The sequence below is a fragment of the Onychostoma macrolepis genome, chromosome 16 (assembly GCF_012432095.1).
Source record: "Onychostoma macrolepis isolate SWU-2019 chromosome 16, ASM1243209v1, whole genome shotgun sequence".
In the NCBI taxonomy this organism is placed as follows: Eukaryota; Metazoa; Chordata; class Actinopteri; order Cypriniformes; family Cyprinidae; genus Onychostoma; species Onychostoma macrolepis.
In genome coordinates this window covers 15,154,052-15,298,230 of record NC_081170.1, presented here as the reverse complement: position 1 = coordinate 15,298,230, position 144,179 = coordinate 15,154,052, and the positions used below count along the sequence as shown (strand labels likewise).

The 144,179-nt window shown below is 36.9% G+C and overlaps 8 protein-coding genes across 18 annotated transcripts in view; 6 read left to right on the top strand and 2 right to left on the bottom strand.

Moving 5' to 3' along the window:
• Positions 1-54,581, top strand: part of itga8 (integrin, alpha 8) — a 78,247-nt gene extending 23,666 nt beyond the window's left edge. For both annotated transcript variants that reach the window (XM_058746891.1, XM_058746890.1), the window contains 18 exons: positions 4,486-4,677; positions 14,445-14,490; positions 16,155-16,262; positions 19,097-19,152; positions 20,635-20,789; positions 23,257-23,394; positions 23,659-23,726; positions 23,913-24,060; positions 25,731-25,823; positions 36,837-36,916; positions 41,262-41,342; positions 41,809-41,914; positions 42,876-43,034; positions 46,796-46,909; positions 47,621-47,734; positions 49,278-49,379; positions 51,523-51,645; positions 52,944-54,581. In XM_058746891.1, the coding sequence (XP_058602874.1) occupies positions 4,486-4,677; positions 14,445-14,490; positions 16,155-16,262; positions 19,097-19,152; positions 20,635-20,789; positions 23,257-23,394; positions 23,659-23,726; positions 23,913-24,060; positions 25,731-25,823; positions 36,837-36,916; positions 41,262-41,342; positions 41,809-41,914; positions 42,876-43,034; positions 46,796-46,909; positions 47,621-47,734; positions 49,278-49,379; positions 51,523-51,645; positions 52,944-53,033 (1,973 nt within the window). In that variant the 3' untranslated portion in view covers positions 53,034-54,581. The remainder of the gene's footprint in view (positions 1-4,485; positions 4,678-14,444; positions 14,491-16,154; positions 16,263-19,096; positions 19,153-20,634; positions 20,790-23,256; positions 23,395-23,658; positions 23,727-23,912; positions 24,061-25,730; positions 25,824-36,836; positions 36,917-41,261; positions 41,343-41,808; positions 41,915-42,875; positions 43,035-46,795; positions 46,910-47,620; positions 47,735-49,277; positions 49,380-51,522; positions 51,646-52,943) is intronic.
• A 4,027-nt stretch (positions 54,582-58,608) lies between these two features.
• On the top strand, positions 58,609-62,698 carry LOC131521839 (zinc-binding protein A33-like). Of its 2 annotated transcripts, XM_058746934.1 has the most exons (6): positions 58,618-59,453; positions 59,532-59,627; positions 59,744-59,974; positions 60,211-60,233; positions 60,308-60,426; positions 61,877-62,698. In XM_058746934.1, exons 1-6 carry the CDS (start codon positions 59,067-59,069, stop codon positions 62,425-62,427), a joined length of 1,407 nt encoding a protein of 468 aa, XP_058602917.1. In that variant the 5' UTR covers positions 58,618-59,066; the 3' UTR covers positions 62,428-62,698. The 2 variants fall into 2 exon arrangements, with proteins under 2 accessions (XP_058602918.1, XP_058602917.1); XM_058746935.1 differs by lacking the exon at positions 59,532-59,627 and having other exon boundaries at positions 58,609-59,453.
• A 7,677-nt stretch (positions 62,699-70,375) lies between these two features.
• On the top strand, positions 70,376-99,634 carry fam171a1 (family with sequence similarity 171 member A1). The gene is made up of 8 exons (XM_058747365.1): positions 70,376-70,846; positions 82,780-83,007; positions 83,589-83,681; positions 86,779-86,937; positions 88,028-88,204; positions 92,071-92,187; positions 95,542-95,656; positions 95,802-99,634. Exons 1-8 carry the CDS (start codon positions 70,735-70,737, stop codon positions 97,495-97,497), a joined length of 2,697 nt encoding a protein of 898 aa, XP_058603348.1. The 5' UTR covers positions 70,376-70,734; the 3' UTR covers positions 97,498-99,634.
• A 1,541-nt stretch (positions 99,635-101,175) lies between these two features.
• Positions 101,176-109,116, top strand: nmt2 (N-myristoyltransferase 2). Its single transcript, XM_058745834.1, has 12 exons — positions 101,176-101,455; positions 102,250-102,367; positions 102,448-102,592; positions 104,050-104,168; positions 104,273-104,364; positions 104,491-104,607; positions 104,751-104,921; positions 105,039-105,147; positions 105,318-105,488; positions 105,567-105,734; positions 105,920-106,057; positions 107,418-109,116. Exons 1-12 carry the CDS (start codon positions 101,343-101,345, stop codon positions 107,436-107,438), a joined length of 1,482 nt encoding a protein of 493 aa, XP_058601817.1. The 5' UTR covers positions 101,176-101,342; the 3' UTR covers positions 107,439-109,116.
• A 118-nt stretch (positions 109,117-109,234) lies between these two features.
• On the bottom strand, positions 109,235-110,303 carry rpp38 (ribonuclease P/MRP 38 subunit). 3 transcript variants are annotated; one of them, XM_058745835.1, is made up of 2 exons: positions 110,193-110,303; positions 109,235-110,072 (listed from the first exon to the last, which is right to left on the bottom strand). In XM_058745835.1, the coding sequence occupies exon 2, from the start codon at positions 110,054-110,056 to the stop codon at positions 109,235-109,237; it is 822 nt and encodes a 273-aa protein (XP_058601818.1). In that variant the 5' UTR covers positions 110,057-110,072; positions 110,193-110,303. The 3 variants fall into 3 exon arrangements, with proteins under 3 accessions (XP_058601818.1, XP_058601819.1, XP_058601821.1); XM_058745836.1 differs by having other exon boundaries at positions 110,216-110,240; XM_058745838.1 differs by lacking the exon at positions 110,193-110,303 and adding an exon at positions 110,166-110,182.
• Positions 110,304-111,122: 819 nt separating this feature from the next.
• acbd7 (acyl-CoA binding domain containing 7) lies at positions 111,123-112,721 on the top strand. 2 transcript variants are annotated; one of them, XM_058745839.1, is made up of 5 exons: positions 111,286-111,397; positions 111,490-111,598; positions 111,924-112,041; positions 112,135-112,197; positions 112,402-112,721. In XM_058745839.1, exons 2-5 carry the CDS (start codon positions 111,494-111,496, stop codon positions 112,473-112,475), a joined length of 360 nt encoding a protein of 119 aa, XP_058601822.1. In that variant the 5' UTR covers positions 111,286-111,397; positions 111,490-111,493; the 3' UTR covers positions 112,476-112,721. The 2 variants fall into 2 exon arrangements, with proteins under 2 accessions (XP_058601823.1, XP_058601822.1); XM_058745840.1 differs by lacking the exons at positions 111,286-111,397; positions 111,490-111,598 and adding an exon at positions 111,123-111,277.
• A 1,010-nt stretch (positions 112,722-113,731) lies between these two features.
• crot (carnitine O-octanoyltransferase) lies at positions 113,732-123,215 on the top strand. 2 transcript variants are annotated; one of them, XM_058745833.1, is made up of 17 exons: positions 113,732-113,913; positions 114,259-114,375; positions 115,970-116,094; positions 116,206-116,387; positions 116,543-116,667; positions 116,743-116,851; positions 117,321-117,414; positions 117,598-117,723; positions 117,849-117,950; positions 118,691-118,774; positions 118,846-118,953; positions 119,087-119,217; positions 119,300-119,423; positions 120,191-120,269; positions 120,353-120,446; positions 120,557-120,676; positions 121,284-123,215. In XM_058745833.1, exons 2-17 carry the CDS (start codon positions 114,261-114,263, stop codon positions 121,402-121,404), a joined length of 1,839 nt encoding a protein of 612 aa, XP_058601816.1. In that variant the 5' UTR covers positions 113,732-113,913; positions 114,259-114,260; the 3' UTR covers positions 121,405-123,215. The 2 variants fall into 2 exon arrangements, with proteins under 2 accessions (XP_058601816.1, XP_058601814.1); XM_058745831.1 differs by having other exon boundaries at positions 113,735-113,913; positions 114,242-114,375.
• A 73-nt stretch (positions 123,216-123,288) lies between these two features.
• Positions 123,289-142,709, bottom strand: abcb4 (ATP-binding cassette, sub-family B (MDR/TAP), member 4). Of its 5 annotated transcripts, none has more exons than XM_058745826.1 (28): positions 142,574-142,709; positions 141,899-142,017; positions 141,507-141,570; positions 140,436-140,604; positions 140,280-140,331; positions 139,977-140,168; positions 139,712-139,883; positions 138,984-139,108; positions 138,489-138,660; positions 138,147-138,260; positions 136,617-136,727; positions 136,397-136,522; positions 136,102-136,305; positions 135,826-135,996; positions 135,580-135,741; positions 134,746-134,907; positions 134,416-134,559; positions 134,196-134,300; positions 132,988-133,065; positions 132,794-132,877; positions 132,263-132,466; positions 132,071-132,171; positions 131,825-131,965; positions 129,304-129,460; positions 128,819-129,016; positions 127,946-128,152; positions 124,417-124,563; positions 123,289-124,131 (listed from the first exon to the last, which is right to left on the bottom strand). In XM_058745826.1, exons 2-28 carry the CDS (start codon positions 141,961-141,963, stop codon positions 123,934-123,936), a joined length of 3,825 nt encoding a protein of 1,274 aa, XP_058601809.1. In that variant the 5' UTR covers positions 141,964-142,017; positions 142,574-142,709; the 3' UTR covers positions 123,289-123,933. The 5 variants fall into 5 exon arrangements, with proteins under 5 accessions (XP_058601809.1, XP_058601808.1, XP_058601812.1 ...); XM_058745825.1 differs by having other exon boundaries at positions 141,899-142,041; positions 142,574-142,708; XM_058745829.1 differs by having other exon boundaries at positions 141,507-141,567; positions 141,899-142,041; positions 142,574-142,708.
• Between the last annotated feature and the right edge of the window lie 1,470 nt (positions 142,710-144,179).

Genomic DNA, 144,179 nt, shown 5'->3' with positions numbered 1-144,179 from the left:
ATGGCCGCCGCGAACATTGATGACGTAGATCGAATAACAACTATAAATAGAGTTTATAAATTCACCCCCACAAAATTATGAATTAAAGCTGAAATTAAAAATTTGGAGTATTTTAAATTTTGGTCAGAGCATTGTTGACCTGCCTGGGCACACAGAAAATAACTTTTTGTTGAGCCCTGTCTCTCAGTTTCTGTCCTGATCATCACTAATTATGTTGTCATGGCAGCATTTCTCTATTTATTATGATTTTTCAGAGATCTTTCTGCATCTGAAAGAAACCAGGTGTTCATGGGTGGAGTTTAGAGACAGATTGAGTTGAGTTGTAGACAGAGGTTTTCTGTTGTGCTGGTCACTGAGTGTGTGTGTGTGTGTGTGTGTGTGTGTGCGTGCACATGTGCAGTCTATGAATTAGCTCCATATGTTACTGTAACATGATCTGATATTTCAGTGTAATTTTAAAATGACACTTGATGTGGATGAAAGTAAGATGAGGATATGATATCCATACATGAGATGCAAGCCACCTGATTCTCTGATTTCCAAAAGCATGTTGTCATATAAAACTTTACAACTTGTATGAAATGCCAGTGTGCTTAGAGACTCAAATATTGTATATAATGTGTCTGTGAGTTCTATGGTAACAAAACACACTTTGATTTATGCAGGGGTTCATTTTGTGGATTACTTATAGGTCTTGACTCATTTTTTTCTGGCAATGTAAAAGTATCACATTATGAGATGCTGCTGCCTTGGAGTTTTGGAGAATAATGACTTAATCAATAACTGGTATGGTCATAATGAATCTGATATCACACACTGTTTCTCTGTTACACAAGCCATATGGCTGCACTGGTGTGATGAAGTGACTCTTGTCACAGTGTCTCTGTGTGCTTCTGTACTTCTGCTGTTTGAATTATTCTGTCTTATAGCTAGTTGCTTGGCTTCTTTGCTCTGAGCTTAGTTTGTTCAGTTTTGTTGCTCTGTTGCCTCCGGATGGATTTGCTTTTGAGAGGATCCAGTGAAAGGCATCACTTATGTGTGTGGTTAAACAGTCTGTAGTGTCCTGGTGTTTAGTGTTGGTTGTTGTCAGGTCCAGACAGAATCTGTAAAGTTTTTTTTTTCTTTTGCTGAATTTGGGAGACATTTATCAAAGTACATTTAACAAAGTACATATAAGAGCTTATAATTGTAATTCCATTACGGCCAGAAAATGAGATTAGGCCCTTGAGCACGACTTACGTGTCTAAGTCAATACGTGCGTGTTATTTTTGGACCAAGTGGTTTCTTATGTCTATAAAATGTCTGTTTCTCTCCACTGTGGCATGTAGTATATGTATGCAGTCCATTAAAGCCAAGCCACACAATTAAGTATCTTGTAAAGTGTCATAATGAATTTGGTCTCATATATATTATGCTGTTCTTTTTCGTCGACCATCTGACTGTTAATGTTGGGGGTCTTTGGGCACTGTGCCTACTACTGTGCCCACTGCTAGAAAACAGGAAAAGGAAATGATCAAGAATCACCAACAACACGCGACGGATATTTATAGAGAGGAACTTGTCCAAGAGAAACAGTAAAACAGCATTATTACATACGCTGACGCACATGTGCACATACACTTCCCACTCACACACACACACGGTGGTCCGGTGGACGGAAATGAGCGTTTTCTTGTGGTGATGATTTTATTTTTCTAAGTCTAATTAAACTTTTCATTCCTGTCTACCTCAGAACAGTTTTCTTAGCTCAGAAGATTTCCATGAGCACACATTCCTCTCAGATCTGTCATTAGTCATGGGCTCTCTCTCTTTCCCTATTCTGTATCCTTTTATCCCTTTGTTTTTGTCAGTTCTTTGGCGTTTGACAGTTATTTTCATTACAGAGTGAGGACATAGATCGGGGATACTTAAAGCCTGGCCTATGGGTGAAATTCAGCTCCCCGTGAGGTTATCAGCAGACATAACTATCCTCAACAACATCCATGTCTACATTACAACCAAGTGACACAACAGGACAAAAATCCTTTATATTCAGAAAGGCTGTGTACACCCCGCTCTAATTTTGCTCCATCAAACAACTTGCTCATAGTGTAGACAGGCTTGATGATTTGTCACTGTCACACTGATTTGATGCTGGGGTGCAGACTAGAGTAGATGCTGGGGTAGACATGTGTTTGTATATAATACAAGACAATTAATTGAACACATGCCACAGTGGAGAGAAACAAACGTTTTACAGACATGAAAACCACTGGGTCCAACAACGTGCATATTATAAAATTACGCCCATTGACCAAACACACTTCACTTTCAGCCCACATTCTAATGGACGTATAATAATAATGGCTAATAAGAATTAGATATATTTAGTAAATTACATTAAATTCAATTTTATTTTAAAATACCCTTCACTAGGAGTTTGATTGACATGCAATCTCACCAATTCTAACACTAAATTTGCCATTTTGTACGACAAATAAACTCGACAGGAAAGTTAGTATATTAAAATTGGTGGATTTGAACTTGAAAACTGGTGTGTATTGACGTCTTTCCATAAAACAACAAACTTTACAATGTTCATTCATGTTTATTTCATGCTATAACTAGTAGTAAGAAATGATCTTTCCACATAATGCTTGAACTGAGGCACTACAGCGATCTGTCATGAAACATTAAAGAGCCACAAAATGGTATTTATTGTTTGAATTTCTAAAAAATTACAAAATTTGAAAGCTGAGATTGTGTCAGTGCAATGTCAGTGTCCTCTTTATGCCTCAATATATTTTTCACTATTGGTGCATATACGCACTTTATTTTAATGGGAGGATCTGAAGTTAGCATACTGGTGTCATGATCGCTACTGTGAGGAGCACATAGGAGATCTTCTACAAATAATATCTTTATTCTTCCAAATCACTGAGAACACACACAGTACATGGAGATGACATTTAAGACCCGACAGAGAACATTACGCAGACTATACATTAAATACTAAACGAGGGACAGACAGGTGTGGGGAATCAACTAATAATCAAACTAATCAGACTGGGGAGAGACTGGGTCACGGTCCGGAACACATGGGGAGCAAAAACACAACAAAAACAGTCCAGGGGCGTGACAACTGGACGCATTTATGAATTTTATGAATGAATTTATGTGTAAATAAGATGTCACAATTAAATTCACATGGTCTACGCTGAGTGAAAAGGATCTTTTAAAGAAGTTCCAGCACTGTTTTAATAAATATATGAGTCTGATATGCAGTAAGCCACACTTTTAAACCAAATGAAAGCCATATATCATTACTATTACCGGATAATTCAGTGGCCCCTGGTCATTCAACAGCAGCCCTAAAGTAATGTGAATATCCCTGACATAGATCTTTATAGAGCTTATTTCCTCAACATCTCCTCAGTCGCTCTGTTCCTCTGCCTTTCTGCCCCTCAGTGGGCATCTCTGTCTGGGTCAGCATTTCTCTGTTTCTTTAGTTTTCCACTCATGTGCGTGTGCTGCTGCCCAAATGTAGGTTAATGACTTGAGCAGCACTGCTGGCAGGAGGAACACTTGAACAGATAACCCTACCCTGGAGATTTATTGGCCATGCAGTAGTGGACTTGGACTTGTGCTTGTGCATGAGTCTGTTATTGTTCTGTAATAGTCCCTCAGTGCCGAAGAGAAAAGAGCGGTCGCTCCCTGTGGAGCTTTGTGTAAATCATCGGTATTCTTTTCAGCAGCATCCTCTGTTCTTCCACATGAAAGCATCTCTCTGTTCCTCTCCAACATATCAAACACTGAAATAATCAATAATAAATTATAAATAACAAAATGGAGCAGATCCAAACTTAATGTGAATCCTGGTGATGTGGTAGGTACTGTATGGAAGCCTGTTTTATGTTAGAATAAAAGCTAAATCCAACTTTGTGACTTTATTTATCAAAATCTCTTTATATTTCTTCATATCTTACAGTTGCAACTTCATGTTTTTATCTCACAAAGTGACTTTTTATCTCGCAGATGAGACTATATCTCACATTGTGACTTTATTTGACAGAATTGAGACTTTGTCTTACTGTTTAGACTTTACATCTCAAATTGTGGCTTTATGTCGCAATTGCCACTTTATATCTTTCAATTGCGAGTATCTCAAAATTGAGACTTTATATCTAACAATGAAGAATTTATATCGCACACTGTAACTTTGTATTGCACAATCAGACCTTATATCTCACATTGTGACTTTATATCTCAATGGCGACTTTGTCTAACAATTTTTTATCTCACTGTTTAGACTTTGTATCGTATTACACCTTTATATCTCAAAATTAGGATTTTACAATTGAACAATTGCAACTTTAGATTTCACATTGAGACACTGATGAAAAAACAGGCTTCCATAGGCAGGCTGTGAGTGGAAACAAATAGGATATACATCTTGTATATGCTGTTATTGATCAAATATTGTTTCTCCATCTTTTTCTTACTCAGATGTGGCAATAGGGGCTCCGTTCGCAGGAGAGGATCGTGGTGGCAGGGTCTTCATCTATAACGGACAAAAATCTGGGCTGATGTTACAGGCATCTCAAGTGCTAAAAGGCGACTGGGCTTCATCCACCGTCCCAGCAGGCTTTGGATTCACCCTGCGTGGAGATTCTGACCTCGATAACAACCAGTACCCTGGTGAGTAAAGAAAAATGTTCAGTCTCTTCCTCTCTCTGTTTACGCAAGTTTCTGTTAAGACAATCATGCTTAGGAACTGATGTAAGCCATGGAGATCAGATGTAGGAGGAATGAAAGACTGGACAAAGAAGAAAAAGACTGGACTGAGACATCCAGGTTGAGTCACATTGTTGGTCAGTCCATGTCAGTCCACAACTGTGTGCAAGTATTTCCACTCATTCTTCTTAATTTCTTGGCCTTTTCTTTGACTTTCTTTGTCTCCTTTTATGGAGGGATATTGTTTCTGCATATTTTTCTCATTACTATGTTTATCATGGTTTATTTATCATGTTTTTATTGAAAACAATCTTTCGCAGAGTGTGATGAAATCCATGTGATTTCTGACGCTCTCTGCTGTCTGAGCCACATCAAATCATGCATTTATGAATGTTTCAGCTTATTTTTATTGAGTACAGTGATTTTGGAGTTTACCTGAGAAGGTCAGATCTTATTGAACATTTAGATACTTCAAAGTCAATCATTTTGAAACTATGGCGATAAATATTTGCAGGTGACTGAACAAGCTATTTATAGCCTGTGTATGTGTATGTGTGTGTGACAGATTGTTATGTGGCAGATGTTGACTGGGCTCCAGATGAAGTTTCAAGGGTTCAACTCTGTTTCTTTCAGCCATTCTGGTTCTTTCTCTGGTTCTTTCACGTGACGTTTTATGATGAAAGATTAATAATTGCTTTATTGTGGCTGAAATCAAACTTTTAAAGTGTTTGCAAACAAATATGTTATATTATGTGATGTATTATGGAACTGTGCCCAAACAAAAGCCATTTATCTGGAATATGTCCTGAACTGACATGCATTCAGGCAAAAGAGCCTCTGATTTCCCTGTTGAGGTCTAGCAGTGTTGAAAAATTAAGACAATGTGGCTCTATCATGAGGTTATTAGTTTGGGCATCCCAACATGGTGTTTGTGGATTAGTTTATATTGATTTGAACTGCCAGAGTGAATATCCAGAGCTTTCTGAAGAACATGTTCTCACAATCCAACACAGCTGCGCCATAATCTTGTTTTGACTAATAGAAATATGAATTAATTGTTTCACTGAAACTGCAAAAACATCCAGTGTGTTTCTAAAGCTAAACTCTGCTGTAACGCCTCAAGTTCGTTTCAGCAAAAACAGAGCAGTGTGTTCGTTCTTTCTGTCCTTTAATCTCCTCTTTCGTTTTTTTAATGGCATTGTACAAAATCATCAAAGCAGATGCTGTCACATGCTTTCTTTAAAGAGACGGGAAGTCAGATGGGTAGGCAGCTTATATGCACATGTGTGTGTTGAGCGAGTGTGTGGGTGTTTGTTCTTTCATGGCGACAGGATTGTCATCTTAAATATGCTCTAATAAAAGCAGATCTTTTCCATACATGAAAACCTTCAATGGATGGCAAAACAATCACACACAGGTGTGCATACACGCACACAATGATGTTGAACAGACCCAGAAAGCAAGACGAAAGACAGAAAACAGGTTTTCCTGTCTCTTATTCTCAAAATGGATAAATTGCAGCTTTTTAGAGATGTGATCTCAGTAATCTTTGATCAGTGTGAATCTTGTAATAGGCCTCTCAGTATATAATTGAAGTGTGTGCATGTAAATTTTTACATGGTTCATCACTTTGTTCAGTTCATTTAGATTAAAATCATAAGGTGCTTTGGATAAAGCCATGTGCTAGTGAATAAACATAAATGGGATATGTGGGATGTGTGTGGAACTTTTTATTTTATTTTTTGAAGTCTGTCGATAAAGTTGGTTATGGTTTCTTGCATCAGAAATAGTCATAATTTAGTTTTACATGACTATTTTATACTTTGTAGATTTTGACATGTAATCATGTTAGTTATGTTGATCGTTCTAACATATTCTGAAAAAACTTGCTTGATCTCTATTTATCTGTCATTCTACCAGGTAGCCACTATGACATCTCATTGGCCCAAAATCACACTCTTCATAATTGTACATTAGAGAGATCACCAAAAATGAAAATTGTAATTTACGCACCCACGTTATTCCATAGTGGCATGACTTTCTTTCTTCTGCAGAACATAGAAGAAGCAGGGGTTTTTTGTCCATACAGTGGAAGTCACTGGTCACCAAAACATTTTAGTTACTAACATTCTACAGAATATCTTAAAAGTCATTCAGGTGAGGGACAGAACAACATAAGGGTGATGGACAAAATTGTCATTTTTGTGTGAATTATCCCTTCAGTATCTTCTGATTGGCTGTGGTTTTGTCTTATTGTGCAACAATTTCATGTTCAGCATGTGTTGGGAAGGTTACTTTGGAAATGTACGGTAATGAGTAGTGTAACTATTTCAATTACTGTATTAAAGTAATGTAACTGATTACCTATTGAACACTTTTCTAAATTTCTAACGAATGTTTTCAGCTGTTAATTATTGTGAAAAATTAAACCAGGCAGGACTTAAGACCTCTTTTTACTTTGAGATTGTTCTTTAAAATCATAACAAGATATGGTTTAATAGCTATAGTACTGTTTTTGAAATCAAATCTTTGCATAGCTATGACAGGAAACACTGGCATCTAACAATGCTTTAGAAAAAAACAGTTAATCTTAAAAAATAAAGCATATACATAAATCCAAATAGGAAATAAAACAGTTATCAAGTGTCCTATTCTGTGTCATAAACTCCTGAAACACTGGTGTTTCATATTTTAGAGCAGTCAATGTAATTTGGGAAAGAAATCAATCAAATCTGTGTGGAAATATTCAGCTGTAACCCCCATTACAATCGTTAACATTTTCATAAGTAACTGTAATTTAACTACACATTGTTCTCAATAACTGTAACAGATTACAGTTACATTTATTTAGTAATTAAATTACGTAAATCTGTTACATGTAACTTACTCCCCAACACTGTATGACAAACTATTGCTTGTTGCTGGAAACTTGGTGAACACCATGTTTGAGTATGTCTACATAGATTCTAAAAACTATTTTGTTTCCAAAAAGGCCTGTTATTCATTATATGTTATAAATCAGCACACATGGTTACCTTTCCTGTTTTTCCTGTATTTTCATTTGTGTGTGTGGTTTGGGGTTAATGTGAGGGTTAGCATGAACTTTGTGGTTAAACACAGGGTTTAAGTCAAAGGTGAAGGGTCATTCATCATGACCTGCTTAAACAGCAGTAGAGATTTTGTATTTTGCATTTCCTGTCTGCCGCTTCAGGCATTGTTCTCAGACAGAACACAAAACAGACACGCTCACTTTGCACATTTAGAAACAATTACTTTATTAACAAAGCGATTCAGAATCTGTCATTCTGATGGTAAAAAAAAAATAAAAATGGTGGAAAGAAATTTGTGATTAGAATTCCCCTTTACACTATATTTCTACATTATATTACTTCCAAAAACATATGTTGTTTGTGCGTGAAACTGATGTTACATTCAGGACCCATTAGAAATGTTTTAAGAACTTAACTGTTTTAAGATCCCTTTAGTGAGCCCTCCAAAATGTGCATTTACTCCCAATCCGATCAAGAACATTTCCATCCAGACATCTACAGGGAGGAGTTTGTTTCTGATTTTTTTGGAGGGGAAGAGATGGATGGATGTGTGATTGTATGTCAGGTGAAATGAGAGAGAAATTCAGAGCTGGAGGTAAAAGAGGGGATTGCATTAGTTGGCTGTGGTCCGGCATTTCATTGGCTAGAGGATGAAGATGACTATAACAGACTCCATCCTCATTAAAGTTTAAGTGCTTGAGCTTCTTCCATCCCCTCCCTCCATCATTCCACCTCCTATTAACCTATTCGTGCGGTTAAGACCCTTGTGTTGTGGTGGCCAGAGGGTTCGAGCTGAATATTTTGAGGTTGACTCTTGTAGCACACACACACGTTTACACCTCACTGCCGTTCTGAGGAAGTCACTCAAAGAGTGCGCAAATGGACTTTCCAGATGTGAGAATGTAATAGATTGAATTATTCTGTCATCATCTCTGCCTCACAGATACAAGGTGAGAACTCAGGCCTTCGGGGTGTGCGTGTGTCTGTCAGTCGGCTTTAGTGTGTGTGTTTCGGTCCATTGTGTTCGAGGTGTGTTTTCTGTCACAATACCAAAAGCTGCAGACTCTGGTTTACAATGGGATCTTTGCCAAGGGTATCTCGTTCCTGAAGGCAGGACCTGATGGAAAACGAAGCCAGTGATCAACCTCAGTGAAACAAGAATCAAAGCCGCAGTCTCTGAGCACTCATTAGGGTGCTGGAGCTGATCTGGAACATTCCTGCATATGAGTCTCTGAGTTTGCCTGACTGAAAGCATCCCTCCAGGACCGATTTGTGCTCTTCCTTCCTATTAATGCTTAGTACAATTCATAAACTGAGGAGAGAAAGTGTTCTCTCGCTCAAGTTTGATGAAAGACCAAATGAAACCGACCTAGTGTGAAGGTTAAAGTTGAATGTTTACTTTTTAGAAATTCTATACATATAACAAAAACTATTTCACCACCAAAGAAATCAAATGTCTAATATTGTAATATTGTCTGAGCGGGTGTCAGAATCTGCTTTTTTGCTATCGTTTATGTTGGTTCAGTTATACATACTAGTTTAATGAGATGTCAGAGATGAATGAATGGTTATAGCTTTAGCAGAGGCCATAGAGGAAGCAACAGACCACAAACACACACACACAGCCAATATTTCCACAGTTTCATCTCAGGTACAGGAGGTGTGGTTTGTGCACACAGACCTGAATATTTGATGATGTTGTACGTGACCTTGTTTTGTTTGTTCTGATAATTAAAAAAAAAAGTTATTTTTAGTAAAAATGTTACTTTTGTTATGCTAAATTACTTAAATATTTAAGAATATCAGCACCCTTGCAATTCTGTCAGAAAATGCAACCCTTCTCTCAGAAAATTGTTGCAGTTGCAAATGTTTTGGTACTCACGTTTATTTTTTTTGTTTGCATTGGAACAACACAAAAAAACAGAGAAGAAAAGTCAAATCTGATACAATTCCACACAGAATCCGAAAAATGCACAGGACAAAATTATTGGCACCCTTAACTTAATATTTGGTTGGACCTAGGGATGCTCCGATCAGGATTTTTGCAGCCGATACCGAGTACCGATTTCTTGTCATGGTGATCAGCCGATACCGATGCATATTCTGATGCTTCAAGCTTTATATAACATAAGTAATAACGATACATATGTTAATAATAATTTAATGAATAATAATATCCACTGTGACATTCCAGATAAAGTTTAAAAGGAGTAAAGCCTCTGTTAATACTATTGAGTTGGCTAATATGGCCAAAGAAGATATTTTGTTTTATAAATAAATGTTCATAGATGGAGACGTAAAGCCTGCGCAGATCAGCTCCAACGTCACTGAATCTGCTGTTAAAAATGAACCATCCATTCATCATATCATCATGCAAAACATACACGACATATAGCAAATGTTTCATTGTTTCTCGAAACGTCATAGCATTTCCACACCGGCGATGACTTGCAGCATATGTCCCCACGCATCATATACGTCATCACGCGTTGACGTCATCAAATTGCGATCGGTACGTGAGATCGGCCATATGTATGAGTACCGATCGAGTCATAAAATGTGATTATCAGCCAATACTGATCTCCGGCCGATCGATCGGAGCATCCCTAGTAGGACCCCCTTTGGAAAAAATTACTGAAATCAATCGCTTCCTGTAACCATGAATGAGTTTCTTACACCTCTCTACTGGAATTTTGGACCACTCTTCTTTTGCAAACTGCTCCAGGTCATTCAGATTTGAAGGATGCCTTTCTCCCAACTGCTGTTTTGAGATCTCTCCACAGGTGTTCTATGGGATTCAGATCTGGACTCATTGCTGGCCATTTCAGAACTCTCCAGCGCTTTGTTTGTAACCATTTCTGAGTGCTTTTTGAAGTGTGTTTTGGGTCATTGTCCTGCTGGAAGACCCATGACCTCTGGTGGAGACAGCTTTCTGACACTGGCCACTACGTTGCGCCCCAAAATTCTTTGGTAATCATCAGATTTCATGATACCGTTCACACAGTCAAGGCATCGTGTTCCAGAAGCAGCAAAGCAACCCTAAAACATTTTTGAACCTCCACCCTGTTTAACTGTAGGGACTAGGCATTGGCCGGTATGAGATTCTGACAGTATGATAACCTTAGATAAAAATATCACGGTTTCACGGTATCACAGTATTGCGATTACAGCTCTAAAATATGTTATTTTTAAATCTCTGGATAAAAAACAACGTTTTTTCCACTGAACACAATACATTTTATTTTTAAGAAACATATAGAACATTTTGGAACGGAAAACATGTCAGGCTAAATAATTAATATAAATAATTGAATTCTTGTTAATTAAATTACTTGCAGTCACTTAAGTGAGCCTAAACCTGCAGCTCAACAATAATCAGAACATAAATAACTTATTTTCTGTAAAAAAAAAATGCAGTCATTAAACCTGCAGCTCAACAAGGTTTTTGGAGATATGCTCACTTTCTACACATTCATCTTTCAGTACAAGTTATGAGCGGTGAGGTACAAAGATGTGTGCACATAAGGAGAAAGCGCGATTGTGTCTCTCACACACACACACACACGGTCTCTCTCCGTATAACACTCAAACAGTGGCAAAGACACCTGAGAGCCAGCAGTTTGTTTCTTTTTTTAAATGATGTGATTTTGAGCAGATGTAAACAATGGCAGGAGGCTTAAAATTATAGACGTGATACCAGCTAAACGTATTGTACTAAATCACAGAAACGTAGTACTTTAGTCTGCTATTCCCCGCTCTGTGAAGTAACGTGAGGGAGGAAACTAGTTGACGTTAGCTAGTTAATTAGCCATGTTATCTGTAGCAGGCCACATAGTATTTATTCCAACACTGAAACAACCGGCGAATGGGTCTCTGTCTTGATCGAGGGTGAAAGAGGGAGAAATGAAGACGTTTGTGTATATCGTTTGTGTACGACCTGGAAGTATTTATTTAGTGATCGGCGCCAAAACGTCATCTGTACGGAACATAGTAGTGTACGGAACATTAGTCTACTTTACCCGAAAAATTCCCATACAGCAGACTTCGCCTTTTTCGACGGGGGAAAAAGTTCCAGGGATTCACCTCATTCGGCCATCATCCTATACACGGGTTACTCTCACTGACCGCTATGCGGAGGAGGAGGAGTCATGTGACTCATTACGCTCTTCACTGCTCACAACTGAGGGAGTCCTGCACTTTCCGTCTTTGACGACACGTAAAAAAACTGCGCATACCGCAGGAACGGTATAACAGACAATTTTAGTGGTTTTGAAACCGTGAATTTTCCAAACCGCGGTATACCTTGAAACCGGTTATCGTCCCATGCCTAGTAGTGACGTGTTCTTTTCTTTGAAGGCCTCATTTCTTTTTCTGTAAACAGTGCCATGATGTCCTTTACCAAAAAGCTCTACTTTTGTCTCATCTGTACGTTCTCCCAGAAGAATTGTGGTTTTGTCACATAAGTTTTGGCAAACTCCAGTCTTGCTTTTTTATGCCTTTGTGTCAGCAGTGGTGTCCTCCTGGGTCTCCTACCATAGTGTCCCTTTTCATTCAGATGGCGACGGATAGTGCGAGCTGACACTGTTGTACCCTGTGTCTGCAGATCAGCTTGAATTTGTTTGGAAGTTAATCGGGGTTCTTTATCCACCATTCGAACAATCCTTTTTTGTAATTTTTCATTAATTTTGCTTTTCTGTCCACGTCCAGGGAGGTTAGCTACAGTGTCATGGGCTGTAAACCTCTTGATGATATTGCGCACAGTGGACACAGGAACATTAAGATCTCTGGAGATGGACTAAAGCCTCGTTCAGACTGTCAGCCCAAATCCGATTTTTGTGCAAATTCGATTGAAATCCGATCATATTTAAATAGTCTGAACGGCAATGAACTAAATGAAATCCGATTTGTGCAAATCCGTTTCGAGCTACATTCGTATGTGGTTTGGAATCCTATTCAAATCGCATTTCTGGAAATCAGTTTCAGTCTGAACGGTCAGATCGGATTTAGCGTAGCTTTTTCACGTCCTCACGCCACGTAAAACGTAAACACGTCAGACGTTTTTGCAGAAAACATGCTGAACATCTTTGCAGAAACAAGCTTGTCGTTGCGAAGTGCAAGTCAAGCGGAAAAAAACAATGTACTGCTAGTATACGTACCTCTTTGTCTTTTGAAAGTAGTAGAGACCAAAAAAAAACTAAATAAGCAAAGTAGCGGAGACAGCATCACGGAATAAAGCCGCACATTTAAGCTTCCTGCGTTTCTACCGCTGCCTCACAAGACGAAATATAATATTACAGCGCAACCGCGACGGTAAGACATCTGTATTGCAAACTGTATTGCTGTTACTGTTGTTTTTATCGTAGTCATAACAATGCAACGGCATTACCATAGAAACCAATGCGCATTCAGTAAAAACGAAAGAGCGCTTATGGACACACAAATTGGATATGGACAGTTGCGATATGCTGTGTGGACAGTCAGTTATTTAAATACCATCCGGATATGCACAAAATCAGATTTGGGCTGACAGTCTGAAGGAGGCTTTAGAGAGAGCCTTAAGATTGTCCATGTTTTTCCACAATTTTTTCTCTCAAATCCACAGACAACTCTTTATACTTCTTTCTTTTCTCCATGCTCAGTGTGACACACAACACAAAGGTTGAGTCAACCTTTCTCCATTTTAACTGGTTGTAAGTGTGATTACTATATTGCCCACACCTGTTACTTGCCAGAGGTGTGTCTAAATACAAATTACAGGAGCATCACATGCTTGAAAAGCAATTATTTCTTACAATTTTGACAAGGTGCCAATAATTTTTTCCAGTCCATTTTTGAGTTCTGTGTGAAATTTTATCAAGTTTGACTTTTCTTTTCTTTTCTTTGTTTATTTTTTTTTTTTTTTTGTGTTGCTGCAGTGCAAACAAAAACAATAAACACGTGAATACCAAAACATTTGCAATTGGAACAATTGTCTGAGAGAAGTGTTGCATTTTCTGACAGAATTGCAAGGGTGCCGATATTTTTGGCCATGACTGTATATGTATGTGTCTGTATTATTATCATACATTTAGGAAGAGAGAAGTATGGGATCAGGAGGCACATTTGTTATGCAGTTATGGCGTTATTTGGCATTAGTTGGTTTGTCTTCGCAACAGATTTGCAAATTAGTGATGCAGATCACATTGTTTTTATTAAACCTAATTGCGTCATTTTCGTGAAATCCCTGGTTTATTTAAACTACATTACAACACTTCCACTGCATCACATTAAAATCTCATATGGGTTGAAACTGGGTTTATCATGCCCACTTTCATTAAGAGAAGAGGGAAACTATTCAGTGTGCCGTATTTACCTTCTCCTTAATCAGATGTGGCTCTGTGCACGTCTGAGTAGAATGAGATTAAAGCCTCACACGTTCTCCGTGGCTCTCTAGGGTTTCTCTATGGCTCTGTTCAGGGATGGCAGGTGATGTAAGATGCAAGACTGGTAGAATTAGAAACTGGTCGACGAATCTTTGATGGAGTCTGCTGGAGGCCCAAATCACTTCCAGCTGCAGTGTGCTTTGAAGCTTTATGATCCAGCCACTCGTTCTCTTTCTTCCTCTTTCTCTTGCAACACACATTTTTCTGTATCATATTGTGTCCGTCCTGCAGCTCAAAGTATATTTCACTCTTTTTACAGATTTGCTGGTTGGCGCATTTGGAGTGAATAAAGTTGTGGCCTACAGGTGAGAAATTGTACACTTTACATACACCATATTGTAATACAACATTGTCAAAATGTTGAAATTTATATTTTAACATTTTATATGTATACTCATTTGTGACATGCGTCACAAAAGTTGCAACTCGATAGGAGTCATTTTTGATCTTGAATAGCAATATATATATATATATATATATATATATATATATATATATATATATATATATATATATATATATATATATATAGGTTTAGATTTAAAGCTGAGAAACAAAATTCCAAAATAAAAATATAGTAGAATTTTTTATGTATTCTTATATAAAAATGTTATATGTATGTATGTAGCAGGTGTATAAATATATATAATAATGTGTTTGTGTGTAGCATCACATATTTTTTCTGGCCTAAACTCACAGTTTTCTGCACACATGCTTTCCCCATTAGAGTGAACGGCACAGAAAACACCTGTGTTTGAGGTTTAGCTGGAAGGAAACCTGATACATATGAAGTTGTTTTTCTCTGTTCTATGGTACAATTGTAACACATTTTCAAATTGCATAACAGAAAATATTGAGATGTCTGGCTTCATAATGCGTTCATAAAGAATTCCTTAGCTGTAGTTGACAGGAGTACAGTCAACGAACATTATCTACAGACTTGTGGCATGTCTAGTCTGAGTAGCCAAGACTTCGATTGGGTGTTTCAGATCAGGTTTCCCTTAGAAATGTTTCAAAACAGTCCCTTTTTCCTGCCTCAAAGCCACCAAAACACAGAGACACATTAACATGTCCCAGCACACACTCTCACACACTAGCAGTGTCTTGGTGTCAGTGTTAAAGCGATTAGCTGTAGTGGGCTCTGGTGTATTTGTGTAAGCTAACATTTCCACTGTTAATCCAGTTTGAGTGCTAGTCTCAACAGGCTGAAAGTGAGACCAGAGCAGAACAGAGACTGACCTCATGTTAAGTTCTCATTTACTCAGCCTGTCTGATGTTCTGTTAGAATAGGACTCTGAATGTTTAGTTTCTGTTAGTTAAATGTTCTGTAAGTGATACTTTATGTAATACAGTGCATTGAATGTTCATTCTGTATGACAGATATCACTGAAATAGGTGTCCTGAGAAATGACTTCAGTTAGCTTTTTTATCTAATTGGAAATTCTTCTTGTCAGTAATTTTGATGTTCAGGTTTGAAAACAAAATTTATATTTACTTCATAAATGTGTGTTCAATTCATTGGTGCATGTTATTAAAAATTTTATTATCATTATCTTCCTTTGAAACAACTTTGAGCTACTGCATATTGTTAACCAACAACCAAAAATCTATACATTTTATTTTAGTGAACTAATATTCACATTTAAAATGCCTATATTTCACGAACAAATAATATAGAGATTAATGAAAATGGCATAAAAGTCTCACCCCACAGTGTTTACATTGAATATTCTGTTTCACACATCTCACATCAAATTTGTTATGAACTGAAATTTACATTGACATTAGGTCATTTTCATTTCTTTTGGCATTAAACAGTCTAATTTATTGGGTTTCTAATGTTTATTTGCAGCTCTGAATTCAGCTTCCTATTCAGACTCATTACTGCAATAAAATCATATGAATTATCAGTAATTTATTATAATATTTGTAATATTATCCCCGTTATATTGTCTCTCAACAATACTAGGGCAAGGCCAGTGGTCACGGTGGACGCTCAGCTGATTTTGACACCCAGAATTCTCAACCCTGAGGACAAGTCCTGCCGCATGCCCAATTCTGATGATATGGTAACCTGGTAAGTGTCAGCTACAATTATCCAGTGCTAGTTACTGAAGTATACTCAGCTACTGCCGCAAAGAGTGACTCTTATGTACTACAAAAAACAAACAAACAAAAAAAAACATTTGAAAGTTCATGTTTTGATTTATCGCTTCTAGATGAAGTGTTCAGCTGATGGGACAGATATGTTGATCTTTAGTTCTGGTCAAGGGTAAACCAAAGCAGTCTGGGCCAAAGAGCTATGGCTGACTGGGAGGTTTTAAAACCATGTGGTCTATAGTACCACATTACAGCAGTTTTTTTCCTTCTCTGTGGTAAAACTAAGTGTTTCTGGAAGTCTCAGTGCATTCTTCCAAACCACACAAACATACACACAACCCTGCATTCTTACCCCTTATGTGGATAGACATTGTGTCCCACAAGCAGTTTTTGGGCCCCGTGACTGTAAACATACCAGATCTGTTTGGCTGCTTGGGGTGCATGTGCCTGTGTGTTAGGGTTGGCGTGGGGAAGAAAGAACAGGAGGTTTTGGAGAGACAAACGAAAGAACTAAAGTGTGGAATTCTGCAATAACAAAAGAGTAGCTTAGTAAAATAAATGTACAAACTGTGGTTGGAAATAGAGAGAGACAGAGAGAAACTTTGAATCACACAGATGAACACAGAGAAACAAAACAAGACAGAGAATATTCATTTATATATTTTTTAACCACAAATGCTCATCTTGGACTAGCTCTGTGTCCATGACTTCACGCATTACAAAGTCACATTGGAAAGGTCAAGTGAGACGTAGGGGGAAGTACTGACCCAGTGTTTACAAAGTGAACGTGCAAAGACTAAATCAAATGACCTTTACAAAAAAAGGTAAAACAACGATGTTGGACAATTTTGTAGATGGAAGAGAAAATGAGATGGAGTTCGGTACTACTTTTGCTTGACCTTTCCAACGTGACTTTGAATGCGTGAAGTCATGGACACAGAGCTAGTGCAAGACGAGCATTTGTGTTTAAAAAGTATATACTTTTTATTTTTATTTATTTCATGTATTTATTTTTGAAAATTACAATTGCTTCGCTAGATAAGACCCTTATTCCTCTGCTGGGATCATGTAGAGCCCTTTGAAACTGCAATTTGGACCTTTAACCCGTTGGTCCTTGTTGAAGTCCACCTTGCATGGAGAAAAATCTTTTTTTCCTCAAAAAAAAAACTGAATTTCTTTTAGACTGAAGGCAGACAGAAATACACATCTTGGATGACATGGGGGTGAGAAAATTGTCAGGAAATTTTTATTCTGTAAATGAACTAATCCTTTAAGACTGTAAACTTTGCCTCTCTTGAGTTTAATTTGTTAAATTTTTTTATTCTTCTGTATCCTTTCAACAGCAATGAAGCAAATTGTTTTAAATTAGAAAAATGCGAAACAGGCGTATATTAAACATTAAAACTCCATTTTAAACAGCCTACATATATGCAGAGTGTAAAAGTGTGTTAAATTACTCATGTCAAACCACACACACATAAGGGTGCCATTAATACTCTGAGGAGTGGGCAGTAATTACAAATGGCAGATGGGTGACTGAGTCAGAAAAGTTGCAGTGGGGTCAGAGCAGGGGTCAGGGGGGTCAACCTCCGGGCACTGGAGTGTTTGTATGTGCGTGATTATGCGCTTATCCTTGCCACAGGGGAGGAGAACTAACAAAGCATCATTAAATTATGTATAGCGGGGCCACTTCCTCCCTTAAATATGCATACTCTCTCCTTTCTCTTTCACTGTACAGCGCACACATGACTTCGGCTGTGCATTTTAAAATGCACCACTACCTGGAGGGGTCATGGCAGGGTTTGCGTGGTTAGAGCACAATGCACAATGCTGGATTCCATCAGGCACGGCCTCATGGGTATTTCGTGTTGTTCATGAGGCACAGCATCCAGCTGTTTATCGCTAATTTAAACTCAGACACGCTCAATGCTGTGTAAGTGTGTGTAGGGGGGCTAATGGGGTGTTTCTGATTAGATATATTTGGGTTGTATGGAATGCTATGCATCGGATTGGCCCTTTGGGCCATTAAGACTGCAGTTGTGAGTCCCTGAGCACAGATATCATTACACGTTCAACATAACGGAAATACAGTTATTGAGCACCAGCTGGAGAGGTGTAAGTGTGTTTTTATGCGCTCTCACCTTACAGCATGTTTGGGATGGAGTAGCATGTTTTAAATCCTCCGTCCTGGTTCTATTTGTGTTTCTTTGCAAATGAAGGGCTAGTTTTACACAAAAACCCTGCAGCAAATGAACTGCCGTCTTTAGATTCCAGTAAATTAATTGTGCGGCCCATAGCCGGGACATCCTGTGCTGTGTCGGTACTGGATAAAAGTTTGTTTGTGTGGGTGTTTGCATATTAGACTTCATATAAATGGGCTTTTAAAATGTTATTAGAATATTTAATGACAATAAAGTATTTGTATGAGATCTTTGAGAAAATGAGAGAATTGTTTTGAGAAAATGGTTTTGTCCCTTTTTCACTGGCATCAACAGGAAGTTGCTCTTGGGCCGATCTAATTGCTGGCCTCTATTACTAGACTATTAAAGAGAGGGAGGGATAGAGAGATGAAGCAAGGAAAGGACAGATGGAAGAGAAAAAAAGAGGCAAATTCGATTAAGTAATTAAATATTGAGGAGCACAGGCTCCATCAGCGTCCCACGTCTCCATTCAGCTCCATCTATAAACACTCCACCCATATTAACAATCCTCTTCCTCTGTTTTTTTTAACATCACTTAAATGTTGTCATTTCTTTTTGGCTAAGTTATGCGTACTAAATGTCTCTTTCTCTCTTTATTTTTTTCTCTCAGTCTGTCAGTAAATGTATGCGCAAAGATCTCTGGGATTGGTGTTCCTGAATATGTAGGTAAGTGCATTCATTTTTCTGTTAATGAAATGCATTTCGTTTCAGTAAATGGATATAATCTTATCAACAAATGTCTTGAAGAATTATATTTGGCCACTCGTACATGTGACTTCATCAACACAACGGAAATCTCTGTGTTTAAACCTGGTTCTGGAAGGATTATTCCCATTTATTTTAAGTTTTTCAAAAAGTGTTCAAAGCCTTAAACCAAACAGCTCCAAATATTTGATTCAAAGCAAAGAAATATTTCAAAATAACTGTTGCAAGGTACTTGTACCTAAATGAATTACACATCCCATAAAGCATTGCAAATGACATGCACAAATCAGCCTTGGTCATAAAATATAAAAGTATTAACTGAATTTTTGAAAGAAATGTATACTTTTATTAAAATTAAATTGATTAAATGTGACAAAGATGTTTATGATGCTACAAAATGTTATATTTCAAATAAAAGCTTTTGAACATTCTATTCATCAAAAAGTCTTGAAAAAATGTATCATTTCCATAAGCAGCAGAACTGTTTGATAATAAGAAATGTTTATGAGCAACAAGTCAGCATATTACAATGATTTTTGAATGATGTCAGTATTGAAGAAAGACTGGAGTAATGGCTGCTGAAAATTTAGCTTTGCCATTACAAGAATGAATTACATTTTAAAACATATTAAAATAGAAAATAGTTATGTTAAATTGTAATATTCTTTCACAAAGAATTCACATAAGTTGTTTCAGAGTGTAAGGAGCCTGACTCCATTATGTCTTTCTTATTACTTAAAGGGAGTGGACTTTTACAGTTGTCTTTTGTTTCCATGGTAACGGCGATATTTCTGATTGGTCCGTGTTGCTTCATAATTGTACTTTGCAAATAAACATGTTTTTTGCGGCTTTACATTTCAGAGCTCATAGTATATTTTGAATATTGTTTATAAGTCAGTTTCTCTATGGAAAAATGAATGAGACTTCTAGAACTCTAATGTTGCACTCTGGCTAAAAATGAAAGCTAATGATTTCATCATCCAGTACACATTGTCTCATGGTGCTTGCTGAGATATTTTATCATTTTCACTTATATGCGTTGTTCTCAGTGTGAGTTTGTGTGTCTCAGCACTTGTTGAACATCTGTATGTAAGTGGCTTCAGTAATGGCCAAAATGGAGAAGGTGCCAAACTCAGTTAAACCAACAGGCAATAAAAGCCTCTTTCCCAGCACTTCTGAACGCAGGCCTGTTAAATAATCAGTGCATATGGTTTTGGAGATGACAAAGAACAGGTGTGGCTGTGTGCCTGTGAGAGTGTGTGTGAGGTGCACGTTTGTTGGAAGCAAACATTTGATAGTTGTTCAGAAGCCCTGGTCATTAACCTTAGGAACGTGCAATTTTTATGGTCCAAACCCTGTTTAGTCCAAGCAGAAATTGCAGGAATTAGAGTCTGTAAAGGTGGAGCTAACAATAGCCTGTCTTTCTCTCTCTCACTCTCTCAGCTCTGAGAATGGACCTGCAGCTGGATTGGCTGAAGCAGCGTGGAGCAGTTAAGAGGATCTTGTTCATGGACTCTCACCAGCACCAGAGAACCCAGCAGTTGGTTCTGGGTCAAGGGGACCGCCAACATTGCCACAACTACTCTGTTTACCTGCGGGTGAGCCTTATAGTCCACACACAGCACATAACATTGCTGAACTGGCCTCGTTCCTCATGATAAATTCTTGTTTTATCTTCACTACAACTGAACCCATGGGAAATTCAATTGTGAGCCAAACCAAGCTCCTAGTGCAACACGGCTCATCTGGATGGAATAAGCAATGTGAGAACGCCTCCGTGAGAGTGTGTCTCAAAAATAAGACCAAAAATTCTGTTGGGCCTAGGTGACACAGGAATTGAACGCAGTCTTAAGTGTTTCTGGGTGTGTATATGATAACACAGGCCATGGGAAATACTTTTATTCGCCAACTCAATTTGACTGATAAAATCTCAGGAAACATGACCTGTCACTATGATATATTGTAGATGTAAAGCACAAACATCCAACAACATAAGAACAGAAGTTAGAAACAGGAAATTATTAAATAAGAATAATACAATTTATTATTATTTTAGATATACTGATATATAATTATTATTATTAAATAAAAAGTTGTAATTTTTTAAATGTTGTTATATTTTCACAAATATCCAGCAACATAAATTATTATTATTATTATAGTGTGTGTGTGTGTGTGTGTGTATATATATATATATATATATATATATATATATATATATATATATATGCACACACACACACACAGTCCCGTGAAAAGGTTTTTGCCCCCTTCCTGTTTTTTACATTTTTTGCATATTTGTCACACTTCAAAGATTCAGCTCATCAAACTAATTTTAATATTACACAAATATAATGCAAGTACAAAATGCAGTTTTTAAATGATGATTTCATTTATTAAGGGAAAAAAGCTGTTCGAACCTATTTGGCCCTACGTGAAGAAATAATTGCCCCCTCCTGGTAAATCTTGAAAGAACTGTGATTAACCACATTATTTTAGAAAGCTGAGTTAAATTTCACTAACCAAACCCAGGCCTGATTACTGCCAGACCTGTTGAATCAAGAAATCACTTAAATAGAACCTGTCTGACGAAGTAAAGCATGTTTAAAGAGCAACACATCATGCCGCAATCTAAAGAAATTCAAGAACAGATGAGAAACAAAATAGTTGACATGTATCAGTCTAATAAGGGTTATAAAGCTATTTCTAAGGCTTTGGGACTCCAGCGAACCATGGTCAGAGCCATTATCCACAAATGAAGAAAACTGGGTGAACAGTGAAGAGAACAGTGGTGAACCTTCCCAGGAGTGGCCATCCTACCAAAATCTGGCCTAAAACCAACATAGGATTTCATAAAAAGAACATCATAACAACAGTTAAACATGGTGGTGGTAGTGTGATGGTCTGAGTCTGCTTTGCAGCTTCAGGATCTGGACAACTTGCCATAATTAATGGAACCATGAATTTTGCGCACTATCAGAAAATCCTGAAGGAGAATGTACGGCCGTCAGTTTGTGATCTCAAGCGCACATGGGTTATGCAGCAGGACAATGATCCCAAACACACCAACAAGTCCACCTCTGAATGGCTCAAGAAAAATAAAATTAAGGTTTTGGAGTGGCCAAATCAAAGTCTGGACTTAAATCCAATTGAAATGATTTAAACAGTCCATTCATGCTTGAAAACCCTCCAATGTGGCTGAATTAAAACAATTCTGCAAAGAAGAGTGGGCCAAAATTCCTCCACAGCGATGTGAAAGACTCATTGCCAGTTATCGCAAACGCTTGATTGCAGTTGTTGCTGCAAAGGGTGGCACGACCAGTTATTAGATTTAGGGGGCAATTACTTTTTCACGTAGGGCCAGGCAGGTTTGGACAGCTTTTTTCCCTTAATAAATGAAATCATTATTTCAAAACTGCATTTTGTATTTACTCGGGTTAAAATTTGTTTGATGATCTGAATCATTCAATTGTGACAAATATGCAAAAAAAAAACCCCAAAAAAAACAGGAAGGGGGCAAAAACTTTTTAACACCACTGTGTGTGTGTGTGTGTGTGTGTGTGTGTGTGTGTGTGTATATATAATTATTTTCTATATTTCATTTTAAGTTAATGATTTTAGAAAAATTATAGGGATGAATAGCAGTTAATTCTTTTTTCTTTTTTTGGGGGGGAGAAAATATTTGTGTGCATAACAATTTTAATTTGTGCAAATAATGTGTGTGTTTTTATGCAGCAGCATCACACTATAACAGCCTGGCAGCTTTTGTGTTCATAAGCTTTTCCTTCACAAATCCTTGTGCATTTTTGTTCAGAAACATAAACATATTTTCTCAAATCCTCGTAACTTATTAAATGATTGTATTTATTGCCCTTGGCCTTCTGAGGCAAGCATGCTTATACAGCAGCTGTGATTTTTCTCTGTCATGTAAAGGAAACAGATTGATGTAAAAGGATGAAGATAATCAAAAGAGTAGAAAAAGTGAAACTAGGATGAGAGGAAAAGTAATTCAGTTCTGTTTGCAATCCACTTTTTTTTGTCTCATCCTCCTTTGTCTGCGTGTAGGATGAGGGAGAGTTCAGAGATAAACTGAGTCCTATCAGCGTGACACTAAACTACAGTCTGGACCAGAACTCTCCTCCACCTGGCCTACAGCTGCGGCCAATTTTGGACCACTACAGCAAGACCTTCCACCATGAGCAGGTTTGCATGCAACATGAATAATTCGCATTGTTTGTGAAATGCTGCATGTGTGCATTCATGTGTACTTTAATAATTCAATTGGAACAACCTGACATGCAGGATTTAAAATAAGTTTCTTTTTTTTCTTTTTTTATGAAAAACAAGACAACATCTTGTTGTCTGATATAAACAGTTAAGTAGAGAGAAAGTAAAACATAAGTTCAATTCAGTGAACAAATAAACCAAAAAACGGAAAGAGAAGATATTTTTTTTCCTCTTCCTTAGGCAAACATCCTGTTGGACTGTGGAGAAGACAACATGTGCATCCCAGATCTCAAACTGTCTGCTAAAATGTGAGTCAATGGGTCTGATGCAGTACGTCATTACAGTACATGTGTGTGCCATTGTTTGAGAATTTGTTTTATGTGCAGTGTTCTATCATGTATCCGTTGTTTATGTTTTATAGCAATTCATTCTTTGATTTTGGCCTCATATAAGAAGTGATTTTAAATGCAGGTTTGGTTATTTATTTTTTATAGGGACCAGACTGAACTTATAATCGGTGATGACAACTTGCTTATGTTGACCATTAATGCAGCCAATGAGGGCGAGGGGGCGTATGAGGCGGAGCTTCATGTGACCCTCCCACCAGAGGCAGACTATATTGGTGTGGAGCGCAGACGTGAGGTAAACAACATTACCCACTATCCTTTTTTACTGTACATATACTGTATGTGTACATGCTTACACTGGTAAAATGGTGGTGTTGTGAGACGTTTGTCCCACACAACTTGATTTTGGCCATGTAGCTCAAAGTTGGAGACTATTGGCTCTGCCTGGCCTGTTAACCCTGGCTTGCATTGGCCCGATAGTGGAAAAGCGGTTAATGTGTGTGTGTGTTTATGTGGGTCTGGGTGGGCAATTGGATGTAGAAGTTAATTAATACTGCATTTAGTAAAAGTCTTTTGTGTGATGTCTTTTATTTATAGTTGCTCTGATTATAGAAGGTTTATTTTAGTCTCAGACTCTCATTGCTGTGTTTAGATTATGACTCACTCACTGTATTCTCTTCTTCCAGAAAAGTTCATTTTGCTTATTATAGTGTATAAATAATTTACATTTAATATGAATATTAGATGCAATATAGGTTATCTATCTATCTGTCTGTCTGTCTATCTATCTATCTATCTATCTATTTATCTGTCTCTGTCTGTCTGTCTGTCTATTTATCATTCTCTCTATAGTTCTATCTATCATTCTGTATTGTTCAAGACTAAGATGACATTTATCGCATTGCACCTGGTCATGACACAGTGTAACGTGAGCTCAGTCTGAGCTGAGTCTTGTGAAATATCAGATTTACTAAATAGCTTTAAATCCATCATGGTAAAATGCTAAATCTGTAATCCATTCTGACTCGGTTAAAAACACAAACATGAGCGCTACAGTGTCTTTGATGTTGTAATGAGGCAGGAATGCAGTGAATGTTGATCTAATTATGGGTATGGTTTCTTATTAACCGTAGTCTAAAACATGCCTCATGTCTAGGTGTTCTCTGTAATGCATTGCTGAGATCTAACAGACTGTTTATCTCATTTCATACAGTCCTGCATTCACTTATCTTCATTCATATCTTTGGCTGTCATTCAGTCATTCCATCATCCCGTTCATGCATCACTGCGTCTTCCCGCATGAGACACTGGCGCTCTGTGGCACTGACCGCAAAAGATCTGATCGCGCTCTGTCTGTCAGTTATGAGTTTAACAGATGCAGTGTATAGCTGGTAATTGCAGCACGTGTTTGAGAGTGGCTCTTAATGCAATTTGCACAAGTACATTAGCTGCTCTTCGGGGAACAGACTGGTTACGGTTTGACTCTGTTTTGGTGAGAGGAAGTGGTTGCCAGAGGAGGGAGATGGAAGAAAAGAGAGACTGATGTAGGGGGTTGACGAGATGACAGGGGGAGGGCCTCAGTGATGTATGATGTGATTACTATCAGGGAATTCATCATGTGCTTTCTCTCTCGTTTCCTTTCCTCCGTCCCTCTCTTGACCCTCCAGAGACCTGTGTTCATGGGCTTATGCTAGTTATTGACTGGGTTTATTATTGCCCGGTTTTGTTTTCAGTGATGTCATGCACATTTAAAAAAAAATTTTTATTCAGTTTATTCATGATTTATTTATTTATTATTTTAATATTTAAAATTTATTTAATATTAAAAATATTTTTACATTTTTTGTTCTGAAGGTACATTATGCTTCTGTTCGTGCTCCTTAGACATTCAGCATGTAGTTCAACAAAGCAGCTATCATACATTAAATAATGAAGAGCTGACATCTTTTTTTCTCTCTGTCTCAGGATCTTCAGCGGCTGAACTGTGAGCACAGGACAGAGAATGATACCAGAGTTGTGGTTTGTGACCTGGGAAACCCAATGGTAGCTGACACAAACGTAAGAGCCATCAACTCTGTTGATATGATGTAATGTCTACATGAATGAATGAGTGAAACATACAGTAGTAGTATGATGACGTGAAAGCGTAATGCTTTGCAAGTGTGTGGTACATACTTACATTATAGACATATGGTGTATAATGTGCTTTGTTGCATTACAGTTACAGTAACAAACCTCAGTATTCAAGGGAGCGATAGGGTTTCCTTCAAATGTCTGTGCCATTAAACCAGATATGTTATCATTCAGGTAGCAAACTATAAACCTGCCAACAGTCTTAACTACCAGCCTAAACTTAACTAACTTGCTTAGCAATCTTCATTTCAAATGATTACCCTTATACAGCCACCATGGCAGAAATTGACGTAAAAAAATAAAGCAGCGCTGAGAATTCAATACAAACTTGAGTTGCATTATAAATCGGATTTTGATGCATTTGTCAACACATAAAATTGGGCTTGTGTTCATATGTTTGTGCAGAGTTTGTATTCTTGCATACTTGCATATGTTTTGGGCCTTAACTTTCAGTGAGAGCTTGAATCCTTCAGCGCATTAACATAAATGAGCAGGACAGAGGAAGGAGGATTTTAGAGGGGTGAGAAAAGGGTAAGATAGCATATCAGTTTGCCTTTTAATAGCCAGATATTTAACAGCACTGTCAGTTTGCTGAGACTTCAGGTCCTGTATGAGACACCTGCCAATGCATCTCACACACACACACACACACACACATATCTCCTGATCCTGTTCAACCAAAACAGGATGCTAAAACTGAAGGAGATTCATTTGAATCAGTTTTTTCAGTAATGACACCAGAGATGAGTGCATAAACACGTTCAAAATTTGGGGTCAGAAAGATTTTTTTAAAGAAATTAATGCAATTAATATTTGTATTCAGCAAGGAAATAGATCAAAAGTAACTGTAAAGACATTTATAATGTTACAAAAGATTCTGTTCAACAAAGAATGCTGAGAAAAAAAAAGGTATTTTTACTGTAGAAAATAGAAATGTTTATTGAGCACCAAATCAAAAGTAGATTAGAATTCTATTTCTGAAAAATCATGTAACACTGAAGACTGGAGTAATGGCTGCTGAAAATGTAGCTTTGCGATCACAATAAAAAATTACATTTTAAAATATATTACAATAGAAAACAGTAAATTTTATAATTTATATTACATATCAATAATTCAATTTTTCACAGTATTGTTGTTTTTAATAAATAAATGAAACTGATAAAGTATATATTTTTTATTTACAAAATTAGACTTGTTTCCAGAGTTTATCTTTTACATCTACATTTAATAATTCAGGATTAACTGTTAACTGTTTATTTTTCTTAATATCTAAACCAATTTTTGTAAATTATTTGGTTTTAACATTCTTTTCGCATTTTAAACATAAACCTCTATATTTTGTTAGATTTGTGCTCAAAACAAGAAATTGTTACTTGAATTTTGTTATTTGTACACTATATACGGTAATTGAAAAAAATACAAAAATATTAAGAAACTTAATCCATCCAGAAGACAGAAACCATGTTTCTGTGTATGTCCTCACTAAGCCAGATGTTTTTTAAGACTGCTTGCCTACTGGCCCATGGACCCTCGAGAATGTAGCTGTTATACAGATGTGTTCATTCATGTGCCATTAAGGACAAATATACATCTCCCTGATGATATGAGCGTGTGTGTTGACTAAAGAGAAAACACACATCCCTTACATAGTCTTTTTCTTGCACAGTTAATAGCTTGATAATATTTGTACGTTGTGCAATTTTCTTCTCCTTCTCTCCCCTCTCTTTCTTTCCTACCTCTTTCTTCCCCGTTTGTCTGTCAGGTTGATGTTGAACATTGTTAATGAGAGTCTGGAAAACAAAACAGCGGATTGAGAGAAAAAGTGGAATGATGGAGTGAGTGTGTGAAGGGAGGGTGTAAACACATTGGGACAAAGTTTGAGGTTCAGTCTAAACACACTCTCCATCTATTTACTAGTCACCATGACAACCCGTCTCCAGCCATCCCAAATATCCCAGCCTGGGGTGCAGTTATAACAGTTACAAAACACACATACTCAACACACACTCCTAACACAACATCCTGCATCTCATTCACACACAAACAAACACACACACACATAAATCCAGAATATTTATTATTATTTTGAATTACAAATTCATGTACGGTGTTATGTTGTTGTTGTTTGCTATTTCTACTAGTAGTTATTTGTGAACAGCTTAATAACATTTATAAAAGCACTCTCTGTCTGTCTCTCTTCCTCTCTCTTTCTCTCTCCATCGGTTTCCCATTTCCTCAAAGCCCTCAGGGTGAACTGCTCATTAGGCTCCAGTCCGCTTCATCCATATTGAGCATTTCTCTTTCATTAAAAGTAGGGAAGATTATATTGTATCATTATCCTAAATTGATGTATGCAGCTGTAAGTTTTTTTTTTTTTTCTTTCCAGTTGTAGGAGAAATTTTGTGACTTGGACACATTTCAAGACATGATATATTTTTGGAACATATTATGAAGAAAACCAAGGTTTCTCCAACTAAAAAAGTGGCTAGTTACATCTAAAGTTTTTAGTTGGCTGGATATCAATTCGGTAAAATAATAAAGTAACAGTGGTCAGTTTTGTGGAGAGGTTTTTTAATCGATTTACTGTTTTTGTGAATCTATATGTAGCGTTTAATTAAGCTTGCACATGGAAATTGGTTTCAACATGTCTACTGTTGAGCAACAAATATTGATTTCTGTGTGGTTAATTATAATGAACTGAATATTATACATAAAGTACCAAAATTACCAAAATAAGGGTTCCAAAAGAGAAGGTTTCACCTTTTGTGCAATGAAAAGTTTCCATGGATGTTAAAGTTTCTTCATGGAACCACAGATGCCGATATATATATATATGCCAATAAATATAAATATATTTATAAAACGGTTAGTTCCATTCCGCGATTCTGATTGGTCAGCAGCTGTGTTTTATTCACGATACAACATGGCTATGACCGCTTCACCCAATGGTTCTGTGTATCACTGAGCAACACCCTTAGCAACCACCCTTAGCAACATAAACAATCAATAATATAGCATCAAAACTGTTTCATGTATTATGTATTTTATGTTTGTTATTTATTTAAAGAAGTATGAGTGACCCCCTGCTGGCGTTATGTTGCATCTTTCATCTTTAATTTTGAGTCCTCGTCTAATAAACGCTTCTTATGCAGAGATATGTTGATGTGTCTGTGCGTCTGTGTGGAAGCCTACATTTTCCGAAGTGAGAGGGAATATTACTGTATTTATTAGTTTTCTGTTTCAGGTATGATTCTGTAGCTATGTCCATCAGTTTACACTGTAATGACGCTTGTAAACTCGTGCTGTGCCGCGAATCAGTCTGTTTTAAAACTAAAAGACGGAAAACAAACGTTTTCATATGCTGAGAGATAAGCAGATGTATGTGTGTGAGAAAATATCATATATGGTGTTAAAAAAATAAATGACACAGCGGAAGATAAGAGCTCCGCTTCGCGTCGTGCCTAACAACGCCCTTCAGCCGTGATTTATTCACGATACATCACGGCCTCTCATACCTTATTGCTTACATATATACATTTTAATTGTGTATATAAACAAGTAATATTTACTATATTATTTACTTTCTTATGTTTCTGAACATTCATTTTTACTGTGTATCTGACACACATACCTGCATCTTTATTAGCCAGTTTACTCCTCACCTCTTCTGTTTGTTTGGATTGCAGTGCTTGTTAAAGCAATTGAAACGTAATTCGTCTGTAATTTGATGCATAGCTGGTAAATGCTTTGGCTCGAGCAGTGCCAGCTCGCTGAGAGCGGAGGCAGGGCAGAGAGGTTTATGACTGCGTTTACTACAGCAGGTCAAAAGATTATGTTGCTCATAAAATATAAATCAGAAAATCACAACTGAATAGGCAAAATATTACCTGTGGATGGGCATGCAATATGAACCTGTGGTTTTAAAACAGTATTAGTCGGTGTGTGTAGACAGTTGGCTGGATACTCAGAGGTCTATGTTTTATGTCTAGTTGGCCTGTCGTAGCGGTGGATTGTGGGTTTGAAATAGAGCTTGTAGATTCGTTCTGAGTGTCAGCATGTAAAATGCATAGAGAGCCAAAAAGAAAAATTTGTCATTTTTTGTTGTTACAGTACTTTCTTCTGTCAAAGCCATTCATATGAATGGCTACAGAAGAAGAGCACATACTGTATCTTGTTTTTTCCAGTTTTATTTTAGTAGTATTATTTATTCTATTAAATCATTTTTAGAGTATTTAATAATATTAAACAAAAATTATATTTCTGACTTTCATTTTAATGTTAGTTTTAGTAATTTTGTTTGCTTTTGACATTTTAGTTTTAGTTTTTGTATTTCTGTATAGCTGCAATTTATTTTATTTCAGTTTCAGTTTAGTAAACATTTAGGCAACATTTCTCATTTTAATTTATTTTTTGAAAGATTTCAATAATATTATTTCAATAATTATTACAGAAAACAGTTTTCAATTTTATTTGAATATAGTTTTAGTTAATCATAATAAGACATGACTTGCTACATGGCACCCTGTTTATGTTTTTTTCTGTGTAACTTGACTAGTTATCATATAATATATGTTCTTTAATATACATGAAGAGCAGGATTTTGGACCAATGAGTTTTCTCTGTGGGCGGGGCTGTGCAGCACAGTGGTCCTGAAATTGGAACTAAGTGACAGATAAACCCATTCTTATTTTTTGCTGTTGAGGATACTTGGCATTTTAGCATGGTTTTCTGAATAATGGCAGATGTGCATAGTTTGGAACCTGTTTGGAAACAATCATTAAAGAAATGAAAAGTTCTGTTATCGTTTACTCACCCTCGTGTCGTTCCAAAATCCAAACCTGTGTGACTTTCTTTCTTCTGTGGAACACTAAAGAAGAGAAAGCAAGTTGTTTGGCTCTGTGACCTGTTAACATGTTCCAGATTTGGAGACAGGCTTCGTCATGGAGCCTCCAGGGTTAAACCCACATGGGCCAAATTATCATGGCAACAGCAGAGGAGGGTGACAAGGCCGCAGATCCCCCACTTCACATACAACAAACAAAATGAGAAACACGTCATGAACTCATAATCACACACCGTCGTCACTGGTATAATCGTAATAATCGTATAATCGTACCACACTTGGAATCAGCATGTAGCCTGTGATCAAACGCAATATGTTTTTTTTCTTATTTTCTGTTTTCTTCTTCTTTTTCAAAACTTTCCAAACTATCCTCTCATAGCCTATAAAATGGAAGTCATGACCATGTGGTGCAGCTCATTCATCACAAATAGGGCATCACAAGACCAATGTGCACAAAACATGTTAGACACACCACCTCAAACAGTATGAGCTCCACAAACGGTTCCTGTATGAGGAACAGCAGAGTTTTGTACTAAACTGTTCCCTGAAGTAGAAGTTTCCGGCTGGATTGGCTTTTAGAAGGAAAGGAGGAAATTAAGAAAAATTAAAGAAATGAATTTTGAAAGATATCAGTATTCTTCTTCAGCACGTATGAATGAAATTGATAAAGTTACAACAAAGACATTTAAAATGTTACAAAATGTTCTTTATAATAGTGCTGTCAAAATTAGCGCGTTAATGCAGGTGATTAATTTTTTTAAATATTTAACGCAATTAACGCTGGGGTGGGGCTAGGGTTGGCCACCACTCACAACTGCTGTTTCTGTCACTTTTTCTCTTGACAAGAAGTGCATTTATTCAGTTGCAGAACATCTTTACGACCACATCAAACAGGAGACAGGCGCGAGTCAAACGAGCGCTCTGATGGTCTTGTGCTCGCAGCGCATGCACTTCAATTGCACGCACAAAGGTGCACGCTGTAGCCTGTATCTTTTCATATCCAAGCGCGAAAAAAACTATGTACATGCAATGTCGTGGTCAGTTAAGTCATGAAGTTAACAAAAAGGCGATTAAAGCTGCCTTAAAACTGTGCATGCATGTAATATATTTTATATGAGTCACATTTAAGAACATGTCTCTGAAATGGTTTTCCAAACTGTCACTGTCTCCCTCATCTAACACACCCGATTCAACTCGTCAGCTCATTATTGAGACTTTAAGACCTGAAGTGGGTCAGAAAAGGTAAAGAGAGTTGAGAGAAAATATGACGCATGTCAGATACACGTCATGTTCTGCAGCGACAGCTCTTAAAGAAATAGCAGCCAAAACAACCTAATAACCAGCTGCTGTGATTTCTGTTCATCAAAGAAAAAAAAGAGCAAATCAATAACTTTTATAGCTTTAAGGATTCATCAATATTTAATTTAGAATTTACTGCTTGATCATTTCAATTTCTATATATTTCTGTTGAAGGGCACAGGTAAATATGACCTTTATTATAATGGGTTTATGTGAAGATTGTTTTAAGTTCACTAAATTAGATGTTATTTTTTAAAGTCTAATAAATGTTAAAATTGATAGCTCTTAATTATACTGTAATGTTGAATGGCTATAGTCAATGGTTAAATATTAGGGGGAAAAACAATTTTATAGAGACATCAGTAGTATTGCTATCAGTCCTGGCCTTCAGTCATAAAAAAAGATGCCATTAAACAAATATTAAAAATAATTTTTTATGTTGTTTGTACATTAATTTGAAGATTGAATGTGAAATTATTGCAATATAAAAGTATATTTAAAAACTTTAATGTTAGGTGGGATTAATAAAAAATGTACGATTAATTAGTAGATTTTTTTGAATCGATTGACAGCACTATAGATGCTGTTCTTTTCAATTCTTTTCTCAAAGAATCCTAAAAAAATGTGTCAAAAATATTAAGCAGAACAAGTTTTCAACATTGATAAGAATAAAAAATGTTTCTTGAGCACCCAATCAGCATATTAGAATGATTTCTGAAGGATCAGGTGACACCGAGACGGGTCTCGCATCATCACAACTTGCATACATTGTGGTGCCAATGCAGAAGTGAATAAATTGTGGAATAAAGTCGTTATTTTTGTTTTATTTTGTTTTGCTTTTTGGACATTAAAAGCATTTCCATCGCCTCACAAAGTTAGCGTTAAACCACTGGTATCACATGGACTACTTCAATGATGTCTTTAATACCTTTCTGGGCCTTGAAAGTGATCGTTAGGCTGTCAATGGAGGGACAGAAACCTCTCAGAATTCATTACAAATATCTTCATTTGTGCTTTGAAGATGAACGAAAATCATACAGGTTTAGAACAACATGTGGGTGAGTAAATTATGACAAAATTTTCAATTTTGGGTGAACTGTCCCTCTAAGTAAAGACAGGAAGTCATCAGAAGTGCTGTCCATAAGGCATTGGCTCATTTGGCTCCTAATTTTAATAAAACCAAATAAACCATCTCTATCTAACTACTGTGAATCTTATTTTCTAATTGAAAATGCATTAAATTTGGTTTTGATTGCTTCTATTGTCCTCATTTGTAAGTCGCTTTGGATATAAGCATCTGCTAAATGACTAAATGTAAATGTAAATTCACTGGTAGTTTTAAAATAACAGTGTAAATGTCTTTTGTGAGCCGTAATTCATACAAATCGGACATGACTCGCCCCATCTATTGCTCTCGCTGTGGTATTTAATAAAGAAAGGAGTTTCATGGTCTGTAAAATGAAACGCACTGAATGAGTTTATTGTTTCACCGACTCCTACCCATTTAAGCTAATGTCACATTAGGGTGATGTAGATTCACAGAATTTGGCAACAGTTAATGGCTTTAGTCTCTATCCACAACACCTTGAAAAGAAGGATTTCCCAGCGTCTTCAAGCAATATATTATTTCTTGAGAGAGTGGGCTGATATTTTAGGGGTGATACACTTCTGATGACACTAAATAATAGACTGACAGGCTCGTTTTTTTTTTTTTTTGGCTTACATTGTTCTTTGTTTTTAATCAAACACGATCCAGCCATTTTCATGCTTTCTGGATGCACTCTGTCCAGCTTTACTTAGTCAATCTGTAATCCATCTGAAAAAATACCATTGCACATGTATTCAAACACAGTGCTTTTGATGTTTGTGCTGTTTCGAATGGAATCCACATCTAACTTTTCATTCCTATGTTGTGAAATGCATTTAATCAAACACACTTGAGGAACTTGCATTTTTCCCATGTTATATAGGATCTGTTCTGAGTTTCATTAAAACTTTCGATTGAGAGTTATTGTCTCATTAGTGTAATTAGATGATTACTGTTGCCACAGAAACATATGAACCAGCCCTTGTAAACTCAGATTGAGATGAAGTCTCATTTCTCAGCACTTGCATGAAGTTGCAGAGACGTGATCTTCATTTGATTTACCAACTCTATGGGTTTTAAAAAAGGACGCGAGACCACAAAAAGAGGCTCCGTGGCCGGTTCCTCTTTAAAGTTTAACAGCACTTGTTACTCTCACCCGTCTGTTATGAGGGGCTTTGTAGTAAGGAAGGTTTCCGCCTGGGGAAGCTCATTTATGGGGCTCCAGAGTTAGCACATAGCCTTTAGCTAAAGGACTGGCCTTCATTATCCATCCCAGCAGCCATTATCAGACTTCTTCTAATGAACTACACCATATGGACACAGTTACAGCCAACGAGAAAGAGAGATGATTAGTGAAATTTTATTATTTGTTTGTGAATGAAGATTGAAATGTTTAGACTTTGTTCAGCAGAGCAGAAAGACAACAAAATATATAAATCAGAGAAAATGGCCTTATAAAGACGTGTTTTTAAGAGCTGGCATACTTTTGACTGTACGTAAGGGCAAATGTATATAAATGTATTGATAATATGTTAACAATAGGGGTAACACTTCAGTATAGGGACCAGTTTTCACTAGTTGCTTATTAGCATGCATATTATTAACATATTGGCTGTTTATTAGTATTTATAAAGCACATATTCTCCATGACCATATTATACATCCCTAATCCTACCCCATATATAAACTTAACAACTACCTTACTAACTATTACTGAGCAGCAAATTAGGAGTTTATTGAGGCAAATGTTGTAGTTAATGGTTTGTTAATAGCGAGAATTGGACCTTATAATAAAGTGTGACCACAATAGCTAATATGATAGCTAATGCAAAAGCTACATTTTTATATCATAAACTGGTTTTTGAGCGCAAAAAAAGGCTTGGTGTAAATTGCTGATAGTCGCAGAAATGAACATTAGCACTCTAGAATACTTCGGATTGGTCAAGCATGATATTCAGTGGTCAGTAGAGATGGGTCATTCATGAACGACATTCATTTTGTGTCTGTCGTGTGACAAATAAACAAAAGATGCGCATAGTAAACTATTCATTTATTCTGATAATTTATCTTTGGCGCCATTATATTTCCAGATACAAATATGAAAATATAACATTTTTAAACTAATAAATGAAATGAGTGTGAAATCATGTGAGATTCTCGTCACATGATTCTCATCACCTTTGGCAGCGCTGTATATCACGCTGTGTATCACGCATTATCATTTCATACAAATGAAACTGGCACCATTTTGCATCTGAATTATGTACTGTAGTGACTGACTTTAGTATAAATATACTTGTTGCTTGTTTCTTGGGCGATTGTTTTGTCCATTGCAGTTGCAGAAGCTTTAAGAAATAATTTTGACTCAGTAGTCAACATTTGAAGTGGATCAAAAAGTTCATCAAAGTTGTCCTAAGACAAGAACGCATTTTGGTTTTAGGTTTTAAGACAACTTAGATGAAAAGTTTTGATCCACTTCAAATGTTGACTGCTATATTTCATGTCCGCGTTTTTATTGATCTAATGAGTAGCCATGGAATGCTAGTTTATTTGTGATGCATTATAGGAAAACGTTTACCTATTACCATTTCCAAAGCTGTTTTTATTTCATCCATAGCTTGAACGTAACAAAAGTTATGGTTATCTGAAGTTGGCTGATCTCTAGGATTTTCAGGAACAGAATTTTCAGAAAAACTGGTTTAAAGAGAGGCAATGAAAATAGAAACACAACAGTCAAGTATCATAAGTAAAAGTCACTTTACTGTGGTAAAATACTTATTTTAGTCACTGTACATATTGTAAAAGATTCAAAATGACCCCAAGGAACACACAACACTTGCAATCATTTGAACGTTAAGTGTATATCTGTTCATAAAACATCACAGATTACAGCATGCAGGCTATCTCCAATTCTTCTCCTGTTCTACGACTCTGGATTTATAATACATAACCAGACACAGTTCAGAACTATAACTAGTTTTGTGTTCTAAACTTGTAGTTTTATTTCACGCTTTTAACCTTTTGAACTAAATGAAAGTAATTGAGATCATTTAAGCGAGTAACTACTTCAGACTCCGTTGTTCCCTTGCATTCCGCCATCTCATGATATTTTAAAAAAGAAGAAAAAAACAACAACTTTGCATGCTGTAATTCACACAGGACTGGTGGAAAATGTGCATTGATACACCTTTATTATATACCTTACATGGTTTATTTTGATAGGTGAACTGTCTTTGCAGTGATAAAGGAAAGCACCTTCGCAGCACGTGTTATCAAACTAACGTTAGAGAAAGACAGTCTTTTCTGCTTGCCACAATAAATCGCTATTTTTCTGCACTAAACAGGTGAATTTTGCCAAGATATTTGCAGAGATGATAGACAAGATGTTATAGAATAATAATTGAATGAAAACCAAATTTTGACAAAAAATTGACATTCAACCTATTTTTTGAATTTCCTGAAAACGTCCCAGTGCGTTCCTAGAACCCATCACATTTGTTGGCGGTATAAAAGTGAGACTGTCCAGACAGACCCCAGCATGTAAGACAGCACAGTGTTAATTGTGGTGGGTTTTTCCTGTTTGAGACGCTGGGGGTAGAGCTCTATTCTGTTTTACTGAGCACTTACAGATGTCCCTTAAGCTTTTGATGTCTTCATGTTTTTCCCTTTCTTCTTTCTCTCTCTCTCTCTCTCTCTCTGGCTCTAGTTGTCCGTTGGTTTACGGTTTTCTGTACAGCGGCTGGAAGATGCCCCTCCTACCATTGGCTTTGAGCTTCAGATACACAGGTACAGTAAATGTTACACTTCATTTCACCTGTATGCCAATTACAGATCTACAAGTAGCTTCTTTGGTCTTCAAGTAAGCATAATGTATTCTCACAACGATTATCTTTGATTCAAACACACAATCATTCACATTTCTGGCCAAATCATTGTCAACACCGAAGTTCTTACATTCCCACTGGTCATAAAGTTATAAAGTGAATAGGTGTGTATGTCTGAGAAGCTAAACACATTGCTGGCTAACATTTCTGGTACCTTAACTTCTAATTTAATTTAAAGACCTCTTGCACTACTCAGTTGTGTGTGTGTGAACATGGTAAGTGGTGTGTGTCACTTTGATGTATGTTTTAGGGGGTCATTTTGTAAGCAAGGGCCCCAAATGTTGGTCGTTATAGAGTCAGGGCTTCAGAACAGGAAGCTGAGTGTTGATAAGATGTCCTTGGATGGGTCACAGAAAATGGATGGCATACCTAAAGAGACTCTGTTTGTCTACGTGTGGGTGTATGTAGAGAAAAATGACAATTTTGGAAAATATTGGGGAGGAAAGTAGGTTCTTTGCTTTTTTGTTCATCTGTTTTGCCATTATTAGAGATGGGTCGTAATGGTCTAATCATCAAATGCTAATTGTTTAATGAGTTTGTCTATTTTATATATGAGCAAAAGTGGAAATGTAATAGATTACAGATTACAAGTTACCCTATTTAAAATGTAATAAATAGTGTAACTATTTCAATTACTTTATTAATGCAACTGATTACATTTCATTACTTTTCTAAATTTCTAACGGATGTTTTCAACTGTTAATCATTTTTAAACATTTAAACCAGGCAGGGTTAACCTTACAGTAGGATTTGACACTGATTACTGTCAGGCTTCTCAAAATTAAGATCATAAAAATACCACCACAAAATCTGACTTTAGCACCTCTTTTTACTTTGAGATCGTTCTGAGGTTAAATACAGATTTAAAATCATAACAAGATATAGTTTAATAGCTATGATACAGTTTTTGAAGTCAAATCTTTGCATAGCTATAACAGGAAATACTGGCATCTAACAATGCTTTAGAAAAAAAATATGTTTAAAAAAAAAGGCATATACATAAAACCAAATAGGAAATTAAACTCGTATTAAATAAACGTGTCCTATTCTGTGTCCTAAACTCCTGAAACGTTAGTGTCTCATATTTTAGAGCAGTCGATGCAATTTGGGAAAGAAATCAATCAAATCTGTATGTGTGAAAATATTCAGATGTAACCTCCTTTGTAGCTGTGGTTGCACTTTATTTTAAGGTGTCCTTGTTACAGTGTAATTATACATTTAAGTACAAAGTAATATTAATTAACTACATGTACCAACTATATAGGGTTTATCTTAGGGTTACTTGCATGTAATTATGCATAATGTATTGTTATTATAATAGTAGTACATGTAACGTGTAACAAGGACACCTTAAAATAAAGTGCTCCCGTAGCTGTAATTTAATTACACAATTTTTCTCAGTAACTGTAACAGATTATAGTTACATTTGTTTTGTAATTAAATAACGTAATTCCGTTACATGTTACTCCCCAGCGCTGATGAGTAGCCGTGTGATATCACTCTATATCGGCATGGCTGTGATTCAGCTATAGGCACGTGGCAGCATATATTTTGTAATATAAATGATAAAAATCTTTCTTAAGAACATGTAACCTGATATGCCAATTTTGAAGTTTTGCATATCATTACATTGTGTATTTAGCAGAACTCCCCTCTTGGTTTGCATGTCCTTGGCCATGTTCTGTTAAGCTCAGGGGTGAAGTGTATTTGTTATAATAACACTCCTCACTGTGATGTTACTCACGCATATGCACAGGGAGGTTTAATGTGCACATGTTAGTTTTGGGGTGTTGAGATGACTGCCAGGCTGCTCTCAGAGGAGGCATATTTCCCTAAGGGTTTAATCACTGAACCCTAAAGTCTCTCCATAACTCAGAAGCAAGGTTAGGTCAAACAAGAGGGCGAGTCTGAGGGTGTGTATGTGTGCGTTTTCCTGCACATATGAGCGTGCACATGTAATATGTTTGCACTTAAGTGTGTGTGCAGTATGAATACATTTGTGGTGTGTGTCTTATCTGTTTCGGTATGTGCGTCTCTGGAGGATAGAAAAATTTTCTGGTGACTAATGTTAGCCACATGTTCCTCTGCCCACTCTGATTTTTCACCTTGAGACAGAATAAGAGTGAAGGAGGAGAGAAAACTACAGATACAGAGAGATGAAAGCCAGGTGTCAAGCAGCAAGAAAGATTGTTTTGTCTCAAGTCTTTTCAAGTTGTGGCTCTGATGGTTGGTAGTAATGGCTTTTTATTTTTTACTTTTATTCATGTAATTATTATTTGAAGATGTCTCTTAAACTCACCAAGGCTGTGTTTATAAATAAATAAATAAAACTGTAGAACTGCTGTATTATTGTTAAAGGTGCTGTATGTAGGATTGACACCGAGTGGTTGAAATAGATATTGCAGTCCAAATTCAAAATATTGGTGATGGTTATTTTCACCCTCCCCCTCCTCCTCAGACTTGACGCACACGCAGGTTGCCAGATTAATGACATCAACAGGAACGAGCTCACATGATGATGAAGACAATTAAATACACTGTGTTTTCCGCCAACTGGCAACCCGCGGTGCCGAAATACAATTGGGTAAACTGGCAGTGGGCGGGTTTCACAAACCATAACAAACACAGACATTCTGGGCCAGAATGCACATTTTCAAAGGAGAATAACTGACTGTAGCATTGTTTTTCAGATAAACAAGTATGTTAACTTAGCATGTTACTTAAATATCTGCAAACATATTATGGTATTTTTATGCTTTAGTAGAGTCAAAATCCTACATACAGCACCTTTAAATATAATTACAATTTTAAAATAACTATTTTCTATTTTAATACATTTTGAATGTCATTTATTCATGTGATGGCAAAACTGAATTTTCAGCATCAATATTCCAGTCTTTCTTCAGCATGATCCTAATATACATTTATACTCATTCAAATTTTTTTTAAATAAAAATATCTTGTAACATTATAAATGTATACACTATATATAATATAGTCAATTTTAATCTTTTAGTGTCTCCTTGCTGAGTAAAAGTAAATTTCTAACCCCAAACTTTTAATATATAATTTAAACTATAGAATTTATATATTGTTCTTTTTCTACTTTATACATAATTTGGAGTTTATTTTATATTGTTTGGATTCTGATTCTCTCAGGATGGAAATGTAGGTGCTGGAATCAAGGTATCACATTTCCTGACTCAAGATTTAGTATTTAATAAGACTTTTAGACCTGAATGAACGAAAGAAAATCTTACAAGACTTCAAAGATTCTGCGGTCTCATTGTTCCTTTCAGTCACACAGTAAGTTTTATGGCATATAGTAAATATATCGTTTTTTGTGAGCCTCAGTTATTCCACAAGATCAAAGTTACAATTGTCAGACCTTTTACGATTTTTTTTTTTTTCTGTGTATACATCCTCTTCTTCCACTTCCTAGATTTCCGAGAATTATATATTTTTACTCTTACAATTTACTTATATGTTTTTAACAGCTGCACAGTTATTAAAGTGACATTTAATAAGGTGTGCGTCAATGGCAGATATATTAGGACAGAATCTGAAATGACATCTGAAAAGAGGTCCATGAGTATTTCAAATACAGTACAATGTTTAATTATGTTATAGTTATATTACTTTTTCATGTCACATGTTGGAAAATTGGTAAACGTACTTCCAATTTTAGGACTTTAGAAAGAACTTTCTTTTTGTGCATTGTCACAAATGAAAGTGTGGCAACACACATAAAATCCATCAGTTGTGTTCATCCACAATCCCCGGGCAGACGTTCACTTGTATAATATGTGAATTCATTGTCACCACAATATACTTGATACTGTGTCAAATGAGGGTTGTCTGATGTACTGATGTATGTGTGTGGCTGGTGGGGATACTCTGGTTTTCACGTCACAATGACTGACCAGACGGGGAACTCTAGGACAGCGACACACTGTGATGAAAAAGCATTGTTCCCTGTTCATCGTCTCATCTTCAAATTCAGACACGTTCACAGAACACAGATGCTCCCAGCCTCAGGCTCACACATGGAACTGTTCAATAGTCTGAGACACTGTGGCCTACTACAGAGCCTTACTGTTTCATAGTACACACTACATAACTATGTTTTACTGACACTTTATTTTAAATCAGAATGTTACCTTGATAATGTAGCGTAAACAATAATGTTTATAGTGTTGAAGTTTCTTATTGCAAATGAACAAAATATTGTTTGTTTCTCTGAACAGCTCTAATAAGGACAACTCGAGAAGTGTTCCAGTGAATTTGACTCTGAGCATTGCAGCGAGAGCACAGGTGGAGATCAGAGGGTGGGTATCTCTCTTCATCTGTCTCTCTCTGTCTCACTGAGTGGAAAATGAGCAGTCTCAGTCCAATTTCAATAAAAGAACACAGACTGCCACTGTTTGCCTGTTCAGAGGGATCTGGAGAGGTTATTCACTGGACCCTTAAAACTACTGATTACCAAACACTCTGTTCATGTAAAATATTGTATTGGCAGAAGGTCAAAGTACATGATAAAAAAGGAATTGATAGAAAATAAAATTAATTTGTGTTTTAATGAGGTTAAAGATAATGTATTAGCCAATAATCAGTCTTATCTCTTACTTTTACTCAGCCAAATGTTTTTGTTTTTCTCATTCAGTATACTCTTTCACTTGGAAACCTGTCACATTATAACATTTAAATTTGAATGGTGTTTATTGGCAAATATGTAAGACTCTGTATGATAAATGTTCCTGCTTATAAAGAAAAATTTCTTATTTTTTTCCTTAGTGTGTCTCACCCAGCTCAGGTTGTTTTGCCTTTCCCTCGATGGGAACCCAAAGAGAAACCTGTGAGAGAGGATGACGTCGGCCCTCAGGTTCAACACATATATGAGGTATGGAATAAACAGACACAAAACAAACATTTTTGGTAAACATTGAGTGCTTAAAACACAGGAATAGAAGAAGAAATAGGGTATAAAAGTACTGGAACTAACATGCTCTGTTAAATGGCCAGAAAACAAAACCGCAAATATTCAAAACTGTGGTGTAATCAAAGAGATCCACTAGCATATACACACACACACAAAGTACATAAACATACAAGTCATGCCAAAACTTATCAACATAACTTATTAACATATACTGAACACACTGATTGTGAGTCAATTGATTTCTTTTTATTTGAAAGAGTAGAATTTTATGACTCAATATTATTTTTAACAACTATCTCTTTAACACTAATCTGCTATAAGAAATCTGGTACGCTTACCACAATAAACTTTCCCAATGGGGTGTAGTGCATTCAGCTAGCAAAAACCAACTTCTGGAAAGCTATTTATTTTTTTGTTTGTTTTTGTGGAGACTCTTGACCTCTTTTTGCTGCGAGAGGGCCTCACTAAACGCCATCTGTCCTGCTGCTATTAATTTTTTAATTGGCTGTAATGTTGGCCAGACGCTGTACAGATGGTTTATGTTAGAAGCAGCTTCAGCTCATGTTCGATCCAACCGCTAATGCTAATGCTAGCACAGAGTGTTTGATGAAACATTTCAGTTTTTGTACATTCTTCCATAGTAAATAAAAATCTGATGATTCATATTAATTGATTTGACATCAGGAGCACCTCTTATGAAAATTTACATAGTTTGTTTGTTTTTTAATACACAGCATGGTATGAATATTAATAGCCATTTATCAGTTATTGGCTATAATATGAAAACATTTATCAGCGTGTTGGTATTGGCCATAATTTGCATACCAGTGCATCACTGTAAGTCTTTATAAGGGAAGAACTTAAATATTTTTTAATAGATTTAAATTAATTAATCTCTTTTTGTATTTCTCCCTCTTAACAGTTACATAATAAGGGTCCGAGTTCAATAAGCAGGACTGTGTTGGAGGTGGGCTGGCCCAGTCAGTACCGTGAGGAACACCTCCTTTATGCCCTTCAGATCATCACTGACGGTCCTGTTCACTGCAGTGTCAACGGCTCCCTAAACCCACTGAAGTTAGAGGTAGCACATACACACAAACTCTTTTCTCTCTATCCTCTGTTTTGTTTTTTTCTCCTTGAGACTGTACGTCTCAAAAAGTTCCAATGCAAGAAGAAAGTGTCCGCATTTTTTTTTTTTTTTTAACAATGCGTCAGTGAAGTTGAGCCCCTGACCAGATCTTTCCTCATATACAGAGCAAGTTATTTGAATTAGCGTTTCTTTCTCCATCTGCATCACATCTTTCTCTCTTGTCTGTTCCTTGCTGTCATAAATCTCAGGTTTCTGTGTTTTTACTAATGAGCTGCAAATAAATGTAAAACTATGGCTGCTTGTTTTTGATCAGAGAGCATTGGACTAATTCTGACCTCTCTTGACTGGACTTTATTATCGCTGTTCAGATTTCATGTGCAATCATTATGAAGCATCACAACGTCCTCATGAAGTCTCTGTGCCATGTAACTGATCTGCATTCACGCTGCGTTCAGAATTTTAACCACCTGGACTGATATTAGAGCTCTTTTCCTGTGAACTTTAGAGGAGAGTGTTTTGGCCCAGAGTTTTGGCTGAGAACTTTGTGTCTGCCTCTCTGGCCACATTCACACAGTGACAAATAAATAGAATAAAAATAGAAAAACTGATAGAAATAAGAAATATTTATTAAGTACTAATTTTTCCTTCCTTGTGACGTGCATGTGTATGTATATATATATATATATATATATATATATTAGTGGTGGGCCGTTATCGGCGTTAACGTGCTGCGTTAACGTGAGACTCTTATCGGGCGATAAAAAAAATATCGCCGTTAATCTATTCTCAAAGTTGGGCTGGGAGCTGTGTCTATACTACGCAAGCTATGATGACTTTCACCTTAATATTTTAGCGCGGATGTATACCTTGCCGAATAGCACTGTAGGGGGCGAGAACGAGTCTTCGAACCTGTGTGTATGCGTGCTAACATGGATGCAGCTATGAAGCCGCCGGGTTTGCTTCAGGAAAAATTTATTTTTAAGAAGCTTCCCAATGGAAATCGGCAAGTCATTTCTGTCTCTACCTTACATGGTCGCGCTCTCTGTATCGCGCGCACAGCGGAGTTCCGCCCCGGTTCGCACACACACACACACACACACACACACACACACACACAAACAAGCGTGGCGCACACACAAGTGAGCACACTCCCACTCCTATTTGTAAATATTAAGCCGCAAAACGTCTATTTAAATATGACTTCTGTGTGTCTCTGTGTTAATGTATGGCGCAGACGCGCGGGTTTGTTCACTACTCATACAGAAGCGCAAGACGCTTGCGGCGATATTAACGTCTGTCGTCTCACTAAATGAGGACATAAATACATGAACAACATCTCCAGAACTGCTCTGAGAGTTACTTCATGAGCATTCCAGCGTTTCATTTGAGAAAAACTATCCTCACGGCAACCCGTCAAAATAAAAGTTCGGTTTCACTTGAAGACATTGGGCAGAACGTAATAGGCTACTACTACTAAATCTATTAAAACCTTATCTTTAAGGAATAATCATACAATGTCTTCAATGTTATTATCAATATTAAATTCTTGATGACTGCTAGTTGTTTACTTATCTACTTGGCAGAATTCAAATGAGCCATTTTAATCTAGATTAATTCCAAGATTACAGTGAGATTAATCTAGATTAAAAAAATTAATCTATGCCCACCACTAATATATATATATATATATATATATATATATATATATATATATACATACATATACAGTCATGGCCAAAAATATTAGCACCCTTGCAATTCTGTCATAAAATGCAACACTTCTCTCAGAAAATTGTTCCAGTTGCAAATGTTTTGGTATTCACATGCTTATTGTTTTTGTTTGCACTGCAAAAACACAAAAAAACAGAGAAGAAAAGTCAAACTTGATAAAATTTCACACAGAACTCAAAAATGGACTGGACAAAATTATTGGCACCTTGTCAAAATTGTAAGAAATAATTACTTTTCAAGCATGTGATGCTCCTGTAATTTGTATTTAGACACACCTGTGGCAAGTAACAGGTGTGGGCAATAAAGTAATCACACTTGCAACCAGTTAAAATGGAGAAAAGTTGACTCAACCTTTGTGTTGTGTGTCACACTGAGCATGGAGAAAAGAAAGAAGTGTAAAGAGTTGTCTGTGGATTTGAGAGAAAAAATTGTGGAAAAACATGGACAATCTGAAGGCTACAAGTCCATCTCCAGAGATCTTAATGTTCCTGTGTCCACTGTGCGCAATATCATCAAGAGGTTTACAGCCCATGGCACTGTAGCTAACCTCCCTGGACGTGGACGGAAGAGCAAAATTTATGAAAAATTACAACAAAGGATTGTTCGAATGGTGGATAAAGAACCCTGATTAACTTCCAAACAAATTCAAGCTGATCTGCAGACACAGGGTACAACAGTGTCAGCTCGCACTATCCGTCGCCATCTGAATGAAAAGGGACACTATGGTAGCAGACCCAGGAGGACACCACTGCTGACACAAAGGCATAAAAACGCAAGACTGCGGTTTGCCAAAACTTATGTGACAAAACCACAATCCTTCTGGGAGAACGTACTGTGGACAGATGAGACAAAAGTAGAGCTTTTTGGTAAAGGACATCATGGCACTGTTTACAGAAAAAGAAATGAGGCCTTCAAAGAAAAGAACACAGTCCCTACAGTCAAACATGGTGGAGGTTCAAAGATGTTTTGGGTTGCTTTGCTGCTTCTGGCACTGGATGCCTTGACTGTGTGAACGGTATCATGAAATCTGATGATTACCAAATAATTTTGGGGCGCAACGTAGTGGCCAGTGTCAGAAAGCTGTCTCCACCAGAGGTCATGGGTCTTCCAGCAGGACAATGACCCAAAACACACTTCAAAAAGCACTCAGAAATGGTTACAAACAAAGCGCTGGAGAGTTCTGAAATGGCCAGCAATGAGTCCAGATCTGAATCCCATAGAACACCTGTGGAGAGATCTCAAAACAGCAGTTGGGAGAAAGGCATCCTTCAAATCTGAATGACCTGGAGCAGTTTGCAAAAGAAGAGTGGTCCAAAATTCCAGTAGAGAGGTGTAAGAAACTCATTCATGGTTACAGGAAGCGATTGATTTCAGTTATTTTTTCCAAAGGGGGTGCTAACAAATATTAAGTTAAGGGCGCCAATAATTTTGTCCAGTGCATTTTTGGATTCTGTGTGGAATTGTATCAGATTTTACTTTTCTTCTGTTTTTTTTGTGTTGTTCCAATGCAAAAAAAAATAATAAACGTTAGTACCAAAACATTTGCAACTGCAACAATTTTCTGAGAGAAGGGCTGCAATTTCTGACAGAATTGCAAGGGTGCCGATATTTTTGACCATGACTGTATATATATGCACGTCACAATGAAGGAAAAATAAGGAATAATAATAAATATTTATATGTATATATCACAAGGAAGTGAACTATTAAAATTATTAACTATTAAAAAATTTTGATATGTGATATCATGTTGTTGTTCAGGTTTGTAAATTGTTGTTAATAAAATAAACATTAGAAACCAAAAAAAATTCAAACTATTAAAGAATCAATCATTGAATTAAATGAAATATAGAAAATTAGAAAACAAAATTAGAAATGCTGCCTCAGAAACTAACGGAAATAAGAAAGTTTAAGTACTAAAATGACAACTACTATAACTATTTTTACAAACTAATGCACATAGCACATTGCATACATTTTTTAATTCCTCTCCTATCTTTGTCCTGTTCCTGCACATTTAGACCTCCACTCTTCAGGACACTCCAGAATTACTGGGCTTTCTGAGGAACAGCAGCGGTCCGACTCGCCACAGACGATCTGTTTCTACAGCCCAGAGTTACAACAGCAAGATACTGGTACACACACCACACCCCAGTACCACAAACACTCACACAAACCACCTGAAGCGCATGCTGCACACCCTGTGGGAACAGCCTCGTATATGTGACAGATGGACTCTTATGTTGAACTTGACGTGTTATGGGGACCTGTGTTGACCTCAAAGGCTGAGTTCACCTGTAAATCTCATAACAGGTCATTCATATTATGCTTATTGTCTTGCTTTCTCAAAGTGTCTCTTTAGAGGATTTGTGTGCGTGTGGATGGACCAGCTGGTTTTGATAATCATAGTCCATCACACCTCAGGCATTGAGATAAGACAGGGCAGAGGTCATGTCCTATGCACATAACAGTTGACATAGATACATCATACATACACACCATCACTCATCTCTTTAAATGTGACCACAACAAATCAGTCAAAATCAAGTGTGAGGCTTTCAAGACACATAGCACATCTACAGAGGTTCAACAAGGTGAAGATGACACTTTATAATTCAGCACTTTGTTATTATTACAAACAGTGTTATCACCAAAACAACCGAAATTACAGTTTGAAATGAAAAATTCTTAATTTTATGACTCAAAATTTCTTGGCTCCAAAACTTTCTAGGTTTACTTAGATGTTCAATCCCAGATTTTGAATTTTTAATGAAGAAATATATGAGACAAAAACAGATCTCAGGCTCGTTCTTCACTTTTTCTCTCATTGTGTGTGTTTGTGATAGAACTGCTCAAATATTAACTGCCTGATGGTGGAGTGTGTTGTGGATCGCTTGGATCGAGGGCAAAGCGCAGTGATCAAATTCAGATCTCGACTCTGGGCTCACACCTTCTTACAGGTACGTTTATCACACAAATATCCTTGCATTTCTTTCTAATTGTCCAAGGAAGTTTTGTTGTTTAAGGGATGGTTCACTCAAAAAGAAAACTAATTTACTCATCATCATGTCATTCAAAAAAACTGTATAACTTTCTTTATGTATAACAAATATATGTATAAATAATATCCCAAAGCTCTTCAAAATATATTTTGTGTTCCACAGAAGAAAAAAGATGCATACGGGTTTTTTATTGAGTCATTGGGTCCAAAATAACACAAAAAAAATGAAGAAGAAGAGAAAAAGAAAACAGAACATCATCAAAACATCCTTCGAAATGTGTTATTTTGCATTCTAAAGAAAGAAAGTCATACAGTTCGGAATGACATTAGTGTGAGTAAATGATGACAGAATTTTCGTTTTTGGGTGAACTGTTCATCTGGGAAAGCTACTTGGAAAAGCAGCATCTAAAGCACAACATCTGCTGGATACAGTGTGTGTAATTACAGAGAAGGATGCAGCATGGAATCTACTGTAATGTATAAACATTCACAAACTGTCACAGTGTTTTTAGATGTTATCTTCATGGTATCCAGCTGGTGATTTTCACTTCTTAAATCACTGTATGATCAAAGGCTCTTATTAAGCTGCGTTTACACTGACTGTGATTTGCAGCAACAAACTGACCAGCAGTAATTCATTTTCAATGAGGGTTGGCTATTTGAGGCGACATGAGCGACCGTGGCCGATGCAACAAAGTTGAGCAGAGTTCAGCTTTATGTAAATGCACAACGACGTAATTTGGAAACTTCCAATGGGAGTGCAGACAGTGAAGTGTGGGAACTCCTAAATGTCTTAAAAAAATAAATGGGTTTCAGTGTTTCTTTGGACCCCACTGACTTTCATTGATGGGCAAAAAACGTTCTTCAAAGTATTTCTTTATTTTTTTTCATCCAAAAGAAAGTCATACAGGTTTGGAACAACATTTGGGTGAGTAAATGATGACTTGAAATTAATATGTACATTTTTTAGTCAAAACATGGTGTTTATGGCCACCTTTCCTTCTTTCTGAACACAATAGAGTGTTGTGTCTCCCTCAGATGTTAGGTTAGTGTCACAGGAGATGACATCACCAGTCTAGTTAGACATTTTAAACACCACAGTCAAATGACGTCATAAACCCTGACATCGTCAGAACAAAATGTCTTTCATCTCATGTCCAGAGGAACGTCCACAAAAACCAGACACATGTATGAGAGCACATACACTAGTGTGTCTGCAGGACAGTAGTGATCTATTCGTGCGTGTGTGTCTGAGTGATCCTAGTGTGCAGGAAGTACTTTAAGTTTTTGTTTTGCTGCTCTTTTGACCACTGCTTCTCGCTAAGCCTCATCCATGCTGAAGCCATTACAACTCAGCGCCCTTTCAGACACCCGCCATGTGCGTTCTGTTAATGTTAATCTGACATTTTCCTCTTCTGCAAGGGGCCGGCCTCTATCCCGCTCGCTCCGAGATGTTTCCATGTGTGTTGTATTTATGCTAATCCATTGCTTTCCTCTGGCAGAGACGGAATGACCACTACACGCTAAACTCCACAGTGTCCTTTCAAGTGATGGCCATGCCTTATCGGATCAAAGCCGATTCACTCCCACACCAGAGCAAATCAGTGAGTAATCTAGTGTGTTTGTGTGGGTGCAGATTGAGGAAAGTGGAAAACAACAAAGGAAAAGAGAACGTGGGTTAGAACATGAGAAAAAAAAAGGTTCTCAACTGAGTGTTAAGAGATAGTTCAGTCTGTTTAGATTCGATAAGGAAGGTAAAGGGAGATTATGGATTAGTTTGAAGCATGGAAGTTTCTTACATTCCTATTTTTTGCCGTCTGGCAGTTTTTTGAGATTATAGAAAATCATCAGGAGCAAATCAGGAAATGTTACGAATCAGATTTGAACTCTCAGTTTCCACAAGAGCACCAAGATTCATTGTTTTGGAATGTACACTACAATTAAAAAGTTGGAATCATTTTTTTTTTTTTAGCAAGTACACATTAAATTGATTAAAATGACAGCAAAGACATTTATACTGTAACAAAAGATTTCTATTTAAAATAAATGCTGTTCTTTTGAACTTTTTTTTTTATTGGATATATTACCATAGTAGGGGAGAGTGGGGTAAGATGAGCCACTTTTTACTTTTGTGGTCCTCAAGATAAGGGAAAATGACGCAGAAGTACAATCAAAGTATCTAAAGTAACTTCACAATGTTTCCTATCATTTTAAATGATCAGAATTTATCTATGGGTTCTAAAAATATTGCTTTTTATAAAAAAGTGTTCCTGTGGCTCAGTTTGTCCCAGGGTGGGGGTAAGTTGACCCGAGTCAGTGGGTAAGATGAACCATCTGGGTGTAAACTGACCATCTGTCTGAATCTGGTTCAAATCCGTGTTAAATTTTAAAGATAATTTTCCTCTTTTAAAAACTAATTTAATAATCAAATTTCCTTTTTCAAACAGTCTTATTTCTTTTCTTAAAGCTAACGTAAACAACATAAAACCAATCAAATGAAGTTTACATTTTTATCTTTAATTAGAAAAGTTGTAACCTTCCCAAAAACAGACTAAACAGAGAGTTTGTTGAGTAAAATTAAATAAAAAACTGAATTAGAATGAAGGAATAAATGTCACTGAAACTAATGAACAATTTAGTCAAAAGATTCTTGGCATGGTATCTTTTCTGCAGTGTCGAACAGGCCATTAGGGACTACAGGTGGAAACATATATCTGATTATAATGTAATGAAAAGCATCTTCTGGTTCTTATCAGAGATGGATTTGGTGCACTTTTACATTGTCCCGATCAAATTTATATATGATAAATTAAATCAGTTGTGTACTATCACATTAAACTACCAGTTTATACTTCAGAGATTTAACTTAACTTCAGTGCCTCATGGTAGGGTAAGATAAAATGCTGGCTCAGTTTACCCCACAGCATTTGGCTCACTTTGCCCCATAGCTGCCATTTTGGAAAAAAAACTAGCTTGCTTACTAATTCAGGCTAATATTTAGCTAAATGATTTACATGGTTTTATACATTGCTAAATCACCTATATGCATCATAAATATTTATAGACCTGGATGAATTTACTTTGATGTAACAGTCATTACATCTGTTATGCTAAAATTTTACTTTGACAAGCCAAAAACTGTTTTTAAAGTAATTGGGTGCCTTCCACTCCTCCCGTGTGTTTCTTCTTTTCACAGTCTGGCAGAAATTATGGATGGGTTCAAAATATATGGTCACATGACAATAAAAGTGTACAGTTGGCAAGATACAAGGGGTGGGTCAACTTACCCATTGGATCATCTCCCCTACTTCCGTGGTATTTCGGATATGTACCATGTTATTCCTAGAAGTACATTGGAGTATACCATTTAAATACATTGATATGATTACTGTATGCTGTTACCACCACAGTACGTTTTTTGTAAGGCTCTTTGTGCATTAACAACATTAGGGCTTCTAAGCTGAGTGCTATAAGCAAAACATAATACCCACACTTTCCTCTGTGTGTGTGTGTGTACTATATAAAACTGACAGAAAAGGAAAGAAAATTAAATAATAATAATAATAATAAACAAAGCTTTCTGAAGGAGCTTCTGTTCCATTTAGTTGTAAAATGAGACAAAGAGATGAGAGAGGAGATAAGGGAAAGTAAGCTATCAAACTGATTTATGCATGCTAATATCATAGCTACATCAGTGCTAGTAAAAAATTAATGACCTCTGTGTTTGTGTGCGCTTGTGTTTTTAAGATTGGCACATTTGTGGTGTGGGCCATTCCTGACGTTTCTTTTGCCATTCCCCTGTGGGTAATAATTCTGGCAATACTGCTGGGACTGCTGGTGCTGGCTATGCTTAGCCTAGCAATGTGGAAGGTACGTTGAGTTGACACACACACACACACACACACACACAGTCTCACACTGACCTTCATCGGCTCTAAACATGATGCTGTTTTGAATACAGTAATCATCAGTCACAAAACTGATAATACATTTTAAAAGTTCATGTAAATGCACTTAATATGGCTTTTCTGTTGATTCTGGTTGACAGAGGAAATAGATGCTCTCAGAGTGTTTCATGTATATGTTGGCATTAGTCTTCAAGAACAGCAAAATACTTCTCTATGTGCTTCAGTGAAATAACAAAACAAAGGAATTTCAGGGGGTAGAGAAAGAGATGGCTGTTAGAGATAGCGTGAGAGTAGGAGATGTTAGAGGAAGTAGAAAAGGGGGTTGGAGGAAGTGAAGTGAAAAGAGGTATGGGGAACACTGAAGAACTTGATGAAAATTGGCAAATCAGATTAACAGATAAAGGAGAGAGAGAGGGAGTACTGTTGCAGTTGGGCATTAATGAGCCATTTGTGATGTTATCAGTGTTTTGTCTGCAGGCCTGTTCTCAGGCTCTTGATTGGGTCCCTATGGAGCAGACATGTCCTAATTGGCAAACGTATACAAACACACGCATATGAACTAAACACACTGAAGAGTGATGGGTGTGCGTGGGTGCACAAGAGGAAAATATCAATCAGATGCTGTGAGGGGGATTTTAGAGCGGCTGTGGCTCTAGATTTTAGTTTAACACAGGCCATTATGTTTTTTATTGATAGTGTCACATAAAATGGATTAGAAAAGTGAGGAAAACTGAAAATACAATGTAATGGCTCCCTCTTGTGGTAAAATGGGTCGTTGACAAAGTGTTAATGAACTTTTTTTCATCAACATCAAATTTGATTTTGTGTGTTATGAGTTATAATGTTATGATTAATGATAGAATTGTGATATAATATATATACATATATTATGAAATCATAAAAACTGCATGTATAATAATTAGGTGCATTCACTTATGTCAGCTGCTCATATTGAAACCAAAGGAAGTTCTTATTATGATTACTGCCCTGCTGCTTATCACAAAATATTTCTAATTTTAAAGGAAATGATATCTGTAATCAGCATATCCATAAATTGATCTGATTGGAGTCCTCTGAGTGAATCTCAGGTCTTAAATGGGCCATTGTTTTCAGCCTCTGAGAGCACATCTGTGCAAGTGTTTTAGAAGACAAAACATTGGAAGAAATGAATAATGTCTGTTATCCCAGGGATCATATTCTCATCATCTGTTCTTTGTTTTTTTCCTCACCCGTCTCGTCCCACCTGCTCTCCTTCTTCAGTGCGGCTTCTTCGATCGAGCGCGGCCACCCAAAGATGACGATGTGTCGGACCAAGAGCAGCTGACCGCAGAAAAAGCCACAGACGCGTGAGAGCAGAACAGATGACAAGTATGAATATAGAGGTCATGGGATGATGAATCACCATGAAGAGAGTGGAGGAGCTGTGGCCGAAGGTTTCGGTATCTTTGTAGAAGTCTACAGATCCAAGCCTGTAAATAAACTACAGCTCTCACACTGGACTGCGATCTGTGAGCTGGGCCACAGTACCACTCAAAAACATTTCTAAAGCTTTATTTAAAATGATGGAAGAGCAAGAACTCTGGACTTTGCACTCTGATAGAGCTGCAATATCCACAGGATCCAAAGAGCCACGTGCCAGAACAAGACTACAAGCTGATTAATACAATCCCAAAGATTAAGATCTCACTGCCTGATCAACACCATCAACTTACATTGAAGCAAAGTGATGATTTCTGACACTATTTTGTTTAACATTATCAGCGGAACTTCCTATCATCTCAATCACCAGCTCAGCACAAGATCTGGATCATTCCACACTATGCTTCACATTGGCCACATACACACTGCAGCTAAATATGGATTCACTCCTCTTTTAAGACATTTCTGATATTTCTTTAGTTGCATATTTAAATATCAAACACCAAAGAGGTTAAACTGTTCCGTATTTCATGTTTGCATTAGAGAGATTATTATTTGATTTTTATGATTATTACTGTGCTATTTAGGCGATTTACACCCACACTTGTATATGGTAGTCACTCCCAAAACTTTGCAGCGTGTATATGGCCACTTTTAACAGAATAGAAAAAGGCTGTGTGCAAATAATTGATGTCACCTACAGTGTGTACTGTACTTTATGTATTGTCATAAGATTATTGATAATGATGGTGTAGTGGTAAATTCTGTGATCTGACTAGAATCTTACAAAGCTGGTCCATTGCATCATCAGCCCACAATGTAGTTTCACAGCATTGTCTCATTTCACATGTCTTGTTAATGATTGTACTGATTACATATTGAAGCTTGTAAAAGAATTGCTCACTAAGTACACAGATGGGGGTGGGGGGTTATGAATAGATATAAATTATATGTGCAATAATGGGACATTTTTGAGTTGATAATTTGTGTGTACACTGGCTCCAAAATGTTTAAAACCTGAGGTTCAGGTTGTTTTGTATATAAAGTTAAAATACTTATTTGTCAGGCTGATGTGCTGACATGAATATTTCTTTTCCAAACTAAAGGGAACAACAATATTTTGTCTTTCGGTGCTCTAAATGCATTGACCGATAATGTTAGATGACGTGGGCACATTTATTTCATCTGTTGGGAATTTGTTTTTTAGACTGCTGCTCTAACATGTTGCATTCAGAGCATGTTAATGACGTTTTTCTGGTTTCACATGAATTTTTACCTCAGTCAGTGTCCACCAATACATGCCTTTCAATACATATGGACTGAGAGTACAAGAACTGGTTTAAAATAATGTTAGTCATAACAAAACCACATCTTGTCATATTTTCTCCTCTGGAAGGACATGATCAATGTTTGTTCATGACTGATGTATTATGATGTGCACCCCTGTCTATTTTTAGTTTACACACATCTGAAATTAAAATGGAATTTGAAACTATTCTTTATGTATTTCTATATATTTGAATTGTTGCATTGTTCTGAACAAAGTGAGGCAGAAATTTCAGATGCATTTGGAAGAAAGGTGGAAATACAGTATATAACAACTGGAGAAAGAGCAAATTGGCTGATCTCAGTTTTATATATATATATATATATATATATATATATATATATATACATGTAACCATATAACGAGGCTTTCGGTACGCATTACAAACCGAACGATTCGTTGGACTAAAGGCCCGTTCCATGGCCCGTTCACACCAGTCACGATAATATAAAGATAACGTTAAGATATAGTTCTAAAAATCGTTCTCAGTATTAAAGAATAGCAGAGTCCACACCACAGCTATAACGATAAAGGCACAGAGAAACGATATCGTTGGAATCTCTTTCAGAACGATTTTTTTTTCCAGCTGATAAACGATACAAACATTGACAGCCAATCAGAATCCATCCTGCTATAACGAGCTCAAGAATTTAGCGTGCGCTTAGAATAAACAGACTATATCGTTAGCTGGTGTGGACGCTAATATCGTTATCTTTAAAGTTATGGTTCTCTGTGTGAACGTGCCTTAATCCTATTGCAAAAAAATGCATCATTAATGCATTTAATGATTAAAAAATTCAAGATATGGGGGCAGAAAATGTATATATTTACATTATTTCATATAGTTAATCAATATCACAGAAGTGTGTCGTTTTTTATCGCCAAAAATCAGCATGATTACAAATATTTTTTTTACAACAGTTCAATAAGCAAGAAGTTAATTAATAGACTTACGTTTTAGACAGCATATTGCCTGTTTTTGCTCAATTTCGCCAGCAAAAATAAATCCAAACACAGCCACAGCACTGTTTTGCGTCACTCACTTGTTAACTTGTTAATTTTTTTTATTAATTTCAAACATCAGTTGCCAACGTTTTATGTTTAAAATATCAAAACATTATTTATGCATTTGTAACTGCAGGTTAAAGCATTGCATGTCCCTCTGAGCTGCATTAAACTGTGTAAAAGCATCTAAATGCCATCTGCAACTTCTGTTTCCTCTGCATTGCAAAGATGAATTTTGTCAATACTGACTCCATTTGCTTGGTAACAGCCCAAATGATTTATTGAATGATTAAATGTAAAAAAATAAAAATAAAAATTTACTCAAAAGGTGATACACACTTTTAGAAAAAAAAAAGGCTTTATAATGGTAAAAAATGCCCATAAAAGTTAAAAATCAATTTTAAACTTAGATTAATCTGCTGCATGACAATAGGCTACATCAGCTGGAATACTTCAAATCGGAGCTGTTTTTGTTTTATATGCTACTAAGAAGACACCCCAGAAGATGGGTCAAGCTCCATCATTGTTCAAAGTAAAAAATTAGTTTTAATAAATAAAAAATTTGTAAGAATCATGTAAAAATGTGCTAGGGCTATGTGGTATAGCGCAAATTTAGTAAATAGGCCAAAATTTGTTTGATTTTGATGATTCAATAAGTCATTTATTAAAACTTGCTGCCACCAACTGGCGGTCATATTTATTTCTCCATGACAGGCTTAAACCAACCAAGGTGCCAGCACAAAAAACATACTCAGCAAAATATTGTTTAATTATCAATATCAATATTGACCTAAATTTCTCAATTTCAGGCCCAGAAGGAAAAAAGCTTAAAAATTATAGTTCATTTAATAAAGGTAATTTTTGTAGCTTAATAAGGCTAAACCTTTTTGTAATCATTGTGTAAAAGTATCTGGATCCCACCACCCCAAAGAGACTACACCATCCCTCCTAAAAAATAATATATATATAAATATATTACGTTTGGGGGTCATTCACTTGTTAGGTTAAAATCGGCTGTCAAGATTTGATTTTTTTTTAACCCTTAACCCTCTGGCCCTCTTCGGTCATTTTTGAACAAAAAAGTTTATATTTTGAAATTTTAAAAATCTTAGCTTCATGGGAATGAGATGACACTTGGTGACTTTTGTCACATTTAGCAATATGAACACACACAAAAATTATGGACATGATTCAGATATGTTAAAGGGTCACAAAAAAAAATAAAAAGTCACACTTGACTTCTTCGCGTTCAAAAATGATCGACATAGGAAATTAATGGGAAATACGAAATAATTTGAAAACTCTTTTGGTTGTACAAACTACAAATCAGGCACTGGTCAGAAAAAAAAGTGTGCAGCAATCAAGGGGTGACTCTCTAGTCTTGAATATTAGGAGTACAAAATAGACACCCACACACGCGCACACATACATATACATAGAAATTAACTGGTAAGACTGCAACAGAGCAAATTTTGAAAATATGTTAACATTAATTGTATTACATTGAATAAAATATAAATTAATTACAAAATGTTTGTATAAAGTGTTTTGAATTATCACCGTCTATTCCTTATTTTGTTGTTTTGTTGTTGAATTATCAAATACTGAGTAACAAAAATGCTTTCTATGTATTTGATTATACTGATTGGACTTGATTAGGAAAGCCACACACCTATCTATATAAGACCTTACAGCTCACAGTGCATGTCAGAGCAAATGAGAATCATGAGGTCAAAGGAACTGCCTGAAGAGCTCAGAGAAGGCAAGGCACAGATCTGGCCAAGGTTACAAAAAAATGTATGCTGCACTTAAGGTTCCTAAGAGCACAGTGGCCTCCATAATCCTTAAATGGAAGACGTTTGGGACGACCAGAACCCTTCCTAGAGCTGGCCGTCCGGCCAAACTGAGCTATCGGGGGAGAAGAGCCTTGGTGAGAGAGGTAAAGAAGAACCCAAAGATCACTGTGGCTGAGCTCCAGAGATGCAGTCGGGAGATGGGAGAAAGTTGTAGAAAGTCAACCATCACTGCAGCCCTCCACCAGTCGGGGCTTTATGGCAGAGTGGCCCGACAGAAGCCTCTCCTCAGTGCAAGACACATGAAAGCCCGCATGGAGTTTGCTAAAAAAACACCTGAAGGACTCCTTGGTCTGATGAGACCAAGATAGAACTTTTTGGCCTTAATTCTAAGCGGTATGTGTGGAGAAAACCAGGCACTGCTCATCACCTGTCCAATACAGTCCCAACAGTGAAGAATGGTGGTGGCAGCATCATGCTGTGGGGGTGTTTTTCAGCTGCAGGGACAGGACGACTGGTTGCAATCGAGGGAAAGATGAATGCGGCCAAGTATAGGGATATCCTGCATGAAAACCTTCTCCAGAGTGCTCAGGACCTCAGACTGGGCCGAAGGTTTACCTTCCATCAAGACAATGACCCTAAGCACACAGCTAAAATAACGAAGGAGTAGTTTCACAACAACTCCGTGACTGTTCTTGAATGGCCCAGCCAGAGCCCTGACTTAAACCCAATTGAGCATCTCTGGAGAGACCTAAAAATGGCTGTCCACCAACGTTTACCATCCAACCTGACAGAACTGGAGAGGATCTGCAAGGAGGAATGGCAGAGGATCCCCAAATCCAGGTGTGAAAAACTTGTTGCATCTTTCCCAAAAAGACTCATGGCTGTATTAGATCAAAAGGGTGCTTCTACTAAATACTGAGCAAAGGGTCTGAATACTTAGGACCATGTGATATTTCAGTTTTTCTTTTTTAATAAATCTGCAAAAATATCAACAATTCTGTGTTTTTCTGTCAATATGGGGTGCTGTGTGAGTGAAAAATTTAAGGGGGTCTGAATTGATTTTCCTGAAAAAAAAGTTACATTTCAAGGCTTCTGTCACTTTTGACCGTCAAGTGTGACTCCTAAACAAAGAGGGCCAGAGGGTTGATCCTGTTCTGTACACACACAGTTCAGTAATTTACAGGAGTGACAAGACTTGTGACACCTGCTTACTTTATTGACTCCATTAATTGGATTGATGTATGAGCTCAAACAACAAACCCAAAGATTATTATGTGTGAACATGGCAACCTTTAAAGACTTTACTTTGCGAAATAGCCTTACCAACAAAAACAGAACACGATGGCTCTGGTGGTTTAGTTAAAATCGCCGAACATAACGACTCTTGGTCGCTGTAACATAAAAAATATCGGATACCAAACGCGAGACTACAGAACGTTAAGCCAATCATCGCAGTTTTGAGAGCTGTTCCGTACACGCATGAACGATTAACGCCAAAAAATTACCTAAATTACATACATTTATTTCGAAAGTCTCTTTTTATTTATATAACTATATTTCTTTATTTCGCTTTCGATGAAAATGAATGAGTGTTTGTCTTAGAGATTATGTCACTACTGTCAAATGACACCTACGTCAAACTCTCAAAGCGAACATTATTAAATTTTAAAATGAAAGTGTGCAGTGCATCTGAAATTAGTCAGACTTGAGAAGAAAACGAAACCGAAAGTTAGTTACAAATTGTAGGTCATTTTTGTGAATTTATAACGAATCAGCTGTATTTGCTGGCGCAAGCGCTCTGATCTAGTCAGTGGGTGATTGATTGAACAGGAAGAAATGGCGTCCAAACGTCCCTTTTCTGAAGAGGATTTTGCGTGTCCTGTTTGCTGTGACATTTTCAGTGATCCCGTGTTGCTTCAGTGTGGCCACAGTGTGTGTAGAGACTGTATCCAGCAGTACTGGACGACCAAAGGTTCGAGAGAATGTCCGCTGTGCCGAAAAAGATCCAACAAGAACCCTCCGGTAAACTTGGCTCTGAAAAACTTGAGTCTCGCTTTCCTGAGTTACCGGGGCCCTTCGGAGGAGCTGTGCGAGGTTCACCGGGAGAGACTGAGTCTGTTCTGTCTGCATGATGAAGAGCTCATGTGTGTGGTTTGCAGAGAGTCACACCAACACAGAAATCACGCCTGCCGTCCTGTCAGTGAGATCGCTGGGGAACGCAAGGTATACTGGTGATGTAGCGACCTTAATCAATCTTCGCATATTTAATATTCTAACTCTCTCATGTTTTCTTAATTTTAGAGAGTTTTTAGCAGTGAGCTTGATCTCTTGACTAGAAAAATGAAGATTATACAACATGACAAATTTGAATGCAATCACCAGGCTGAGTACATATGTGTGAGGAGGATGAGTTTGATTTATGAGTTATTATATTTTATTATTCCTGAGAATGACGTTATATAACACCTGTCTTACGTTATATAATTATATTTTTACGTGTGTTTGGTGTTTAGCACCAGGTCTGGCACACAGAGAATGTCATCAAGAAGGACTTTAAACATCTTCACCAGCTTCTGTATGATGAAGAAAAAGCCATGCTTGCTGCACTGAACGAGGAAAAGTCCCTGAAAGCACAGCTCATGAAAGAGAAAATTGAGAAGATGACTGAAGAAATATTATCTCTGTCAAGAACTATAAGAGAACTGAGAGCTAAATTTGATAGTGGGGATGTCCAGTTTCTTCAGGTTAGCCTTTTATTCTTTCTTCTTCTCTGTTTGTCTTTTCTTTCTTTCTTTCTTTAATTCTGTGTAACTTTAAGAGGTACAGCAAGACAACAACCTCTGATAAATAGTAAAAGCATGAAAAGAATCTACATATTCCAATTATATAATTGATCATTTTTTTCTACAAAAAAACTAAATGATTTAGTCTATGCTGTTCAGTCTTTATTAATTTTTCATATTTCCTACATTTTCGCTAGAGCTTCAAGGACATATTGGAGAGGTGAGGAGATTTACTCCCTTTCCTCTTATTTCCCTCAGTATTGACGTTGTGCTGACCTCTGAATGTACTTCCAGAGCCCAGAACATGAACCAAGAACCAGAAACCGTTCAAGGAGGTCTTATTGATACTGCACAATACCTGGGCAATTTGAAGTTCACAGTGTGGTCGAAAATAAGTCAGTCTATCAGTTACAGTGAGTTGATTTATGAAATTTTCATGCACATTATAAAGCTTTTCTGTAGTGAAGCTGATAAGCAATTAACAAACGAAAGGAAAAGTCTTAAAAATAAAAAACATCAAGTTCCTAGAAATGTAATCTTAGTATTCATGTTGGTTTCATGATTTTGAAAAATGTTTATATAATTTTAAGGAAATGTTTCAATTTAATGGTTTGCCATGTGGCGTAATCATAATAATTAAATAATTAAAATTTGCTGAAAATTTACTCACTCTCAGGCCATAAAAGAGGAAAAAAAAATGTTGAAATTTAGCATTTAGAATTTTTATCACTTGCTCACCAATAGATCCTCTGCAGTGAATGGGTGCCGTCAGAATGAGAGTTCAAATAGCGGACGAAGGCATCACAAAAATCCACAATTAATCCACAGGATTAACTCGGGTCCATTAATTAAGGTCTTGTGAGATGAAAAGCATGTCTAATAAATTGATCAAGACGTTTTTAACTTCAAACAGTTGCTTTCAGCTAAAATATGAGGGTGTCTCTTGTCTGAATCAGCAGAGAATTGTTCACAGATTAAGCACCATTCATAAGCTAAAACATTCCAGAACAGTTATAAACGAATATGTTGGTGAATTTTGATGTGAGAGGACAACAGGGGATGGACTTTTTCACTGCAGGAAGCATTATTATGAATTATGGAGTTGTGTTTTGGCAGAGACTGTTTAAAGTTAAAATACCTTAATGATGGATTTGATTACAAACTGGCAGCTTTTCACTTCACAATCCGCTTGTTAAGTCTGACGTCACAAGTCACTGCTTCCGGGTCCAATTGCTCTATCAGATTCCACAAGAAAACAAGAAGTAATGCTAATATACACTCACAATGTGATAGTTGTTTAGACAGACATCTTCTGATGCTACATCAGCTTTTTTTATCAGCACCCATTCACTGCAGAGGATCCATTGGTTAGTGTGCATTGGTGTTGTAATGCTACATTTCTCCAAATCTTTTCCTTTGAAAAAACAAACTTGTTTACATCCTGGATGGTAAATTTTCAGCACATTTTCATTTTTGGATGAACTATTCCTTTAAAATGAATTTTCAAGGCAAAAGCTATTTTAACTGAATTCATATTATTAATTAATAAATATTATTAAGTATGGGGGGAGTCACACCTGACATTTTACAGCCTAAACTAACCTGACATGGTCATAGAAAGGTCAAATCATCTGGTGCTTTAGTTTACAAGACTTGTTGACACTGACACAGTTATGAGGGTCTACAGAGGTCCTCTCTGATATTTCCAATTTTCTTTTCTTTTTTCTTTTGGACCACATGATTATGATTTGGCAGTTTTTCAAACATTAATAAGCAGTAAAGCAATTTTATTAAAATGCTTGTTTCGAAGTATCGATTGATTACATTTATAATGCAACGTCTTAGTAATATTCTTGTTTTCAGCTCCTGTGGTGCTCGACCCAAACACCGCTAACTCTCAACTTATGCTGTCTGAAGATCTGACATGTGTGAGGGACCAAGATGAGCAAGAGGAGGAAGACGTAGATGGTGTGCAGCTTCCTGATAACCCGGAGAGGTTTGATAGGTGTCCCTGTGTTCTGGGCTCTGTGGGCTATTCTTCAGGGACACACATTTGGGATGTGGATGTGGGAGACAGCACTTTCTGGATGCTGGGTGTCACTACAGAGTCTGTCAAGAGAAAAGGAACCAAAAGCTTGCCCAGCGAGGTCTGGTGCATCGGCTATGACAGTGACACGCTCAGTTTGAAGGCTCCTCAGGAGTCATGCATCCCTTTCCTTGGGTGTGAGAAACCAAAGCGAGTGAGAGTGAAACTTAATTTAGATGAAGGACAGCTTTCATTTGCAGATCCTCTCAGCAAAACTCTCTATCACACATTCACAACCAGTTACACGGAGAAGGTCTTTCCGTTCTTCTGCAGTCTGTGCAGCGTCTCTCCTCTGAGGATTCTGCCTGTGGTCAAGCTGTCTAATTAAAAGAGATATAATGTCTGTTTAAAAGTTTTTGTAGGTTTGGCATGATGTATTTCTGAAAATTTGTAAGGTAATAGAAAAACAGTGCAAATTGACAGGGGATTTATCTTATTGATCTTTGGTTCAGTGTTCTTGAAGTTTTTTTTGCAGGTAATTTTTTTTTTTAAGCAAATTCGAGAAAATTTTATATTCAGTTTTCAAAAGTTAATTTGGTTTACACTGGAAAAATAGGTACATTTTATACAAATAAAGTGTGTCATTACTCTAAAGTTAACCATGGTAAATCTTTATCATTTTTGAATGCATCTTGTATCTCTTTTTTGCATGTTAGTGAGATGAGAGAAATAGTTATAGTATCAGAATAGATATAAAAGAAGTGGCAATAATATCTGATGAAAACAGAAACAGAGACCATACACTTGATATCATAGTAAAAGGAACAATTATTAACAGCAATGATTTGAAAAGATACTAGTCATAAGTCAACAGCTGATATCTGCACCACAAATACCCATAGAATTCCAAAGCAAAAAAAATGAAAATATTGAGATACTGATTGGTGACAAAGGATTCAATACTACTATTATGAATTAAAGTCCATCCATGCATTCTCCAAAACATGTCTTCTGTAGGGTCATGGGGATGCTGGATCGTATCCCAGTGCCTCAGGCTGCAGGCTATATATATGTATATATATATATATATATATATATATATATATATATATGTATGTATACAGTGGGTACGGAAAGTATTCAGACCCCCTTAAATTTTTCACTCTTTGTTATATTGCAGCCATTTGCTGAATTTTCCTCATTAATGTACACACAGCACCCCATATTGACAGAAAAACACAGAATTGTTGACATTTTTGCAGATTTATTAAAAAAGAAAAACTGAAATATCACATGGTCCTAAGTATTCAGACCCTTTGCTGTGACACTCATATATTTAACCCAGGTGCTGTCCATTTCTTCTGATCATCCTTGAGATGGTTCTACGCCTTCATTTGAGTCCAGCTGTGTTTGATTATACTGATTGGACTTGATTAGGAAAGCCACACACCTGTCTATATAAGACCTTACAGCTCACAGTGCATGTCAGAGCAAATGAGAATCATGAGGTCAAAGGAACTGCCAGAGACAGAATTGTGGCAAGGCACAGATCTGGCCAAGATTACAAAAAAATTTATGCTGCACTTAAGGTTTCTAAGAGCACAGTGGCCTCCATAAACCTTAAATGGAAGACATTTGGGATGACCAGAACTCTTCCAAGAGCTGGCCATCTGGCCAAACTGAGCTATTGGGGGAGAAGAGCCTTGGTGAGGGAGGTAAAGAAGAACCCAAAGATCACTGTGGCTGAGCTCCAGAGATGCAGTCGGGAGATGGGAGAAAGTTGTAGAAAGTCAACCATCACTGCAGCCCTCCACCAGTCGGGGCTTTATGGCAGAGTGGCCCGACGGAAGCCTCTCCTCAGTGCAAGACACATGAAAGCCTGCATGGAGGACTCCAAGATGGTGAGAAATAAGATTCTCTGGTCTGATGAGACCAAGATAGAACTTTTTGGCCTTAATTCTAAGCGGTATGTGTGGAGAAAACCAGGCACTGCTCATCACCTGTCCAATACAGTCCCAACAGTGAAGAATGGTGGTGGCAGCATCATGCTGTGGGGGTGTTTTTCAGCTGCAGGGACAGGACGACTGGTTGCTATCGAGGGAAAGATGAATGCGGCCAAGTATAGGGATATCCTGGACGAAAACCTTCTCCAGAGTGCTCAGGACCTCAGACTGGGCCGAGGGTTTACTTTCCAACAAGACAATGACCCTAAGCACACAGCTAAAATAACGGAGTGGCTTCACAACTCCGTGACTGTTCTTGAATGGCCCAGCCAGAGCCCTGACTTAAACCCAATTGAGCATCTCTGGAGAGACCTAAAAATGGCTGTCCACCAACGTTTACCATCCAACCTGACAGAACTGGAGAGGATCTGCAAGGAGGAATGGCAGAGGATCCCCAAATCCAGGTGTGAAAAACTTGTTGCATCTTTCCCAAAAAGACTCATGGCTGTATTAGATCAAAAGGGTGCTTCTACTAAATACTGAGCAAAGGGTCTGAATACTTGGGACCATGTGATATTTCAGTTTTTCTTTTTTAATAAATCTGCAAAAATGTCAATTCTGTGTTTTTCTGTCAATATGGGGTGCTGTGTGTACATTAATGAGGGAACAAAATGAACTTAAATGATTTTAGAAAATGGCTGCAGTATAACAGTGAAAAATGTAAGGGGGTCTGAATACTTTCCGTACCCACTGTGTATATATATATATATATATATGTGTGTACAGTAGTGGTCAGAATTATTGGCACCCTTGGTAAATATGATCAAAGAAGGCTGTGACAATTAATCTGCATTGTTGATCCTTTTGATCTTTTATTTAAAAATTCACAAAAATCTAACCTTTCATTGGATAATAAGAATTTAAAATGGGGAAAATGTCAGTATGAAATGTTTTTCTCTAATACACATTGGTCACAATTAACGGCACCCTTTTATTCAATACTTTATGAAACCTCCATTTGCCAGTTTAACAGCTCAATGTTGTTCAGCTCAATTATGTTCTCCTATAATGCCTGATGAGGTTAGAGAACACCTGACAAGAGATCAGAGACCATTCCTTCATCCAGAATAACTCCAGACCCTTTAGATTCCCAGCTCCATGTTGGTGGTGCTTCTCTTCAGTTCACCACTCATTTTCTATAGGGTTCAGGTCAGAGGACTGGAATGGCCATAGCAGAAGCTTGGTATTGTGCTCAGTGACCCATTTTTTTTTTTTGTTGTTTTTGAGGTTTGTGTTTGGATTATTGTACGGTTGGAAGATCCAAACATGGCCCATTATTAGATTTCTAACAGAGTCAGTCACTTATTGGTTTTTTTTTTTTGGGGGTTTTTTTTGTATCTGTTGGTATTTGATAGAATCCATGATTCCACGTGTCTAAACAAGATGTCCAGGACCTCCAGCAGAAATATAGGCCCACAACATCAGAAATACAGCAGTATATTTCATTGTACACACGGGTACTAGGAGCTAGGAGAATTTTTCTTGAAGCCCTCTCAAAAAACATGTGCTGTAGGTGCTGTTTGACTTTTATTTTATTATTTATTTTTTTAAAGGTTTTCTGACCCCGAGACTCAACTATTTTCTGCAATTCTCCAGCTGTGGTCCTTGAAGAGTCTTTAGCCACTCAAACTCTCCTTCTCACCGAGCATTAGGATGATATAGACGCATCCTCTTCCAGGCAGTTTCATAACATTTTATGTTGATTGGAAATTCTTAATTATTGCCCTGATGGTGGAAATGGGGAATTTTCACTGCTCTAGCTATTCTCCTAAAGCCACTTCACTAATTTGTGAAGCTCAATTATCTTTTGCCGCATATCAGAAATGTATTCTTTGGATTTTGTCATTATGATGGATGATTAAGGGAATTTGGGCTTTATTTTCCCTCCTATTCATATTTCTGTGAAACGGGAAGCCATGGCTGGATAATTTCATGTTCATAATCACCCTGGAGTGCTCAAAATTGTGAGTATGAATGGGAATATTCTTCAGCGACATTTTACTCATAAGAATTTCTAGGGGTGCCAATAATTGTGTCCAACGTGTATTTGAGAAAAACATAATGATATTTCCCCCCACTTTAAATTCTTATCCAATATTTTTTTTTTTTAAATAAAAGAGCAAAAGGATTAACAATGCAGATTAATTTTCACAGCCTCCTATGATCATATTTACCAAGGGTGCCGATATTTTTGGCCATGACATGTGTATGCATTTATATAGCACTTTGTGTATTTCTGTACATCCAAAGCGCTTTACAATCGTGGGGGGCGGGGGTCTCTCCTCAACCATATATACAGTATCTCACAGAAGTGAGTACACCCCTCACATTTTTGTAAATGTTTTATTATATCTTTTCATGTGACAACACTGAAGAAATGACACTTTGCTACAATGTAAAGTAGTGAGTGTACAGCTTGTATAACAGTGTAAATTTGCTGTCCCCTCAAAATAACTCCACACACAGCCATTAATGTCTAAACCGCTGGCCACAAAAGTGAATACACCTCTAAGTGAAAATGTCCAAATTGGGCCCAAAGTGTCAATATTTTGTGTGGCCACCATTATTTTCCAGCACTGCCTTAACCCTCTTGGGCATGGAGTTCACCAGAGCTTCACAGGTTGCCACTGGAGTCCTCTTCCACTCCATGACGTCATCACAGAGCTGGTGGATGTTAGAGTAAATGTGCTGCACCGAGCTGACCTGTATTTTATTTGAAAGTGGGACCCGAACCCGTACAGACCCAAGAAATGCCTTAAATGTACTACCTGGACCCGACGCGGACCCGACCATTATTTGAAAGTTGGACCCGAACCCGGCCGGGAAGACACAGACCCGACTGCACCCGATCGGCACATATTGCACAGCAAACTGCTATTAAGTCAATAAGTTGCAAGAGTGAAAAAAAAATCCCTTACTACTGTTAGTAGCCTTCTCCCTGACTGCGACGCATACAATCCTCCTAGCCAATAAATTTCCATCCATGTTAGGCTGTTCGTTCCTCTCTATTGCCGACTGAAAGAGCCTTCTTAATCCACTGATTATTGCTTTAAATGTCTACTTGCTGTCACGGTCAGTGACTGATACTAATGCAACTTCGCAGTTTTTTTTTTTTTTTTTTTTTTTTGGGCCCAATTTGGACATTTTCACTTAGGGGTGTACTCACTTTTGTGGCCAGCGGTTTAGACCTTAATGGCTGTGTTGAGTTATTTTGAGGGGACAGCAAATTTACACTGTTATACAAGCTTCACACTCAAGTGTCATTTCTTCAGTGTTGTCACATGAAAACATATAATAAAATATTTACAAAAATGTGAGGGGTGTACTCACTTCTGTGATACTGTATATACAGGTGCATCTCAAATTAGAATGTCGTGGAAAAGTTAATTTATTTCAGTAATTCAACTCAAATTGTCAAACTCGTGTATTAAATAAATTCAATGCACACAGACTGAAGTAGTTTAAGTCTTTGGTTTGTTTAATTGTGATCATTTTGGCTCACATTTAACAAAAAACCACCAATTCACTATCTCAACAAATTATAATACTTAAGACCAATAAAAAAAAAAAAAAACTTTGTGAATTGTTGGCCTTCTGGAAAGTATGTTAATTTACTGTATATGTACTCAATACTTGGTAGGGGCTCCTTTTGCTTTAATTACTGCCTCAATTCGGCGTGGCATGGAGGTGATCAGTTTGTGGCACTGCTGAGGTGGTACGGAAGCCCAGGTTTCTTTGACAGTGGCCTTCAGCTCATCTGCTATTTTTGGTCTCTTGTTTCTCATTTTCCTCTTGACAATACCTTATAGATTCTCTATGGGGTTCAGGTCTGGTGAGTTTGCTGGCCAGTCAAGCACACCAACACCATGGTCATTTAACCAACTTTTGGTGCTTTTGGCAGTGTGGGCAGGTGCCAAATCCTGCTGGAAAATGAAATCAGCATCTTTAAAAAGCTGGTCAGCGGAAGGAAGCATGAAGTGCTCCACAATTTCTTGGTAAATGGGTGCAGTGACTTTGGTTTTCAAAAAACACAATGGACCAACACCAGCGGATGACATTGCACCCCAAATCATCACAGACTGTGGAAACTTAACACTGGACATCAAGCAACTTGGGCTATGAGCTTCTCCACCCTTCCTCCAGACTCTAGGACCTTGGTTTCCAAATGAAATACAAAACTTGCTCTCATCTGAAAAGAGGACTTTGGACCACTGGGCAACAGTCCAGTTCTTCTCCTTAGCCCAGGTAAGACGCCTCTGACATTGTCTGTGGTTCAGGAGTGGCTTAACAAGTGGAATACGACAACTGTAGCCAAATTCCTTGACACGTCTGTGTGTGGTGGCTCTTGATGCCTTGACCCCAGCCTCAGTCCATTCCTTGTGAAGTTCACCCAAATTCTTGAATCGATTTTGCTTGACAATCCTCATAAGGCTGCGGTTCTCTCGGTTGGTTGTGCATCTTTTTCTTCCACACTTTTTCCTTCCACTCAACTTTCTGTTAACATGCTTGGATACAGCACTCTGTGAACAGCCAGCTTCTTTGGCAATGAATGTTTGTGGCTTACCCTCCTTGTGAAGGATGTCAATGATTGTCTTCTGGACAACTGTCAGATCAGCAGTCTTCCCCATGATTGTGTAGCCTAGTGAACCAAACTGAGAGACCATTTTGAAGGTTCAGGAAAACTTTGCAAGTGTTTTGAGTTGATTAGATGATTAGCATGTCACCATATTCTAATTTGTTGAGATAGTGAATTGGTGGGTTTTTGTTAAATGTGAGCCAAAATCATCACAATTAAAAGAACCAAAGACTTAAACTACTTCAGTCTGTGTGCATTGAATTTATTTAATACACAAGTTTCACAATTTGAGTTGACTTAATGAAATGAACTTTTCCACGACATTCTAATTTATTGAGATGCACCTGTGTATATATGTATTATATGAATATTATATTCAGAAGAACATTATAAAAAATAGATTAGAAACTTAATATATTTATAATGTAAAACTTAATGTGTGTATATATTATTGGTGGGCCGTTATCGGCGTTAACGTGCTGCGTTAACGTGAGACTCTTATCGGGCGATAAAAAAAATATCGCCGTTAATCTATTCTCAAAGTTGGGTTGGGAGCTGGGTATACTACGCAAGCTATGATGACTTTCATCTTGATATTTTAGCGCGGATGTATACCTTGCCGAATTGCACTGCAGGGGGCGAGAACGAGTCTTCGAACCTGTGTGTATGCGTGCTAACATGGATGCAGCTATGAAGCCGCCGGGTTTGCTTCAGGGAAAATTTATTTTTAAGAAGCTTCCCAATGGAAATCGGCAAGTCATTTCTGTCTCTACGTTACATGGTCGCGCTCTCTGTATCGCGCGCACAGCGGAGTTCCGCCCCGGTACACACACACACACACACACAAACGTAAGCGCACACACAAGTGAGCACACTCCCACTCCTATTTGTAAATATTAAGCCGCAAAACGTCTATTTAAATATGACTTCTGTGTGTCTCTGTGTTAATGTATGGCGCAGACGCGCGGGTTTGTTCACTACTCATACAGAAGCGCACGACGCTTGCGGCGATATTAACGTCTGTCGTCTCACTAAATGAGGACATAAATACATGAACAACATCTCCAGAACTGCTCTGAGAGTCACTTCATGAGCATTCCAGCGTTTCATTTGAGAAAAACTATCCTCACGGCAACCCGTCAAAATAAGTTCGGTTTCACTTTAAGACATTGGGCAACGTAATAGACTACTACTACTAAAACTATTAAAACCTTATCTTTAAGGAATAATCATACAATGTCTTCAATGTTATTATCAATATTAAATTCTTGATGACTGCTAGTTGTTTACTTATCTACTTGGCAGAATTCAAATGAGCCATTTTAATCTAGATTAATTCCAAGACTACAGTGAGATTAATCTAGATTAAAAAAATTAATCTATGCCCACCACTAGTATATATATCAGATGTATTTTACAAATTGTTGCATTTACCGAATATATACAGAATAATATAAAAATGAATTAATTTTAACAATTTTTTTTATTTAGTAAAAATAATTAAATATATTTAAATATATATTTAGTTTATTGCAGTTTTTGAAATTTCTTTTGAAAATATGAGCTATTGAAATTTCTTGTTTAAAAAAATAAAAATGTATTGTGGTTAATCCTCATACCCATTTTCCATTGAATGGAAAGTTTGTAAAACAAGCTTTGTCATAATTACAGCAGAAATAACAGAGGATATGCCTTCTATTGAGGGGCCTTGGGATATTGTGTTGAACAATGGGAGACCTTCAAAACAAAAAGGTTAACAGCCATCGTTGTGAGGTAATTGGCAGTACTGGACAGGAGATGGCGGTCTAATGCTTCTTTCTGCAGGACAGACCAGCGTCATCTGTTACTGGCACTGAAATGGTTAAACTGGTGGAGTTGACTCGCTTTCTGTCGTTGTTTCGAGTCGAGACTCGAGTTGGGGAAAACAGCGGCAACACGGAGATGCTGAGCGGAGGGTTTTTCTAATCGCCCATCGGTGTTCAATGACATGAACAGATTTGCTAAAACACCAAGTTATGGCAGGGAACCTCAGCTGCTACGAGTCTCTAGATACTCCCGCCGCCGCATAGAAAAGCCGCATTGTTGAGCAAAATCCTTGTAACCGTGAGCAGCAATAATGCGAGGCGCGGACAGCAGCAGCAGGTCTGCCGTGATTGTGCTCTGCCTGCTGGGATGCGATTTATGGACGGCGGCCGCTAAAACGCTGCAGGAGAACAGCGATGCCAAAGGTACGAGACACCCCGTTTACACCCACGAATACATCACCCCTGTGTAGGTTTATAAAGATCTTGATAGAGATTTGGAGGCTTTGCTTTGACTTTCTGGATGGCATTCCCTGTGCTAACTGTTAGCAACCTTAGCATATAATAACGCAAAGTGTGTAACGGCCATAACGCGAAGACACGTCTTATCAATTAAATAGGTTTTAATGTAATATTATTTAAACAACCCAAACTTTATTAAATGTTCTTATTTTGATTGATCTGGTGTTTTGTAACTCAAGCCATCTGTTTGAAATCGGATGTTATTTTTGTGACGCCTGTCGTTGCAACAAGCATCACTGCAGCTTCCACCGCACATGAACCGAGAGGCGCGTATGTTATTTTCTGTAGGTGAGAGTGTTACACAAGGAGTGTTACACTTTTCTTTTTGTGCCTACTTCTCAATGTTTTTGAGACTCGTTTGTTTCCAACTTTGATAGAACATTCCCATATTTATCTGATACAATTTACAGTAGTTGAGAAATCTATAACGTTTTTATAAACTGTAAAAATTAATGTTAAATATAAATACAAAGAAGTGCTGCTGTCACAAACGGCCGCACTATTGTCATTTTTCGTTTTGTGCATGAATTAATTCAATAAAAAAATAGAATATATATCATATTTTTATTCTAATAATATATGTTCATGTATTAAAGAGCTGCTACTCCTTCCTTTTTTTTTCTTTTTTTTTTACATGGATATCGTTTATATGATGTATATCAAATTGAACAGGAGAACTTGCTGCTTTAGATCATAACATTTCTGTAATTTAGCACCCAATTAACATTTGTTTTTAGACATACTTTCTTAACTCAAAATCGTTCTTTTTTTTTTTTTTTTTTTTTCTTTTTTTTCTTTTTATAGAGAGGCTTAGAGATTTTACCCATCATCTTGTTCATTTCTAAGGTCTTTCTGAAATATTAATGGATCTTGTTTATTTATGCTGTGATGGTTTTATTATGAGATTCAGGCTTCTGACTATTTCTGACTGTTTTAGTCTAAATGATCTCGCTAATGTATAATGTAATGCAATATTAAGTGTCTGTGCATTAAGATGTCAATGTGCCGGCGAGAAAGGAAATTGAAAAGTCGTTTTCATATCACTAATTCACATTTGACATTTACGTAATCCCAATATCGCGTTGAATACTTTTAGGTGAAGCACGGGTGTCAGGTTGTAAAAACCTGTTTAAATTATATGGTTGGCAAAGCTCACCTCTTGACAGCAGATTGATTCAGGAGCTCATAGACTGCCAGTTTGGTGAAATCCTCCCTGTCTGAGCTTATAATGTGAGGAATCCCCTTAAACCCCCTCCTCTCTCCTGATGGAGTGTCCTCCTCCCCCTCCGTCTCCTGCTGATGAGCAGCGGCAGCACAGATGGGTCTGCTACTCTCTCTTCTTTAGGACAGTAGACTGGCACATTGTATGCTTTGAGTATGCAAAATAGGGCTTTCCTGCCTTTTGTCCGGGCTGTGCCACTTCCTCATCTCTGGGATCTGAAAAGGGAATGCTGTGTGTGAGGCCTTGACACTGTATAGTCAGGCCTGGAGTGAGTTTTGCCATGCAGCTTTAAAGCTTATAGGCTGTATTTATTTGATCTTCACTTCACTTGGAATGTAGTTAATGCAAAGCTTTGGATTTAGTTACTATAAATGTGTTCTATTTTTATGCTCAAGTTTAAATAAGTCATACCTTTGTCAGATGAATGAGTTAATATTAATAATAATGCTGCATAATATTGTGAATCTCAGATGACATGAATAGTGATCTGTGCCTGGGTTTTCTAATAAAACCAAATTTAATATAATCTATATTAGCTTTTCATATGCAAGTCTTTGCTTTTATAGGCTAATCTTTATTTATTTATTGCTGCCATTTAACAGGTTCTTAAAGGGAATGATCTATCTTCATAAGTTTAGAGTCATTTGGAGTCTTTATATATTATTTAACTTCATATTTTATTAAATTTTTACTCACAGACATCAGTAATATACTGTTTAACAAAGTAGTGCAATATACAGTACATACATACACACTACTGTTCAAAAGTTTGAAGTTAGTAAGAGTTGTTTTTATATATAAATGCTTCTATTCAGCAGATATGTAATAAATTGATCAAAAGTAACGGTAAAGATATTTATAATGTGTTACAAACAATTTCAGTTTCAAATATATGCTGTAAGTTACAAAGTTTCCTGGAGAAAATAAAAATCACAGTTTCTATAAAAATATTAAGCCACGCAACTCTTTTCAACATTGGTAATGATAAGAAATGTTTCTTAAACCAAAAAGCATATTAAAATGATTTCTGAAGGATCATGTGACACTGAAGACTGGAGTAATGATGCTGAAAATTCAGTTTTGCCATCACAGGAAAAAATTACATTTTTAAAATATGTTCAAAAAGAAAACTGTTTTTAAGTTGTAGTAATATTTCACAGTATTACAGGTTTTTTTTTTTACTGTATTATTTTTCAAATAAATGCAGCCTAGATGAGTAAAGGGAGATTCTCTCTTTTTCTTTCTTTTTTTTTTTTTAAACATTTGAAAATCTTACAGACACCATGATTTGATATATGATTTATACAAGCTTCTTTATGTTGCCACCCAAAGCTAGTCAGTATGCCTTGTGCTTCTTAATAATGATTTTTGCTGAGGTTATGTATAACATTGTATAACACGATGCAATGCATCTAGCGTGGGAAAGAGTCCAGGATAAGAGCTTTAATTAAAAACAAACTGCATAGCTGGAAATGAGTTTGCTTTGCAGTGATGTTTAAAGCGTTCACTCGGATAATAATGTACTCGCTGCTTATACAAATAACAAGTACATAGTGCAAACAACATTTTTTTTTTTTAATTGTAATGACCTCCATATTGCCCATATGCCTCATGTTGCTAATGCCAACAGTCAGATATTTACTGTAAGCAGTTGCTTGTTGTCGCACACGCACCCAAAATAGAGACTAAATGGACTCCTTAATAGTTTCCTGCTATAATGCACAGGGGCTTAGAACAATGGGTCTTAGGAAAGCAGCTATGTTATAGAGCTTGAGAGACTCATTAAGAGAATAAGTCTTGTGTTTCCCACTTGTTAATTATCAGTTTTCTGTGATATAGTCTCTGGATTTTGGATTTTGCTTGTTACAGTGCAGAAATGGAAGGATGTGTCTGTTTGTTTGCCAGCTAGCATTTCAAAGCATTTTAAGCACACAGGAGACCCCTGTTGTGCTTAATTTTTTATGTGGTCATGTTTTCACTGAACACTCAGACATTTTCTCATCTCTGATTACCAAAGCCAGACTGTCTCCCATGGGCAAGCCGGTCAGGCAACTCTTTTTCTTCACTCACAAGCATTATCTTACAAACCGAGATAGTGGACTCTTATATCACTCTAAATGTGCCTTGTTAATCTGTATCTTAAAGAGGCTCGGAATCTGTCATAAATACATGGCTTGATATAGGTGTTGTTGTGTTAATAGCACTAGGTCTGTTTTCTGAACCATCGTGTGTCTTTATTTTAGAAAGTTGTGACGTTTTACTGATGTGTAGGGTTATGCTTGATTGGTAACACCTTAGGAAGTCATTAAACAGCCCTCAAAGCAAACGTTCTTGTTGACGTAAGTTTGGGTTTATAACAGTTTAATAGGATTGTTTTAGCTGTAAAGGTGTTTTAAGGAAAGGTAGAAGAAGAAAAAAATCCTCTAAAGGAAATGCTTTTAGATCTGATTAGAATTTTATGGGCTGAATCGTCTGTTTTTGTGCCTGTGAAACATGATAATCCTCCAGACAACAGCAGTCTTTTAACTTTAAACAGAACCTGGACGTTCTGAATGAGCGTGGAACTGTCTCATTCACACACACATGGCCTGTGTGTCTCCTTTTATAGAGAGAGCGAGAGAGAGACAGCCAGTCTGCTGCACATCTGGACAAGTCATTTTCCACAAAACCGAAAGACAAGCTTGTTTTATGTTTTAGAATGTGTAAAACTAAAAATAAAATGTATTGGATAGTTTTGCTTTTAGACATGTGAAATAATCATTAAGAAGAAGTGTTACATTACGTTAATATTTAAATAACGTTCTCTGACAATATAGAACAAGTTGTTCTTTAGTGGGATGGTCCCTGTAACGGGAAACAAATTTCCCAATGAAGAAGCCATGTTCATAAGCTCTAGATAATCAAGCAGGAGTTACTCTTGTTAACATAAAAAGAGACTGAAAATGAGTTTTATTGCATTAGATGAATGACTTTATCATACAAGTACTGAGCTCACAGTTTTGATTACTTGCTAGTGCTAAGAGAATTGCTGATGGTCTTCTAGAACTAAACTGTTTTGAAAATAAGACTCTCTCTGAGGATTGTGGTTTCAAATGCAAAAGGAAGAGTGTGAAATCACACATGACCTCAATATATTATTGTCAGTTTTACTGTTGTTGACTGTTTCTAACACTGTAATTTTGAAAAGACAGTAGGTACCTGTTAGCCTGGCCAAATTGTGGCCTATAAAGATACCAAATGAGAGTTTGGTTGAATTTGGTGCGAAAGGTTTCCATAAGATAACTCTTTTTAAATATACGTTATAATTATGCTTTTGCAGTCAACCCCCAACATACAGTTTTGAATGAGAGCTTTCCACAACTTTTTGTAGATAGTTTCATGATTTGAGAATATATTGGCAAATATATTAGATATATAACTTTTTTTTTTTAAGTGAGCAGTGTATCGTTTTAAACTGTTTTGCTTCTTATTTTGTTTAAATTTGCTTATTTTAATAATTTTTATCAATAAAAAACAGGTTTCAATGCTCTGCCCATGCAAAGTTAATATTTATGTTTCAGTATAAATTTTCAGTATAGGTCTTTCGGTTCGGCACTTATGTGTGCTAAATAAATGCAGTGTTGTTTTTAGAATACATAATCTCACATCTGTTTTGAGAAATAATATACAAGAAATTGAAAGAGGTTTGGAATATCCTCCTTCTTGACTGTGTGTCTCACTTTCTCTGTGTTTCTCTGTTTTTTTTTTTTTTTTTTTTTTCCTCCAGATTAATCAATAATATGGTTTCCTGAGGCGTTCTTAAGGTTTAGAATCCAGCGTATTGACTGATTACTCTCTTCATTACTGCTCACATGACTCTGCTCTTGGGGTTAATGATGCCTAGCATCTATGGCATATAGACATGGGTTTGGTATTAAATGTCTTTGTGATGTCTAGTCATGGTTTATGGCTCTACACTAACATTTTTATGTTGAGTAAATTAAAGTCATGGTTAATTTGTTTTTATTTAGGTTGTAATATGAATTGTTAAAATGAAAAGAAAATATATTAAGATAAACTTCCTTATTTAGACTATTAGAGTTGGAGTTATGCCTACATTTCCTCTCTTTGCCTCTGCCTCTTTCTGTCCTCCACTGCAATGCAGCATCCTGAACGGTGTCTATGCACACACACTCTCACACTCTTGCATAAACGCATCCATACTTATCATGGCCAGAAGAGCCATATCATCCTTTATTATTCACGGCTGTAGATGCATACATATCCTATAGTCTTTTGTTCTATGATATGTAGAGTTTATATGTTCTGTTCCTTCTGGAGATCCTTGTCACAGAAATATAACTGTAATAAAGCCTATTGGATTAGACCTATAAGCTTATGCTTTAAGTCTGCAGACAATGGGGAATTGTACCACTGGGTTCATATCATATGACTTTTCCCAGGGAGATCTTTTTCAGGGAGAGAAAACACAAGTAGAATCTGAATGTCAAAACGCAATTTGGAATTGTTGCATAAAGTTTGCTTGAAGTGTTTAAAGAATCATAAATTTCATCTGAATTCATGCAGTAGCTTTGTGTGAGGAGCAAACCAAAGATATAGTTGTTGACTGCATTAAAGGGATGGTTAAAAAAAAATGAAAATTTTGTCATTAACCTTCAGACCTGGTGTCCATTGGAATGGACATTACATATTTCTAGGTCTAAACCTATGCTCAGCAGAAAAAAATCAGGTCTGAAGGGGTTAATTACTCACCCTCATGTCATTCCAAACCCGCAAAACCTTCATTCATCTTCAGGACATAAATTAAGATATTTTTGATGAAATCTGAGAGCTTTCTGAAACTTCATAGACAGCAACGCAACTGACACGTTCAAGGCCCAGAAAGGTAGTAAGGGCGTCGTTAAACTAGTCCCATGTGACATCAGTGGTTCAACCGCAATGCAATGTTATGAAGCTACGAGTAAACCTTTTGTAGAAAAAAAGAGCAAAGAAAACAAAAATAATGACTTTATTTAACAAGTTCTTCTTTTCCGTGTCTGTCGTGAAAACATGCCCTGAGCAATTTCAGGCTAAAAGTTGCACTCCCATGCATAGTTGCTTGAAAATTTACTGTACATCTCATTTATGTAAAATGTAATTTTCAGATTGCATACAGCTGCTGTCAGGATGAACGATGCATAAGAGCTGACTGCAGATAGATTCAGAGAGGGAGTCAGCAGTTCACAGCATGTGTGTATCATTTGGAGCGGAGGAGGGAGAGGGGAATTCCCAGAGAGAGCAGATAGCAAGCTGAGCTTCGGACAGTCCTGCAATGAAACAATGAATTTCCCTTTGGAAAACACTGACAAATAAGATTGATCCTGATAGGTTAAAAGTTAACTGGAGGTTTCCTGAGACCAAAAACCTTTTCACATGCACATAAGCTGGAATTATCTTATGCAGAATTCTCATGCGGCATCTGAATCACACTTACTAAATCAAGCTTCGTGATGATGGGACCCTCTCGCAATTTATTCATATAATTGTGCTTTGGTTTGCTTGTTTAAGTTAAAACAGCTGGTCTTTTATTCGATCATTGATCTGATCCTTCAGTCCTGAAATTCCCTTTTTGAAACATTGATTTTTTTTTTTTTTTTTCAGAATGCATTGACTCTTGGACTTCCTTCCCCAGATTTTAACTAGATATAGCCCAGTAAATTATGTACTATATATAAATATGTAATATATATTATTAATACATAGTATTAGAGTATTTTATTAATAATACTATTATATAATTATAATCTTTACTAAATACAATTTAACATTTACTGGGTTATATCTAGTTAAAATCTGGGGAAGTCAAAGAGTCAATGCATTCTGGAGAAAAGAAAAAAACAAATCAATGTCTCAAAAAGGGAATTTCAGGATAATATATTATTATTATTATTATTACTAGAGTTTTTTTACAATAATTTTTGCACTAATAACAGAACCTTCATGTCATTTTTCAAAACTCTAGACACACAATACACTGAAGAACAAAATGCATTTTTCAAACAACTTAACACTTTTTCCAAATGCTTGGATACAATACACATGAGCCAAAGATCTTTTGTTCATTGAACTAAAATCACCGGTTCAAAATTACACAACTTCACATCAAAGTATTACTATTTCAAAATGCAACTCCCACATTACATCTGAATTGAGTGTCTATTTGTTTCATTACAATGATCTAACTATCAATTGATACAACTGCTCAAAATGCTATGTAACTGTTGCATTATTCTTGAAGCATAGTTTTTTGGAAAATTATGAACAACATTACGAAATTGAAGCAACTGAGGACAGAGTATGTTCAGGTAAGATCAGTTTCAAGATGCCTGTTGTTGGGAGAAAATAAAAATCCAAAAAATTCTATATCATTGTTATCAGTATTTGTTTTTTCTATAATACTGTAAATGCCTTTTTAGAGGGTGATGGAGCTGGAAGCTGATGAAAATCATTCATATTTTTGGATGAGGCAGGTTTTACCCTGGCCAAGAGATGGAGGAGAGGTTGAGAGGGGCCCAGAACGATGTTTGCTGGGGGCCTGACCATCCCCCACTGAATGTGATTTTGAGGAGAGCCCATAACAAAATCAGTGCAAAGGGCCCAGAATTCCTAGCAACGGCACTGACTGCAATCATGGTTTCAAGACCATCCACAGTTTCACCTTGTATTTACCCCTATACTTCTTACTGTAACCCGACTGAAGAGTTTGTCTCCACATGGAGGTGGAAGGTTTTCAATAGGCTCCTCTCAAACGAGTCTCTCTTCTCCAGGCCGTGGATGATGCCTGTATTTGCCATACCAAAAGAGTTTTTTTCCAAGATGTTTAACTAATGAAAACATCCATTATGATGTGGATGAGAACCTGTGGCCAAATCCACAAGACAGGGTTGATAAAAACATAGAAAAGCAGTGAGGAACACTCAAGTTGGCATTTTACTGTAGGCCTAATGTAGTTTTTTCTTATTTAAAGTTTTTCGAAGAACCTGTTGTTGATGATTGCATCAATAATTTTCAGATTTTGTTTAATGACTCCAGTGTCTGTACTTTTCTCTCTAGTCTATTACATTGATGTATGAATGTGTAGAACCATAATGTGTGTGGGTGATCTAAAGTAATGTTCCTATGATATTTCATAATAAATTAGTTTTTTGAACCAATGCTTCTGCAAATGCAAGGCTTCTCTAAAGATATGAACGCAATATGCAAAGTTTTGAACATTGGACAGTTCCTAATATTTAGAACTTTATATTCATATTTATAATTGGAAGAAAGTGTAAAATTATATATAATGCATAGGCCTAATTTGTAGTATAATTAGCTTTATATAAAAACAATATAAGTCTACAATATATCCTCATTAAGATAAAAAAAACACATGCGTGTTTGTGTGCTTGTTCGGGAAAGAATGTTATAAAAGGAGTATTAGAGGTGAAAGGTTCAGGAACAGGAGAAGATATGGGTATTAGAGCGTCTGTTATTGAGCATTCTCTGGGTGAAAAGATGGAGAGAGAGCAAAGTGTGCAGGATGAGTGAAGACGTCGGATGGCTTTGTCTCTGTGCGGCTCAGCAATTCCCAGTAGAGCTTGAGGCAAAGGAAAATTCTTACTATTCATCGCGGTGCCATTTTTCAAGTCAAATATTTACCTAGTGTTGGATGACTGCGTTCCCTTCAGATTGCCGGATAACATTTCAAAAGCTGCTTACAGTAAACACAGCAAAGAGTGCTGCGATGACACTGCCTGCACCTGTGCTTTGAAAAAAAACCCCACAGGTGGCTGCTTATTGTATGTGCTTTTTATTTATCATTTTTATTAGTAAAATTGTTTATTGAAATAAGTGTAATAAGTATTTTCCTCCATACAAGTTAAGTTTCAAAGCTAAAGGAATCAATAGTACTGTTCACAAACATGGTGATAAATTGAGATATTATTGAGATCAGATGACCAGCTGAATTCTACACATTTATCATGTTAGAAAGTATCAGTATGAATGAATTATGCTTGACAGAACCACCGTAGTGACCATAAAAACATGTGAAACGAAGACAAATGCACATTTAAGTACCTGCTGGCGAAACCTAAAGCATGCAGCTGCCTTCTGTCCAGTCAGTCACTGACTAAACATGCTGTGTTTTGTGTTTGAAGGCTTCTTCTAAGGAAACTGGTTTCAGAAAGGCTTACGGGGCACTATAACAGCATGTCTAATTAAAGTCAGCTGAGCTCTAAAGATAACCAAGTGAAATTGTCATTATTCAGCTTATTGCTTAGTAGAAATTCAATCAGAAATTGAAAACAATGCACATTTGTGAACAAATTAACTGCTTTTCAGATTGTTTTTATTCTTTGCACCAACTTGGATCAGTGTTATATATAAATAAAGCACAGACTTTTTAATTAGTGCAAGGCTCTTGTGTTATGCATACATTTTGCAAAGTGTTCTGTATATGACTAATGTTCTGATTGGTCCGTGGTTGTTTGTCCTTCCAAATCTGTCAGTGCTGCAGGGATCATTCTGTAACCTCCTCACCCCTCTGTGACTCTCTCTCCACTGAAAGATCAATATCCTCTCTCTCTCTGACACACATGTCCTCTGTGAGTGAACCGCTGTGGCTGCGCTTTCATTGGGCTGAAAGGGCAAAAGTGGCAGCCTGTGAGCATGAAATCGCTATGTTCAGAAAAATGATTCAAACCCGACCGACTTTTCTCTTATGTTCACCAAGGCAACAAAGATTTGATCAAAAAACAGTAAAAAAAAACCTGCAAAAACTTTTTATAAGCCATTACTCTAGTCTTCAGTGTCACATGGTCCTCCGGAAATCATTCTGATCATATCAATGTTGGGAAAAAACTTTGATTATGCAGTTTTTAAGTTTTTTTTATTGTGTGATATTTTTAGTACAAAGGTAGCCTATATGAGTACCACAGTCCATTATACATGTTTTGATGTTTTAATTAGAGTATTTTACATCAAATATTTGCATTAATGACAGATAAGCTGTGTATTTGACTGGTGTTCCTAACAACCTACACTTATTTGCTTAGTTTAATTATCAACTATATCACTCCATGTTCTTTTTTTGTCTTTCATAAGACAGTTACTCAAATCAGTATTTCACATCTCTTTGTTTACTTGTTTGGTCAGCAGCCATGTAATAAGCAGGATAACACATGCAATCAGCCGGTCGTTATCGATTCGAGACGTGAACGACTTGTCAGGCATTGTTATAATGAGTGGCTGACTATACCTGATCCTTTATGTAGCGTGTATTTGGTTCTCAGGGTTCGCATACAGTTTGTGCTCTTTAGGTGGGGTCAGTGCCTGGCTGTACACACAGTTGTCAGCCTTTCACTGATGAATCACTGGGGACGGAAGTGACGTGATGTTAGCAGCATTTAAACTTGTGTGTGTGTGTGCATGCGCATCAGTGTTTTGGACTGTTTTTCTTTGGCTTTCTGGCGGATTTCAAAAGCACACTTCTAGGTAGGTTTGTGTGTTTTTGTACTAAAATGCATTAATAAATGGCTCATAAAGGTTTTTATAAATCTTTTGACACTGAAATTAGTACATTTATGTAAATATTTGATGCATAACTCATCACTTGGCAATTCAAGTGTGGTAATGTTTGCAATTTGTTTTCGGTTTGTCTGGTGTGTTTTTTTGCTTTATAGTTTTTCCTCATTGTTTGAGTGTTTTTTTTTTTTTTGTGTGTGTTTTGGTGGAAAAGTGATTATTGCAGGAAATGAACATTTATATGTTTGTTAAACTGAATAAATCCCTTTCAAGTTTCTTTTGTTGTTTTCCCTAGTCAGACTTTGCACTTCAAGCACGTCTTTTACAATGTAAAAGCAAACAAACATGTTTTTGTGCAAAATAGGCAGAGTAATAGAATTTAGAATCCCACTATAGCAGCATTCACTTTCATTTGTCTATGTCTACCCAAGAACTTTTTCTTCTCTTTGATTGGTTCATGTGGAGCGGGTCAGAGGAATGTCTCACTACGTGAACAGGAAGTGTGTTTCTGCAGTGGCTTCCTAAAGCAGCCAAAGGTTCCTAAAGGAAGGAAAAGCAGCCCATTGTTTTCAGCAGTTGTTTCCATTGGCCGATGCGAAGGATGTGGAGGGGGGTTATCTCTGTGTGTTGATTGGTTCTTTTCCTTAAGTGCTCTTTGAGAATTTTTATGTAAACAGCCAAGGCAACCTGAAGAACATTTTTCAATGTCAACATTAGGGTGCACTTTATATAATTAAAGAGGGTCACACGTAATACAATTACTCCTTTTTATTGGCTGTTCTTGATGGTCGTTTCTGCCTGGCTCATATGTGCACTAATTGCTTCTCGTCTTGCATAAAGCGTAACCTCAATAAATTGTTAGCCTAAACTAAAGGTTTTTAATTAATTTTAAATCATATTGCTTCACAATTTCTTCTGTCTTTAGAGTGGTAAATCATGAGGGGGAAGGGCTAAAGGGCTAAAAGACTCCAATGTTGGATGACAAAATAACCTTATTGAGTACATGGTATGAGTGCATAGTGTATAGAATGTGACTCTGTTATACTGACGTTATTGTTTGTTTCTACAGAAGTGACTCTGAAGGTTCACCTGAGTGACGCTAGCACTCATCAGCCTCTCGCTGGTGTCACCGTGGAGATCTTCACTAACCACACTCCTGTTGCCTCGGATATCTCTGGTGCCGATGGCAATGCCTACATCAGGTTCCCTTATCGCCTTGGCGACCTTCTTGTAGTGACAGCAACCAAGCGTGGCTACGTACCCAACTCCATTCCATGGCGGCCAAGCAGGCTTCCCGGTAATGACCTCATGTTGGATAATTAATTCTACATGCTCATTAGCTCTGTTTTACATTGAGATTACCTTTCCTGTCATCTAACACTCAAAGTTAGTTTTAAAAACTGGGGGGGGAATAACACTATGTCTCAATCTCAAAATCAATATGCATTTTTAACTCCTTCTACTGTAACTCCTGGTGACTTGACACATCCTTTGGGTCAATTTATAGAGGATCTGGGACAGGAAATGAAAACTAGAGTGGAGCAGGAATGCAGAAAGCTGTTAGAAAAAATAGAATGTTCCATTAGAGTTAATGAGATTAACCTACTAACTAGTTGCAGACGCAAGAGAATCCGCCTAAATACCTAAACATAGCACAATCACGCAGATGTTTCAGGGCACTGAGATTGTTTAGTAACACTTTGTGGAGTGAACAGAAGATCATACTCTTTCTCCCTGTGCCGATTAATAGCAATAATAAGTGAAGCATCTTCAGAGGAGACATATTGGGATGTTACGGACATGATTCTGAGCATGCAGCCCTGGTTGTGACTCATCTTCCTAATTATCAGTTTGGTTGTGTGTCTGTGTGTTTTCAAGTCTTCTCATCTCTCAGTCTGGATCTGCTTCCTGAGAGGGCTGCTACTCTGATGGTGTATGATGACGTGGTGCAGATTGTCTCTGGATATCAAGGTAAGAGTTACGTGTGTGTGTTTCAACAGGTTATTATGCTGCCTTTTGTTCTGTAAGTCTTGACATTGTGAACCTAACTCGGTTACATTAATTTATTTATTGTTATGGGTTGTACACTTGATGCTCCCTCATAGATGCAAAATAAATAGTTACAAAAACTATTAAATATTAAACACACATTTATGTGTTTAATAGTTTTATATTTATTTATTTGTTTTCTTTTTTATTTTAGATTAGAAGATTAGAAGAAAATGCTTTAAAAGTATTAATAATTTTATGTGCTGTACTCTGTAATGAACCTTTAATGGTGATGCACTTTTGTTGTTCACACATGACAACACACACACACACTGCTTCACTAGGGAATGAAAGTGTGTTTATGAACTACCTGTAATGGAGGAGAAACGTGAAGGAGAGGGTGTGGGTGTGTCTGAAGTCAACAGCCCGAAAAATCCCCAGTTGTGTCTGTCTGTCTGTGTCTGTGTCTGTGTGTCTCTGTGTCTGTGTGTTAGCATCATTCATACAGTGCCATGCGAAAGTTTGGGAACCCCTTGCAGAATCTTTGAAAATGTGAATAATTTGAACAAAATAAGGGTGATCATACAAAATGCATGTTATTTTTTTATTTAGTACTGTCCTGAGTAAGATATTTTACATAAAATATGTTTACATATAGTCCACAAGGCAAAAAAAATAGCTGAAATTATTAAAAATAACCCCCTTCAAAAGTTTTGGAACCCTTGGTTCTTAATACTGTGTGTGGTTACCTGGATGAACTACTTTTTTGTTTTGTGATGGTTGTTCATGAGTCCCTTGTTTGTTCTGAACAGTTAAACTGAGCACAGTTCTTCAGAAAAATCTTCCATGTCCTGCAGATTCTTCAGTTTTCAGCATCTTTTGCATATTTGAACCCTTTCCAGCAGTGACTGTATGATTTTGAGATCCATCTTTTCACACTGAGGACAGTTGAGGGACTCAAACACAACTATTAAAAAAGGCTCAAACATTCACTGATGCTCCAGAAGGAAACACGATGCATTAAGATTGCATGACGCAGTGCCATGCTCAATTTTTTTTCACGCAAAAACCTACCCATACCACTCAAATTAGAAAACATTATTATAAGCTAACTGTTGTGAATCTGGCTAAAGTAAGACGATAATTTTAAACACTGACTGGTTATGTACTTGCTCAAACATTGATTTTGGATCATTTTTAACCAAAAAAAAGTTACGGACTGCAGCTTTAAGTAAATCTATATTGTTTTAAGGATATTTGGACATTTTTACTGGAAAAGAAGACAAATAGTGATGAAGATAATGAATTTTTCCATTGAATTGTTTGGGTAACTGTGTCATGTGGCAAGTGTAATGAGAATCATTCTGTACTGTTGTCCACGTGGCTCATGCGACTTCATTCTAATTAAAGCTTTCTGTGCGAGTGTGATACCAAACTGAAATGAGAGGCTGTACACACACACGCACAAACACAAGAATGAGAAGAATTCACTTCAAACCAATCTTTCCCTCCTTTTTTGTCTCCCTGTTACCCACATGTGCTCTTTTCTTCCTAGCTTACACTGTTTTCCTTTGCTCTTCTCCTAGCAACCTATTTCTTTTGGTAACCTGTCCCTCTGTGTGTGTGACATGTCGAGAGAGAAGCATGTTTATGGGTCTCAGGGGAACACTAACACAGCACTCTCATTCAGAGCATCGCCCCAGTCCTGTCCCCTAAAAACACTCAATCACTACACGCTTATAACAAAAGCAGAGGACACTGACAGACATACAGAGCCTGGCTGAAACACTCACACACACGTGCCACAGGTCTGCTATTGTGATCCTCCACTTGGGGACGTTTATCTCACACTTTCACCTATCACTCAGAGGTCCCATCTCTGTCCACCAAAGCATTTTCAAACAAAACACCTCTCATATTTCATCAGGTGTGTGTGATGTGCATAAAAAAAGCTCTTCTGAAGAGAAGGGTGTAGCTAAATAACGTCTAAGTGAGACAGAGAAAGCAATAATTATTTTCATGGTGATCAATAATGGATAAATGGCTGTTCAAAAAAAATATTTTTTCTAAATAAATGAAAAATAAAGCACTAAACACTCAAATTAATTGTTTTAAATGCTACAAGTAAATTTAGTATGAAAATATGAATATTCATTTTGAGATTTGCTAAAGATTTCATTTAACGCTGTTATTAAATTATTGCAGTTTTTAAAAGCAACTGTGTGTTAGATAGCAAAGGTAAACCAAATGTGATCATGCACAATTAAATATCAGTATTAATATTTATCAGTATATCAGTATCAATTTAACAGTAGAAATGTTTAAGAATCTGTTATCGACGAATAACCAATATTTTACTTCTTTTTTTTTTTTTTTTTTCAATTGAATTGAATTGAATATTTTTTAAGAGATAACTACTTTTATTCAGAAAGGATGCATTACATTGTGACAGTAAAAACATGCATTATGTTACATTTCTTAAAACATGGATCATGAATCCATTTCTAAATGCTTTTTCTATTCTATTAACTTTTATAACTTTCTATTCATCAAAGATTCCTGGAAAAAATTTTATCACCATTTCCACTAAAATATTAAGCAGCACAATGGTTTTAAACCTGGATAATAATAATAATAAATGTTTCTTAAGCACCTGTGATCCAGCTTTTCCATCACAGCAATAAATTACATTTTACAATATATTAAAAAGACAGCTATTTTAAACGAACCACAAACTATTGAACAGTAGTGTACTGTGCACCTCTGGTACTGAGGGTCTTGCTTTGGGAGTTATGTTAGTTTAGTGGGGTACTAAGGACCATGTAGGCTATAGCTTAGTCTCATGTCTATGGTATGTAAGATATGCCACAATGGAAACATAATGACCTCATCGATCTCAAGAGACACACGCTGCAATACCAGCACTCCATCAGCCACTGATCCGTTCCATTTAGAAGGAGAGAGAGATAGGAAAGAATGGAGTTGCATGTATTATGTCATGGATATCAGATCATTAACCTAATGTATGCTCATTACTGCCGCCTTATTTTGTTGTGTTTGTGTTGTGTTACATCTGTAGGTTCAAAGCTGCAGCCATGGGTGCAGTTCCAGAGAAGAGCATTGAGTCTTCCTTCTAATGCAACCTACACCAACCTGACCGCCTTCCTCACAGTGAGCAGTTCAACACAAGACACGCAGTACTTCCCCTACCTGCAGGGGCTTCATCCCAACTACACAGGTAACACATCAGAGAGCTAGGAAGACTAGGGTTGGCATGACATCCGATTTTACAGGTCAATACCAGTGAAAATCAACATATGATATGATATGCTATTGATTGAATATCGGCAAAAAAAATTATATATTCAATTTGCATTAAATATTTAAATATGTTAAATATTTAATTAGAATTAAAACATGTAAATGGGGAGTGCTACTTTTATTTTGATCTTGAAAAGTTATTGTTTTCAGAATAACAGCTTTTTAAAAGAATGTTCTTCAGCTCTGAATAATTAATTGTTAAACCATTACAGAACAAGTTTTTTCATCCATAATGATGATTTATGCTGCAAACGTGAGTTCACTCTAAAATTAATGAAACTTCTTTTTTTTCTGCTGTGGTCGTGATTATAATGGATGGCTTGTTTTTTCTGTCTGATACTATTTTAGATGACTCATTATCAATATTTAATATAGGTCATCAAGTAAGATCAAGTGTGGATCCAACAAAGTATTGAAATTGTTACCTGTACAGAAGTGGGAAAAATGTCCTTAAAGTTAAACCCTGAAATGGCGTAGATGAAGTAACTTCTTTCAGCAAAGATGCATTAAATTGATCAAAATTAACAGTAAAGATAATGTTACAAAAAAATCTTTTGAATGCTCTTTTAAAAAAAAATCCTGAAAAAAATGTATTGCACTTTCTACAAAAATGTTAAGCAGCACAACTGTTTTCAACTATGAAGATAATATAAAATTTTCCTAAGCTGCAAAGCATATTAGAATGATTTCTGAAGGATGATATGACAATGAAGACTGGAGAAATGGCTGCTGAAAATTCAGCTTTGCCATCACAGGAATAAATTACATTTTAAAATGCATTAGAATAGAAAACAATTATTTATGATTGCAATAGTATTTCACAGTGTTACTGTTTTAACTGTATTTTTATTCAAATAAGTCTGCAGTCTTGGTGAGCATAAGAGAGAATTATTTCAAAAACATTAAAAAATCTTACCTCCTTACAGGTAGTGTCTATAGTATATTCTTTATTTCTGTCTTTTTTCTCACCCTGTTTATATCTTTTATGCATACTCTTTCCCTGATAGGCGTTGATCAAAAGTTCGAGTTGACTCCTATAGCTGCTATCAGTGTTCATCTTTTGGGAAGCGATGGGGTGGAGCTTCATGTCAGTGAGCCAATCAGTGTGAGCGTTCCTCTTCCTGCAAACAGTGGCTTGAAAGAGAATGATCACATCCCCGCCTGGAGGTTTGACCCTAAACTGGGTGAGTTTATAACACACATTCATCTTATTGTAGATATTAAAACATTCCTGTTTACAGCCTCTGTGAACGTAAATCACATTAACTGTTACTAACAAATCACAAATAAAGGGTTATGCAATGAATTGTTAGACCAGAGGTGCTGAAGGTGTTTCCTGCTCAAGGCGAGTTTACTCTGTTTTTGTATGTGAGGTTGTGATCTCTTCAAAGCCTTTAGATTTCCTGTCTTCCTGGTTTCTGAGGCGAATAAGTCCAAAGGAAGTGTTCAAACCTGAGCTGGGTGGGAATGTTATCCGGATGGTTTTTGAATCTTTCTGAAGGAATTTTGTTGGACCCATTTCCCAACTCTCTCACACACAAACATCTTCTTTTTTTTTTTCCATGACTAAATTCTTTAAACAAAAAATAAGTGCAATTTTCTTTGCTTTTAAAGTAGGGTCACCACAAACAGTCTTAACTAGCTAAGTAAAGAGACATCCTGTAAAGTTGCTGCTTTTTGCTGTAATTTGTTTTATGAGATTATACAGATTTCCATGATGAAAAGGGAAATTGTTCAGTAGGCAAATACTCATAATCAAATATTCAAATAATAGACAAACACAATACCAAATCTGTTCCAAATCAAATCCAAGTCACAATGGGCTTTCACACTTTGGCTTTCATTTCTAATCCCAGACTGAGGTGTAATTCACAGCCAAAGTGCTTTGAATTTTTAACAGATATCATAAATGTATTGCTTTCTTAATCATCCAGGTTGCTTTGAATTATTTGTGGATAACCAGCGACACTGTATTTCTCTTATACTTTTTAATCTGGAGTCGCTTTTTGGCTTTTTGGTTGTTTTGAAGGCTCATTTGGTGTGTCTGCTGGCTTGTTTTTGGCTTAAAGGAGACATAACACACATCGTTTCACCCAATCTCATGTTAATCTTGAGTACATATATAGTATTGCATCCTTCATATCTCCAAAAAGTCTTTAGTTTATCATATATATAAAAGAAAGATACAGCTTTACGATTCTCTCTGAAAAAAGCCAAGCTCCTGGAGGCACGCCGTGGGCGGAGCTAAAGTGTGACGACCACTTAAGTGCCAATTGCCAACAAAAGACAGACATTTGATGCCGTTTCACTTACTGTCTGCGGTTCTGAATCATGACCGGGACTTTTTATAGCTGGGACTGCTCCATCTTTCAGTATCAAGCGCTTTGTCTCTGTGAGCATATACAGAATTTGTCTCACCACGATCTGAAAGACAACGGTCTTTACCTCATAAATCTGAACTCTGAATATCCCATAATTTCCCAGTGGTATGATGATCATTGCTGTAATTGCAGCCCAGAGACAATCTTGTCATTTCTTCACTTCAGACTAAATTGACACAGTATTCTCAAAAACAGCGCATTAAAATTTTTTTTTTTTTTTTTTACTTTCTTTGTCTTGCAATAACTGTTTGGGACACGCGAGGTGATCTTATACAATACCAGTCTTTTGAAGCATCCTTTGTTGATTTGCTAATTTGCTTGATTTGCTAACATATCCACATTTAGTATGTATTTCAGTGGACATTTGGTGTATTTTCGAATTTAGACACATGTAAAAATATCATGAAACTAGACATTTAACCTGTATATACATGTCTGTGGCTTTAAAGCTGAGGTTTAAAGCCACATTCAGAGTCCTCTGGTGGGTAACGCTGACTGTTTGACCGCTGATGTGATTTATGATGCCTTCAACAAATCTGGAGGCTTTGCCGCAGAAGCCTGAGACTCAGTTCAGCTCACTCACACTCCTGCAGCAGGCTGGAAGAATCCAGTGTTTTGTGCGAGAGGCAGGAAGATGAGCAGAGGTGGATCAGAATATGTGCATTTCCGGATGAGTTCTTCCACTCTGTAAGCTCTGATATGTTGTGTTTTGAATGTCTGTTCAGCCAACCTATAAGCTGATAATGAAGCTGGAAATGAGCATGAGTATATATATATCGGAAGGACAGAATGTAGGATGAAGTAATAAGGGAAACCCTTTTCAGAATTCATAACTTCTCTGCACTGCTCTGTTATCACTGTTGTCTCCTAGCAGCCACTCATAAACAGAGCAGAGAATGAGGTGGAAAACAGCGGCCAGAGCTAACTCGATTTCCTCTCTTAGAGTACAGAGATGTAAGCTGCTTTGTTGTCTACAGTTCACTGTAACACGTGGCTAAAGACTAGACAGAAAAGCCCCTGGCACCACGCAGCATTTAAATTACACTGTTCCTCCCTTTTTCTTTTTCTTTTTTTTTTTTAATAAGAGCACTGCAATGAAAAATTGTCAGACTGTGCAGCATGGTAAACAAAGTCACCTGGTTTGATATTTGTGTCTGTTAGCTGCTTTTAAATGCTCACATTTAACACATTTTATGCTTATTGAGACTATGAACCCAATGTAATTGTTTATGTGTGTATGTGTGCTTCTGAAAATTCAGCTTTGCCATCACAGAAATAAATTACATTTTAAAAATATATTAAAATGGAAAACGGTTATTTGAAATTATAATAATATTTCACAATATTACTATTTTACTGAATATTTGATCAAATAGATGCAGCCTTGTTGAATATGAGAGACATCATTAAAACATTAATCATCTTACTGACCCCATGCTTTTAAACGATAGTGTATGCAAATGTAATGCTATATAGTGGTTTTCTACTCTACTCTGGATGTTTTGCGGTTAACTGAATGCAACGGATACTGGATCAAAGGCGATTCATTAGTGTAAATACATTGTGAAATGTCAACTGGCAAAAACACCTTACGTAATGTTTAGCACAAAGCAGTTCAAACAAACCATTATTTGCTTGGCAGATTGATATATTATAGTTATGCATGTGACTGTATTGTAAGAGTGTGGGAAGATGTCCAGTGATATTCCTGTGCACAAACAGTCACGTGTGGATGGAGATAATTGTGTGCAAACAATGCTGAACCATTCTTTAGCCTCTCTCTTCTATATGTGTATATCAGCATTTCACTCAGTACAATGCAGTGTGTGATTGCTTATCTGGCACATATCAGATCAATAGAAGCTCGGGTGAGCATGGAGAAAAAGCAGAAATATTATAACCTTACAACAACATTGTATGCCGAATTCCCTCTCATTATGATTGTCTACAGTATACAGACATTTTATTGTTTTTCCTTACCTACGTAATTTTTTTTCTTTTCTCAATATTTTCTTCATTATTTAGTCCTCCATAATCATTCCATCAACATACACTGCCACCAAGTGGCAACAAATGACCCCAACCTCAAATGTGTACCATTTATATAAATTTAACATGTGAATTCATTTCACATGGTAAATGTAGTTAAAACTCTTGGAAATGGAAATACTATTTGAAATGTTCACCTTAATTGGGAATGCATGACAACCCAGATTCAGATCCTGAAAGAAGCACTACCTGTGGGTTTGTGTGGTGTGTGTTGGCATGGCTTTAATCCCTGTCTGACCCTGTAAACAATTGGCAAAGCATCCAGACAGAATAATGCAGTAGAAAGTCTAATGAATGCACTGTAAGTGATCAATAGAGAAAGCTGATAGGATGTCCATACAGTGTGAGTGTTATCTGCACTGCCTGTTCTCAACACTCGACTCAGATCACCTGCTGACCACAGATGTCCTAAAGACTGATGGTTATATTCCTTTTGTGATTAATTACTTAAGTACTTTAGTTGTGATATTGCTCACTATCCATAATGTAAATTTACAGGTTGAGTTTATATAAAAAGAAAACTATAAATATAATAAGTAAAAATGTATTTAAAATATATTTTTTATAGAAACGTGAAATATTTTAAATTATGTATGTATGTGTTTTGTGTGTCTGTGCAGGGGCCTGGTTGAAGAGCAGCCTGGGATACGTCCAGAGAGAGGGGAAACAGTTAACTCTCACATACATTGCCCCTCAGCTTGGCTATTGGGTCGCAGCCATGTCTCCCATAAACACAGGTAACACTCATCCATTTCTGGGCATTTTTCTATTTATCTATTTTGTTTAGATGACTCTGCATTCTTTGACCCCTTTATTTGGCCATTAATGGAGAGAGGAGCCCGACAGGCAGACATGCAAGTGCTTTGTGGCAAACTGAGTTATTGACTTCTGTAGTTGTTTGCACATTCACTGTGCTATTCATATCCACCAGCTGAGAGAATAATGTCATTATGTGGGGGGATTTTAGTTCGACGTGAAAATGATGTTTACATGAAATCTCTCCTGTTGAAAAGTGTTATCGATGGATGCTATAAAGAGGCGGTCAGGAGGACAGTGAAAATGTGAATAGTGTGAAGTGAACAGGATGGATGGATTAGGGGTGTTAGATGTTAGGGTTAGGGGCAAAATGGCGCCGATGTTCGTGGCACGCCGTCTGTGGTCCTCCCTGTTGTTAGGCTTCGCGTTTGCTCTGCTTTTATTTATGTCTCATTTAGTTTTAAACTGTAACGCTACATTTGTCTATGACCGCTTTACACTACTTCACATTCGTAGTGCAGTCACTGCTCTGCCTACATGCAATGTTTGTGGACTGCGTCTTGGCCTCCCACCTTCATCTCTTCCCCCTGGGTTCCACTATCTACCTATCTATCTATCTACAGTTTTGAGGTGCAACTTTTACAATTAGTCTTAGTAAACCCCATCACTATAGCTCTAATATATAATCCTCCTCACCGTAACAAGGACTTTTTAAGTGAACTTGCTGTATTAATGGGGGATTTGGTTACCAGGCATGAAAAAATACTGCTGTTGGGTGATTTTAAGGTTCATGTTTGCTGTACTTCTAAACCATACTCTGCAGAATTTTTAAACTTGATTGAGTCTTTTGACTTTACTCAATGGGTTTCCAGTCCAAAACACATCCATGGTCATACGCTTGATCTGATATTAACCCATGGTTTTTCTATTTCAAATATTGAAATCAGTAGTGCATCTTTCTCTGATCACAGACCGGTCTTCTGTACTGTCCCTCTTACGGGCCGAGTCCTTAGAAATCCATCGCTGGCACGTTTGACTCACTCTCTTACTCAAAATTTTTAGGGAAGAATTTTCTGTAGCCTACCGTGATGCAACTCTCTGGAGTCAGAATCTACTCTGCTTAATCTGGACGCTGATGCACATTTTAATCTTTTTAATTCTACCTGTGCCTTCTATTCTATTGCCCCCTTGAAGTATAAAAATCATAAGCCTGTACCTGAGCCTTGGCACACTGAAACTACACGTACTCTGAGACAGACTTGCAGACAGGCTGAACGCAAATGGAAGGACAGATTGCAGATTTCTTATGAAATTTTGAGAAACTCTTATAACATGTTTCAGAAAGCTGCAAAAGTTGCAAAATGCAAATATTTGTCTGAACTTATTACAAATAATTGTCAGAAACCAAGTTCTGTTTTCTACTATTAATGCTGTCTTAAATCCCTCTGTGCATTCTATTCTTGAGCCCTCAACTTCTCTTTGCAGCAATTTTGGGAAGTTTTTTGTTGAGAAGATCACAACATTAAGATCCCAGCTGTTTAATTCAATATATATTTTGCATGATGTTCCATTATGTTCTTCTACCTGGTCTGAGTTTGATCCTATTGATTTGATTTCATGTAATGAAATTGTTGGCCACCTAAAACCAACTATCTGTCCTCAAGATATAATTCCACCTCTTTTTCTTAGACAAATCATGGACACAGTTGGTTCTGGTCTGTTATTGGTTATTAACAAATGTTTGTCTACTGGTTCCTTCCCTAACAGTCTTAAATGTGCTTTGGTGACGCCTAACCTTAAAAAAAACAAACCTGAATCCTTCTTCTTTTTCCAATTTTTGTCCTATTTCTAATCTACCCTTTATTTCAAAGATATTGACTCAATTACAATCTTATTTGACTGTTAATTCTGTTCATGAGATGTTTCAATCTGGCTTCAAAGCTTTACACAGTACTGAATCTGCCCTTTTAAGAGTCTCAAGTGATGTCTTTACAGAAACTGACTCTGGGAAATCCATGGCTTTAGTTTTATTAGATCTGAGTGCTGCTTTTGATTTGGTTGATCGTGAGGTCCTGTTGACATGTTTGGAGACATCTGTGGGCCTGCGTTGCACAGTCTTACAGTGGTTCCGTTCCTATCTGTCCAACAGAAGTTTTAATGTTTGTATTGGTCATCAGTCCTCCTCTAGTATACCTCTTAATTGTGGAGTGCCACAGGGATCAATCCTTGGGCCGGTATTGTTTACTCTGTATATGCTACTTCTGGCTTCCATTTTTAACAAATATAAAGTATCCTTTCATCTATATGCTGATTATACTCAGATCTACTTTCCTTTAAAGCACAATGATAAAAATGGCCTACAACCGCTGTTGGCCTGTCTAGAAGAATTTAAGCTTTGGCTCTCAAGTAATTTTTTACATTTAAATGAAAATAAAACCGAAATAATTCTATTTGGGCATAAGGAAAATTGTGTGTTAGATGTTGACTGTGGCCCTCTGGCCCCATATGAAACTCAGTGCGCTAGAAATCTGGACGTTCTATTTGATCATAACTTAAAATTTGACAAACAGATCAATGCTGTTGTAAAATCATGTTTTTATCATCTCCGTCAACTTTCTAAAGTAAAACCCTTCTTATCACAGAGTAATTTTCAAACGGTGATTCATGCTTTTGTAACAACTTGCTTAGATTATTGTAATTCACTTTTATTACAGTGTTTCTCAGTCTTTTCTCTCCCGTCTACAGCTAGTGCAAAATGCAGCTGCTAGACTTCTTTCTGGTACCCACAAGTATGAGCCAGTAACCCCTATTTTATCATCATTACACTGGTTACCCATCAAATATAGAATTGATTTTAAAATTCTTCTATTTGTGTATAAAGCCCTCAACAATTTGGCCCCTCAGGACCTGACAGACCTGCTTCGTCCATACACCTCTTCTAGAACATTGAGATCTAGTGATCTCTGTCTACTCATCGTGCCTAGATATAGACTTAAAAAACGAGGTGATTGCGCTTTTGCGACTGCAGGTCCGAAACTCTGGAATAGTCTACCTCTTCATATCAGATTAACCCCCTCTATTTCTGCTTTTAAGTCTGCTCTAAAGACATATCTCTTCTTTCTAGCTTTCAATACCCCTTGATCATTGGTTGAATTGTTGTTTTGTTAGTGTTGTGTTTTAAATTTGACAGTCTTGTTGTATCCATCTTATTTCTGTTTTTTTTTTTTATTCTATTCTGTACAGCACTTTGGTCAACCTTGGTTATTTTTAAATGTGCTTTACAAATAAATATTGTATTGTATTGCTAAATACCCAGTATGTATTTTTTGCTGTAGGCCCAGTGGTGGCGAAGGACATTAGCACTTATCACACAGTCTTCCTGCTGGCCATACTAGGAGGCATGGCCCTGATACTGCTCTTCCTGCTCTGCCTGCTGCTCTACTATTGCAGGTGTGTCTTTTTTTGTCAGAGGAAGTACAAAGTCTCTTAAAAACAGTGTGCATTTACTTTTAAAAATATAACATATAGTAACATAAAGATATGACATAATTAGTTATCCTCTTGTGCTTATGAGAGCATGTTTCTGTGCTTTCAGGAGGAAGTGTGCCCGCTTGCGACCTGCCCACAGGAAGTTCACTCTATCCTCCACTTTAGATGCCTCTAAACGAGACCAGGCTACTTCCATGTCCCACCTGAACCTCATCAGTGAGACTCACCTAGACCACAATGGGGCAGAGCCGGACATGCACACACCTATGCTTAAACCCACCCCCTACGACTCTTCCACCAATGAGCTTGCAGCTTCGCACAGCGAGCTCCATAGTCGAGGATCCAACCACTACAAACACTCAGTAGAGATATTTCCCCTCAAATCGGCTTGTTCAAACAATCCTTCCCAAGGTTATGATTCCCCGGCGGGACGTGGAGAGTACCGGCGGAGCTATACGTCTATTACGACTTCATCCGTCCACCCCCTCCACATGTCCATCTCGTCCTCCTCGCCCCATCCGTTGCATCACACCACCTCTGCAGGACGACTGTCTTCAGAGAGTAAATCAAGCTTGCGTAATAACCGTCTCTCTCCTGTTTCAGTCGCATCCACAAGTCCTGTTGGATCCCCAGAGCGGGAGCAAGGAATCGAGCGGCGGCCAGCTGACTACATGCTGTCCCGCTCCGTAGACCATCTGGAGCGTCCCACCCCACTTCCCCGACCTGGAGCCCTGCTCTGCTGCACCTCCGAATTGCAAGTCAACCATGGGGAAGAAACCTACCGCAAGGCTCGTCCCACCCTCGTCATCCCCGCCCACTACATGCGACTTCCAGGGACGCACCCTCTGTCAGGCCAAGCGCTGCTTTTGCAGTCGGACGAACAGAGCGAATTGGAAAGCATTCAGGCGGAACTCAGTGCGTGCCATCAGCCCCAAGGCCGAGTCCCGCACCCGTGGGGCAAAGGAGAGCAGGAAGGAGGGAAGCAAGGGATGGGGGACGACCGAGGTGGAGGAGTTGAGGAGTGGACGTTGCAGACGGCTGCTCTTCCTGCTGATCTCTCCATCCCCAACTCGCTCAGCCAATCGGGCCTGGATGTGGTGCAGATGAACGGAGAAGATCAGCTTCTGGCCGAAAAGACTTTGATGGCGCTCCGGGGAGGAAAGCCACTCCCTCACCCCAGAGCTTGGTTTGTGTCACTGGACGGCCGCTCCAATGCACACATCCGCCATTCGTACATCGACCTGCAGAGGGCAGGATGCAACAGCAGTTGTGTCGGAAGCAACGACGCCAGTCTGGACTCTGGGGTTGACATGAGTGACGTGACACCAGGGCGGCGTATTCGTGATAAAGTCAGGGTTAAAACTGAAGCTGGGGCTCAGCCTGCGGTGCCCGTGGTGCCCGTGGTCGAATATACACCACTAACGTTTGTAGAGGACTCGAATGCTAATGCGGAGAGCAGCGGTAGCCCAACACCAGTCTGCAGCCCTGAAGAACACTCTCAAGGGGTTTTTTTGCAGGAAAAAGAGAGGGAAGAGGAAGACGAAGACGAAGGGACTTTGTCTCCCCCGTCGCCTCCACCTGAGCTTCCTTCTCCACCTCCTCTCCCTGAGCCTGTGGTTGAAATGGTGGAGGAGACGGGGACAGATAGCGATGTTTTCAGGACTGAGGAGACTCAAATGCACATGGGCAGCAGCCGGCCAAACAACCTGGTCGTCCCTGATGATGGCGGTGAAGATGAGAACAAGAAGAGTCCGTGGCAGAAACGAGAGGAGCGACCACTACTGGCCTTTAACCTAAAATGACACGACATGAAGGATAGTTTACCAAAAAATTTTTAATTCTGTCATCATTTACTCATCCTCATGTCGTTCCATACCTGCATGACTTTATTATGTGGGAAACAAATGAAAATGTCTTTTTGTCCATAAAGTTGAAGTCAGTGGGGTTCAAATCTTGTGTTGGACCCTGTTGACTTTCGTGTTTGGACAAAAACAGTTGAAGGATTCTTCAAAATATTATGCGATCTCTTGCAGAACATAAAAGACGTCATACAGGTTTGAAATGCTGACAGAAGTCATTTTTGGTGAACTGTCCCTTTAAGTGCTTCCCCTGTGGTCCCTAGCTGGACTGTTGAATGGAGTTGCCTTATGAGCGCAGGTCTGTGCGTGGCTGTTTGCCTGTGGCAATGAAAGCCAAGAAAGCCATAGCACAATTGAATATTGGAGCAGCTCTGCCTCACAACTGAATGAGGATGAAAAAACTGAAGTTTTCATGCAAAACAAACAAAACACCATTAAATACCAACAATCTAATGCACAACTGCTATGGCTTTCCAGACATACACTTTGAGCAAAAAATATCGCAAGCCATTGTAATGAAGGTGAAATGTTGTTTAAGCTTTATGAGATGCTGCTGTTTTTTAGCAATATGACATCTAGTGGCAACATGTGTACACTGCAACTGCAACTACACCAGTAAGTGTTTCCCAGCACTTATTTTTGAACATTTTATGAGATGACTGGTGGAATGTCTTCCGCATCTTAATGGGTAAAAAAACAAAAAAACAAAACCACTATAATGGGATCTACTGTTTAAATCACAACCATTTTTAATTTGATTGTTATCATGCATTCATGAATAGAATACAGCTGAAGCTTTGTGAAACCAAATAAGTTTACATAATGCACCATTTGTTCTTGTTAATCAGTCATTTTGGCTGTTTTGAGCACAGATTTTCAAATGTGCATTTCTTTTGACTTTAGGATTACAGTAGGACTTTTGCCAACATTGCTTCAGACCAGCAGACCCACCTGCTGAAGAAAAAAACACTATGCATTGCTTTAAACCGAAGGATCATGTAGCTTTAGATGTCTCCTTTTTTTTATTTTAACCACTGTATTTTAATTTGTTATTTTATGATTTTTTTGGTTTGAACTTGCCTTAGCATGCGAGTGATGTGGACAGCACATTCAGACGAGGGCTGGATTCAACCGCACTCACTCACATAAACACAGACAACCACCAGCTTTTCTCTCCCAAATTGTTGTTATTTTGTCTTAAGTGCCTTTCTAGTGATCATTTATATTCATCATTAGATTTACTTTTCCTCTCCACCATTATCAGTTTGTGCCATATGATTTAATGTTTTTCACAATATACTGACTCCATGTGGCATTACCCCCCTTTGATCTCATTGTATGTGTGTATGTTTTAATGTTGTATCTGGATATGCAGTGGGGTTCGAAAGTCTAAAACCACACTAAAAATCTGGGATTTCAATCTATTTGAACCCTTTTAAGATTTTGACAGAATTGTAACAATAGTTAATGTATAATAAATATTTGATTTGATTTAGGTGACCAATAAAATAAGCAAATTTGTTCATGCAACTCAATGTGTTGCTGTCATTAAAGCAAAAAGGCGACTTTTTTTTCCCACTGCAACTTTACTTGTTATACAGAAAGTATTTGTCATAGGAAAAAATAGCATCAAATTTTTTAAATTGTTTTTATTTTAAAAATACATTTTTTGTCCAATCATTCTTACTAGTAATCTGACTTTTGAAACCCCCTGTATGTTCAGTGCATTTTATGATTCTGGTCTATTCTTTTGCCTTGTATGTATGTATGTATGTATTGAATGTATGTATGTACATATTCATTCATTCATTCACCCAGTTGTTTATGCTCGTGTGAGTGTGTTGCTTGGTGTATCTGTGTGTCTGCTGTAGACATAATATGCAGTGTGTGTATGTGCTGATGTAGGACTGAAAGCGACGTATTATTATTTGAAAGCTGTTGAAAGTCTGGCTTGTTGCCAGGGTAACCACTTTGTAAGAAACCTTGTCACTCGGCTCTTCAGCAATCTACTTTGAATGTCTGGACTGGTTGCTTGTATTATAATTCAGGCCTATTATCCCAATAAAGCCAAAAAACCCGATCGACACTAGTTGAACATTTATTTTTCAACATATCCAATGCTGATGTAATACAATCAGATCATAAACACAAGATCCATCAGGGTCACTTTATGCTGGATCAGTTGTGACTGATCTTGTACTGGCTGCACTGAATTATGTTAAAGATGTTATAAAACTTACAGTAACCATTTATGTTTTTTAGCATTTAAATGAAATGCAAAGCACTGACTTGTTTCAGATAAGGATGTATAAACCAAGTGCAACATACAGATATTCATTTTAATCTGCACTTTTAGGGCTGTTGATGAAGGGTATATTAATCTCTTACACTAATCCAAGACCATGAGAAGAGTTTCATATTACACAAAACAAAATGAGCTTATTGGAATATGTCTGATTGAAACAAACATTGTCTGTTTTCACTTTTACCATCTGGGAAACTGTTTAAAAGCTTACAGGCAAAAACCAACTACTAATGGAGTAGCTTCTACCTACGAGTTAAACACAACCTAGTCATTGCAAAAGCACCACTTGCTTGTATACAAAACAGCTTTAAACAATTGTTACTATTCATATGTATTACTACTACTACTACTGAGTTAACTATTGTTCTCATTTATGGCACAATTTTTGAAATTGTACATTTTATAACTATAATTTGATTACAAGCTGTGGCTTTACTTAGCTTTGTAATGATTTCAAATTTTGTTATTGTAATAGGCAGAGCTGGAAAGTAACTGATTAAATGATTAAATTACATTTTAAAATACCCGTAATCAGACTAAAGTTAGTACTTTTTAATTGATCACTTGATTCACACAATAGCAAAAAAAATATTCATATTTTGATTCTCCCTAATTTCATCTTTTAAATGTTCCTTTCTAAAATGCCTACATGCTATGCTGGTAAACAAAACAACTCATTTTTAAAAAGTGTTTTGTTTTGATTGAAATAATTTTAAAATAACATCAATTTTACATTTTTATGACAAAAATAAGTATTAGCTTTTCATTAAACTCACAAACCCCTGCAGTTCCTTCACAAACCCCAGTTTGGGAAACCTTGAAATAATGTAATGCTTAATTCACTTTAATAGCAACAAATGGAATATATTTTCTTTGCATTTTAATATCAATATGATGCAATATCAATATTTAAATCAATGAGATAAATGAGTTAGGTTAAAAGTAATCAAAAAGTTATCTGTTTATATTACCTAAAATGCGTAATGTAATAAATCACGTTACTAACAACGAATTTTGTCACGTGATTTGGTTAACGGGCTAATTACCCAGCTCGGTTGATAGGCTATTACACATTTTGTCAAATAAAAATAACTTTTGGTTAGGGTAAGCCAGACTGCTGTAAACCTGAACAATTTTAACTCAAATGAAATGAAATGATACACACTTTAAAGTCTAATAATATTGACCATTTGTTTCACGCTCACAATCAATTACATCAGATACAGTCACATTCTTCCTACAACTTCTAGTCCAAACAGTGTTAATAAAACATTATTTTTATTTATCATTAAAAAAAGCTTATTTTTTAAATACAATCAACTGACCAAATATTTGCATTTGAAAATATACATCATCACGTCGGTCTGTCCTTTTCTCCATTTACACTCTCACGGGCTATTAGTGCCAATAATCGGTAGACGGTGCTGTTTTCCGTGGTTTTTATTGCGTGGTTTTGTCGTGAGGATTTGCAGCACATTCATCCATGATGGCGGAGGACAGCGAGTCCGCGGCCAGCCAGCAGAGCCTGGAGCTGGACGACCAGGACACCTGCGGCATCGACGGAGACAACGAGGAGGAAAATGAGCACATGCAGGGGTGAGCACGCGCTAAAGAGCTGCGGTCTGCGCGAGGATTAGCCGCGGCAAACCGTCGCCGTTTAACTGCTCCGGAGATGTAAACAAACGGTTAGCTTAGCAACCAGGTAACCAGGAGGAAAATTAGTGCATTTTAAACAAGTCGACTAATATAATAGCTCTTTAATTGCATGATGGCTGTGTAGCGGTATATAGAAACATTTTAAAATTGCCTAGATAAGTGTCGAGATTTACTTTGTACAGCGTTTGAATCAAAATAGTTAGCTGTAACATTAGCTAGCTCGACATTAATGTTCAAGGATTTATTTGAGCTCAGCAGTCAGACAAGTCTTCCAGGCGCTTCTCTGCTATATTTCTAAACACATTTATTAGTCTGTTTGGTTTTTAAGTTGCAATTGTTCTTCATATTTACATAATAGGAGTGGAAAGGATCCGCCTTGTTTCATTAGAGTGTCTTCTGAACAATACAAACACGCTTGATCCTCTTTATGAGCTGAGTGAGCAGCATTGCAGTCGAGCATCTTTGTCAGCTTGGGGACCGAGGATGATGATTGTCTGTTGTTGTCAGGCAGACTTGCATCCCTCAGGAAAGCCTTATGAAGTTTGACCTGCTTCCATGAAGAGACTGACACTTGTTTTTATGTTTTTTCCCTCTGGCAGTCACCCTCCAGGCTATTGTTATAACAGGAACCCATTGACACTTTCACCTGTTATGTCTTTGAATCCCATAAACAGCTCATACACGTTGTCAGTAAGGTCTGTCTGGCATTTGAAAGGTGTTGTGGTTTTGTTAAGGAGTCCTGGGGGTGATCTTGGTGCAAAGAAGAAAAAGAAGAAACAGAAGAGAAAGAAGGAGAAACCAAGCTCAGGAGGAACCAAGTCTGACTCTGCCTCTGATTCTCAGGAGATAAAGGTTTCTGTTTTGTATAGTGTTAAAAAAAAGAGAGAAAAGAAATAAAGAAACAGGCTGATTTCCCTCTTTTCCTGTCCCAGAACCCTGCCATTCCAATGCAGAAACTGCAGGACATTCAGAGAGCTATGGAGCTCCTGTCCACTTGTCAAGGTCCAGCCAAAAATATAGATGAGGCCACAAAGCACAAGTACCAGTTCTGGGACACTCAACCCGTGCCCAAACTCAGTAAGTCATACGTCACCTCTGCACATGTTCAATTGCAAATGTAAGCAATTTGGCAAATCCTTGGCAAATCAGTAAGAATCTTACACTGATCCTTAAACAGTGTTGTATTCAACAAGCAAAGCAACTTACGGTTTATTCAGAAAACACAACCTCAGCATCATGAATGAAAGCATAAGATGTTCAATTACACTACCATTCAAAAGTTAGGGGTTGGAAAGATTTTTTTAATGTTTTCAGACAAGTCTCTTATGCTCCCCAAAGCCAAATTTATTTGATTACAAATACAGTAAAAACAGTAATGTGAAATTTATTTAGTGTAAAATAACTGTTTTCTATCTGAATATTTTTAGAATGTAGTTTATCTCTGATGCTTAAGCAGAATTTTCAGCAGCCATTGCTCTAGTCTTCAGTGTCACAATCCTTCAGAAATTATTCTAATGTGTTGATTTTGTGCTCAAGAAACATTTCTTATTATCAATGTTGGAAATAGATTTTTTTAGGATTCTGTGAATCATTTCAACAGCAATTTATGTGCAATAGTAATGTTTTATAATATTATTCATGTCTTTACTGTCACTTTATAATCCATCCTTTCTGAATATCACCCAAACTTCCAGCTTTAATCAGTATTCCACGTCATGTATTTAAGTAATTGAGTAATAAGCTTGATAATGTACAGTGAGATGGAACAGACCAGCAGGTTGATACAAATCCTCTATGCCAGCGGTTCTCAATTCCAGTCCTCGCTCTGCATATTTTGCATGTCTCTCTTAGTTAACACACCTGATTCATATCATCAGCTCGTTAGAAGAGAGCTACGTACATGAACTGTGTTCCGATTGACATGCTCCCTACACAGTGTTCATTGTTCTCTACTCCCTGAGCGGAGGAAATCCATTGAAGTTTACTTCTTCGGAACATTCATTACATTTTTGTATGCCTGCAGCGTCTTCACAAACCGATGAAACTTACTAGAGAGGTGTGACATAAATGCATGCGTAAATAAATACAATTTAAATTCACGTCTCGTACACTTTAATGGCCTTTAAATTACATATACGCTCACTTCGAACTGGAATCATGGCAGAATATCCGGTGATGTCCACTTCGCAGGGCACTTAAGTTCGAATAGAACAAAGGTCTGAAGCGATAAGAGATACACACAAAATGTGAGGACTGGAATTGAGAACTGCTGCCCTATGCTGTGAATCAGGACCCTGTTTGTCCTGGTAGGATATATTTTGTAATAATAACCAGATGATTGTTCATTATCATTTACATCAGAGTTGTGAGGTTCATGAATCCCTTGTTTAAATATATTTATATATAAATCTACAGTAAACAATCACTTAAAATCTTCAAGAAAATATTTTAGGTCAAAAGGAGAATTCCTACTTTACATTATATATTATTTCTAGATAAACAGCATTTAAAGTGTTTCCTCTGTTTCTTTGCAGATGAGGTGGTGACAACTCATGGACCAATTGAGCCGGATAAAGAAAATATCAGACAAGAGCCATATTCCCTCCCACAGGGCTTTATGTGGGACACACTGGACCTTAGCAATGCTGAAGTGGTATGTGCATGAGTGAAAACAATCATTTGTATTTGTTATTCATTTAAAAATAAAATAGCCCTATGTATACAAAATCATAGCATTTTCTCTATTCTCGCGTTTAGCTGAAGGAGTTATACACTTTGCTGAATGAAAATTATGTTGAGGACGATGACAACATGTTTAGATTTGACTATTCTCCTAACTTTCTGAAATGGTAAGTGATTGTTTGATGTTTTGCTTCATATTCTACCCATTTAAGATGATAGCTTCAGTGTAGTGCATTGCACTGCATGCAGGGTGAGATGTGTGACCATTTCTTTTTGCTGTCTTTCACTGTTAGGGCGTTACGTCCCCCGGGTTGGCTGCCCCAGTGGCACTGTGGTGTCAGGGTCTCGTCCAATAAGAAGCTGGTTGGGTTCATCAGTGCCATTCCTGCTGACATCCACATCTATGACACGTGAGTATCAGGCCACATCACATCAGTGCCTGCACCAGAAGCTTGAAACTCTTGAGTAGGTTTTACCAATTGTGTTTGTAAATTTTGAGAATTGTTCATTGTTCCAGTCCTTACTATAGCACTAATTCTCTTTGCATCCAAAGGTTGAAGAGGATGGTGGAGATTAACTTCCTGTGTGTGCATAAAAAATTGCGCTCAAAGCGTGTCGCCCCTGTACTAATCAGAGAGATCACGCGGCGGGTCAATTTAGAGGGAATTTTCCAGGCTGTATACACTGCTGGTGTAGTCCTGCCCAAACCTGTGTCTACATGCAGGTACCAAATTTTAACTGGATTGCTACATCAGTTTATGTTAATTACTCTCATTTGTGTTATTAGATGCTAATTTGATGCATTTCAGTGAGATTGAACCTGTAATCTGTATCTTCACAGATACTGGCATCGCTCTCTAAACCCCAGGAAGCTTGTGGAGGTTAAGTTTTCCCATCTCAGCAGAAATATGACACTACAACGGACAATGAAGCTGTACAGATTACCTGATGTAAGCCATTTTGTCATTTCAAAATGAATATTCGTCAGAAACGACACTCTTAAAGTAATGGTGCATCCAGAAATTACCATTATATTGTTCCAAACCTATATGCTATATTATTTTTTTTCGGGGTCTTTTTTTTTTTTTATTCTATGATTTTGTTCTGTATTTTTCCTTAGAGCACTCGTACTCCTGGTTTGAGGTCGATGGGAGATGGGGATGTGAAGCAGGTGACAGCATTGCTGCAGAAACACCTGAGCCAGTTCCACCTGCGGCCTGTCTTGGGGGAAGAGGAGGTGAAGCACTGGTTCCTGCCACAGGAGAACATCATTGACACTTTTGTAGTCGAGGTACGTGTGGCAACATGCATCTATAAATGTGCTGATCATGTTTATCTTCATATTCTTACTCGCTTACTCTCTTGAAAGGGCTCTGGCGGGATGCTAACGGACTTCATCAGTTTCTACACCCTGCCATCCACAGTGATGCATCATCCACTACACAAAAGCCTGAAGGCTGCTTATTCCTTTTACAATGTCCACACAGAGACGCCACTCATAGACCTGATGAATGATGCTCTCATCCTAGCCAAACAGGTACAAACACATCAGAAGCAAAAGAGCTTGTTAACCTAAGATGATTACTAATGATTTGTTGACTGGCTAATTACCAATGATTATTACTATAACTACTGATATAAGCCTCCATATATTGTAATTCATATTCCCTCTTTTTTTTTTTTTTTTTTTTTTTTTTTGGGGGGGATGTTTCTGGACATCAGAAAGGTTTTGATGTTTTTAATGCGCTGGATCTAATGGACAATAAGAATTTCTTGGAAAAGCTCAAGTTTGGGATTGGTGATGGTAACCTGCAGTATTATCTGTACAACTGGAAATGCCCTCCCATGGACCCAGAGAAAGTAAGATTCAGTTTTGTTTTGTTTAAGTCTTTATATCCCTGGGGCCTGTACCATGATGGTGGCTGAACAAACTCAGGGTTACAGGATTAGTTTTGAGTTGACAAAACCAAACCAGTCCAATCCGGCTTTGTTGGTACCATGAAGCTGATCATCAACTTTCTCTGTCAACTCAGGCTTGATCCTGAGTTAATGGAGCATAAAAGTGCAAGTATAAGTTGTAAAGTTATAGAGTTTATAATATTGATAGGTATAAAAACACTTAAAAATCTAAGCTCATATGTAGTCATGTTTACAGCTATTGATTCTAAAACTTATTTATATTGCATATTATCTATGTTCATATTAATTTAAAATAAAAGCTTAATAATTACTAAGCTGTCTTGTGTAATGGATTATGGGTATAATAATTATATAAATAATATAAAATAATCATCTCTAAAAATCAGATGATTTTATCTTTAAATATGTTTTACTATGTAGCGTCCTTTAATTTGGAGTAAGAGAAACTGGAGGAGTGGCTTTATTGCGTCAGAGACGTGTCACTTTACTTGAAGCTGATTGGTCAAATTTCGGTTTGAGATCTCTAAACCAGAACATAACCTGCCCCGGAGCAGGTTAACTGTGGAGCGTAAATTACTATGGTGATGAACACTGCTAAAAGCCAAACCACTTTCATGGTACCTAAAACCCAGTGTTGGCGCAAACTAAACTAAAACTTACCTGGCTAGCCAGCTAAACCGGCTTCATGGTACAGGCCCCAGCTTTGATGCTTAACCTCTTCTCACAAAAACAAAACTATATATGAAGTTTATTTGCAAAAACAGTTAACTTTTTCAAAAATCATGTTTATTATTGTTATCATGTTTTTGTTTTATTGTTAGTTAGCTGTATTTTTTTAAGTTATTTTTAACCTAATCAAAATAACCCAACTGCAGTTTGATTGAGATTAATTGGAATGCCCAATGAAAAAACATGATTTGAGAATTAAAAATGGAGTTATCTGTTTTTGCAAATGAACTCTTCATATGTTTATGGTTGTCATAATTGTGTACTTTATTAAATCATTTTATTCATTTTTTTTTTTATATAGCAGCGATGGGCTTTGATAGTTAAATGCTTGGTAAAGAAACATTTGCATGTAAAGTCTTGAAAGTCTTCAGTGGCTTTAAGGGTGACCTTAAAAACTACCTTGTAAAAAGGTTTCACATTATTTCTATACAGTATATACATTTTTATATTAGTAATTAAATATTTCTTAAATATAAAGTAAGCTGTATAAATGTTAAATACATGATGATAATCAGTCATTACCATTTAAAATATTGGAGTGCATTTTAATTCACTTCTCCATTCTCCCCAGGTTGGCCTTGTTTTACAGTAACTGGCTGCTTCGTGTTGGATGCAGACTGATCGAGAGGTCCATCTCAAATTCTCTGACCTGGGCGTAGTCAATATAAAGAGGAGAAACTGACATCCATTCAAAGTGAATGAGTTATGTTGTGCAGCTCTCTTAGGTCTTGTTCCAGTTATTGAGGGGTCTCCCCTCCTTTCTTCTTTGTCTTTGACTCTCTCTCTCTCTGAGAATGTGAGAAACATTTATCAAGGTCAAACACATCCACAAGCTGTATACACACATTCATACATGCATACACATACATATATACACACAAGTAGTGTTCGTTTATTTTCCTTAACATGCAGTCTGTATCCTCTCACAGAACAAGTTTAATCCCATTGTTTTTGTCTTTCTGTTCGTTTGTATTATGAAGGAGTGTTGATACATTTGTGTGAATTAGCAAGCTGTACATTTAATGCCAGATATTTATTATGTGTTGTGAGGTTTACAACGGAACAGGAACGGGGGGGTTGAAATCCAAAGTCTTTTCTATGGAGCTGCCTTTAAAGTCATATTCCGTTTGGAGTTCCTGCTGTCTGTGCGAGGGGAGGGAGGGGGGAGTGTAAATGGTTAACCGTGTGGAAGAATGTATTGCATTTTGAAGCACAACATCAACTTGTTTATAAAAGGGCCAGATTGCTCTGAGGTGCATTTTTAAGAATAATATGTTTATTTAGGTTTTGTGTGTCCAAAAGAAACATTTAGAATTTTGAATGTGAATTCATTTACGTTTTGTTTCATGAAGACATGATTGTCACACCTTAAGTAGCTTCTTTTTCCCACCCGTTTCTGTTCTTTACCATTTAGTGTTTTTAAATTATCATTTTAGTAAAGCAATTCTGATATTTAGAATTGTATTTAAGTTACATGTTCCATTTTATTCTTGATTTTCTTTGTTGTCAGTATTCTTTGCAGTCAAACCATAACCTGGTGCATTTGCGATCAGGCCCTGGTAATTTTGCTATACTTAAGCACAAGGAAAGTTAAACAATCGTGTTTGCATTGTCATTTTGATATAAGCATTTCTCCCAGTGCTTTTGGTGATGCGGTCAGGAAAGCTTGCTCGCTGTTCAGTTACAATCACTGGTGAGGCGTAATGAAATGTGAACAACGTTATTCTATAGCAGAAGCTGATTTTATGTTGATACAGCTTATCTTGTCATGGTTTGCTTTAATGTTTCTGAATCTACAATATGCTTTTAAATAAGCGCACGTCCAGACATGCTTAAAAAGAAAGGTACTCTTCTCAAAGTTCCACATTTCAACCGGTGGTTTCATTCAATAACGTCCAGGGCACTTTTGCGAATGTCAGTTTGCGTATGTTTTTTCTAAGGCTTGCTGTATGAAATGAGCATGAAACTTTTTTTCCAATCTGTATGGTTTAAGAACTTATGGGTTACGGTGAGAACACCCAAAGTACTTGCCTTATTTCAGAGAGGTTGTTTTTTAAATGTCAAATTGTGAAGTTTTAAATGATCAGCTTTCTCTTTCTGAAGACAGTATTTTTATTGAACTCCATTGCAGGTTGGAACTGATGGGAATAAGTACCAGCACCATGTCAAACATGACAGTCCACCCAAATATCTAATTGTCAAAAATATACATCAAGGTATACCAGCATGGATATTTGACTGAATAAAAGCATCCAAAATATAAAACAGAATTCATCTCGGTCTTTTTCCTCTTCATGACCATAACATAAACCTATGAAAATATACACGTACTAAACAATCCACATCTGTCCAAATACTACATAGTAACCTGCATTCATAGAGCACAGGTTAAACACTTGATAAGTACTTTTTCTTTCCTTTCTTCTTGGGTTTTCTGATCTTCGTAGGATTTGGGATGATTTTCTTCACTTTTAGAGGCTGGAGGATTAAAGCAGAAGCGTCACTGGCTTCATCCGACATTTCTTCTAGTTTCCTCTTCTTACCCTTTACTCTATCGCTCTGCTTTTCCTCTGTGGAATTCGTCGGGATCCAAGCCACGCTGAGCGGCGGAACCACGGGTGTGATCGCGCGGACCACATCCTCGAACTCCTCGGTGCCGCTTCTGAATCCCAGCGCCAGGACGCACTTGAGACCCAGCAGCCCCGCGAGAGTGTCGCTCAGACTGGGAACTTGGCAGGCGGGCACCGACCTGGTTTTACTCAGCGGGATTAAATGGCATGTCATGTGTGCTGGCTTTACCGAATTACACACGAGCACCAAGCTCAGTTCATTCCTCTCCAGGCCTTTGGTGACCTCGTTGATGCCGATGGCCAGCTGGTTCCTCACGGCCGGGTTGCTCCAACACGGTTTGGTGGGCTTTGAGGGAGTCTGTACGCTCTCTGCGGGTTCGAGAGCTGGCTTTTGTTCCTCAGTGGGTTTTGATGCCTTTTTTCTCGACCTTCTTCTGCTTCCCCACTCGCGAAACCTATTGACTCGTTGTTTCTGAAGCCCAACGGCGGCTAGTTTGACTTTAAGTGTGTTCAGTATAAAATGCTTGTGTTCTCTTTCCAGTGGACTCCAGTGAATGCTGTATGGACTGTTCAGTGAAGTTTTCACTGGTATGGGCTTCTTTTTTTCTTTCTTCGTTGCTCCTTTCGCTGGGGTAGACATTTTTTCTGGAAAAATGCTTTTAAGCAAAATTTTTGCATTAATAATTATAAGAAGCTCAATGAGGCATGCAGCATTACATTAAAACTCTTTTAAATGAACCAAAACGTACAATTATCAGCAGTTAACTTATGCAAACCTTATAAAATAGCCTGAACTCACCCGTTATAAAGGTTTAATTTTCAAAGCATGTGCGCAGACATGTTGTTTTTGAAGGTCTTCTTCTGGTGGTCACACAATAAATCGTATATGGTTTCTAAAATCCACGCTGCCATCTAGCGGCTGACTGTCCTTTTAAACAAGCAGCGCTGTTCAACTGACTGAAAACGTCCACAGGCCTTTTTGTCAAATTCAGCTAATAAATATTTTATAAGTAACAAAATATATAATTTATATTATTATCATTAATGATATAAATAAAACTATTGTTATTAGTTTATCTAAATAAATTAAAATTAATTGGATTTTTGTATTTTTTTATTTACCCTTCTAAACAAACTCCATTATTAAGTAGAGAGAGAGAGAGACTAGTTACGTAAACTGTGCTTTTGCTGTCCTGACAACTGATCTATATAAATGACTATATAAATATAAATACAAAAATAAATTCTCTATTATGGTCCTGACACAGCTGTTTATTTTGGTTCTGGTCATGTAAGACTTATTTAGCGAACTATATGTTATTTATATTTTCCCGCATTATTGTTTTGTTTTTCCTAATATTGATGAGCACTGTGTTTTATGATTGTAACATTCATTGTTTGGTCTACAAGATCTAAATACATAAAGTCAAAAAAAAAAAAAAAAATAGACCTATATGAGCTACCTTAATAAATACATTTTATATCTAATTTTTGCTTTCAAAACAATCTGCTTTATTTGATTTGTTTTTATGTTTATAAATATTATATAACTTGAAAACAGATATATGTCTGCCCATTGTTTGCTGGTAAAATAAAATAAAATCACTCTGGATCTCGTGTTACATAAAGCTGCGTGTGAAAGCTAAAGGCACAATGCTGGAATGAATTGTTTCACCATAGAAATAGAATAAACCGAAGTTCACTGGGTTTCTCCCTCGGACGTTCCACCAGCCAATCAGCGCTCAGCTCCACAGCAGCGCACTTGGAGATCATCGTAAACTCTATTCATCAGTGCATCTACGCTACGTTCTAGCTGACGCGCCCAGCCGCACAGTACTCGCCTAAGAAAATGACTTTGAAGGTATTTATCTGCACGGTTTTCTTTCAATTCCACGTTCCTTGCTTTTGATGAGATGTGAGTTAATGCATGAATAACAAAACGTTTGGATAGTTCTTTAACTCCACAGCTGGATATATATAGGTAGGATTTTAAAGATTACAAGCCTTATTATAATACTGCTTTAGATTTTGTTGTACACGCAAAAGCTAATTGTATTGTCGTCGTGCGCTCAGGCGCATGTTACGCATCCAGATATCAGGATTGTTTTCATCTGCAGCTTCTGGATGTGCGCTCGTGAATGTATTACGTCATTTTGCCCTTTATTCTTGCTCTACCAAAAAAGTAAGTTGCGCGATGTATACAATCCATTTCATATGAAAGCCTGTCTCTCAAATGCCAACCCATATCCTGTAGGTTTATATGGGTACAAAGAGCATTCATGCTGGCACGCAAAACTATTAGTTCGTTGTGATACTGAACAATAGCTGATTAAGAATGTGCTTAGTGGGGCAAAATGGGTCAGACTATGTGACACTTTTTTTCCCAATATAAGCTGATACACATTAGAGCTTAATAATATTGTTATAGGATCACAGCAAAAAATAAAAAAATAAATAAATAATAATAATAATAATAAATAAATAAATCATGATCTCTGTGGCTGTAGGCTGAATTTGAGCAACATGCAGAGAACGTAAAGAAAGTGAAAACCAGACCTACAGACCAAGAGCTGCTGGATTTGTATGGCCTCTATAAGCAAGCCATCGTTGGGGACATTAATACTGGTAATTGTTGTAGACCATTATAAATATTTGTATTAATTAAACCATATCTGAGCTTGGCGCTTAGATCTAATAGTTCAAATTTGTTTTGTGCAGACAAACCTGGAATTACAGATTTGAAAGGGAAAGCCAAATGGGATGCTTGGAATTCAAGGAAAGGTAAGAAAGAAAAAAAAAACAACCTTTATCCTGCTTTTTCCTCTATATTTTCGAGCAGTTAAAAGGAATGCCATAGTTGTACTCGCACTTGTTTGTATTTATTATATAAATTGTATTCAGATTTGTACTCGGCTACATAAGAGCCCCTTCCTTCAAATGTTTCTGATGATGGCTTGATTCATGTATCACTCTTTTCTCTAACAGGTATGTCAAATGAAGATGCCATGAATGCCTACATATCCCTGGCCAAGAAAGCCATTGAAAAGTACGGAATGTGATTGGAGAAATCATCTACTTAGTTTTAGGTAGATATTAAAGCTTCACTATGAAAAAACTGTAAGATTAAAATATGAATCGAGGTCAGGATTTTTTTGTTTGTTTTGGGTTTTTAACCTGTTTTCTTCTTATGTGATATAGATTAACAGATTAAAAGATAACTCACTTGGTTTCATAGAGATACCACTCAACTCTAAAGATGTAAGAATATAATCTTGTAATTAAATAAAGATGTCAAATATGTTAAAGCTCTCCTCTTTATTTTATATATCTAAACATGAAATTAAATTCTGCAGGGAGTTTTTATGTATTGCTTCATTAGTATTAGCTGAGTCCTCAGGCTTGAGGACCAGTAATTGTGCCCTTCACACAAAGAGCTTCTTTATCCGCAGTGCACTCACTGAAGCGTAGTCATCACAACAGCTCTTTGGATCGAATGCAGAATGCAAGATGTGGAAATCTTACCAAAGCCAGGCCTTGTAGGTGTTGCCAAATCAGGGAAAAACAGCACTCAGAAACATGCCAGAGAACTCTTGAGTGAATCAAACGAGTGTAATTGCAACAAACCAATAATTTAAGTTATCTAAATTAACTTTTTTTAAATTTAATTTATTTAATTAAACGAATTTCTTATTTAATTTCTTACCCATTTAATTATTTCTCTTTCTCCTTTTATATTTATTTATTTATTATAAAGATGTATAAACTTTTTTTTTTAGGTAAAAGGTTGTTTTGTTAAACACAATATATAATCTTTTACTATATATATACATATAGTCAATGACGTGACTGTGTCATTATTCTTGTCTGGGTCATTTAAGGTATTAAAAAGTACATTAAAGAAAGTAAATCAAACAAAAATGGCTTAAATGCATTTCATGATCAACTTATTTTAAATGTCTGTATTAAAGATTATTTTAATATTGTTTTATTTACAAAATCCTTTTTGTATCACACATCCGGACATTTCATGAGAATGGATGTTTTGTTTTATGTCAAATTGAGTTTTCCTAAGAAAAATTTAATGACATTCGTGACTGATGATATTTGAATGAATGAAACGTTCAAAACGTTTTTGAATATAATGATTTTGTTGTAACCAAATTAATAACAGCGCTTTTTGTGTTAGTGAAAAACATTAAAAAAATGTCTGAAAATATTTATTTAGTCTAAAAATGAACAGAAAATTTCATTTATTCAGTCATTCACTGCTCGCTGAAGTTCCTGCAGAACCTGTATTTTGAAATCTGTTCAGGCAGGCAGCCATGTTTGATTGAGTCAGTGTTATTGTTTTTGACTTCACTTTTCAGTAATTAGGGCAAAGGTAACGGGAGCGATTCCCGATCTGGTGTTGAATGTAAGCTTCGAGGTTCTTCAGTAAAGTATCGAGACTGCGTTTATAGCCGTTTCTGCATTGCTACAGTCTCTTGTCTCATTGAGGTTAGTCACTTTCTGTTTACATTATGTGTGTTCATCATGACCTGCACATGTTTTATGATATGAGTTTTTTAAATTTTAAAAAAAAAATTTTTTTTTATGTGTATTCCCGATAAAGTGATTTTATTAGTCATTTCATGAAGTGATTTGTTTATGCATTAGGGCTTTAAATCTAGAGTGAATCCTGCATTGAAAGTCACTGCGTCAAGTGCACGTCTCTGGGGGAGTAAACACAAACAGATTGTGCAGAAGTGTATTTGTAATCTGATACGTTATGATTGGACATGCTGCCACTGAGTCGTTCTGAGTATTCGTCTGATCTGATTGTCAGTTGAATCGGTCCAGTAGTAATGGATAATCGGGTGTTCGAGTCCACTGCGGAGCGGACGTTTCAGTATCAGAGCAGCCTCCCTCCTCTACCTGTGCCCGATCTACACGACTCTCTCAACAAATACCTGCATGCAGGTGAGAGATCAACACAAACCTGCATTCTGCTCGCTATTTAATGTGTTACATGGGATAGTTGTGTTATTAACCTGTTTCATTTAACTGGGAACATTTGTGAGTAAAATTTGCTTTTAAGTTCGAGGGGAATAAAAGAAAAAAAGAAGAAAAAAAAAGTTGTTGATGGCCTTTGCATGGAGTTGTTGACTGTAAATGAAAGTACAAACTGCACTGATTTCATGTTAACATTTTAAATAGTAAATGCAGGCACTACCAGGGCTATTTCAGTTTGTCCTTCTATTAAAAACACTGATCTATATAATGTTCTCTATTGTAGATCAGTGATTAAACATCATTTTTGTTCATTGAAATTAGGCACACACACACACACACACACACACGTCTGGTTTGCTATCCTTGTGGGGACTCTCCATAGGCGTAATGCTTTTTCTACTGTACAGACTGTATATTCTATCACCCTACACCAAGCCTACACCTAAACCTACCCCTTACAGGAAACTTTCTGCATTTTTAGATTTTCAAAAAACTTCATTCTGTGTGATTTATTAGCTTGTTTAACCGTGGGGACCTCAATTTAGGTCCCCACCGTGACACGAGTCCCCATGAGTCTGTGTGTATTCAGGTTTAAGTCCCCACCTGAATAGAAAAACAGGTACACACACACACACACACACACACACACACACACGTTATAAATAGTTAAGCTGAAGTACTAAAATGACCAAAACTCAAATGAAAAAATTCCATAAATAATAATAAAAATAAATCTATATAGAAGTAGTTAAATAAAAGTACATAAAATAAAATGATGAAACAATTACTAAAATTAGACTGAAAACAAAAATGATAAACTGATTTAAAATGTAAAAAAGAACAATAAATAAATAAATAGAAAAACTATAGTAGTAAATAATACTAAAATGGCACTGGTCTTTGTCAATGTTATAAAGTTTACAGTACATATAAAGTTTATATATATTATGATATTTATATTTAGTTTTTTGTTTACTTTTATGGAATTTTAAATATTTCTTTACATTAAAGAAAGTAAATCAAACAAAAATGGCTTAAATGCATTTTATGATCAACTTATTTAAAATTTCTGTATTAAAGATTATTTTGATATTGTTTTATTTACAAAATCCTTTTTGTATCACACATCCGGACATTTCATGAAAATGGATGTTTTGTTTTATGTCAAATTGGGTTTTCCTAAGAAAAATGTAATGACATTCGTGACTGATGATATTTGAATGAATGAAACGTTCAAAACGTTTTTGAACATAATGATTTTGTTGTTTACTTAACTTAACTTTAAATATTACATGTACAAATGATGTACATGTAATAGTGCATAAATAGTTTATATTAAAAAATACCACAATTTGTACATGTAATATTCAAAGGGTATATTATTAATGGATTATTGCTCAAACATGAACAAAACGTTGTTAAACATTTCTTACTTTTTAAAAATGTATTTATTGTCAGAAAAGACATTCAGTTTTATAGGGCAATGAGTAAAATACATGTTCACCTTACAGAGAAAAATGAATTTGATTTGTTATTATTATTATTATTATGATTTCTTCAGTAAAACCTTTTGCATCTGAGGAGGAGTTTCGAGCCACAGTGGCCATTGTGAAACGCTTTGAGGAGGGCATTGGACAACACCTACATCAGAAGCTTCTGAAGAGAGCCAAGAGCAGGCGCAACTGGGTAATAGGCCACCTTTTTCTTTTTTTTTCTTTTTGCACTGCTCTTGTTTGAGCCAGACTAATGAATCACTTAACTCATAAATGGCATGTATTTTCGTGTGATCTTCTTCAGCTTGAGGACTGGTGGCTGGACACAGCGTATCTAGAGGTGCGCATCCCCTCTCAGCTGAATGTGAATTTTGGAGGACCTACAGCCTACGTGGAGCACTGCTGGCCTGTACGTGATGGCACACAGCTAGAGAGGACCAGCTTGAATTTGTGGCTCATCCTCCAGTACTGGGACCTTATCCGCACGTAAGTGATCGCTTATGAGAAACAAAGAAACAGCCAATGAAGTACATGTCTTTCATAAGTGTCTAATTTCTGATTGTGAATGGCTTGTTGTAAGTATCAGTAATGTATTAAGTATGTAATATGGCTGTTTGTTTGTACTTGTTGATACTCATCAGGGAGAGGCTGGCCGTTCATAAAGCAGGAACGATGCCCTTTGACATGGATCAGTTCCGCATGCTCTTCTGCACCTGCAAAGTGCCTGGCGTCAATAAAGACACCATCCTCAACTTCTTCAAAACAGGTTAGGCAAATGCATGCTTGTTTGTATGCATAAATGCATCCATATGTTCCTTTATGTGATCTCTGTGTGTTGTAGAGAGCGAAGGACCCTGCCCTTCTCACATGATAGTGATGTGTCGTGGGAGGGTCTTCACATTTGATGCTCTCTGTGATGGTCGTATCCTCACTCCCCCAGAGCTGTTGAGGTATAGTGCCTAGTGTCCTAGTTTTCAACGATTCAGTGGGTTGGTTTTATTTATCCAGTGTAATCTATAATATGTGACCCTGGACCACAAAACCAGTCTTAAGTCGCTGGGGTATATTTGTAGCAATAGCCAAAAATACATTGTATGGGTCAAAATTATACATTTTTCTTTTATGCCAAAAACCATTAGGATATTAAGCAAAGATCATGTTCCATGAAGATATTTTGTAAATTTCTTACCGTAAATGTATAAAAACTGCATTTTTGATTAGTAATATGCATTGCTAAGAACTTCATTTGGACAACAATATAGGTGATTTTCTCAATATTTGGATTTTTTTTGCACCCTCAGATTCCAGATTTTCAAATAGTTGTATCTCGGCCAAATATTGTCTGATCCTAACAGTATGCATACTATATACTGCAGCAAAGCAGCATGCTTTTCCACACATAGCCCTTGTGTTCTTTAGGCAGCTGACTTACATTAAAGAATGCTGTGATGGAGAGCCGGAGGGGGATGGAGTGAGCGCTCTCACCACTGAAGAAAGGACGCGCTGGGCAAAGGTAAGAGCCACGCCCCCCACGGGAGCAGCTCAACCAATCACATTACAGTGTGCAAATGAACTCCACCTGACACTCTACAGAGGATGTGAAAGAATTAAAACCTACACTGACAGTTTATAAATCTGTTTAATAGTGTATTGAATGGTTATGATGATGAGATTTTTCATGTGTCTGTCTCTTCAGGCTCGGGAGTATCTGATCTCCATTGATCCTGTGAATAAGACCATACTAGAGACCATTCAGAGCTCTTTATTTGTGCTCGGCCTGGATGATGCCAAGCCCTATTCCAGCCCTGAAAACTACACACAGGTTGAGCACGATACATACACACTTTTATGAGGACTGTCATGAATGTCACTCAGATACTGTATTTGTATGACACTAAGTTTCTTTTTCAGCCATCTTTACAAAGATTTCTCTCTCTCTTTTAATAGTTGACCCACCTGGCATTAACTGGTGACCCCACGATCCGCTGGGGTGATAAATCTTACAATCTGATCTGCTTCTCCAATGGGACCTTCGCTTCTAACTGTGATGTAAATACAAACATTTATTATTGCAGCATTTTTAGAATTTGTGTATATTTTTACATGCACTTCTGTTCAAATGTTTGGGATCAGTATGATTTAAAAAAAAAGTAATATTTTTATTTAGAAAGGATGCATTACATTTATCAAAAGACAGTGACTTTTACATGGCATTTTTACATTACACTGCATTTGCATATTCTATGTCAAATAAATGCTGTTCTTTTGAACTTTTAATATATCAAAGAATCCTGAAAATATGTATCATGCTTTTCACAACTATATTAAGCAACTGTTTTCAGCATTGATGCTAATAGATTTTTTTTGAGCAGCAAATCAGCATATTAGAATGATTTTTGGAGTACCGACTACTGAACAGCTCCTTTTTTTTTGTCAGATTCTAAATTGTAATAATATTTCACGATTTGTAATGTATTTCTGTATTATATTATTCTGTATTGTATTATTCTTAGTGTATTTTGATTGCAAATTAATGCAGCCTCTGTGATCATAAGAGACTTCTTTCAAAAACATTTCAAAAATTGAATAATAACTATATCACACAATGTGAAGTGAAATAAGGTGTAATTATGTTGCACTATGTGTGCATTTATTCCAAATATGACATTATTTTGATGAATACAATTTTCTTGTCAGAATATTACCAGTCGTTATCGCAGTCCATGTCATACATAATTGAATAATAATCATATTTTAATGTCATTATTGTATATGTCTTTGTTTTAAAGCATGCGCCATATGATGCCATGGTCTTGGTATCTAATGGATATTACGTAGATCAAAAATTGAGGGCCTGTGGTGGAGTGTGGAAGGTAAGACTGCGTTTATGTATATTTGCGTATGTCATTTTATATGCACGTTGAAATTATTATATGACTCCTAGGGTTCAGAGGTTGTGCGTGAGATGCCTGTGCCGGAGGAGCTGATATTCACCGTAGATGAAGGGGTGAGGAGAGACATCGCCCTGGCTAAAGAACAGTACACCAAAACTGTAAGTAACACACACACAGTTATATCATTACTGAGTCTTTGTTATACAATCCCTTTATGCTTTAATACATACAGAATATACTGTAAACATACATGGTTTTTTAGTTTTAGTCTCAAAGCTTCTGTATCTACAGTCTCAGGACCTGCAGGTCGTCAGCTATGCCTTCACCTCATTTGGAAAAGCAGCCATTAAGAAGAGAAATCTTCACCCTGACACTTTTGTCCAGCTGGCTCTGCAGTTAGCATACTACAGGCTACACGGAAAGTAAGTGTGTCCGATAGCATCCTGACTGAAAAATCAAAACACAGCCCTTGCTAAGTCTGGCATCTTTCTCTGTCATTCTCAGGTCTGGTAGTTGTTATGAGACCGCCACCACACGCCGTTTCTTTCATGGCCGCACGGAGACCATGAGGCCCTGCACTGTGGAGGCCCAGCACTGGTGCGGAACCATGTTGAACCCTACAGCCACTGTGAGTGCCTTGTGTGTGATAATAAAGGATTGGTCAGCCGTAAATTTAAATGCTGTCGTCATTTACTCATCCTCCAAACCTGTATGACCCATCCAGAGCTGTCAGGCTTCTATAAGAGTATCATAAAGTTGTCCATACGGCTTGTGCTCTATATTACAGGAGCGTGAAGGTGTTTGCAGCATTGTGGCAAAGATTTTCAGCAAATAACGGTTTAAATTTCAGTCTGGTGCTTATACATAGCTGTCGTATGGTATCTTTGGAATATAGCTGACCATTTTTTTTTTTTCCTCCTCCATTCCCTTTCTTTAAATGGGAAAGAGCAACTTGGACATTTTGCTCATTTTTTTTAAAGTTTCATGGAGGAAAATCATATGGTTTTGGGTGGACATGGTAGAATTTTTATTTTTGGGGATGAACTGTATATATTGGTTTCCTCTGGTACATCTGCTAGTTATAATTAAAACAATTTCAGAATTCTAGGGTTAGGTTTAGGGTTTTTTTAAACTTTTTTTTTAACCAATAAATGTACTTAACTTTTTAGGGTCTTTTATGATTTACTGGCTAATTTTTTATTTATTTATTTATTTATTTTTTTACTAATTTAGAACTTCGATATCGCATTTTTAAAATTAGGATACTTCATATTATCCAGGTTTTTTTATTGTTTTAGTGCTTTAAGTCATTGGAAGTTTGCTGAGGCCCCTGGTTGAGAACCACTGTTCTTGACATTTGGTTTGCTTTGATGGCTTTTTGTCTTTTTTACACAGACTGAAGAGAAAAGACAAGTTTTAAATGCAGCCTTCAGCAAACATAACAAACTGATGGCAGAGGCGCAGGATGGAAAAGGTTTGTGTTTGTCAGTGTAATAATATTTACATTGTGTAATAGATAATATGGCAGGGACAAATATTTGAATGATCTTTGCACAGGCTTTGACAGACACCTCCTGGGCTTATACCTGATTGCCAAAGAGGAGGGTCTTCCTGTGCATGAACTCTACACAGATCCGCTCTATACTAAGAGGTCTGGCCCAACACTTTATTTCCCATGGTTCATTTCCAGTGTATTGATTTATGTGTATAACTGTAAAGGCGGTTTACTGCAACTCCTCTTGTGTCACTCTGTATTTACAGTGGAGGAGGGGGGAGTTTTGTGCTTTCCACTAGTCTGGTGGGCTACACCACTGTACTGGGAGCAGTTGCACCAATGGTGCCACATGGATATGGGTTTTTCTACCGCATTCGTGATGACAGGTTGGTTCATATCAGTTTATGCCATTAAAAAAAAGGAAAAAATATATATTTTCAATATTTTTTAAATATTATTTCACGTTATATACTTTTATTCAGTAAGGATGCATTCAATTAATTTAAAAAAAAAACTGTTAGCAGTAAACCGTTTAAGAGTAAATACATTTATACTGTTACAACATAACATTTCCATTTCAAATAAACGCTGCTCTTTTGAACTTTCTATCCAAAAAAAATAAAAAATAAAAATCCTGAAAAAATGTATCATGGTTTCCACAAAAATATTTTCACCATTGATAATAAGAACCATTATTAACAATTGAGCTTTGCTATCACAGCAATAAATTATATCTTAAAATCTATTTAATTTGATAAGAGTTATTTTAAATGTTAATAATATTTCACAATATTACTGTATTTTTAATCAAATAAATTCAACCTTAGTGAGCATTCTAAAATATTTATTTTAATTTTTTTTTTTTTTAATCTTAATTATTCTAAACGTTTGAACAGTAGTGTATTATAAGTTCTTCTGGCATGTTATTATAATTTATTATTATATTGATCTAATTTAATTCAATTCTATATTTAATGTATTCTTTATTCTCAGAATTGTTGCGTCCTGCTCCGCTTGGAAGTCCAACCCAGAGACAGATGCTGAAACCCTGTTTCAGAACCTCTGCACCTCTTTACATGACATCATGCACGTCACTACCCAGTCCCAGCTGTGAAGCAGAGCATTCTGGGAAGTAACCTCACTGCTTTAGTTATGCCATTGGACAGGAGCAAAAGGGCTGATGTCTTAGACATGACCTTACCTTTAGACAGATCTACCATGCTGTGAATTTAAAATGGTTCATATGCCCTCTTGTTCGGTCATATCCAGAATATATACATTAGATAGAGTAGAATTGTGAAGAAATGTGAAATTTGTTTGAGAAATTACCAGACATTAAGGTGTTGATTTTCAGAAAGAATCTGGATTTAGTACAGCAGGTGCTTTAAACTCTCACGTGCCTTCAGTTAGTCGTCTCTGAATCACTTCAATCAGGAAATCCGCCTCTGAGGGGGCTGCATGATTTTTAACCTACAGTTTTTGCTACATTAGCAGTATTGTTTCCTGTTAACTGTAGATCTGTGAAACTGTATGTCACAGGATGCTCATGCATCATAAGTCCACTAGATGGAGACATTAACAAAATGATTTTAATATTCTCAAGTGATTTATAGGCAATAAACAGCCATCAAGTGTGGAAGTCCATCTTGAGCTGTTATTAACCCCTTACACTCATACACAACAGATAGACTGTTAATGCACAAATCAATGCAACAGCGCAAGTATAATGCAGATATATAATTCCTCTTTATTTTCATAATTTGAAGATTTTCTTATACGGTTTTCAAACTTTAAGGCTTAATGCACTGTAGTCGAATCTTTTTTCACCAATAGGATATAAATGAATGTTTTTATAATGTAGATATACATGCTTTGTTACTGTTTGTTAACAATTGTAGGTTTAATTTGCACTGCTTTCCTATTTATTGGGAAACACTGAATAAATGTTCCTGAAAGTTGTAATTTTGATTGGTTCAGATATTACAGGCTGCTTCCTTCCTTAAATGACCTTAAATGTTTTCCACCTGTTATTTTGAATGGCAAATTTTGTCATTCATGCATGTAGATTTGAATGGGAATTGCCCACAAATTTACCAAGAACACAAGTTTGCTTGTCGCCATTACCTGTAAAAGATATTGTAAACATTGCCACTGAGTATTCATATGGTGTGAATAATCCATGTATTTCTGTAAGAATTTTATTTGTCCACTTGCTTTATCATTTATGGCCTCAAATATGACTGATTGTTTTCGTTTATTGCATTTTTGAGACTGGCGTCTCTGAAAAGTGCGTTGACTGTAAATATATTACAGTAGCAATTAAAATGATTACAGCTCTCAAATCTAAATGCTTGTTTAACGCATAGTTACTTTTGTGGAAATAATAATTTAGACTTTATTTCATAAGCGTCTCAGTGTGAAAGCAAAGCACAGATGTGAACTTTGTTTTACATAGGTGTAAATGCAGCAAATCTTTAAACCAGTGTCTTGGTGAAATATTTTCTTTTTATGGGAAGGCAAGTGAATTATTAAATCTTTATCAGTATCTAGCTTGGCATATGGCATCCTATCACTGTGACTTAGGTTTGTAAACTTAGTCAGCATGAAAGGAAAATTCAATTCAAGTTATTTTTTCTGAATGCATGTTGTTGGTCTCATTGTGAATGAATGAATGAATCAACCATTCATATTTTACCTATTTTATTTTTTTTATTCTTAACTGGATCTAAGGGTGAAATGTCAGACTTCTCTCTGATTTATTCTGGGCTGTTCCAATCATTTTGCTCACATTCAGATCTGCTTCCAATCAGCTACTGGTGAATAGAATAGTTCCTGTCCTACATTTCAGAGGAAACGCTACGTGCATTTCATTGCATCTTTATGTAATTTAAGTGCAAAAAAATAATAAAAATGACACATTTTGAATTTTGAAGTCTACTGTCTGCTTGTATATGAACTTTCAATGAACTATAGAATATGAAATTAAAAATGAGGCTAATGAAGAATGAAATCTTTATTCTAAACTTTTTTTTTTTTTACAGTAGAGTTTTACAGCATGTGCGATAAAACAACGCCATAAGACAAATACTGGCCTTATGTTAGTCTGATAAATATCAAGGCACCACACACAGAGAACACGATCATGTAGTCAATCAATCATCATAATGCAAGCTCTTTGGTCATCTTGTCACATGAAGAACAATAGCTGTCTTCACTAATGAGAAAGCAAGGCAACATTTTTGGTATTAGGCACAAAGGGACAAATTATGTATATATAAATTACTGTACATTATTATGTAAAGAATCACATTTGAAATATTCTGCCCTCTGTTTCTGCATATGGTAGTGCTTGGTAGAACGGTTAATACAAATACCTTTTTTGTTGTTGTTTAATACAATCAGCAGCAAGAAAGTGCTGATTTGGATTAATGTTACGTCTTAAAACTAAAAAGCACAAAATGACAAGGCACTGATAGTTACACAAGCTTAGTCAGACCTCTGCTCCGCTAACATTACTCTTAGACACAAATGTCCACATCATTATTATTTTCCCGGCTTCCTGTCGTAATGCCACCTAAAATGAAATACAGGCCTGCAAGCACAGGAGAGTGTTTCTATGGAATGTTTTCTAGAATCCTGACCATCAATGTCTCATCTGAGAAGTGACGAGGGTGTAGTACGCGCCCTGCTGGCTGAGGAGCTGCTGATGTGTGCCCTGCTCCACCACGACCCCGTTTTGGACCACAGCTATACGGTCTGCGTTCTGGATGGTGGACAGCCGGTGGGCTACGATGATACATGTGCGGCCCTCACGCGCCTTATCCAGAGCATCCTGCACTATCTACTCACAGGACAGAGAGAAGAGAGACAAGGCGAGTAAGAGAAATGCAGTACGTTTACCATTTTCTAGCAGGCTTGATTCAATTGTCTTGTAAATTCAGGAGCAGTTTGACTACTGCCTGAATGAACAGGTAACCAAAGTCAATACTTTTTCGCAAACTCGTCACTTTGATTTCTGGTTGAGACTATAGCGATAGATAAAGATATTAAAATGTCATGTAATGAGTTTGTCGATAGTACTGTATATGATAAGTGCATTCTGCTGTTGTGTGAACCGTGATCATACCTTCTCACTCTCAGTGTCCAGAGCAGATGTGGCTTCATCTAGCAGCAAGAGTTTGGGGTTGCGGAGGATGGCCCTCGCTATAGCAATACGTTGCTTCTGCCCTCCTGACAACTGTGTACCTTTATCACCTGCTTGCGTCTGGTATTGCTGCAACCAAACCACACAATATTATTTAGTAAAAGAGATTTATTGGGGTCACCAAAGCTGCATTTATTTGATCAAAAACATGAAAAACTTTGAAATGTTATTACAATACCGGTTTTATATTTTAAAATATTGTATAATAGAATTCTAATATATTTTAATATATGAATTTTCAGCAGCCATTTCTCCAGTCTTTAGTGTTATATGATCCTTCAGAAACCAAGACGTTGCTTTCTTGTTCAAGAGACATTTTGTTTTATTGTTTTCGGTGTTAAAAACAATATTATTTAGTAAAATTGCAGACAGTCATTTAAATATTCTTTAATTTTTTTATAAGAGGTCTCTTGGGGTCACCAAGGCTGCATTTATTAGATCAAAATAAATAAATTAGACTCTTAGTCTTTGGTGATTTCAACATTCACCTAGACAAGCCTTATGCTACAGACTTCCACTCGCTACTAGCTTCATTTGATCTCAATCGCCTTACCACTACTTACCACTACTAGCACGCACAAATCAGGCAACCAACTTGATTTAATTTACACACGCAATTGTACTGCAGATAACATTCTGGTACAACCGCTACATATCTCGGACCATTTCTTCATTACATTTACACTACATTTTGCTACCCGTGTGCCACCAACCCCCCTACCGGTTACTTTTAGACGAAACCTGCGCTCCCTTTCTCCTTCCCATCTTTCCTCTGTGGTATCCTCCTCTCTTCCCTCACCTACCCATTTCTCATCTCTGGATGTAAACGCAGCTACTGAAACTTTATGCTCTACCTTAACTTCTTGTCTAGACGACATTTGTCCTCTCTCCTCTAGGTCAGCACGGACTGCCCCTTCTAACCCCTGGTTATCTGATGTTCTTCGTGAACATCGGACTAAACTCAGAGCGGCAGAGAAAATGGCACAAATCAAACAACCAGTCGGACCTGAGTAGGTATCAGTCTCTGCTCTCATCTTTCTCTGCTGATGTCCACACTGCCAAATCCTCACATTTCCACAACAAGATCAACAGCGCTCCAGACATGCGTAATCTCTTCAGAACATTTAATTCTCTCCTCTGTCCCCTCCACCACCTCCCACCACTTCTATTACAGCTGATGACTTTGCTACTTTTTACAGACAAAACTAGATCGATCAGTGATCAGTTCTCACCTCCACGCACACAGGACCCCCAACCAACCACTTCCACTGCTAAACCTCCCATTTTCTCCTTCTGTCCCCTGACGGAGGCTGAAGTATCCAAACTTCTCATCTCCAACCATCCTACAACATGTACTCTTGACCCAATCCCTCGCACCTTCTGCAAGCAATCTCTCCCACGCTCTTACCGACACTCACACATCATCAACACATCCCTCCTCACAGGCATCTTCCCCACTGCGTTCAAGCAGGCTCGGGTAAGCCCACTGCTCAAAAAACCTACATTAAACACTTCTCTTATAGAAAACTATAGACCTGTCTCTCTCCTTCCATTCATAGCGAAAACACTTGAACGTGTTGTCTTCAACCAGGTCTCATTGTTTCTTTCACAGAACAACAAACTGGACGCTAAACAGTCAGGTTTCAGGAGTGGCCATTCAACTGAGACTGCACTTCTCTCGGTCACTGAAGCCCTGCGAATTGCAAAAGCCCATTCCAAATCATCAGTCCTCATTCTGCTGGATCTATCTGCCGCGTTTGACACTGTCAATCATCAGATACTCCTCTCCACTCTCTCATCACTGGGATTGCTGGAATTCCACTTCGCTGGTTTGAATCCTATCTCACTGGTAGGTCTTTCAGGGTGGCCTGGGGAGGGGAGGTATCCAAAGCACATACACTGGTCACTGGGGTTCCTCAGGGATCGGTTCTTGGACCCTCCTCTTCTCCACATACACTACATCACTGGGTCCCATCATACAGGCACATGGATTCTCCTACCACTGCTATGCTGATGACACACAGCTCTATCTCTCTTTTCAACCAGATGATCCAACGGTAGCTGCAAGGATCTCAGGTTGCCTGGCAGACATCTCGGCATGGATGAAAGAACATCACCTCCAGCTCAACCTGGCAAAGACTGAGCTTCTTGTCTTTCCTGCCACTCCAACTCTACAGCATGACATCACGATCCAGTTAGGTTCATCAACAATTACCCCATCAACTTCGGTCAGAAATCTTGGTGTAATCTTTGATGACCAGCTGACCTTCAAAGACCACATTGCAAAGACTGCTCGATCTTGCAGGTTTGCACTACACAACATCAGAAAGATCAGGCCCTTTCTGACGGAGCATGCTGCACAACTTCTTGTCCAGGCCCTTGTCATTTCTAGGCTGGACTACTGCAATGCTCTTCTGGCTGGACTTCCATCGAACACAGTCAAACCTCTACAAATGATTCAGAATGCGGCACGACTGGTCTTCAAGGAACCCAAAAGAGCCCATGTTACACCTCTCTTTATCTCATTGCATTGGCTACCAATCGCAGCTCGCATCAAGTTCAAGACACTGATGCTTGCTCATAGAACAACCACAGGCTCAGCACCCGCCTACATGCACTCACTATTAAGAATCTACATCCCCTCCAGAAGTCTGAGATCTGCTAGTGAGAGACGCCTCGTGGTACCATCACAAAGAGGCTCAAAATCACTCTCCAGAACATTCTCGTTCACCATTCCTGGCTGGTGGAATGATCTTCCCACCCATATTCGAGTACTGGATCCCTGTCAATCTTCAAGCAACAGCTGAAAACTCATCTCTTTCGACACTACTTGACTTCAACCTACACATAAAAAAAAAAAAAAAAAAAATCTTTCTCCTTACTTATTCCTTCCCTTGCTAGCTTGTACTTATTTAAACAATGCCTGAGACTTGGTGTTACAAGCACTTCCTTTGTCGAATTGCCTCTTCAAGATGAATCGCTTCATGTGTTCCCCAAATTGTAAGTCGCTTTGGATAAAAGCGTCTGCAAAATGACTAAATGTAAATGTAAATGTAAATAAATAAAAACTTTAATATTGTGAAATGTCATCACAATAACTAAAAATATTTTAATACATGAATTTTCAGCAGCCATTTCTCCAGTCTTTAGTGTCATACAATCTTCAGAAACCAATATTTTGCTTTTCTGTTCAAAAGACTTTCTTTTTCAATGTTGAAAACAGTTGAATTTATTTTTTCAGGATTCTTTGAGGAATAGAATTTTCAAAAGAACATCTTTTGTAACAAAAAACAAAAACATTTTTGCCGTCACTTCTGATCAATTTCATGTGTCCTTGCTGAATAAAAATATTTATTAAAAAGTAATTAACTTAAAAAGTATAGAAAAAAAAATCTTACTTGACACCTAACTTTTGAATGGGGTGTACACAAGGATGATGGTTGCACTGTACCTGTGGCAGCCCCTCTATAAAGGAGTGTATGTTAGCAGCCTTAGCAGCGTCTTCGATCTCCTGCGGACTGACTTGTCTGCTGTTGTCTCCGTACGCGATGTTCTCTGCCAGGCTGCAGTCAAACAGAACAGGCTCCTGGGAAACGATGCCAATTTGCGAGCGCAGCCAATGGATGTTCAGTTGCTTTGCGTCAGAGTCATCAAGCATCTGTTAATAAAGGGTAACTGTTACCATAACTATGTTTTATTACTGGTATAATACATCTCAATGCTTCTTTATTATATAACGCCAATTTCTGTAGCATGTACAGTATCTTGCTTTTAGACCTAATGACTAAATATTATTTTGCTATAATAATTTTTTTTAAATGTTTTTATTAAAAAAAATACCTGTGAATAAGTGTGAATGTGGTTTGATCAATTATGGAAAAAAAATCCTATTTAGAGTGTTAGATTGTTTAGCACTGTCCACTTGTGATCAGATCACATGAAACGGAGGTTAATAGCGTGCAAACAGGTCTGTGTTATGGTCTGAGTCATGCAGGTTAAGGACCTGAAGTATGCAGGTGAAAGAGAAGCATCCTTTTATGAGCATATCTGAGTTTTCTTGTTTTTTGGCCTGCCTTAAGATACCTTATCATTGACCTTAAGAAAGGTAATAAGATTTTGACTTCCATGGCTGTTGTGTATTTAGTGTGCTATTGTACTGAATGACAGTGTATGTGCATGAATGACATCTTGCTGAGTTGGATGAATGATTAGAGACTGTAAAACTAAATGTCAATTTAGGTACATTAACATATCAATGAAAGTTATTATATAAAATATGTAACTTGTCACAGTCAGTCACTTGTCTGTATGTGTGTTCTCCTACCACGTTGCCCTGCTGAGGGTCATAAAATCTCTCCAGTAACTGGATGGTGGTGCTCTTGCCACAGCCACTGCTGCCCACCAGAGCGAGAGTTTGCCCCTTCTTCACCCGGAGCCTGAGATCCTGCAGCACTGGTACATCCGGTCGGGATGGGTAGTTAAAACGCACATTTTCAAAACTCACATTCCCTTCAAATTTATCCTACAGAGATTACAGGAAACAGCCACATTAGAGCACATTTGTGTATACTAGTGTCGTCATGTTTGTCTCTTGATGAATACTTTGAATGACATCAGATATTTATGGCTGGACTCTGCCCGAGTCTTATCAGATTAGGATAGAACAGCAGAAGTGGTAAATGATTAATTTCATGAAAGGCTTCTAAGATCTTGGCGAGAATTAAGACTCAATACAATTATAAACCTTTTTTATCGCGTATTGGGCATACAGTGTATTCTGGTGTTCAAGTGCATGTATGAAAGGAATACCGGCTTGTCTCCGTCCTCTGAGGCATTGTCAATGGCTGGGACTCTGCTGATGAGCATCAGGATATGAGAAGCAGCCATCTTAGCCTTAGCGTAGTTTGGAGTGAATGAGTTTGCCTCTCCAACAGCCATTGCTCCATACACCACAGCTGAGATCACACTGAGAGACAAAAACAAACAAAAGAATGTTAACTGAAAAAAAAAAAATTATACATATACACACTAAAACTAATTAAGAAAAAGAAAAAGAAAAAAAATACTAAAACATTAACAAAAATGGAATTTACTGTAGAACGCGGAATGTCACAGAATTTGTCAAATTTTGGTTGAATAAATCAAAGCAGGTCAGTATCAAATGGCGATATGCACTAGTGTCTGGGAATATTAAATTTCAAAAAGACTTGAATGTTGTGTGTGTCTCTTTGAATGAATGGCGCAGACGTGCGGTTTTGTTTACTACACACATACTGAAGCGCGCGTGACACTTGCGGTGTTTTCAGCCTCTGCCATCTCACTATACGAGAACAAACACATGAACCGTCTCAATCATTTTACCATTTCATTTGAGAAGTACTATAATCATAATCATATACACGCAGAAACTTAGAGGGCTTCACAGCTACACATTAAAATAAAAGTTCCAAATAAAATAAATTGTGACAGAAATATATTACTATTGTACAGTAGAATATACATCACAATATACTACTACTACTAATAATAATACAATTATTATTAAAACTAGATTTTTTAAAGAAATACCTACACAATTTTTCTTACATGTTTTCTTTCCAGTAAACCTCTGTTGTGTAGCACTTTGTTTACCAAAAATGAAGGGTTTGTTTAATTTTCATTTGATTAAAAGATCATTTAAATTAATGTTATTATGCTATTTCAATACCAGAGAAATTTAAATACACAACACAGAATGTCTGGAGAAATTATTGGAATAATAATAATAAATTAAGTTGTTTTATGAACTCAATTAATTGACATGCTCTTTGATTGAGTATTAAAATGTAATTAAACCATTAAAATGTAAATACATAGAATTTTGTAAATACAAAATGGAATTTAAAAAAATAAAAATAAAACAATTTCATAGGGCCCTACTATTGTATCTAATCAATCTACTAATTATACAAGGCACTGTTTAAATTATATTAAATTATTTTCGCTATTGTTATTTTATTTAACTTGTTTTTCACTGAATCTGTAAAGTTTTATTCATGGCAATAAAGCTTACTCAACTGAAATTTAATATATATAATACAATATAATTAATTCTAAAATTAGAATAACAGTATTGACTGAATGACAAAACTAATGTTTTCCCACTCGTTAATCTAGTGATTATCAGTTAGATTATATTGCATACACAATGGCTTCTCCAGGATTGTTTTGTTGGGGGTGCTAAAGGGGGGCTTAACAGTTCAGAGGGGGAGCTAAAAAACTAATTAAATTGAGAGAAAGTAATGAACGCCTAAACTTTAGCTATCAGTTTTTTTATATACAGCAGCTTCGAAAAAGGCATATTTTACTGTTTTTTGTGGTATTAAACTTTCCATATGCCACTGTTATTAGTAATATACTAATGCCAACTGCCAAATATGACACTTACAAAGTAATACAAATTATGAACGAATGTAGAAAAGAGAGAAAGTTGGGATTTTTTATTTTTTTCAATTCAATAAAAACTACATTTTATTACCATTAATTACCATTTAATTCATAAAACTATTTCCACACGGGCACACATTGTGGGCAATGATAAAATAGGCTATTAGCTTACTCCTCATTGAAAATGTTTTTAAAAAGGTTATTATTAAAATTATTAACACTGCAGTCATCAATGAAAATTCAGAGCAGCTTTATTATTTTCAATGTTAATGAGAGTGACACGGAGAGTTAAAAAACATTTGGAAATCCTTGGGGGGGCTGTGCCAGGGCTAAGCAAGTTTCTGATGGGGCTATAGTCCCGTCAAGCCCCCCTAGCGCCGCCACTGCATACACAATATCTATGTGTAGCCCATTTCATAATTTTTATTAGACTCTGGGACTATGGGTAAACACTGCTATTTAATTAGTTATTAAGAGAACAGAGTTTTAATTATCTCTCTGTTTGTTAGATAACATGCATCGTCTTGAATCTCCTATCTGCAAATGTAATGAATCACCAGCCTTGTTTGTGTTGTCTAAGAGAATATCTACATTCACTGCCCATCTGGATAGTTTATTCTGACTCACTTTTTTTCTGTAATTATTAACCGATACTGTAGAAACCAGCAGACTTTGTACCTCCCAATCCACTCCCACTTAACATCTGCACTGTAGTGTGTTTTAGCTTGTGTGTGTCTCTACTACTTGACCTCACCTACTTGATTTTTACACATTTGAACTACCTGTGACACACAATGTAGATGACATTGGATAATGTCAATACTACAGTGGAGACTTTTTTTGTCACATTTTCCTCAGTCTGCTGTGAGAGAGTCTTATAACAGACATGTATTGAGTCACTTACAGGAAGACGCCCTCGAAGGTCATCAGGTTTTGTTCAATGAGCCAAGAGCCAAACTTGAAACAGCCAGCATAGGCAAAATAGATCATCGCTTGAGAGAAGGAGAACGTCAGACCAAAAACGTGTGCTTTTTTCTTAGCGTTTCTAAGGAAATCAGACAAACATCAATTAACTTATCATCGATTATCAAGCTAATTTTGAATCCTACGAGATATATAATAGAATTATTATTAGTCGATTTAAACATACTTGTAGGGCACGAGTAAGTTTTCCTCATACAGAGTCTCAAACTTGCTCTCCCTGGTCAATGAAACCACAGTACGGATATTCTCAATGGCTTCCGTTGCAATCTGAATGGGAAAATTACATTGCGGACAAGGTAGTGATTTTAGACAGTTGATATAATTTGTGCTGCATTAAAGTATAAGCATAAATGTTCACCTTCCCAGCTTGCTCAAGCTCTTTCTTGTCTTTTAGAGCATGTCCTGCCAGCAACTTCATCTGGATGGCTCCAGCCACAGCCATGATTGGCACAATGGAGAGAATAAGGAGGGTCAACTGCCAGCCGTACACAAATGAGATGATAATGGCGGTGCCCAAGTTGGCCACATTCTGTGCCAGTGTTGCCAATCTTACACCAGTTGCCTGTTGGAAATAAAGTCAGTGTGCCATTTGTGATGAGCTACGGTGTTAAAATGGTAAACAAAGCATGTCATTTTCAACTTTTTTTTCAATTTTCAATTTAAACAGTATTTAATCTGTACTACATCTGTAATACAAATATATCATTTTTGACATGTTAATAAAGCACACTAAGCTGAAATCAAATTGAGCTTAACAAATACAGTAAATAGGAAATAGGGAGTCACAGTGCCATTAGTGATGAGCTACTTTGTTACTGTACATGGGTATCAATTCAGCAGCTTGGGACTATGTGTTACTCTCTGTGGTGGAATAGGAAATAAGACTTACGCCCTGCACTTGAGCTGTGTCTGCAGCCAGTCTGGTGGTCAGCGCACCCACACTGTTCTTAGTATCATCATACCAGCTCAGGTCCTAAAATACACACAGACAGGTGTCGCTCTACTCTCCATCAGCAGACAACCATAAACAGCTTGTTTGGGGTAAATCTTGAGATGATTGGTTTATGTCAGTTTTCGTCTCACCTGTCTCATCATAGCATTAAAGGCTTTAAACCTCAGTCGCATGGTCAGAATCTCACCAGCTTTCCCAAAACAGAAACCCTAAAAGAAATTAAAAACTGTGAAAAATACACCAAAATAAGGCTATTTTGACAAAGACATAACATTGTTTCTTAAAAAGGGTTTTTAAAAATTGTCAAGTGTTTTGACTAATACAATGTGTTTAATAAGTTCTGACATTTATAATAGTATTTTTATTTGATGAAGCACAATTTTTCCGCCCACAAAACCCATAAAAGTGCTTTAAAAACTGATGGGGGGATCAAAGTTTTAAATTTGGGGTTGGTAATTTTTTTTTTTTAAGTTTTTGAAAGTCTCTTGCTCACCAAGGCTGCATTTATTTGATAAAAAATACATAATAGTATTTTTTTTTAAATAGTAATATTGTGAAATACTATTACAATTTACAATAACTTTTTTTCTATTTTAATATGTTTTTAAATGTTTTTTATTCTAGTAGTGGCATAGCTGAATTTCCAGCATCATTACTCCAGTCTTCAGTGTCACATAATCTCTCAGAAATCATTCTTATATGCTGATATGTTACTCTTATTATCAATGTTGAAAACAGCTGCTTAGTATTTTTGTGGAAAGTGATACTTATTCAGAATTCTTTGGTGAACAGAAAGAAAATAACTAAATTTAAACTGAAATATAAATCTTTTGAAATATATTTATTTCAAAGTATACGTAAATTTTATAATAAATTTAGAAATTTTAAATCCTATTTTTAGTACATTTAAATATACTTTCTTTTTTCTGTTCATTTTTGTTCCATCGTAAGAGTTAAATGTAAATGTGTCTTTTAGCATTTCTGAATTTTAGCAGGTTTAGTTTGACTAGGCAAATAATTGACAGATCTGTCTGCTATTCATTGGTGTTTACAAAGTGGTATTTCACAACAGTCATCAGCTTTCAGATAAGAAAGATCATATGAACTTTTTACCACCACTCAATGTACAGGATGCACCTCACATGTATGTTTATCAGAACCAACAATTTCCTTTGAAACACCTCACATGAACACATTGAATCTATAAAACCATACTTCTCCATCTCTGAACATGTCTCAAGATGGTACCCAAGTAGTTTATTATCATATATCATCAAGTTCTACAATTTCTGTTTAGCATTCAAGGCAGTTTATATTGATGCTGTAACACAAAACAAACCTGAAAGAACAAAGTGAAAAAGGACACAACCCCAATGCCAGCAAACAGCAGAGAGTAGAGCTCAGTCCTCTTTCGTACAACATCCTGATCTATCTCAGCAAACACCTAGAGAAGAAGAAGAAAAGAGGAGGAGGCAGGAAAATAAATGTATGAGGAAAAATGTCTCAATAATGCTGACTGTCAATAATGGTAATTATTATTATTTTCATGTACAACATACAGCAATGATTTTAGAGAAAATGACAGCAAATGCAGGCTGCAAGCCTCCGTTTATGGTGGCACATAAAACTCCAACCACCATGTATGGCCATTCCGGCTTATTCAGTTTAAGGACTGTCAGGAAGGAGATGTTTGGAGCTTTTTCCTACAAACAAAAGAGAGAACAAATAGAAAAAGAACTATGTAAAATAATTTCAATCAAAACATCTAATCATGATCATAATTTGATTTGCAGATAATGTATCAAGCCTTTAAGTTCCTTTTCAAGGAAAGAAAACAAAATGTAATTTATGAAGATGACACTCATTGTTGTCTACACTTGGTCTCTTACCTCCTCTGTCTGTTTCTCTTCATTCTGCTGATCTTTTTCTGAGCCACTTCTTGATTTCTGTCTGAAGAGTGCGCGATCATTCAGAGAGCTGACTGAGGGACTCTTTTCATCCATAGTCATCTCCTCTTTGTCCTGCTCTGTGTCCTCTGCGCCCTTAAACATCTGTGATTTAAAAAAAGGGAACTCATAATAGACCACAGAATTCATTTTCCCCGTGGTATCATGCACAATTCATCAGAGCATGTGAAATAAATATTTGACTTAATAATCTTTCCTCAAAAGATAACAACTTGCTTGCCTCTGAAACTTTTCTTTTCTGCTGCTAACCAAAGCAGGCAGGACCAATACCACTAGACGTAAATGATAACATGTTTCAGCCTCTAACGATCCAGGCAAATCCAGATGGATAAACTGCATAACATCTTTATAAAATGTGTTACATTGTGGAAGTTTAAAGGGCTGATCACAATGACAGTAATTCAACCATTTGAGATTGTCAAGTCCCTGTAGTGTTGGTTGCTAGTTGATGGCAATATTTGACAGAAATCGCGTGAGTTTTACTATCTGCCACTGTTACTCATGTTGCTTCAAACATCTTTTAGTTGCTACAAATTACTGACAGTCAATGTCCTTTAATGTTATGTCAAAGCCATTTCACAGGGCTATTTTCACAAAAAAGGAAAATGAGAGAATGAAAACAATTGGGAGGAGAATAGGGATGTACCCGAATAGCGAATCCGTATTAGGAAAGGCACGGAAAACGAATAATTCATTAGCAGCCTGTAAAAAATTAAATTTCATGTGTGTGTATGTATTGCACTGTGGGTTTCTAACCTGCATAGTAACAAGAGAGTGGTAGATTCCTTTTCTCTCTATCAGTTCGTCATGTGTGCCCAGTTCTACAATTTCACCATTCTGGAATCCAGCAATGACGTCAGCATTTCGAATAGTGGACAGCCGGTGAGCCACTATAATGGTAGTTCTGCCCAGCCTGACCTATATAGATGTATAAAAAAATTGATATATATACACACACACACAATATTTCCAGTGTTTTTCCAGACCGCTATTTTTTGTTACCTTATCTAACGCTGCTTGCACAATAGTCTCACTCTCGGCATCCAAAGCAGATGTAGCCTCATCAAGTAGTAGGATTTTTGGGTTGCGCACAAGCGCTCTTGCAATAGCAATACGCTGCTTTTGTCCACCACTCATCTGGGTGCCCCTCTCTCCAACTAGAGTCTCAAATTTCTGACAATGAACAGAGATATTGGTCAGAGCCTACCTGATCAATCTTTTTTAATCCAATTGATCAAATAACCTCCTTAAAAGTAAAATTATGTAAAACTTTTGTACATCTGGGAGCTTCATGATGAAGTCGTAGGCATTGGCTTCACGTGCAGCCTGTTCGATCTCCTCCTGGGTGATGTCTTGGCGGCCATAGCGGATGTTTTCTGAGATGGTTGTGGCAAACAGCACCGGCTCCTGGCTAACTACGCCAATCAGTTCTCTCAGACTTCGAACGTTCAGAGAGCGAATATCATGGCCATCTATAGTCACCTGAGGGGTTAGAGGAAAAGAAAATGGAAAGTTAGGATGAAGAACAGGAAGGTCAAGGAATTTGTACCTCTCAGCCCCTCTTTGTACTTACCGTTCCTTCCTGTGGGTCATAGAAGCGTTGCAGGAGCTGGATTGTTGTGCTTTTCCCACACCCACTGCTGCCCACCAAAGCAATGGTCTGTCCACTCATGACTTTAAGATTCAAGCCATTCAGAACCTACAAGCCAAAACAGAGCCATAGCTGGAGTCATTACATTCTGTAAAGTTATTTTGTTCAAACGGTTTTTAATAAAATCTTTTGATGGTCCTACTTTCACATCCTGTCGTGAGGGGTATGTGAAGTGAATGTTTTCGAACTCTATGTTTCCTTTTACAACATCAAGCTTGTAGCCTTCCTCAGAGAAACTGTTGATTTTGGGTTCCTGTTGGTGAAGAAAAGGATTATGAGAGGAATTTATTATTTTAAATACAAATTCCAGTAAGGGATAGAGGTAAGTTCATAATAAAACCTCATTCAGACTAATAGACGTCAATATCACACTAATTGCTCTCTACCAGAGAAAAATGGTTCCCTGTGGTCTTCTATTCATTGGATCTCAGCGGGGAAGCACCTCTAAACCTGAGACCAGGCCATTTTTCTTGGTGCTAAAACAATGAGGGGAAGTTATGCAACTTGGCTCTGGATTATTTTTGCGCACCTTTTTGTCTCTGGATTTTATCTCAAAGCCGCTGTCTGCTCACTGTGTTTGTGGTGTTTGTTTAAACTTGGAACATCTGAGTCTAAATAAAGAAAGTTTAGTCCTGTGTGTGTGTGTTTTACTTGTTCAGGCTTGTCCTTCTTGGAACACCGAATAGAAGTTAAAAATCAAACAGTTTTGCTGCTCTGCTATGTTTAAAGGTTCAAACATATGAGCTGCACTTTCTGAAGGAGGAAGGAGATATAGATGTATTGAACTTTCACTTGTGTATGATTGGCTAAATGATCAGGGCTGCATTTCCCAAAAGCATCATAAGCCTAAGTTGATCGTACTCGTAGCTCTATTGGTTTCAATGGGTCTACAATGTACCTAAGCTTATGATGTTTTTGGGAAATGCAGCCCTGTACTGTACATGACAGCTGAAAGGATGTAAAAATAACCAGAATATATCTGGAGCTACAATTCAACAAAGTCAGGAAACAATGCAAAGTCAGGCTTCCCAGGCTTATTGGACTTCTCCATGACTTTTCCATTCATTCATGAATTTTTAAAATCATTTTAGAAAGAGTGCTGCATTCAAAAACCAGCTTTGCCATCACACAATAAAAGTTTTAAAATTGTAATAATATTTCATAATATTACAGTTTTTACTGTATTTTTGATCAAATACATGCAGCCTTGGTGAGCATTAAGAGACCACTTTAAAAAAAAAAAAAGAAAAAAAAAAATCTTACTGACCCCAGACCTTTGAATCAACAGTAGATTACACTTGTGCCATCTTTTGAATTAGTTATATTCTTGGCTTGCAGCCTTTTAAAAGACATGCATATATTGTTGTGACAATTATCCATCTGAATCTGAATAAAATTTAAGATACCACAAAAATCACAGTGAGTGCTATTTTTAGAAAGGGGAAGTGTTTAGTTAGTTTAGATGGGACGAATGGCCAGAGTCAGATTTTAGGGTTAAGGCTTTTTAACCTTTTAATGCAAGGAATAAAATACTAATATCCTGTCTAGCATCCTAGGTAGCAATTACATTATGGATCTACTTCTGCATTGGGGACAGTTGTTTTTCTTCCAACAATTATGTAACATAATATCCTGAAAGCATTAATGATCAGATAACAAGGAGTTCACTCACATGATCAATGATGTTGAAAACTTTGTGGGCGGCCCCTCTTGCACTAGAGAAGGACTGGATGTTAGGAGACGTTTGACCTATGCCGAAAGCTCCAATTAGGACGGAGAAGAAAACCTAAAATAGAGGAACAGAAAATGCACTCGTGAGGCAATCTCATGCTTATTTAACAGTCTGCTTTAAGTTCCCATGAAGAAAAAAATGACCACTTGCTATTTATGATGTAATCATTTTTGGAGGTTTTCAAATCCTACAATATTTGAAGCATGACCAATGTGACTCTGGGTTTTAATAAGAAGACCACAGAGTTTTGTGAAGTTTTGTAATAACGCTGCTATGACTCACAGTTAAAAGTATGCCGGCGTTATACTCTTTAGCCAGGATAAGAGTGCTGCCGTACCAAAAGGACAGTGCATAGGACATATAGATCATGAAGAATGTGAAGCCCATAGCAATGTTCACAGTAATGGCCTTCCTTATGCCAACGTTCTTTGCATCCTCCAAGTTTTTGTGATACCTTTGAAGAACAGAAAAAAGTCATTTGTTATCCTTGATGCAAAAAAAATGATGATCAATCGGATTCCCCACCCCACAACAAACTGACTAAACTTTCAAGACCAGACAATAATGTGCTAAAACCGAGTTGTCTCCTTCGTAGCTGTCTAGTCTTTATGTTTCTAAAATGGTTTGGCAAGTGAACTGGTTTTGGTTTAGGTCACAGAAAGGTCAGGTGGTTTATCACTCTGTGTCATATACCACAAAACATGCATGTCATCATCAGACTTCCGCTGAGAAACCGTGCTGACGTTCTTTGAGAAACAGGCTGACTTTCAAACACACCTCAGTATCTCTTTCTTCTGTCCACCAAAGGCAAAGACAGTTCTGATGGATGACAGCACTTCCTCAGCCACTGCTCCAGCCTTGGCGTAGGCCGTCTGTTCCTGCGTTGTGAATGATGTCATCACCTAAAGAGGTAGGGATAAAATGGTGCTTTTTCATTGCATCAAAATAACTTCAAACAAAATAACTTCAGAACATCAAAATTGTATCCATCAATCATTTTTAATGTTTTTGAAACAAATCTCCTATGTTCACCAAGGCTGCATTTATTTAATCAAACATTTTTCAATGATGGCAAAGCTGTCACATGATCCTACAGGAATCATTCTAACATAATATTTCTAATTATCGATGTTGTGCTGCCTAACATTTTTGTGGAAACTGTGATACTTTGTTTTTCAAGACTTCTTTGATGGATAGAAAGTTCAAAAGAACAGTATTCATTTAAAACAGAGATAATTTACATTATCTTAAATGTCGGTCACTTCTGATCAATTTAATGCGTCCTTGTAGAATGCCAAACTTACAGTTATAATATCTCTGTATTTGTCCTTGTTGAACATTTACGTTATTTTATTCTCTTTTACAGCTAGGTAGAAATGTACACAGTAATAAAACCACAATAATAAACTAAAATAGGGCTGTTGTGGGGCACCATGTGAGTCAGCAGCTTACTATAGATATAAAAAGGTTAAAACCCTTTCTCTTCATATTCATTTTTATCCCACCTTTGCGATGATAGCAGCTGAGATCCCGAGTAAAGGACTAACAGCGAGGATGACGAGGGTCAGCTTCCAGCCTTTGACAAAACCAATGACGATGCCAGTTATAAAGGTGGTCAGATTCTGAAGCAGCATGCCAAGCTTATCCCCAATGCCTTCATTTATTTTGTAGACATCACTGCAGAGAAAAAAAATAAAAATAGAGTGTGATGTAGGTGTGTGTCACTGTGTGCATAATATGTAGATAAATGACTCTTATAGCACGCCATACTCTGTGAGGCGTGTGTTGAGCTGTCCTGTCTCATTGACATCAAACCAGCCGATTTCCTGTTTCATGATTGAGTGAAAGAATCTCTTTCTAAGTTTCTTCACTTGACGTCCTGCAGCAAGAGTCCAAAAGGCCACCTGCATATATGCCGCAAACAAAACTACAAATCCCATGATGCTGTAGTATATAGCATGCCTGAGAAGGAGAAACAAGGCTATCATGCACTAAGAACGATTTTTAAATTAAATTAAACATGAAATATGAAGGACAATTGCAGTGTTTCAATGCAAATCACAGTGGTCTTACCTTGTCATCTGCTCTCCTAAAGTCTCATTACCGGTCTGTGGGAAGGTGAGGTCTAGAGATTAAAAGACCATATGTTATTGTTAGTTTTGAGAAAACCTCACAGATTTCCCTGTGAAACAATAGTAGATTGATGAGGGATACAAATTATACACTTACTGGGTTGAAGGGTGGTGTTCTTTAAATTCTCTGCTATTGTATCATCCACAAAGCTGTTTGTCATGTCTCCAAATACAATAACCATGAGAGGAAGTACTGCCCCATTAGCTATGGACATGACTGTGCCAATCAGCATCAGAAAGATGTCGACACCATCTGCATAGCGAAACTGACACACGGACACACTTCTTTGAGAATAAGTCAGTCTTAAAGCATTTTTGATATCGATTTTTATTGATATTGATATTTTTATTGAATCTTAAAAATAAATAAACAGCAATGTGATCAAGCTCAGCATTACAATACCATACCATGATGTGAGCATTTAAGGATACATAGTAAACCTGCAATCAATGCCAAGATAGTTCAAGGGATTTAGTCTTAAAGCATTTTAGAGAAAAGAGCCCATGAAATTTCAATCAACAAAATTACTTCTTCACCGCATCTATTTTTAATTTAGGCTTATTTTAATCCATTGATTACAGAATTGCTGAAGTATTTAAAAAATACATCTAAAATAAAAAAGTATTTTTTATTTAAAATGTTTTAGTGTACATTCACCTTCATGGCTGTGAAGTTATTATTAATTTCACAAATGATAACATTACTATAAATACAAATAATATGTGACCCTGGACCACAAAACCAGTCTTAAGTGTCAATTTTTCGAAAATGAGATTTATACATCATCTGAAAGCTGAATAAATAAGCTTTCCATTGATGTATGGTTTGTTAGGATCGGACAATATTTGGCCGAGATACAACTATTTGAACCTGGAATCTGAGGATGCAAAAAAAATCTAAATATTGAGAAAATCACCTTTAAAGTTGTCCAAGTGAATTCTTAGCTATGCATATTATTAATCAAAAACAACGTCTTAATATTACAGTAGTAAATTTACAAAATATCTTCATGGAATATGATCTTTACTTCATATGATTTTTGGCATGAAAGTAAAATCTATAATTTTGACCCATACAATGTATTTTTGGCTATTGCTACAAATATATCCCAGCGACTTAAGACTGGTTTTGAGGTCCAGGGTCACATATATTTAATATTTCACTCACTATTTCAAATGGTCCCACCATCTCCAGCTTTTCATTCTCCTCTTCCTTGCCATTTTTCTCACTGCTGGAAAGAAATTTCACAATCAAGTTTGAAAACTTAAAAAGTAAACAAACAATTAATAAATAAGGAAACAAATAAACAATCTAAAATAATAATAAAGTAAATGAAAATATTTGTAATCATCCTGTCTGTAACTATTTAAAGTTTTTTACAGTTACATAGTTATCCTTGTTGACCATAAACGATCTAAATATTTCGTGACATGAATATATTATCCCAGGACATGAACCATAAACCATAATTACAGATCAAACAAATGTATTTGTAAGAACAAATAGCTCTTAAAACATCAATGTAACCTGGCTTGCTTTATTACAGTAAAGTCATTTACCTTACATCTCCATTCTCCTCTTTTTTGCCATTTGCCAGTTTGTCCTTCTTGTCCTTCTTGCCCATGTTTATCTTCGATGCTGATAGTCTGATTGCAGGTGTTAATCTAGAGTTAACGGTCTGGATGGGGCAGGTGGTTTTGTGCTGTGTTATATAAGATTATACAATATAACACGCTGTACAATCACAGACACCAAAAACCTTGTGACCTAACCTGCTAGCATAAACAGAGGATTCCCTCCTACTCAGTATCTAACGTGCCATACGTCGCTTAAATGATAACTTCAAGTTCTTCAAGGCTAAAGTTATAAAATTTGTCGGTTCCACATTGAAATATGAGCGCTTTTAAACGTTCAAAGTCGGAGAGTGTTGACGAGCTTGGCAGTTTGGAGCGAATCCTGTTGCTTTAAATAACGTTACCGCCTTAAAGACTTGGTATCAGAATTTCCGTCCAAACACCATAGTTAAAAATCATACATTAATTGGGACTCTCCTTCAGATAGTACGCGTTATTCACAGGGGAAGCTTTTCAATTGAGTCATTTCGTTGAATATTTTCTATGACAGTGGCGACACCACAGGTAGAATATATTTTAAAATCACTAAAGTGACTATTATTTTGTCCGAAAACGACGGCTAAATTTGTGGATATGAGGAGTTTATTGAAAGATACATACTGCTCAGAAACTGTCGTCCCACCCTGCTCTCCCAGCACACACTGACTGGTGCTCTGCTGCTGCGCCGCGCGAGCGCAGAGGATCTTCTGCCAGAGCGAGATCACACAGCCTTGACTTTATTACTGCTGCTGCTTACATCATTTACGACTTCCATGTCTCATGGATGCCCTCCCATAATCTGCTTTTGGCCACTTTAATAATCGAAAGGCTTTTAAAATGGATGTCTGAGATTATGTTTACCAAATTTGGACATGGCACATTCCACGAATATGTGCACTTGGTCTCCAGTTTTTTTTTTCTTCTTCTTAAATCTTGGAAGCACGTTTGTTGTTGTGAGATATATTTGAAGAGTTCCAATGCAACAGCCTCTAAGTGCCATCTGAACCATCAAAGTGAAATAACTGAACCTAAACATAGGAGCCTGATGAAAAATGCTCATTTTAGATGAAATTTTCAGATGGCACTTCTTAAACTCTTCATTTGTTTTGTAAACAATTATAGAACATTAACCTAGTAGCTAGTTTTAAACATGTAACTCCCTCCTCAAATGGGGATTTTGGCCTGACAATTAAAAATAATAATGTCATTACTTCCACATAATCTAACTAATATTAATATATAATGCATTATATATTATCCATTAAAAAATTTAATTACATTTTCATATTTAAATATAACCTCCAAAACCTCCATTATTTTACACATCACGCATGCAATTTAATTTTATTCATGAAGTTATTCAATTTGTTCTAAAATTTAGTCATATAATAATTTAATTACTTTACTTCACTAAACATCTGTTGAGCAAGAAGTTGCTTTATTTTATTTTTTATTAAAAATGTCTGTTTTAAATGTCTTATAAAAATATTGGATACAGTTAGAAGGATGACTTTTTAGATTGGTCACGGGTTCATGGTTAAGTCACTCAAGTCACTGAAAACAGGAAACAGACAAACTAACAACCTGTGGTTAGAGAAACCTGACTGGAAAAGTCTGAGTAGCAATTTCAAATTCCCCTCTAAGTCAGAGATGAGAAACTGGGTCTGGTTAGCTCAGAATGCAACATCCTATACCGCTTAATATACTGCTAACAAAAGTTTTTTTTTTCAGTCTAAGACAAAAAGCACAGAATGCGTTCTGTTAGCACTTTTCTGATCAGTTAATACAGGGTTTCTGAAGGGAAATTGAAGATTTCTTTAAAGAATTTTTTAAGATTAGGAATAAATTAAACAATATGTCGTATTAGCAACACTTAAGTTTAAAAATACAGCTTCCAAAAGATCTTTATTTCTGTTTTGGAAATAACTTTAGTCTTGTTTTCTGAGAAATTGATCATGAAGTTATGATTAAAGCAAGAACAAATATCTGCCAATGGCATACAAAAAAAGCTTAATTCAAAGGAAAAACATGTTTTCGTATCTCAGTGACAGACATTTGTTCTTGTTTCAAACAAAACATCACTTGATTTGGTTAAATTTCTCAAAAAACAAGATTTCATATCTTCATCATCTCAAGTAATCAATATTTTAAATGGAAAAGACAAAAATGCTGAGAAAAAAAAAAAATAGGTATACAACATTTTAAGTCCCGACTCTAAGAATTTAAG

What these genes read in the sequence shown, in the direction of transcription:
- acbd7 (XM_058745839.1), top strand. Translation starts at nt 111,494, where the DNA reads ATGTTACGCATCCAGATATCAGGATTGTTTTCATCTGCAGCTTCTGGA. An exon ending in ATTCTTGCTCTACCAAAAAA is followed by an intron (nt 111,599 to 111,923) that starts GTAAGTTGCGCG and finishes CTGTGGCTGTAG; the next exon opens with GCTGAATTTGAGCAACATGC. An exon ending in CGTTGGGGACATTAATACTG is followed by an intron (nt 112,042 to 112,134) that starts GTAATTGTTGTA and finishes TGTTTTGTGCAG; the next exon opens with ACAAACCTGGAATTACAGAT.
- rpp38 (XM_058745835.1), bottom strand. Translation starts at nt 110,056, where the DNA reads ATGTCTACCCCAGCGAAAGGAGCAACGAAGAAAGAAAAAAAGAAGCCC.
- abcb4 (XM_058745826.1), bottom strand. Translation starts at nt 141,963, where the DNA reads ATGGGCAAGAAGGACAAGAAGGACAAACTGGCAAATGGCAAAAAAGAG. An exon ending in TGGTGGGACCATTTGAAATA is followed by an intron (nt 140,605 to 141,506) that starts GTGAGTGAAATA and finishes TCCGTGTGTCAG; the next exon opens with TTTCGCTATGCAGATGGTGT. An exon ending in TTTTCAACATCATTGATCAT is followed by an intron (nt 136,728 to 138,146) that starts GTGAGTGAACTC and finishes CTTCACCAACAG; the next exon opens with GAACCCAAAATCAACAGTTT.
- fam171a1 (XM_058747365.1), top strand. Translation starts at nt 70,735, where the DNA reads ATGCGAGGCGCGGACAGCAGCAGCAGGTCTGCCGTGATTGTGCTCTGC. An exon ending in GCGGCCAAGCAGGCTTCCCG is followed by an intron (nt 83,008 to 83,588) that starts GTAATGACCTCA and finishes TGTGTTTTCAAG; the next exon opens with TCTTCTCATCTCTCAGTCTG. An exon ending in GATTGTCTCTGGATATCAAG is followed by an intron (nt 83,682 to 86,778) that starts GTAAGAGTTACG and finishes TTACATCTGTAG; the next exon opens with GTTCAAAGCTGCAGCCATGG.
- LOC131521839 (XM_058746934.1), top strand. Translation starts at nt 59,067, where the DNA reads ATGGCGTCCAAACGTCCCTTTTCTGAAGAGGATTTTGCGTGTCCTGTT. An exon ending in AGATCGCTGGGGAACGCAAG is followed by an intron (nt 59,454 to 59,531) that starts GTATACTGGTGA and finishes TCTTAATTTTAG; the next exon opens with AGAGTTTTTAGCAGTGAGCT. An exon ending in AAGTCAGTCTATCAGTTACA is followed by an intron (nt 60,427 to 61,876) that starts GTGAGTTGATTT and finishes TCTTGTTTTCAG; the next exon opens with CTCCTGTGGTGCTCGACCCA.
- nmt2 (XM_058745834.1), top strand. Translation starts at nt 101,343, where the DNA reads ATGATGGCGGAGGACAGCGAGTCCGCGGCCAGCCAGCAGAGCCTGGAG. An exon ending in ACCTTAGCAATGCTGAAGTG is followed by an intron (nt 104,169 to 104,272) that starts GTATGTGCATGA and finishes TCTCGCGTTTAG; the next exon opens with CTGAAGGAGTTATACACTTT. An exon ending in GACATCCACATCTATGACAC is followed by an intron (nt 104,608 to 104,750) that starts GTGAGTATCAGG and finishes TTGCATCCAAAG; the next exon opens with GTTGAAGAGGATGGTGGAGA.
- crot (XM_058745833.1), top strand. Translation starts at nt 114,261, where the DNA reads ATGGATAATCGGGTGTTCGAGTCCACTGCGGAGCGGACGTTTCAGTAT. An exon ending in CCTGTGGTGGAGTGTGGAAG is followed by an intron (nt 118,775 to 118,845) that starts GTAAGACTGCGT and finishes TATGACTCCTAG; the next exon opens with GGTTCAGAGGTTGTGCGTGA. An exon ending in AGAGGCGCAGGATGGAAAAG is followed by an intron (nt 120,270 to 120,352) that starts GTTTGTGTTTGT and finishes ATCTTTGCACAG; the next exon opens with GCTTTGACAGACACCTCCTG.